The sequence below is a fragment of the Pinus tabuliformis genome, chromosome 4_2, assembly GCF_031772625.1.
Source record: "Pinus tabuliformis cultivar Carrire ecotype Pingquan chromosome 4_2, CPIR1, whole genome shotgun sequence".
Classification (NCBI taxonomy): Eukaryota; Viridiplantae; Streptophyta; class Pinopsida; order Pinales; family Pinaceae; genus Pinus; species Pinus tabuliformis.
The window spans coordinates 585,357,710-585,501,888 of NC_142304.1; the positions used below are offsets into that span (position 1 = coordinate 585,357,710).

The 144,179-nt window shown below is 37.1% G+C and overlaps 1 protein-coding gene across 1 annotated transcript; it reads left to right on the top strand.

The window, feature by feature from the left end:
- Positions 1 to 4,390: 4,390 nt before the first annotated feature.
- LOC149170652 (ethylene-responsive transcription factor 3-like) lies at positions 4,391 to 74,088 on the top strand. The gene is made up of 2 exons (XM_089425669.1): positions 4,391 to 4,962; positions 73,959 to 74,088. Exons 1-2 carry the CDS (start codon positions 4,391 to 4,393, stop codon positions 74,086 to 74,088), a joined length of 702 nt encoding a protein of 233 aa, XP_089281795.1.
- Positions 74,089 to 144,179: the final 70,091 nt, after the last annotated feature.

The following is a 144,179-nucleotide window of genomic DNA, read 5'->3' on the forward strand; positions in this document are numbered from 1 at the left end:
TCCTTTGTCTCTTCTATGGTGGTGACAATCACATGGAACTTTTAGGGTAGGCACCTCAATAGTTTCTCCACAATCCTCCTTTCTTCAAGAACTTCTCCATGAGTCCTTATCTGTGTGACCAGACCAATTACATGTGTGAAGAATGAGTCAATATTGTCTGACTCCTTCATGTACAGGTTCTCAAAATCAATTCTCAACAACTGTAGTTTTGCTGTCTTCACTTTCTCCATGCCTTGATAGGCTGTCTTGAGGGTTTGCCATTCTTCTTTGGATGTCTTGACTGCTGCTATTCTTGGAAACAAACTTTAGTCCATTGCTTGATACAAAAATACAAGGGCTTTCGAATCCTTCTTCTTATAGCTCTTCAATAGATCTTTCTCTCCCTGAGTTAAATTATTAAACGCATTTTCAGCTGCTGGTTCTTCAAAGCCATCTTCAACTAATTCCCATAAATCTTCAGAGACAAACAGGGCTCTCATGGTTATTGCCCAATAGTCATAGTTTTTCCCATTAAACTATGGGAGCTGGGTGTTAAACATACCCATACTAGTGCTTGTGCTGGCCATTCCTTGCATTCTAAGCTATGCTTCTAAATCCTTGACTGTGTATTTAAAACACTCATTGTTTCTTGAGTAGTAACACAAAAACTAATCTGAGAAAGACCTTGGATTTTTGACTAAGTCTTCACTCTGCTCGAGAAGCTGCTGCAGCAAAAAAAATCCTCCCTTCAGCTTCTTTGACACCTTCAAAGAGCCTGGACTAGCTCTGATACCAATGTTGGGATTTTTTTTGGTAAAATTCCAAAAACAAAATCACATAACAGAAAACAATGCTCTGTTTTGGACAAGGAAACCACAAAAAAATTGTTTGTTGGAGAACAGAGTTTCACCACACACATAAAAGATTTCTATTCAAAAATTGCTGTTACAAAAGAGTCTTCCTCTCTCAGAGGGATTTCACCACTAGAACTGTTTCAGATACAGTTTTTTTAACTTTACTCTGTCTCTTCAGAAAAATAAAATCCTCTTGTTTCAATCACGCTGGTGCAATACAAAAAAAAACTTCTGTCTCTGTTGGAGAGATCAATACATTGCTGTGTAGAAATTACACATGGATTTTTCTCACGCTGCTGCAATCTATTTTTTTGCATATTCAGAACTATACATACGGACTTCTGTGCCTCTCTTTTTAATTACATAGTCAACAAAAAACATTACATATATATGACAACAAAACAAAAAAAAATTACATTCGCTTTCACTTGCCATGCTTCCGTAATAAAATTAAATGGTTTTATCAACTTTTACTTTTGCCCATACTCCGGTTGAAATAAAATTAAAATCTTTACCAAAACTTACCAACCCACAGTAAATTACATTTACTGTTTTACTGACAAAACTGGTGGTAAATAAACTTTTACTTCACGTCAAATTCGTTTGCTGCTAGCCTATACTTCAACCATTGACTTCAATTGGATCGCATCGCAGAATCATAAATTGCGGAAGGAAAAAATGGAACATTATTATGTTGGGGCGATTTGCGATTTGCGATTTGATCTCATCGCAAAATCGCATTTGGCGGAACACAAAAAAATGGAGCACACACACATTAGTATCATCTGCGATATGCGATAATTATCGCATCGCAAAAACATATTGCAATGCAAAAGACAAAGGCATAACGTGCGCAGTGCGATACTTGCGACTTGCGATCTGATCTGATCGCAGGAAGAAAGAAACTCACTATTTTTGCTGAAGTAAAATATCCCCCTGCTGATCAGCTGTCACTACAGTTGAAATTACAATTTCAACGTCTTTACATTAAAATTTATGCGAGGGAACAATCACAATCACTCACCAATTCGAAGCCAACTAAAAACCACATATCCGTAAGACGATGCATCTGATGTTTGCGAACCGAAAGATTGATTTATATATTACACATCTAAATAGGTATGATGTTTGCTAATTATAACAACCATGCCGAAAATGCATATGCTAGTATGGAGTACCAAAATTAATAGGACAAAATTTACATGATTTTATGATTTCAAAATTACCAAATGCATTTGTTTGATTTCATTCTTTTCAAAGACTAGGGTAAGTAGAGTCTTCCTACTCGAACAACTTTTAAATAATCTTTACACGTAAATAATCTTTACACGAGTTGTTTTTAAAGTAGAATAAAAGTTTTTTAATTGAAGTGAGTAAATATGTTAGTAGGTTAAGAATACAAAATTTGATTTTATTGGAGATAATAAGTATCCAAATTATTTTTTAATTTTAATACTGCATACAAAATTAAATTTAAATTTAAGTAAAAAAATAATAATGTATTTTTAATTATATAATTGATATTTAATTAGTTATAAATTTACATATATTTACTTATTATTAAAAAATTTAGAAAATTATTATATTTATCATTAATTAAGATTTATTTTCAATAACCAAAAATTTTATATATTAAAATAAATATGACTCTAAAACAAAAAAATTCAAACTTCAATTAAAATAATAAATATATTTAAATGATTTCGTGATCCCAAAATTTCCGAATGCATGCACTTGATTTCATTCTTTGGAAGACCGGGAAAGTTGAGTCTCCATGCATCAACGACTTTCATATAATATTTATATGATTTCTTTTTAAAGTGGGAGAATACAAGTTTTTGCTAAAATGAGGGAGGTCAAGATTATAAAGATTTTAATGGGATAGTAATTATTCAAACAATTTTTTTAATTTAATATTACATACAAAATTAAGTTTAAAGAGAATAATAATATGTTTTTAACCCTATAAATGAAATTTAATTAATTATAAATTTAAATTTATTTACTTATTATTAAAAAATTAAAAAATTAGATACATTTATCTTTAATGTAAATATATTTTCAATAACCGTAATTTTAAGTGGAGTCTCCATATGTGAGAAACTTTCGTAGAATTTTTGTATGAGTGTTTTTTGAAAGTGAGAGAATAAAACATTTTATTAAAGTGAGAAAAGAAATATGTTAGTAAGTCAACATTATAAAGTTTGATTTTATTGTAATAATAATTATTTAAAAATATTTTAAACTTAATAGTATATATAAAATTAAGCTTAAGGAGAAAAATAATATATTTGTAACCATATAAATGACATTTAATTAATTATAAATTCACATTTATTTATTTATTATCAAATTTTTTAGAAACTTAATTATATATATTATTAATCTAAATTTATTTTAGAAAGAAATTAGAACTTCAAATAAAATAATCAATATATTTAAATGATTTCATGATTTCAAAACTACCTATTCTATGAGTTTTATTTCATTCTTTGGAAGGTCAGGGTAAGTGGATTCTCGATGCGTAAGAAACATTGATATACACTTTATATGAGTTATTTTTACAGTGACAGAATATTTATTTTTTACGGAAATGGCTCTCAAACAGAGAAACAAATTGGAATTTCAAATCAAATTAAATAATAAATATATTTAAATGATTTCATTATTTTAAAATTATGAAATGCATGAGCCTGATTTCCTTCTTTTGGAAGGCCAGGGCAAGTGGAGTCTCCATACATAAGAAACTTTTTAACGTGATGGAATAAAAGTTTTAGTTGAAGTGAGGAAATATGTTAGTAGGTCAAGATTATAAAGTTTGATTTTATTCAAATTATAATTATGGGTTTAAATTTAAGAGTACATACAGAATTAAGTTTGTGTAACGAGAATAATAAAATATTCTAATTATATAAATGACAATTAGTTATAAATTTACATTTATCTATTTATTATTAAAAATTTTAATAGATTAATTATATTTATTATTAATCTAAATTTATTTTCAATAACCAAAATTTTTGTATCTTAAAATAATTATGGCTCTAAAATAGAGAAAGAGAAAGAAATTGGAACATGAAATAAAATAGTAAATATATTTAAATGATTTCTGGATTTCAAAATTACCAAATGAATGTGCCTTATTTCATTGTTTTGGAAGACCATGGCAAGTGGAGTCTCCATATGTAAGAAACTTTCATATAATTTGTATACGAGTTCCTTTTAAAGTGAGGGAATATTTTTTTTTATGGAATCGAGGAAATATGTTAGTAGATCAACATTATAAAGTTTGATTTTATTGGGATAATCTTCATTCAAATGATCTTTTAAATTTAATAGTGCATCCAAAATTAAGTTTAAGTAAGGAGAATAATAATATTTTTTTAACCATATAAATAACATTTAATTAGCCATAATGTAATGTAAAGAAGGTTGCCCCCTCGAAGAGGCTGAATTCTAAGGCGTGGATCTTTCTTTTCTATCCTTTGTCAGCTGGTTTCATAACATTTGGAATCAGAGGTTGCAGTAACACAAAGTTGAGAACGAAGGAAAAAATGATGGCTGTGGAGACCGTGCGGAGAGCGAGAGGAGGGATCGGAGGTCACGAGAACGAATCCCGGGCCCTCAAAGAAACCCATTTCAGGGGCGTAAGAAAGCGGCCCTGGGGGAGATTCGCAGTGGAGATCAGAGATCCATGGAGGAAAGTTCGAGTGTGGCCCGGCACATTCGACACTGCCGAGGATGCAGCCCGTGCATACGATGATGCCGCCAGGGTCTTGCGCGGCGCAAAAGCGAAGACCAATTTTGCTCTCGCCACCGACGACAATGCCTCTGCTGCGCTCGCTCGGACGCGCAACCCCCGGTGGATTCGAACGCTGCACCCTCAGCAGCAGTGGCCTCATGATCTCAAGGCCTCGGCTTTGGCTTCTTTTCCTTCCGTGCCGACCTTGGAATCAAGCAAGAGAGAGCAGGAAAACTCAACATTCGCATGGTCTTTGTTTGGATCTGAGGCAAACACTTGCTCTCCGAAACGCAGTCTTAGCTTCAGATCTGACAAAGATCTGCCAGATCTGGTCACCCAGAAGGCAGAAAATCCCACACTCTGGCCAGATCCAGAGATCTGCATGGGGTCAAGGCCCTTATCTGACTCCTTTCAGATCCAAATTTCTCAGCCTTCAGGCAGAACCATCATGCAATGGGTTAGCCCTTCAGATCTGGTGCAGGAACTCAAACTGAATCTAGAGCGCAGAATGGGGATCCCACCAAGCATTCTGCGACTTCTCTTTCAAGGTAAACAACTTGAAGACCCTCTTCCCCTCTCTACTTACAGCATTTCCAGGAACAACTCGGTGTTGGTGACCCTTCGTTTGAGAGGAGGTGCAGCGGGACAATCTTCCTCTACTCGGCCTTTCTCATACAAGGACGCAGTTCACTCTGAGATCCCCAAACCCCCGGAAGCCCTTAAATCTAAGGCCTTATTGGTTGACAAGATTGAAGAAGTTCCCTCTGTTGAACTCATACATGAAGATCTGGCTTCCCATCTTCAAAAATTTGTTGAAAGAGCCATCATTTGCAGATTTAATGGATTGTGGCCGCGATCTCAGGATCTCTATGCATGGATCCATGCAAGCTGGACACATCATTGTAAGATCTTTTTTTGTTCGAAAGGTTACTTCATTGTTCTATTTGATAACAGTAAGCATTATGAAAAGGCCTTAGCAGAGGGCCCTTGGTTCATGGGAACTGCAGGGCTATTCTTGACTCCTTGGTTCCCAGATTTTGATCCAGCTACTGCAGTCATTACCAAGACACCGGTATGGATTCGGCTTCCAAACTTACCTGCCCACCTATGGAGTACTCGTGTCTTCAGAGCTATAGGAGACACCTTGGGCAGCTTCATCAATGGAGATTTATGGCGGGAATCCAAAGGTCTCTACTCATATGCAAGAATATGTGTGGAGTTAGACCTGAGCAAAGGTCTTCCAGAACAAATCAATCTCAAGATAAACGACTTTGTCTGGACCCAGACACTGGATTACGAGAATACTGCTTTTCGGTGCCGCCATTGCCACCAATCTGGGAATTTGCAGAATACATGCCCATCTCGCCCGACAAAAAAGAACAAGGCCAACGTCTCCAAGCCCAAGTCCAAACGATGGGCTCCCTGCTCTCCTCCTCCAGTCGTGGATTCTGATTCCTCCAGCTCTGAAGATGAAGATAGCGATGAAGAATTGAATCAGGCCCCTCATTTCGTGGCCCCTTCCACCGATGGTCTGGCGCCTTCCTCTGACTCAGCCATTGCTCAGAAACGTGTCCATTTGTCCTCCTCCTCGGATTCAGAAAAGGAGGGCTCCCCTGTGGAGGACCCCAATCTTCAAGTTGTAATCGCTCATCCACCCCAAAATGGTTGGGTTGAAGTTAAAAAAAGGAAAGGGAAAAAGCTTCGTGTTGAAGCCTCTACCCTTTCAGGGTAGCATTCAATGCTTCTTTAAGCTTCCAGTGACTTGTTGTAGCTCCTTGCTTGCTTAACTCCTTCTCCGGAACCGAGGTTGATAGTCCTATCATTTCCGGTTGCCGGTATCCTGCATCTCTGGAATGTATCCTCTTGTACAATATTTTTTTGCTTAATAGAATTAGTCTTAATTCAGAAAAAAAAGAACATTTAATTAGCCATAAATTTACATCTATTTACTTATTATTAATTTTTTTAGCAAACTAATTATATTTATCATTGATCTAAATTTATTTTCAGTAACAATTTTTTTTTCCTTTTTGTCCATTATCATTTTCAATTGACATTCTCGCTTACGCTATTCTTTTGCTTAAGAAATCTTGCAGGGAATTATCCTTACACGTTATCACATAGCGTTGTAGAAGCATGAGAAGCAATGATGTCATGAGCATGGCCACAAGTTGAGAATCTTGCAGAAAATGCAAAATGGGAAAAATTGAAATTTAGCTCATATTAATTGTAATATGGAGGACCTTCAAACCCTAGTCGAGTGGTTGTGAATGGATACAATGTCTTAGACAACATCCATAGATTTCATTAACCCCTTCTTGTGATGTGATCGTGATTTCTTGCAAATGGACAAATGATAATAGTATTGTTGACTATTTTTTTGGTGAGCACTAAGAATTATGAAGAATTGTCATTATGAGGAAGGCTTAGGCTATATGTGAGAGAAAGATAACAGACCATCAACATCATTTAGAAAAATTATGTAATAACCCTGGTCAAAATTCCATGTAATAAAAGTTAAAAACAGTGACCACGATCAATGGGACACTTATTCGAAGCTGAATGTTGGGCATGACATCCTAGTGTGGGTGTTCATTTGGTAATTTATGGCTAAGGAAATTGGAGAAGGAAATCGATAAGGCTTTGGAAAGGAAAAATGGCATTGTTGGCACATTTATTTATGAAAATAACAGAAATTGGGAGAAAAAAGAGGTGAAAGGTCACAAGTTGCATGTGAGGAGGACAATGAAGGAAAATAACAGGAAACAAAGAAAATAGAGACCTCATTCATAAAAAGGCTTCTGAGGATCAATTGATAACCATTTTTCAGTTTAGCTGTAGAGCTCTCCAATTATTCTCTCTCTCTCATACAATTGACCACTTAGAGTTTTCTTGGAGCATCTTTGGCATTGGATCAAGAAAGGAAAAATGGCAAGAGGAAGCAAAGATCAAGCAGGAAAGGCAAGATCAAGCAGCTATAACATGCTTCATTGTAGGTATCTACTTGCATGTGTATTTTCCTTGCTATATTTGGCATGTGGTATTGCATGTGGTTATTTTGTTATTGTGGAATGGGTTTTACGAGGTGTAATATTGTTTTCAGCCTAGCCTTTTAATTTTTGTATAACGATGGTGTGATGGGGTTCTGATGTTGTGGTTGAGTTGGATTATTAGATGGATTCGAAGTTGAGTGCGGTGGATCTACAAATTTTAGAGAACATGATCTAGTGATCCTTGAACCAGATTGTGGACCACGATAAATCCACTGGCCTAGTGACCCCTGAGCTAGACTCTGGGTTGCGGTAAAGCCAAGATTGTGTTGCCTCGGTGGCCCTAGGAATCCTTGTTGGTCAATGGTAGGATATATCGTAAAACCAAGAGGTGTTTTTCTCTCCGTTGGGCCCAGTAATCATCGGTTTGAGATGTATGTAAAGCCTGGAGAGTGGGTCTCGGTTTAGGGCCTAGTGATCCGGGTTTGGATTGTGGTAAATCCTTGGAGAATAGGATATAGGAAAATTCCTAACAGTATAGGTGGATAAATTCAGTGGCATCCATGCTTGTTTGGCTTAGTGATCGGCTGGAGATCATGATATAGCCTATTATGATGTGTTCATTATGTTAGCCTAGTGATCCAGGATGGATTATAGTAAAGTATGGTTTCTATTGATGAGGGTGAGGTCGTTTAGCCTCAATATTCCCAGGTTGAGTTCTTTTGGTCTGAGACCCACATTCATGCTTGGAAAATGGAACAGAGGTGATAAGCTGAAGAGAGACTTGGCTCAGCCAATCTATGGTTGGGTGGAACAAGGTAGTCCCATCTTCGGTTGGTTAATTGTATTCATTAATGAGAAATTTGTTTCCTTGATTTTCATGTGTAAATGTACTGATGTATATATGGATCTTGATGGCTTATATATGTGTGTATTTATGTTTCTATTATGGTGGTTATATGTATATTTTGTGACAACAACTATGTATGGCTCTCATAATGTTTTCACTTTTATATGAATGGATAATGTGTCTATGACTTAATAGAGGATAATGCAACAAATGACATGAGGAAAAAATGGTTCATAGCGATTCTTAGATAAGTATGATATCCCTACACTTAGTTATATTGTTTACACCTATAGGTTACATGTTGATGATATGTTTAACAAAATGTATTGCATGGCTAGTAGGGGTCTCATTAAGGTTTTGATCCACTTTTTACTTTTTCATCCTTGTTTCCCTGTATTTTTATTGATTTTAAGCTATCACTCAATTCTCGGTAGTGGCTTGGGATCTAGGCCTCAAAAAGTGGCTTAAATCTCGAGGTCGTTTGGACATAACTGGCAATTTGGCTCATAGTCACTGGTAGGCATGCCTATGAGAGAAACTTTAGGTTGTTTTTCTCTCCCTTTCACATAGCATGAGAGTGACAGTGGCTTAAGAGGTCTAGAATAGCAATGGGACCCAGGGATAGACTGTCTAACAAGCCAACTTGTCTCTTGAGGATTCTGTTGATGATGTTGGATTACTCAGTGTGATGTCCCGTAAATTCCACTTCCTTAAGGTTAAATAGGAGGTCGAATCTAATCATTGTAGCCTCTCGTCTCATGTTTACCCTGGTTGGCATGGTCACTTGGGTTTATGTTGGAGGAGGGTGTTATAGAGTGGTATTAGAGTGGGTTTCGCTCTCCTTGGGTCATTTCTGATACCACATAGTGGTATTAGAGAATGGTTAAACTCTAGGACTGGATGGGTGTAATATGTTGGTCATGTGTGCATGCTAGTTGCATGTGTGTCCCTTACACTTATATACTTGTTGCATTTATTTGATGACAGATTATGGTTGTAGTATGGTTATCATGGAGAATTTGATATTGATTTTGTGGAATGTATTTTCCATAATTACGTTTTTGGTTTCATATTATTATATGTCCCTTACATGTTGCTTTTATGCTACCTACTTACATCCTTCTATGTTAGGTTAAATTTTTGAATATCTGATTACATGTATCAATCTTGTAGGTTGATTACAAGAATTGATTGTTTATGCTCCACTAGATGCATTTATGCATAGGTTTAGCTGATTACACATTACTTATGCATGTTGATACTGGCATGTGAAAATATGTACAATAGAGTAATGGTTGTTGTCATGCATGAAGTCATAGCATGCATTGTTGATATGGCCTTGAATTGATGACTAGACCCTTGCTACAGTGATGTTTATGTGTTGATACATTCATTTGCATATGTCTATATGTTGTTTTTATTATGTTATACATGTTTCATGCTGATTTGGTGATCTTTCAGAGAAGGTATCCTCCCCAAGCTATACTAAGGTATGTCGACTTGTTGTGATTTGGTTTATATAACATATTATGCATTGCAGGAAGAAATATCAAATAACTAGCAGGATGGTTGACTACAAAGACTCTCCCTATGAATCCAAAGAATATTATGGTGTTGGGAATCCTTTTGATTTGGCAATTACACTAAGAAGTTTAAAGAAAGAGAAAAGGAGTTATAATGCAGATAATGACCGATCATATAGGCACAAGAGATGTAAGAAGAGGTTAATGCAATACTTCTTTAGAGTTTGTCAGACTTGCAGAGACAAGGGCTTCTTCAAATCAACCATAGACATGAGGATAGAACTAATGGGGCATATGTAAGTAGGTATACTGGTAAACACCAGTTGGATAGATGTAATACAGTGAGAGATGGCAGGTTGATGGATGCTGTGGATAGGAGGGCAATCAGTATAGGTACTATTCTAGTTCTGGTTCTGATAGATATCATGATCTTCATCGTTATCATCCTTATAGAAATAATGATAGGGGATACTTGCCCGATGAGTTTAATAAACTGAAAATGACTACGTTCGATGGAGATGTGAAGAAGTCGAAAGATGAAGAGGCTTGAATACTTGGGATGACCAAATTCTTTGATCTCCGTGAGCACACAGATAACATGAAGGCCATAATAGATATATTCATCTTGAAAGGTAAAGAAGACATCTAGTGGGAAGATGTTAAGTGGGTTAGAGAAATCAGAACATATACTTGAGTTGGCGGGAGTTCAAGAAGACCTTTAGGAAGAAGGACTTGTGAGAGAGGTACTATGATAGTAAGGAAAAATAATTCTATTAGCTAAATATGGGGTCAGTGAAAGATGAAGAGTACATGATGAAGTTTCCAGAGCTCTTTAAGTATGTACCATATCTTAGTGATGATAAGGCTAAAGTTCAGAGATTTGTCAATGGTTTTCCATTAGCATTTAGAGATCAGATTGAGTGTGATGAGCCTCGCTCACTTGAGGAAGTCGTTGGGAAATTGAAGCATTGCTATAAGCATGTTGTAGCGGCTATAACCACCCTCCAAAATTTTGAATTAGCTTCGTTTTGGAGCCTCCCTACCAGCCTTCCTCAGCAACATGTCTTACCTTGTCAAGTACACAAGCTTGAGTGATTTTCTTGTAGAATGAGACCCTATACATGAGAGCTCATTTCATCCCCCTCACATGTTATTTATCTGGACTTGGTCTAGCTACAGGCTCAAAAGATCCCTCAAGAAATTGTGCAATTTTATAGGGGAACCAACCTGCCCTCCAGAAATTGAGCAATTCTGTCTCGCAGCCTGCTCGGCTCTAGAATTGTGCAAATCTTCGAGTCAAGCTTCATTGAGAAAATTGTGCAATTCCTCCCAGCAGGGCTACTCAGCCTAGAAGTTGTGCAATTATGGGTAGCAGTCAGCTACGTTTCCTAGAAATTGCATAAACCTTCTAGGTAGTCCTCCCAGCTTCCTCCCAGAAATGCACATTTTTTCCCCTCAACTGAGTAGGCTCTTGCATGCGCCGTCGAGTCGATCGGTTCCACCCAGGATCGAGAGAACATGACTTGCATGCATAGGTTTCTCTTTTCTGGAATAGCAAAAATGAAACGTGCAAAAATCATCCGTAGATTTTAGGGGGCTATTTTTAGCAGTTGGAGGTTACATGCAAAGATCATTTTGAAAGCTTTCCTCCAAGTGTCGTTTTTTCCTAGATTTATGGCATGCGTGTCATTGACCTCAACTTATTTATTATACATTTTAGAGATCACATATTCACATCGATCTTAGGGCTCTAACATCCTACAATACATCCGGGAGTCTTTGACACATCTAGCTCAACTATTCATGGGTAAATCGTCTTAACCAGTCTTTTGCAACATTTTTGTCCCTTTTTGTGTTTTGGATTGTGTGAGTGTTGTTTTCCTGATTTGTGTGACCACTTGTTGTTGTTTATATTCATATTAGCTTGTACTAGAACCATTTCAATTTTCATTAGCATCTCACTGCCGTTACATGCATGAAACTGTTTTGCCCGAACAGTGGTCAATCCGGCAACTCGCTTCACCCACATGCATGTTGTCCCATTTTCTAAATCTTTCATTCAACATTTTCATTCATGATCATTAAATCCTTCTTAATCTCAGTATTGCCATGCATTCACATTCAAATTTTCATTTAGTTTCCCGTCGGTGGGTCTAAGCAGCCTTGGTTTGGACTTTGCCGCACCAAGATAGCATTACACAATTCATAGAGGGAAGGCTCTATCTTCCTCTAAAGCAATGCGTATTCTGCCTAGTGACTTTCCTCGAGTCTTGCATTGCACAATTATGAGGGATAATGACTTCTGGCATGGAAAATTGCGCAATGCAGTCACTGGGCCTGTAACCACTACCGATTGAAATTGCCATTCCGCAGTTCCAGCAGCTAGCACGCCATCCTGGATTGCGTATTGCACAATTCCAACATCGAGCTAGCCTCCCCAGATAGACTAAACTACCTTTTGCATAGTTCTGGTAGCCAGTCTCCCAGCCTCCTAGGAAAAATTGCGCAATCCTTGATAGTCAATCCCCAGGTATGTTGCATGTCATTCCTCATGTTTGGTTTGGTTTTAGCTGACAGATTTCTTTCCATGAATGTCTCTTTGTCTCTAGATCTAGAAGGTGTTCGTTCACCTCTTAGTAGTTTAGGATCGATGGCCTCCAAGAGAGAAGGATCAAAGGACACTGACGAAAGTGCAACTAGAGCAGCAGTTGAGCGAGTGTCTACAAGAATGTTGATCTATGAAGACACCAAGCTAATTGTAGACAAGGACATCAAGTTAAAATGGCAAGAGGTCAATGATACATTTGCAGGCACATTTGGGGTAGACCTCGAAGATTTCCAAGTCTATGTGAACATCCACAAGTCCGACATGTACCGGATTGCATGTAGGTATCCCATGCTCCCATGCACAAACATGATACATTTGATTGTCTCACACACTGATATTGAGACAATGACATTGAGCACTGTCAGCAGGACGAAGATTTCGACCTTCCATGCATAGGATTATTATGAGATGTATCAGATGTCGAAGACCATGATCATCATGGAGAATCCCTTCAGCATACCGAGTAGCAATACCAACTCTAGAGACATCTTGAAGAACTGGGTAAAGGAGCCGGCTAATTCAGGATGACATCCAACTAGGTCTATAAGATGAAAATACTACGAAAGGTGTATCAATACTTGGATAGCTTTGCATGTTGATTGTATGGCCAAGAAAGCAAGGAAACCTTTGCACAGAGTTGGGTGATCGCGTTGGACCAACTAGCCAGAGAAGGCAAAGCATGAAATTGGTTCAACATCACCAGCTGAAGGAATAGGTAACAAGAGCTCGAGAACCACCCAAAGCTGTGCAAGCATGAATCTACATGTCCGCTTACATCTTGGATGCAATATGTGCCCATTAGGAGTTCCCAAGCTGGAAGTGGGCATGGACAACGACGAAGACCTCTATGAACACTTATTATAAGATGTTGTCCGAATGTGGCTTTAGAGGCATTATCACACAGTGGTCTGATCATTTTGTCACCCTAGTTTACAAAATGATATTCGAATAGGATCCACCCTGCATGTCAAAGGCAATAATGGAGGAACTGATCAACATAGCTGATTGGTATGACTCATCATCTGACACCTTCAGATGAATGTATAGTGTGAAGAAACCTCTGCATGTTCTACAGAAGTTTTCCTTGGATAAGCGCATCATGCAGGAAGTGTCATATCACATCTCAGCAGGATTGACAACTAGGCTGCATCGAATAAGAAGGCACCTTGGCCTACTCTTTCGTTGTCGATTGAGTTATATGAGATACACAGTTTCAAGCATGTAGATTTCGAAGTAGAGCAGATGAAGAAATATCCATTTGAGCTCTGAAGTTACAATCCGTATGACCCGCATTGTCTTGTGAAATATCATTGCACGAGAGTACAGTTTAACTGGATCCACAGGGCATGTCATGGGCAGAGGAAGACCCATGGAGATATTGTTACAACTCCTCCAGACTCAATGAACCAGTTGGCCTCACTGTGGAATGGATACCGAAGTAGTATCCCGGAGAGAAACAGAAGCACCAAGAATAGTAGAGGTGAACATACCTATGAGCAACAAGGGCAAGAGGAAGATTGTCAACCGCATGGAGGAAGATAAAAGCTTCAAGTTCCGGGAAGAAAAACTTGTGCAGAATGCATATTTGGAAATAGAGGCAAAGAGGAAACAACATGATAAGAGAAACGCGTAAAGGCAGAGAGAGAAATGTAGGAAACAAAGAAGGAGTTCCATGAGTTGAAGGAGAAACTCCAGAACGAAGAGGAGCTATGCAGACAGGAGAAGAAAGTGCAAAAAAACAGGTGCAGTAGGAGATTCAACTTGTGCAGAAAGGTGAAACTACACCCGTATAGATAGTAGACTCATCAGAACAACTGGCATGAGGCAGACAGGGTGAACCATAATAGGAGCATGACTTCGCTCAGGAGATAGAGCAATCACTTGAATAGATTGTTGATCTATATTGTCATTAATTTCAATATGGAAATATTCTAGGATACTAAATGATGATCAAAATTCATATGAGCTATCAAAGTAGAGAATATCAAAGCAGAGAAGTGCTATCGGAGCAGTATCAAAAGTTATAGGCCATAGGAGTGAAGAGAAGCCATAGGAGCGACAAGCCAAGACAAAGAAGATCTATTGCATGTGCCAAGAGTAAGAACCATATCAAAGTTATTGCATGAAATATCGAAGGAAGCAAAGAGGAACACGTAGCGAGGAAGGAGCTAAAATGAGGAACACATCATCGAAGGAAGACTGAAGAGTGTACGTAGTCATCGAAGCAAGTAATGAAGAAAACAAAGAGCATAGCTATCAGAGGAGCGGGGGTAGGAGTGTACCTGGTTGAAGGCCCATCCTAGCTGTCGATCTCATTTTCAATGCTTACGTCATAGTCAACAGTGGGGGTTAAGCCTGTTGTTAACCCGTGTGCTAGCTGAAGACCCGCAGGTCATAGATTTGATGACCTCACATATCCAATGGGTATCAGGTCACAAAATGATTAGACGTTAATCTAGAGAATGGACCCAAACATTTATAGATCAAGGATCTATAATCCTTATCTGGTTCGTAAAGGTGGTTAAGTGTCACGCAAGTTGGCCGACCAATATCATTATGAACCATTGGATCCAGCTCGCATTGAGCAAATAGTGGAGGATTGGCGATTGGGTTTACTGATTGAGTTGATCAACAACCATCGAATTAAATATGAGATCAACGGTGGAGATGATGTGGCAGGTGGGACCACTCGTTATATGTTTTTAACTATGTTGATATATGAAGATAGATGATGTTGATATTGGAGGACAAAGTATGTTATTGGCACGACTTGTAAAAGACCTCTGGAAGCTGTCATTGTGACTAAAGGAAGGATGTGGCATGTAGGATCTTCCATATGGAATGAATGTGTCTTTTGAATATTGGTGAATTTGAAGAGACAGAGGAAGCCTAAAGATCGAACAAGCGAAAAGGAAGCCAAAGCTTAGGGGTATCAGGAATAGATAACCGAGAAAAAGGAAAGTTTATGAGTTGGTAAAAACTATACGAAACAGAGGAAACCAAAGGTCTTGCAGAAGTGGAAGAAGCAGGAGGACAGAAGTAAGTCATAGGTTCAGCGGGGTTGGGAGCAGAGAATTACTACCAAAGAGATCCAGACAATTTATAGCAGAGGGCTGGAACAATTGGGGTTGGTACTTCAGAACTGGAAGGATTGGTGTCTTGGTAGTTGGTGCTCCTAAATCCAAGGTTTGTGCCTTGATAAGACATGGTTGGTGCTCTGGAGGTTGGAGCCTTACAAAAGGTCCAAGTTGGTGCTTAGAAACTGACTAAAGCTATATATATATATACATTGTACTTGACTTATTGCAAAGATTATATTGATAAAATCAATCATTCCTGTTATTTATTTCTGTGTTCTAAATGTAAATGATTTAACAAACAAAAATAACAATTGAAAGGAAATATTGATTCACCCCCCCTCTCAGTATTTCCAACAATTGGTATTAGAGCTAGGCTTCTTCATATCAGCCTAACAGCTTGAAGAAGGATTCTGAGTCATGATGAGAAATCAAGAAGTGTCAGGAAGACCTCCTCTATTTGATGGCACAGATTTTTGTTTTTGGAAAAAGAGAATTTCCTACTACTTACTGTCCCTTGGACCTGAAGTTTATCATTTGGTTTTAAATGAGTACATAACTCCTTCCACTCTTCCAACAGATCAAGACGAAAGGAAAGCCTACATTGCAATTGCAAAAGCCTTAAACTCCATCACTAGTGGAATCACCGATTCTGAATTCACAAAAGTCATGAATTGTAGCTCAGCCAAAGAAGTATGGGATAAGATAATTATCTTATATGATGGGGACTCCAAAGTTAAGAATGCTAAGCTTCAAACTCATAGAGGGCAATTTGAAAGTCTAAAAATGAATGATGAAGAATATATTGCATCATACTTTCTCCGAGTAGCTGAAGTAGTCAACTCTCTTAAAGGATTGGAAGAAAACATTGAAGAAAGCACTATTGTTCAAAAGGTCTTCAGATCTCTCTCAGACAGATTTGACTCCAAAGAAAGTGTTATAGAAGAAATTCAGGATCTAGCTACTCTCAAGATGGATGAATTTCATGGAATCCTCATTACCTATGGGATGAGAAAAGCATGCCCAAGTTCCAAAGATGTAGCATTCAAGGCCTAAAAATAAAAAAAGGGGAAAGAATGGAATGGCACTAGTGATGACTCTGATGTTGAATCTGAATTGGCACAATTTGTACGAAAATTAAAGAAAGGATCTAATATAAAAGGTAAGTACCCTCTTATTTGTTTCAAATGTGGAAAAATATGTCATTATGCTACAAAATGTCCCCATAAGCATGATAGTGATGGTGAGGAAAATTCTAAAAGGATGGTATACAAAAAGAAAGGGTTCAATAAGAAGAATTTGTTCTCTAAGCAATATGAGTTTGATGAAGATGAATTTGTAGTTATCAAAAAGAAATCAACTAATCAGGTCCCTCACCACAAAGGTGGTAATGAAGAATGAGATGAAGAAAATGACCTTGCTGGAAGCTAAGAAGTATTACTCATGGCATTCACAAATAATGATGATTCAGAGCTAGAAGGAAATGTAGATGAATTGTTAATAAGTGCCACTGAAGAAAATGATAAATTACAAAACAAAATCATCTCTCTGAAGGTAGAAAATGAGGAAACAAAAAGAATGGAAGACCTCTTGAAAAATAAGCTAAAAGAAAAAGAAGAAGTTTGTGAAGAACGAGAAGCCGAAATTCTGAGGAAGGAACTGGAGCAAGTCAAAAGGAGTTGGGAAAGCTCTCAAATTCTTGAGACTATCCTAAATAATCAAAAATCTCAACATGACAAATCTGGGATAGGTTTTAAAGGAGAATCATTAGGTACTAAGAATAATGCAAAAAGCTATGCCGACATACTTTCCAGCAACACAAAAGAAGAAATATTATTTCATCAAAGGCCCATCTCAAATCCCAAGAATGAAGAGAGAGTAACTCCAAGGAAGAATGTTGATTCAAATCATGGAAATTACAACAAGTACAAAACATTATTTCATCAAAGGCCCATCTGAAATCCAAATAATGAAGAGAGAGTAACTCCAAGGAAGAATGTTGATTCAAATCATGGCTATTACAATAGGTACAAAACTATCCTTTTTGGGCATTGTTTTTATTGAAAAAAATTTGGTCATCAAGCTAGACATAGCATGGCCTGTAAGAGTGAAACACCGAAATTGAAGGATCAAACAAATGAACCATATGGTCCCAAAGGGCAAGGACAAATAAAAAGCTACAACTCTTTTGATCCCTTGGCCAAAGTTGATCCAATGTGTTCATTATGTGATGATAATGGACACAATGAACGAAATTGCCCCCTTAAAAGAAGAAAAGCAAAAAATGAGAATCCCAACATGGATAAATGTGGCCTAGCTCTATGTGCTCAGAGTGATGAAATCATTGGTTTGTGGATAGTGGGTGCTCCAGATACATGACAAGGGACAAAAGGAAGTTTGTCTCATTGAACAAAAAGGAAGGAAATGTATCCTTTGAAGGTGGATCTCCCAAAATTTCTGGAAAAGGAATTGTTACCCTTCTTAATGGAAAAGGAAAGGCTCAAAATGCTTTGCTAGTAAACGGGCTCAAACACAATCTCCTGAGTGTTAGCCAAATCTATGATCAAGGACATAATGTTGTCTTTAGCACTAAAGATTGTGAAGTAAGGAACTCTTCCTCACGGGAACTTGTGGTGAAAGTGGTTAGAACACGAGAAAACATCTACATTCTGAACAAAATTCAAGAAGAAAAATGTTACTTAAGTCAAGCAGATGAAAGTTCACTGTGGCACAAGCAACTTGGACATACAAGCTTCTAAAACTTGATCAATATCAGTAAGATTAAGGCAGTACGAGACATCCCAAAGTTATTCAAGCCAAATCAAGGAGTATGTGATCCATGTCAACATGGAAAGCAAACTAGAACCAGTCACAAGACCAAGGATTTTTCTACATCAAAGCATTTGGAGATCATCCATGCTGACTTACATGGACCAACTAGAACTTTGGAACTCCAAGGAGAAAGGTAGTTTGCTTTATTTGTTGATGACTATACTAGAATGATTTGGGTATATTTCATAAAATATAAATCCGAAGCATTTGAGTGTTTTAAGAATCTTAAAGCCCTTGTAGAAAATGAAAAGGACTCTAAGATTAAATGTTTCATAATAGATAGAGGGGGAGAATTCACATCAAAAGATTTTGATGAATTCTGTAAAGTACATGGAATTGAAAGAGAACTCTCTGCTGCTAGAACACCTAAGCAAACTAGGGTAGTTGAAAGAAGGAACCAAACAGTTCAAGAAATGGCAAGAACAATGTTAATAGAAGCTGACTTGCAGCCAAAATTCTGGAGAGAAGCAGTCGGAGCAACTATCTATACCTTGAATCGAACTCAACTAAGACCAAATAATGAGAAGACTCCTTATGAATTATGGAAAGGAAGACCTGCTTCAATAAAATACTTCAAGATTTTTGGAAGTAAGTGCTTCATAAAAATCAATAATGGCTCACCAGGAAAATTTGATTCTTGGGTTGACGAAGGGATATTCCTTGGATATTCTACAAGGAGAAAAGCCTACAAGTGCTACAATAACTGACTACAAAAAATAATGGAAAACGCTGATGTGAAGATTGATGAAGACCTTCCGGAAAAAGAAATTGAAGAACATGAAGTTGACCCTCTCATTCGAGAAGAACTTGAAAAAGAATAAAAAGATCAAGAAAAACATAAGGAAAAAGAACCATCTCAAACCCCTTCAAAGTTGAAGTTTCTCCAAAAACATCACTTAGAAGTGTAGATTATTGGCAATATAGATGAAGGGATGCAAGCCCAAAGAAGGATGATAAACACACCAAAGAAAAATGATGTTGCTCTTCTATCCATGATAGAACCAGAAACATTTACTCAAGCAAGTAAGGATCCTCATTGGGTAAAAGCCATGGAATAAGAAATGTCTCAAATTGAGAAGAATGAGACATGGGAGCTGGTACCTTGTCTAATGAATAAAAATATAATTGAAACAAAGTGGGTGTTCAAAAACAATATGAGTGAAGATGGACAAATGATCAAAAATAAGGCAAGACTTGTTTATAAAGGCTATTCACAAATTGAAGGAATTGACTTTGAACAAACCTTTGCACAAGTAGCTCGTGTGGAATCTATCAATATGTTCTTGGCATTTTCTTGTTCCAAAAAATTTAAAATCTATCAAATGGACGTAAAATCGACATTTCTGAATGGGGAACTAAAGGAAGAAGTCTATATGGAGCAACCAGAAGGGTTTAATCTAGCAGAAGGAAAAGACTTTGTTTGTAAGTTGAAAAAGGCATTATATGGGTTGAAACAAGCTCCTAGAGCTTGGTACGCAAGATTGGATCACTATCTACAACAACAAGGCTTCAATAAGGGGGTGGCAAGAAGTAATCTCTACATAAAGATAGCTGAGCATAAGTTACTAGTCACACATGTCTATGTTGATGATTTTTGCTAGTAATAAGGATGAGATGAGCCATGAATTTTTCCAAAATATCACAAAAGCGTTCGAGATGTCAATGATAGGAGAGTTATCTTACTTACTTGGACTACAAGTATCTGAAATCATGGCAAACATGTTCATATCTCAAGCCAAATATCTTAAAGACATGCTTAAAAGATATGGAATGGAAGACCGTGCACCCATGAGCACACCTATGACCACAAATTGCAAACTAAGCAAAGATTATGACTCCCCTCGAGTAGATGCAACTCATTACAGGTCAAAAACTTTGAGCCCTTCTATACTTAACTACTATGTGACCCGACAATATGCAAGCAGTAGGAATGGTGGGAAGATTTCAATCAGCTCCTAAATAATCCCATTTGTTGGTTGTAAAAAGAATTCTTATACTTGAAAGGAACTCCTGATTTCGGTCTTCGGTACCCTAAGAACTCAACTCTTACTGTGACTGCATACACCAATGCTGATTGAGCCAGAAGTGTTGATGATCAGAAAAGTACTAGTGGAAATGCATTGTTCCTAGGAGATTGTCTAGTATCTTGGCTAAGCAAAAAAAAGCATCCATATCACTATCTACAGCTGAAGTTGATTATATTTCTATCGCAGATTGTTGTACTCAAATATTATGGATGAAGGAAGATCTGAAAGATGTTAACATAGAGACAAATCGACCAATCAGAATCTATTATGATAAAACAACTACTATCAGTCTCAGCAAAAATCTAGTGATGCACTCAGAAACCAAACACATACGAATCAAGTATCATTTCCTTCGTGATCAAGTAGCTGAACAAAACATCATCTTGGAATATATCAATACTAAGGAGAATATAGTCGATATTTTCACAAAACCTCTTCCTCGAGAAGCATTTGAACATCTTTTTCAAAATATGGGGGTTATCTCTTTAGCATCACATTAAGTTGATTCATAAAGATGTTACATGACAGGGGGAGCAGTTCAACAAGGGGAGTCCTTACGCACTCCTTTTCCACTGATGTCAAAGGGGAAGAGAAGAAGAAGAATATTGCCATCAATGATAAAGGGGCACATTGTTGATCTAGATTGTCATTAATGCCAATATGGCAATATTCTAGGATACTAAATGATGATAGAAAGTCATATAAGCTATCAAAGCAGAGAATATGAGAGCAAATAAGAGCTATTGGAGCAGTATCAGAAGTTATAGGCTGTAGGAGTGAAGGGAAGCCATAGGAACGACAATCCAAGACAAAGAAGATCTATCGCATGTGCCAAGAGTAAGAACCATATCACAGATACACATGAAATATCGGAAGGAGCAAAGAGGTACACACATGGAGGAAAGATCCAAAATGAGGAACACATCATCGAAGGAAGAGTGAAGAGTGTATGAAGTCATCAGAGCAAGTAAAGAAGAAAACAAAGAGCACGGCTATCGGAAGAACGGGGATAGGAGTGTACGTGGCTAAAGGCCCATCCTAGCCGTTGATATCATTTTCAATGCTTACGTCATATTCAACGACAAGGGTTAAGCCTGTTGTTAACCTGTGTGCTAGTTGAATACCTGCAGGCCGTAGATTTGATGACCTTGCATATCCAGTGGATATCGGGTCACCAAATGATCAGACATTAATCTCAGGAATGGACCTGAACTTTTATGCATCAAGGATCTATAATCCTTATCGGCTCTGTAAAGGTGGTTAAGTGTTTCTCAAGTTCCCCGACTGATATCATTATGAACTATTGGATCCAATCCGCCTTGATCAAATAGTGGAGGATCAGCAATTGGGTTTCTTGATTGGGTGGATCAAAAACCTTTAGATTAAAGATGATATCAACGATGGAGATGATGTGGAAGGTGGGACCACCCATTATATTTTTTTAACTATGTTGACATATGAAGATCGATGATGTTGATATCAGAGGACAATGGATGTTATGGGCACGACCTGTAAAAGACCTCCGAAAGCTGCCATTGCGACTAAAGGAAGGACATGGCATATAGGACTTCAATATGGAATGAATACATCTTTTGAGTATTGGTGAATTTTAGGACATAGAGGAAGCTGAAGAGTGAGTGCAGAGGAAGTCAAAAGATCAAGCGAGGGAAAAGAAAGCCAAAGGTCAAGGGGATCAGGAATATATAACAAAGAACAATGAAATTTTATGAGTTGGTAAAAAATGTAAGAAACAGAGGAAGTCGAAGGTCTTGTAGAAGTGGAAGAAGCAAGAGGACAGAAGTAAGTCATAGGTCCAGTGGGGTTGGGAGCAGAGAATTACTACTAAACAAATCCAGACAATTTACAGCATAGGGTTGTAGCCCTTGGGGTTGGTTCCTCAGAACTAGAAGGATTGGTGCCCTGGGAGTTGGTGCACCTAGATCCAAGGTTGGTGCCTTGACAATACAGGGTTGTTGCTCTAGAGGTTGGAGCCTCACAAAAGGTCCAAGTTGGTGCTTGGCAACTAGCTGAAGCTATATATATATATATATATATATATATATATATATATATATATATATATATATATATATATAGATATACTTGACTTATTGCAAAGATTATATTAATAAAAGCATTCATTCCTGTTATTTTTTTCTATGTTCTAAATGTAAATGATTTAATAAATAGAAATAACAATTGAAAAGAAATTGATTCATCCCCCCTTCTCAGTATTTCCAACATAGATGGGTATGGGTATGGAGCAACAGGAGTTAGATCAAGACATTAACCTCATGCGTCATCACCAAGTGGTTGACCCAACAGCTTCACCACATCGAGAAGAAGAGGAAGCCTGAAGCAACCAAGGAGACACTGAAATCATTGGAGACAATCTGGAGGAGGAGATGAAAAACATCTCATTCAATGAGTCTCAATATAGAGTTGTGAAATCTCACAGAGTGTTGAATTCGAAGGATCATACATCTCATGCATAGTTTGAGGAACGACTGATCATGTCATATGTGCACAAACATCCAATAGTATTTGCCGATGCTACCAGAGAATATTCCAAAGCCATTAGCTCAAGAATTCGCTTCCTGAAAGATGAAAATGAGTGAATGGCTAAAGAGCTACAGATGGCTAAGAAGGGAGGAGAATTGGTTACAACATGCACCTGAGTAGAATTGAAGAAGGAAATACTAGATGAACTATTGTACCTTGACACAGTCATGGAGGCATTGTATTCCAAGTTTGGTACTGTGCACAAGATGGTCATCCATCTCAATGTTTGGCAGTAGTAATGTGCTAGAAGAGAACATATCCTATCAAACATGCATGTTGTTATTGATTAGATGCGAACATGGATGATGAGATACAAGGGATCCCTTCTTCAATTGCATAAGATGATGAAGCCTAGAGCGATCGAGCTAAAGGCATGCATCTGGAGTCAGATATGGAACTATGAAGATCTCCCATAGCTAATCACTAGTCTACATGCTTCCCATCCACATGTATTCAAGAGTATGGATGTTGTTATGCAAGCACATGAGATCTCATCTATTGGGACACTCACCCAGGTGAAGAAAAAGGCATAGGTCTAACTAGAGCTTGACTTGTACTTTGACGAGTTGATGCGCATAGCCACCATCCCAGACGTGTTAATCAATGCAGACACCATGCACAAGTATGTTGTTTGTCCAACTGCACTCAAGGAAATGATGCATATGCTATCAGACGAGTTGGAAAAAGGAGCTCAAGAAGTGTACCTAGATGCTATGGAAGCAAGAGTTTGTTTCCAAAAAGATGTCACCTCAGAGTACATGGACACCATCACGGACTATCGAGCTTGGAATCAGTTCGCTATTGTTGACCACCGTGAGGATGTCGAAGAGTTGGTCTTCCAACAGTTGTCTGATTCATAGTGATGTATTGCATGGATTTCTCAAGTTGTTTTTTCTCACATGGGTACAAGTGCATTGTAATGTAATGTCTTGTCAAGTATATGTTAAAGTGTCAATAGTTGGATGTAACAGTCATAGAGTGGATGAAGAGTGATGAGGGCAGATGAACTATCACAAAGGGGAATGTCAAGGGCCACCCCACCCTTTGCTATAAATATTTCCTCATAACTCATTGTATAGGTGTTAGGTCAACCAAGCTTTTGATAGGAGTGTCTTAGAGAAAGCTTGGACAATATTGTAACGAGCCTTGGCTTCTCCACTACATAGAGGTAGTATATCTCTTTGTAAGAGTAGGTAGTTGTGGCTGTAATGTTTTGCTGTCAGAACAAGTGGTTGGAAATGGATGTATTGTATGACTGGGACTTACACTTCTTAATATAACAGAGCCAGCATGTTTCATGCATATGCTGTATTTTTCAACTATCTTGAGTACTCTAAATGATATATGTATCAGTTTTCTTACGCATGCATGTGTAGTTATTTCTATATATGTATGTATGAATCTTTCTAATATGTGTTGTAGGTTAAACCATCACTTTGGATTACTATCTTACTTTCCTTCCATGATGTGATGCATCCTTTCCTATGTGTTCCTTTCTTAACTTCGTGCTATCATAGGTTTCGAAGGGGCACACTCACCTCACCCTCCGTGTGTTAGAACCGCTCATGCACCTTCCTTGACTTACTGCATATATCACATCCTTGCTACCAACAAGGACATCTTAGTTGCCTCTATACAAAACTACAGTCAAAGCCATTACCGTACGACCCACTGTTGGGAATCCTACACCAAATGGTCTCAGGTCTAATTGGGACTTCTTATCGAGGAGATCCCCTAACATGTTGGCAGGTCTAGCACCATCAACATAGCCTGTCAAAGCATAAGAAAGAATCTCAACATGGATGGAAGGGAAAAGACAAAGATAAAGGAAAATGGAAGCCTAAGAGGAGAGGGACTTTGCATGCAGATGAGAAAGAAAAAATGGCATCACAAAAGAGATTTAATGCAACTAGATAGGGACATGAGTCACAACAATAACATAAAGGTGAGGGAAATCATCGATTTGAGTGTTGGATAGGTGGTAAGGATCACCTTAATAGACATTTTCCATAGAATCAGGGTGGTAGGCCTTAGAAATACAGTGAAGAGGAGGAATAGATTGTTGGGGACGTTGGTAAGAGTATTCCATGTATCTATGTGGTAGTGGACAATGATGAGGTAGAACATCATACATCTATCATTGATATGGAAGGTAAGATTTGTGATCAAGTTATTTCTATTTTTATTGACCCTCGATCTAATTATAGCTATGTTAGTCCTGTCTTGGTGGATAAGTGTGGTTTGAATAAGAAATTGCATGCAGAGTGTTGGTCAGTGTAGTTGGTTGTGGGTACAAAGAAGCGAGTTCATCATTGTGTAAGAGCTTGCACATTTTACTTGAATAGTATGCCTATCACAACACATTTAAATTTATTACCGTTGCGATGATACAATGTGTTATTGGGAATAGATTGGTTGTATCTTCATAGAACCAAGGTAGAATGCTATGACAAATCTATTGAGTTTGTTGATGACAATAGGGAACCAAGAGTCTTACAAGGTAAGTAGAAAGTTGTATTAGTTAGGATGGTGATATTTATGCAAACAAAGCATAGCCACAAGAAAGGGTGCAATTTTTTTGGACTACACATTTATAGTGATAATGGTAGGGAGGTTGAGGATGCATATTTGTTGAACAGATACCCATTTTTGCAACAATTTTAGGATGTACTCCCTGAGGACATTACATATTTTCCACCTCACAGGGAGGTATAATTTTCTATTAAGTTAGTGCTATGGGAAGCTCTAGCATCAAAATCACCTTACATGATGAGCACACCTAAGTTTTTTGAGGTAAAGCTACAGTTGAAGGAAATGTTGGACAAAGGATACATTAGGTCAAGTGTATCACTTTGGGCTGCACCGGTCTTGTTAGTGATCAAGAAAGATGGTACTATCATACTATGCATTGACTACATGCAATTGAAAAAAGTGACTATCAAGATTAGATACGCTTTGCCAAGGATTGATGGCTTGTTCAATTAGTTGAAGGGAGAAACAATGTTCTTGAACAGTGAGTTGAGATTTGCATACCATCAGGTACGCATCAAAGATGACGATATTTACAAGACAATTTTCTAGACCAGGTGTAGGCATTATGAGTTTGTTGTTATTCCATTTCACTTAACTAATTCTCCAACTACATTCATGTGTTTGATGAATAATGTGTTGTGTCTATATTTGGATAAGTTTGTTATTGTGTTCATTGATAATATACTAGTATATTTTAAAAATGAGGAAGAGCATGTCTATCATTTACCAACAATATTGAGGTTATTGAGAGTGCATCAGTTGTGTGCTAAGCTCAACAAGTGTAGTTTCTTCCATACGAAGGTACACTACTTGCGACAAGTTGTCTCCAAGGTGGGAATTGCAGTTGATCCAAAGAAGATAATGACCATCAAGGATTGGGTAGCTCCTAAGAGTGTGGACAAGGTGAGATATTTCATGGGTTTGGTAGGTTACTATAGGAAGTTCATCAGGATTTTCTCATCGATTTCTTATCCTATTACATCAATGCAAAGGAAAGGTAAGAAGTTCGAATGGATAGAGGAGTGTGAGGCTCGCTTTTAGTAGCTTAAGTAGTTGTTGACACATACACCAGTGTTACAAATTGTAGATCTGGACAGAGAGTTTGTGGTATGCACGGATGCTTACAAGAGAGGGATTGGCGGGGTCCTTATGCAGGATGGGTAGGTAGTATGTTATGAGTCATAGGAAATAAAAGAGCATGAGAAGAACTACCTAACACATGTTCTTGAGTTGGTAGTGATTATACATGCGTTGGATATGTGGAGACATTATATTATTGGTACAAGGTTTGTACGTATGAGTGATCATAGTGGTTTGAGCTATTTATTTGACCAGCCGAATCTCAATGCCAGGCAGGCTACATGGTTAGCCCCAATCAGTGAGTTTGATTTCGAGATCAGGTACATAAAGAGTAAAATCAACAGGGTGGAAGATGCTCTTAGCAGATGGGTACATGTATATCACTTGTTATCTATGAGCTCCTATGGGATAGACTTACAGGATATGATCTTGTACGCATGTCTGCGGGATGTTAGGTATATGGAGATTGTGCATAGGTTGCAACGTGATGTTGGTATAGGTACAGGTGATATTACAGGTAAAGGTACAAGTACATGTACTAGTACAAATATAAGTAGTGGTATAGGTATAAGTGGCATTACAGGTACATACATACCTACAGGTACAGGTGCAGATACATAGGGTCTAGATTATTGTATTATACTAGATGGATTCATAAGGTTCTGAGACATGATATACGTACCAAATAAGAGTGAGCTTAAGAAGGTGATATTAAGAATGTTTCATTCAAAACCATATTCCAGTCACCCAAGTTATCAGAAGACACTGACAGCAGTGAAGAAATATTATTATTAGCCAAATATGAAGAGGGACGTAGCAGAGTTTGTGGTGAGGTGTTTTTATTTTCAGCGAGTGAAAGAAGCATGCAATAATCCAAGTGGGCTGCAACATTCAATCACGATTCCCGAGTGGAAATGGGAGGTCATTTCCATGGATTTCATTATAGGGTTGTTGAAGACAGTGAATCAACATGATTCCATTATGGTCATTGTGGATAGGTGAACAAAAGTTGCACACTTCATTCCAGTGAGGTCTACATTCTCACCTAGCAATGTAGCACAAGTATTCATAAGAGATGTAGCTAGATTACATGGTATCCCAAAGAAGATAATGTCAGACATGGATGCGAAGTTCACTTGCAAGTTTTAGAAGACATTATTTGCAGGTTTGGGCATATAATTGGTCTTTAGCACAACTTATCATTCACAGAAAGATGGACAGATAAAGAGGGTCAATAGGATATTGGAGGATATGTTGAGGATGTGTGTGATTCATCAATAGAGGAATTGGGAAGAGTATCTCCCTTTGGTATATTTCACATATAAAAATGGTTATCAAGAATATTTGAGGATGAGTCACTTGAGGCATTTTATTGATGGCATTGTAACACTCCTATCAGTTGGAGTGATCCGATTAGCAGGGTAATGATTGGACCAGATATTTTAGGAGACATGGAACAAGAGATAAATTTGATCAAGAAGAATATAAAGGAAGCACATGATAGGCAAAAGAGTTATGTAGATAGGAACATGATGTTGAAGGAGTTCTAGGTTGGGGAACATGTGTACATGCGCAATGCATAAAAGAAGAGCTCCTTGCGGATTGGATCATGTGCTAAGCTAGCACGATGGCTTTGTGGACCCTTCATTATCATTGAGAGGATTGGGCCAGTAGCCTATCGACTTTCACTGCCTCTAAAAGTGAAATTTCATGACGTTTTCCATGTATCTTTTCTTTAGAAGTATGCTAAGGATGTTGATCAGGTGATTTACTGGTATGTATTGCAGGTGGAACCAGATGGAGAATTCCAGCCGGAGCCTCAATGTATACTGCAGAAAAAGGTGCTCATGCTCGAAAACTGAGCAATTGAGAAAGTGAAAGTGTAATGGAATCACTTAGGGCCTGATGAAGCTACATGGGAGATGGCAGATTAGATGTGGGCTATGTATCCTTGTTTTTTGGTTGAGGCAAAGAAACCTTGATATGGTGGTGTGGCATATGCTTTATGGTGGTTGGTATTTGTTTCATGGTGGTTTGATATATGCTTTATGGTCATTTTTTATTTTGTTTATGGTGGTTTAGTATATGCTTTATGGTGATTTGGTATTTTATTTATGGTGGTTTGGTATATGCTTTATGGTGGTTTGGTATTTTCTTTATGATAGTTTGATATATGCTTTATGATACTTTGGTATATGCTATATGTTGCTTTGATATCTACTTAGATATGATGGTTAGTATATGTTTTGATATATGCTTTGGTATATGATTTGTCATATGTTTTGGTATATATATATTTTGAGGATGTTGCTATATGTACATGTGTATGGATGTAAATACCATAACGAGCTATATTATAAAGCTCCACTATGCAGTATTTTGTCATATTGTCGTGATGTCTTATCTTGAGCAAATATTTCATTGTAAATACTACATCTAGCTATTTTATAAAGCTCCATGAGAACTATTTCTTCTTTCAACAAGTTTCTAATGTATATGTGTGATTGAAAATCAAGGATGGTGTCCCCAAAGGGGAAAGGTTCTATAACAGGCCTAGTGAAAATTCCATGCAATAAAAGTTAAAAACATTGACCAAAGTCAATGGGATTCTTATTCCAAGATGAGTGTTGCGAAGGACATCCTGGTGTGGGTGTTCAGTTGGTTGTTTATGGTTAAGGGAATTGGCAAAGGCAGTGGATAAGGCTTTGGTAAGGAAAACTGCAATTTTTGGCACATTTATTTATGAAAATAATGGAAATTAGGAGAAAAAGGAGGTGAAAGGTCATATGTTGCATGTGAGGAGAAAAATGAATGAAATAATGGAAAATGAAGAATGTAGAGGCCTTATTGGTAAAAAGGCTTATGAGGATCAATTAGTAACCTATTGTCAGTTTAGTTTTGGAGCTCTCTCATTTTTCTCTCTCTCTCATACTCTTGGACACTTAGAGTTTTCTTGGAGAATTTTAGCATTGGATCAAGAAAGGAAAGAAGGAAAGAGGAAGCAAAGATTGAGTGGGAAAGGCAAGATCAAGTAGCTAGAGCAAGCTTTATTGTAGGTATCGACTTCCATTCATATTTTCCTTGCTAGATTTTGCATGCATGGCATGTTATGTGGTTCAGTTGTTGTTATGGCATGGGTTTTTCTAGGTGTAACAATGTTTTGAACCTAGCCTTTCCATTTCCGTATATCCACGATGCGATGGGGTTCTCGTGTTGTGGTTGAGCTGGATTGCTAGATGGATTTAAAGCTGAATGAGTTGAATCTCCAAATGTTAGAGCACATGGCCTACTAGTCCCTGAACCGGACTATGGATCATGATAAACCCACTGGCCTAGTGACCCTCAAGCCAGACTTTGGGTTGCGATAAAGCCAGGACTGTGTTTCCTTGGTGGGCCTATGAATCTTTTTCAGTGAATGACAAGATATAAAATAAAGCCAAGATGCGTTTTTCTCTTTGTTGGTCCTTGTAACCCTGGGTATGGGATATGTGGTAAAGCCTAGAGGGAGAGTCTTAGTTTAGGGTCTAGTGATCTAGATTTGGATTCCGGTACAGCCTGAGAGACTAGGATACAGGAAAACTCCTCATGGTGTAGGTGGATAAATCTAGTGGCATCCATGCTTAGTTGGCCTAGTGATCAAGTGGAGATCATAGTAAAGCATGTTATGATGTGATCATTATGTTGGACTAGTGATCTAGGATGGATTACAATAAAGCCTAGGTTCTATTGATGAGGGTGAGGTGGTTTAGCCTCGGTATGTCCTAGTTGAGTTATTTTGGTTTGAGTCCCATATTCAAGCTTGGAATATGGCAGGGGGGTGATTGGCTAAAGAGAGAATTGACTCAACCAATCTAAGGTCGGGTGGAATGTGGTAGTCCCATCTCAGGTTGGTTCGTTGTATTCATTAATGAGAAATTCATTTCCCTGATTTTCATGTGTAGATAAACTAATGTATATATGGATTTTCATGTCTCATATATTTATTGTATTCATGTTCCTATTATGATGGTTATATGTATATTTGTGATAGCAACTATGTGTGGCTCTTAGCATGTTGTTACTTCTATATGAATCGATAATGTGTCTATGACCTAATAAAGGATAATGCAACAAATGACATGAGAAAACGATGGTTCATAACAATTCTCATATAATTATGAGATACCTACACTTAATTCTGTTGTTTACAACTGTAGGTCACATGTTGATGATATGTTGACTAAATTCTTATCATGGATAGTAGCGGTTTGGTTAAGAACTTAATCCACTTCTTTCTTTTGCATCATTGGTTCTCTATATTTTATTGATTTCAAGCTATAATTCCATTGTGGGCAGTGGCCTAGGCTCTAGGCTTGAAAAAGTGGCTTAAATCCTAGGTTTGGTGGCACAAAACTGGAGATTCTGGTCCATAGTCACTAGCAGGAAGGCTTGTGAGAGAGATTTTAGGATGTTAGTCGCACCCTTGCCCACAACACGAGAGCAACTATCGGCGATGAGGTCCAGAACAACAGTGGGACCCAGGGAGAGGTTGTCTAAGTTGCTAACTTCTCTCCCGAGGGTTTTGTTGATGATATTGGATGAAAAATTGTGATGTCCCATTGATTCAACTTCCTTAAGGTCACATTGGAGGTCGAAGATGATAATAGTAGCCTCTCGTATCATGTTTACCTCGGTTGGCATTGTTACTTGGGTTTCTGTGGGAGGAGGGTGTTACAAGTTACCTAAGAAGAAGTCTCCACCATTTATTTAAACCAATAGTTTCAGGATTGTTACAGGAAGAATTTCCTTTGATGAAGGATCTTAATAATCTGTCAAAATAGGGGTTAAATTTGGACCGCAATACATGGGAAGTTCACAATGAGTAGGTTGTGGTTGGTCAATCTTCCAGGCAATGAGAGAATAACAAAAACTAATGTCCATGGGGAGCATATAAAATAAGAACATTATATGAATAAGTCCCTATATGTTCTTGGTGATGTCATAACTTCCCTTACAACCAAAAGTAGTCAAACAACATAAATGTTTTTTTCTCTGACAAAATAGAAGGAGAAAGAGAGTTTTCCAATGTTATTTTCTAGTTGACTCTTATGCATTATATTACCTGGTCTAGTTTCTTTTTTCGCTGTATAAAATTAGTAATAATATTTTTTCTTGGTGATATTAGGAAGCTTACACGTTTTCTATAACCTTCATTGGTAATTGGATTTAACCTTTTAAATCATAATTTTAAGTTTCTTCTTTGATTTCACAATGCTTATTGAGTGATGCTTCTCTTGCTTTTTTGTCTTCTTCTTTGGTTAATATTTGGTCAAAATTAAGTTTAAATTTTAATTTACCTGTATCAAATTCAATTAAGTTGCACATAACACCAATATGGTGCATGTCTACTGAGGATTAGATTCAAAGATATTGTTTGTACAAATTGGTCTCCATGAAAATAACAAGTGAGAAACTATTTTCTTGCTGAAGTTTTCCAGTGGGGTTTGAGGACTAGAGCTTGGTCCTACTCAGAGACATCAATATGCTGGTGAATTTTTGAAGTCTATGTTTTGTGTTTAAATTACTTTAATTTAGAAAACCTTGTCAGTACACCACAACACCATTGGTTAGAATAATCACTAGATGAATTATGATTGAAAATTCAAAATTTTGTGCATCTTGCAAAATTATCTATCTAACAACATTAAGTATAAACACCTTAGCTTCAAGATCATCAAAAAGGATCTGTGCCTCTAATGAGCTTCATAATATAACAAAAAGTTTAAAAAATTGTGTCGACCCAAAAAGTTGAGAATTATCGATAACAAATTCTTCCATATTCATTTGGAAGTGAGTTGGCCCATTAGGATTATATTCCATTTGCTTCGCCTACACTGAAAATTCTAGTGTCAGCTTTTACAATCGAACTAGGAACAAATTTACCAATTTAAGGAACCAAGCATGCAAGGCCATTGAGCTAACCTAGACCAGACTCATGTAGCATTGTGAAAATTTAAAATCATTTTTGTGCAGGTAAATTATTTTGACAAAATTGTTTTCAGTCTACTAATGTGTTGGAAATTCAAACATTGTAATGCTACCCTTCCCTTATCCCTATAGATCATTCAAATTTAGAAACAACTATAGCTCATTAAAATTCAGAAACAATTGTTAAATTGGATTCTTTTCCCATGAAATTGACTAAAGTAAAAGTATGTTTGGAATCAAGCATGCAAGTACATTGACCCAAACTAGAACTAGCTCAATAAGTATTGCAAAAATTTACAATCCTTTTTTTGTATATAAATTATTTTGATGAACTTCCAGTCTAGTAGTGCATCAAAAATTCCAAAATTGTACTTCTACCCTTCCCTTGTCCTTGTAGGTTGTTCAAATTTAGAAACAACAACAACTCAATCAAATTCAAAAACAATTTTTAAATTGGATTTTTTCCCAATGTTATTGATTGAAGGACAAATGTTGATAATGCTTGCAGCTCAGTAGATATGTTTTTGGATCCACATGAAGACCCAAAAAGATATATATTTATATAAAAACAAGATAAATTTGCATGGAAATTGTCACTTCAGGTTGTTAGTAGCATCCTTCACTTTTGATCCCCATTTTATTACAACTAACACAACCAAATCATTCAGCAACTATTCTTTAGATGACCTAGCCCCTTTTCATGAGTGAGTTTCACGAAGAGTCTATGCCATCACTTCCAATATACCTAATATCTACAAGGAAATTTCTATCTGACACGTAAACAATATTACAAACAGAAATATAATCTAATAACGTATGTGCATCTATTATAGGCATATGATAAGCCTAAACTAAGGTCTCTTTAACAAGCACCTATTCAGAAATTCTAACAATAGGTTTGTACTTAGGCTATGCTCATGAGCTTCAATTACAAATAAAACTAATGTAGCCAAAATTTTAGCCTGATGAACATAGTATAGGGAGTACAAGGTCAATCATAAAGATTATTTTAGCTATCAAGCAATTGCACCAACATAGTATTTTTCTGGAACATGTCTCTCTAATTAATACTATTATCTCAAATAGGGAGCTTAGAGCTCGCTTCAATTTTTCTATTCTAAATAACCTTAGATAATCAAGATACTTATTATCAAAGTGTGTGTGATGCATAAATAAAGGTTTTCTAACATTAATCTCAAGTCCCAAACAAGATTCTTCATACACTGCTCAATCCGGGCTTCCCCTCTTTTTATTCTAGCTTGGATCTTGACACTCCTCCTCCTTACAAAAAATTAAACTATGAGGAACAAGGTAGTTGTTGCATATAGCAACATTTAGATCTGATAAGAAAAGTGTGATACTCTGTTGTAGTTTTCTTTACAAAAGTGATGGGAAGTGTGACTTGAATGTTGGAAATTTCATTAATAATGTAGTATAAGTTAAATGCAAATTTATAGTATTCTATACAAGATCAAGAAAGCTATGCCAAATATCCAACACCACAAAGAAAGACATATTCACAAATTCCATAGTTGCTACCAAATCTCTCTCAGTGCTAGAGTTTTTTTCTCAATAGACTTATTTTTACTACTATTGAAGGGATGAAAGCCATCGTTGTTGCATATAGTAGCATTTAAATTTGAAAATAAAAGTGTGCTACTCTGTTATAATTTTCTCTACAAATGTGATGCCAAGTGTGCCCTAAACCTTGGAAATTTCATGGTTAATGTATTATCAGCTAAATGCAATTTTACTTTCTTCTATAGAATATTAGGAAAGATATGCCCAATATCCAACACTAGAGAGCAAGGCATGTGTTCCAATTATAGAGCTACTACCAAATCTCTCTCCGTGTTGGACTTATTTTCCCAATAGCCTTATTTTTATTTCTCTTGAAGTGATGAAAGCCAACGCTCCATATATTTTTTATTATTTGTATAAAGAAAAAAGTGACCAACTTCATATCAACTACTCAAATATATAACATTTCCTTTTAAGACACTCATAAATATATTGAAACCTCAGTAGCTTAAACAATCTTTAATAGGTCAAGAACCTCAAAGAAAAAATCATACTCAGTGAATATGAAATCAACTCAACATAAAATGCTTAACAACATCCATATAAAACCCTCATTAATATGGAAGTAGGATTTGTACCAAATTTAGGTTCATTACAGTACAATATTAGAATTCTTTAGGTTGGAAAGAAGAGTACCTAAAGAAAATATAACATATAAAAACATATTCTCAAGAGAAAAAGTCTTCACGCATATTTAACTTCAACATAGGCCTCATGATTTGTAAGGGTAGAGGAAGAAATATCGCAGTAATTTTTCGTTGTAGAATGGTCGTTCCCTTTTTTTTGATATTCTTTTGTCTTTCAACAATTGTGAAAGAAGCATTAATTACTGTTATATTCTATTACCTTACATCATTTACATTACGACATCTAGTGCCATTTCGAGTTTAAAACTCCATCGAATCATGAATTTTTGGCTTAGTGGGGCTTGACCCACGTTCAGAAGTGATTTGGCCAAGAAAATCTTGGTACTACTGGCCCTTTCGGCAGCAGTCTGTGGAGCACGGACTGAGGTCCCACCTGAAGTAGTATGGGAGGGTGCTAGAACTAGGTTTCTGCACCCTGGGGATGTCTGATATGAGGTGATTGGTACGCGGTCCAACCTTCGCACTTACTGCGCTATGCGAACCTGCAAGTACCCTGCGCCCTGTGATCCTGTCTTTGTGTAGTTCTAGCCACAACGCGACCCGTGTTATTTACCCAAGTATTCCTTAATTAGTCTCTGTTAACTTATTACTTAGATTAAATTCACATATATGCATTCATATGAGTATTCATCAAGTGTGCGCAGTAAATAAATAGAGTAAAAGTAATGTATAACATCAACATAAAGATTCCAGAACATATGCACAGAACAAACTTCTCTTTATTATCTTTCAATCCCATGTATAGACCCAACTCCACCCTGTGCACTCAGCTATAGGGATCCGCTCACTCAACTGCGGACTTTACTGGGCCTCTGTGCACTTAGCTACAGAGCCTCTTCCTACTACTGCGGCCCAGCACACTTCAGATTTCACTCTAAGATCTAACCATGCCTTCACATTTCTCTCTATTCTTTGCTACCAAAAAGCTATCTTTACACTTACAACCTCGCTCTATTTATACAATCCCATGGTTTGCAGACCATGGGTAGGCTGACACATATTTACATTAAATTACAATTCTTAAGGCAGACAACCCTATGACTCAATTATACAATTCGTGCTCCCCGCCCGTACTTCGTGGATTTATATACCATCTTTGACCAAAACTTGGGCTTTCAGCCCCAAAACCTACTGCGGGGAATCCCATGCCAAACGAGCCCCCAATGTTAGGTTGTGTTATACTCTTTCCACGTAGTTAATAGGGGGTCTGAGGGGCACTCGTAACCCCACTTTATGGGGTCCGGGGCATTGCCCTGGAAAATTTTGGTTTTCGACCCTATGTTAGGTTGGGCGGACCCACCTATGGTTTTCTGCATGATTTTCGCACATGTTTTTTGGTCGTGATGGTTTTTTGGTCAATGGTATTGGATGCGATGGTTTTCTGTCCATGGTATTAGATGCTTCAACATGTATAAATATGTCTTATAACATTGAAAGGAACATCATGAAAAATCAAGCTGGTAGTCCCAGTTTTGGGATCTAGTGGGAAAATCTTTGTGTATATGTGTTTTATGTGTTATGCTCTAACATTTTTTATTTTTTTGTGTTTTAGAATTCGTATGTAAGTAATTTATATATGGGGTTAAAACCTACATTTGGTATCAGAGCAAATTTGGCTTCAAGGGCACGCCTTTGTTGCTGAGGGGTTTCTCTCGGGCCTGTGGTAGACCCTGTTCAATGGGAGATCTGGAAGATTGATTCTGGTGGTGAAGGAAGGTGGCAAGTAGTGGAAAGATAGAGATTGAGAAATTTAATGGTCAGACTTTTGAGTTGTGGAAACTCAAGGTGGAGGATCTGTTGGTGGATAAAGATCAGTGGATCGAGGTAGATCCGGCACTAAACCAACGGTAGTGTCCTTTGAAGAATGGAAAAAGTTGGATCGGAAGGCAAAGAGCACAATACGATTGTGTGTCTCAGATTCAGTATTGTTGAATGTATCAGGGGAAGCTACAGCAAAGGCTTTGCGGGATAAGTTAGGGACTTTGTACCAATCTAAGTCTCTGGTGAATAAACTGTTCCTGCAGAAAAAACTGTATAACCTGAGGATGAAAGATGGAGACTTGGTGACAGAGCATTTGAATGCATTTAATACTATGGTAATTCAATTATCAATTATTGATATTAAAATTTTGAGATGAAGATAAGTGCATTAGTTTGTTCTGTTCTCTACCAGATTTGTGGGATAGTCTGGTTATTGCAATAGGTAGCAATGCAACTGCCTTGCAGTTTGATGAAATAGTCTTAGCCTTGCTGACGAAGGAGATGAGATGGAAAAATATGGAGAGCCAAAATGGTGATGCCTTGTCTATACAAGGACGGTCCTAGAACAGAAACAAAAATAAGTCATTGAGTGGGAGATCTAAATCTAGAGGGACATCTAAATCTCCAGGAAAACCTGTAAAGGTGGTGTGCTAGAAATGTGGAAAGGATGGGCACTACAAAAGGGACTATAAATCTAAAGCTCTTGACAAAGGAAAGGGATCTGATGAGTCTCATTCTGCAGAGGCGAAAACCACCTCAGATGAAGGTGGGGATGTGTACTTGACTTCTTCAAGTACACATGTAGATCATGAGGCATGGTTGATTGACTCATGTGCATCCTTTCACTTCACTCGCCATAGAGAGTAGTTTTGCGAGTATGAGAAATATGATGGTGGTGATGTCTTCTTGGGATATGACAGGAAGGCTAGAATCATTTGTCGCGGAAAAGTAAAGTTGAATTTGCAAGGTGGAAGGGTTAGAGCACTTTTGGGTGTTCTACATATTCCTGCATTGGCTAGAAATGTGATTTCTATAAGCAAGCTGAATGATGTAGGTGTAAAAATAGTGTTCAAGAAGGATACCTACAAGATGGTTCGAGGAGCACTGGTATTGATGTGGGGAGTTTGGATTGGAACTCTGTACAAGCTGCAAGGTAGCACTGTTATTGATGGGTGCAATAGTTATGTGGTTCATGAAAGTGGAGCAAAAAATCTAGTGGTCTCTGGAGAGAAGACCATGTTGTGGCATCAAAGGCTTGGACATATTGGAGAAAAGGGCCTTCGGATACTTCATGGTAAAGGTATGGTAGAAGGTATGAATAATAGCTCTCTGGATTTTTATTTCTATGAAAATTGTGTATATGGGAAGCAAGAACGGGTGAGTTTCCTCTTTGGTAGTAAGAGGGCAAAGCATATATTTGAACTTGTGCACAGTGATGTGTTTGGACTTGTGAAGGTTCCATCACTAGGTAACTCTGTGTTCTATGTATCATTTATAGATGACTTCTCAAGGAATACATGGATATATTTACTTAAGAAGAAATCTAAAGTCTTTGACACATTTAAAGAATTTAAGGCTCTGGTGGAAAACCATACAGAGAAGAAGATAAAGGTGTTGAGGATAGATAATGTTGGAGATTTTTGCAGTAAGGAATTTGAAGAATTCTGTAAGAAGTGTGGTATAGCACGACAGAATACTACTCCATATACAGCTCCAGAAAATGGAGTTGTAGAAAGAATGAATAAGACGTTGATGGAAAGGGCAAGAAGCATGCTCAGTGGTGTCGGGTTAGGATAGGAATTCTGGGCAGAGGCAGTGGATACTACATGTTACCTGGTGTTGAGGGCCCTGAAATCAGGTCAACAACAAGGGGGATACCCACCCGGTCGGGAACCTGGTTGGCGGCTCCGTGCCCGTTTGGTGTAGCGGGTCCGACTGGGGATAACGGGACCAACTTCCCGTTCTAAGGGGGGTGTTTGTGTGTAGAGTTTGGTGATGTGTGTGTGTGTAGAATATGATAGTGAAAATATGGAATTATTTCTAAGCTAATCTAGTTCTAAACTCTGAGACTGAATTTTATACTACTTTAATCTATCAAGAACAACAGATCTAATCTACGCTAACCCGGGATAGAACTTTTTCCATTATGCGATCTAGAAAGATTTCACACAATAACTGGTAATGAAGATTATTCAGCTATTATGAGAATATAAATCAATTAAGATGAACCATTCTGCATAAAAAGTTAAGCAAAACATTTGTGAACAGCATATCGCATAATCAGTTATTCATGTATTAAGCACAAATCAATGACTCCACCGTACAAAAGTGCCAAATGGTAGTCCACTTATTCATACGTTAACATATAAACAACATCAGCTGTATATTACTCTAAGAATGCAAGCAGAAACTCGTCAAGAGATAAAAGTACCATTTATGACTGACTTTATACTCACAGACCTGAAGCAATAATGATCTATTTCTACTTACTTCTAATGCCTACTAAGAGTACAGAAGTGCAACATCAGTAGTAGGTATTAAAATGCAAACATAAATAAGTCTTGATCCGTCCATTCATCAAAAACCCCCTCCGAGGGTGCAAAAGTGCATGTTCTGAGGACAAGTTTTTTGACAAATTTCCGGACCCTTCTCCAATGCAACGAGAAGGGTTAAATACTACTAACTGGCTAATTTTAATTACAAAAATTTAGGGAACGACTTCAAATGACTGCCCTTTTACTAAAACAAATTTATTTCTAAAAACTGAATCTAATTTCTAACCATTTCTATATCTACTCCTTAGTGCTGTAAGCGAAGCGCTGTTCACCATGAAAGAGTCGGCTGCTTGTCCTTTCCTTTTGTTCAAGCTTGAAAATTAGAAATAACAAGAGCTGGCACCTCTTTCTGACAAACTAGAAGATATTTTTGAAAGTGTTCTTCTGGAGGACTGTTTTCACAGTGTGTATATTTAGTACAACTCAGATTTCTTTCAAACTGATTGTGCTGTTGCTATTTCGGTTTCTGGCCGTGCGAATGACTCAATGAGCTGGGGATTTTGTTGCCTGAATGATTTTCTCAATTGAAACTTGTTTCCATCCTTTGTTCCAGGCTTTTCTGAGACGTCTTTCCCCTTAAGCATTTTTCTTTTTGCTTTACCCAATTTGAGACTCAGGATCTTTCATAAACGCTTTTCTTTTGTGCGCCTTTGACTCTGAGTCCTAGATAGCCCATTTCCATCAGCATTTTTTGAGTGATACTCTGGGATCCGTGGTCCTGCTATATGCGGTATCCATCTGCGAATTCATCTCCTCTCTGTTCTTCTAGTGTTGGCGCCTTTCCTTAGATGTTTCCTGCATATAGATTTATATCAGTTGCTGACTTATAGTTCACGTAAATGAAAAGAGACAGAAGAAAATATTGACATGAAAGCAATTAAGTTCTAATGAATGCATAATCATGTCACCCATTATGACTTGACTCTTCGAAAAACGCAACATAATCATCTTTGGATACACAGGCGTACAATCATTAATTTCCCGTAAGGTGCGCGCCTACTTTTAGGCTCACAGATCATGCCGAGGAATGTCTGCGACGAATGGCTTCCGCGATTTGCATCGTAGCATCGAAGATTGCGATGTAAATAAGTGGTATCACAGCGATTGATAGTCTCATTTGTCGCACACAATAGATCGTAGGTCGCAGCTTTGCATGGTCGCAGATCGCATATCGCAATATCGCAATGTCGCAAGGTTTTTCGCTTTGTCACTTTGTGCTGCTTATGCAACGTCGCATATCGGCCGTCGGTGGCTTCTTAGGTTTTCCCCTTTTGAGCGCCTTTAATGCACGCGATGCAATGAGTTCTCGCGTCGCTCCTCCTTAGTGTGTTTATGCGCTTTGGGAAAGCGCTCCTTTTTCCTTTGCGACGCGATATAGCTCCTAGGGAGTTAATACAAAAGGTTTTTCAAACAAAAATATTTTTTTGGATTTTTTGGTTAAGGGTCCCCCTTTGCTTGATGTTATTACTAATATCAAACAAAGAGGGGGGTTGTTGGTGACCACAACAATGGCGATTCACTGTGAAGAACCAGTTATCTCTGCATTTCTATTGACCGTTCACTTCCGAAACAACAAATTTTTTTTATATGCCTAATTTTTGTTATGGACAGATAGAGTAGATTGCCTCTTACCTTGTCGACGATATTTTGTCTCAACCCTTTTCATATCCCAATTTCTTGCTTCCTCAGGTTTTTTCTTGCATTCGCATCAGACATTACTTGGTCTTGATAAAAGATAAAATAAGGTCTTCTCTGCGTACTGGCTTAAAAGTATGCTCATTTGTCGTAGGTAGAGCCTCTGCTGCCCGCAAGCGTCCATAGCCTCGACAGGGTTACCATGTTATCCAGCAATGATCCTTTTTCCTCCTTGAGGTTACTCGCAACATTCCAGAGAAAAATCCTTTTTGACACACTTTTCCTTTTTTAATTCTCTAAAGAACAATGTCTTGGTTTGGTGGCCAAATTATGACACAGTCATTCACCTGATTTACACTTTTGCTGAACAAGCCGGCTCGTGATGAGACCTCTTGTCTTTTGATTGCAACAATCTTAAGTCGTTGCCCTGTTTTGATAGACAGTATTGGCAAAGTCAGCAAGTTATAATATCTGTGATCATGATAAGCCAGCTCGTGATGAGACCTCTTATTCTTTGAGATATAGTGTTTTTTTTGGACTGTTTCTCTGGATGCTGTAATTTCCTTTTAGCAGGGAGGAAGTCATTGTTTTTCCTTAAGAAAGCTCTAGACGACAATAATAGAGTTTTTGAAAACAACAGCTTTGCAGAGAATGCTTATTTTATTATTGATGATACCTTTCATGGTGCTGATACAAAACAATTCTTTTACCAGAGGTTGCTTTTGTCAAAGTTTTTTAGAGGTCGAAACGAGTATCGTAATCAAAGTGAAGTTAACTCTATTTGTCAATAATAAAATTCAGATTTTCAAAAATTTTGCTATTTGTACAAGCGAAATCAAAATTTGATAGAGAATTGGCATGCTCTTTCATGAATCCTTTTTAAATGATCATTTACAACGGGTTTTATTCATAAAAAGAGAAAAACAAAATAAAATAAAAACTAAAAACTAAATCTATCCTACAAAAAATAGAAGATTTCTCTTCTATGGAAAGTATAATTTAAGAATCAGTCCATTGACAGGTAAAGAATCTCTCCTTCCTGCCAGATCCTGCAACACGAATGTAGACGGGCCTACGACTTCTACAATCTGAAAAGGGCCAAGCCACAGCTTCTGAAATTTCATATGTTTGCCCTTTTCTTCATGAGCCTTATCCCATTTCAAAACTAAATCACTCATCTGAAAGTTTTTTCTGGTTATGATGCTTGAGTCAAAAGAAGATTTTATTAGCGCTTGGTGATGAGCATGGGTTTTCCTAGCTTGTTCTCTTTGTTATTCTAGTTTGATTATTTCCATTTGTCTTAATTGTAAAGAGGAAGTAGGTACTTCATCGACATATTGCACTAAAGACAAAGAGGGAATGACTAGGTGAGTCGGAAGAACCACTTCTCTCCCATAAACTAAATTAAAGGGAGAAGTGCCGATTGAAGCTTTCTTTGTGATTCTATCAGCCCATAAAGCATTTACCAACGCTTTGTGCCAATTCCTTTGGTTTTGGTCGACTGTTCTTTTGATAATTCTGATTAGGTTCTTGTTTGTTGATTTAGCCAATCCATTACCTTGCGGATAGTAGTTGGCAGAATATTTTAGTTTGAACCCTCTTTTAAGCGCAAACTTAGTCATAGTATTTCCAGAAAAATATGAAGCGTTATCAAACATTAATGCTGTTGGCAATCCAAAACTAGTGATGATAAATTGATCTATGAATTCAATAATATTTTCAGAATGAACTGTCTTGAGAGGAACTGCTTCTACCCATTTGGTAAAATAATCGGTTGCTGTAAGGATATACTTATGCTGCTTAGAAGAGTGAGGAACGATCTCACCTATTATGTCCAAGCCCCATTGACTGAATGGTTGGTCGATGATGACTGGTTGTAGCGGCATGGACGGTTTCCTTTGTTTTCCTGCAGCAGTCTGGCAGACTTGGCATTTCCTTACGTGATTGTATGAGTCTTTGAACAGTGTGGGCCAATAATATCCCACACGCAAGATTTTATGTGCAGTCGCATCTCCGGCATAGTGTCCGCCCGCTGATCCATCGTGGAGTTCCTGCAAAACCTTTTTCGGCTTCAGTTTTCTCAAGACACCTAAGAAGTACAGAATCGTAATTCTTTTTAAACAAGACATCATTTACGAGCTGGTATTGTTTAGCTTTTAATCTCAGAGCTATTTTCTTGGTATGATCCAGACGTGATGGAGTATACCCGTTCTTAAGAAAATAAATGGTGTCAGCATATGATGATTCTGCATCGTTTAGGCTTACCTCGTACGCTTGTACCTCTTCAGATGAGTTCTCCGGGATTTGCGATGCTCCGGCTAACATCTTGCAGAAGCCTTGACCTCTTACGATGTTTGCTAGTTTGATCTCGAGATCATATTCTTGTAAAGCGGTAATCCAATTAGCTCTCTTTTCGCCCACGTCTTTCTGCACCAAAAGGTTTCTTACCGCCGGAAACGGTACTACGAATTTAGTGTGGGCTTTAAGCAAGAAAGGTCTGAAATATTTGATTGCTTTGAAAATAGCATATGCTTGTTTCTCTACGTCTGAGTAATTAATTTCAGCACCTTGTAAGTTTGAGCTAAAGAATGCGATTGGAGCCTCCGCTTTCCCTTGATTTGTTTGGGTCAAAATCGCGGCATAGGATTTCTCTGAGGCAAAAGTGTATAAGGTAAAAGATTCTAAAAAATTTGGGGTGGCCAAAGATGGAGCATTGATGATAGCTTGTTTGATTAAGTTGAACACTTCGTGCTCATCTAGACCCCATTTGGAATTTGAATTCTTTTTTATCATATTTTGTAAGGGAGAAATAATACGTGAAAAATCTGGGACAAATCTTTTGACAAAATTGATTTGTCCAAGGAAGGATTGCATGGCTTTCTTGTTATGGGGTATGGATATTTCGGAAATTTCCTTGATTCTGTCGGGTTCTATATGAATACCAGATTTTGACACTATGAATCCGAGCAATTTCCCTTCGCTTAACACAAAGAAAGATTTCTTTGGGTTGAGCGAAATCCCATACCTCAAGCATCTTTGAAAGATTTTCTTCAAATCTTTGAGATGGTTGTTTCGTTTTTTGGAGTACACTGTTATATCATCCAAGTAAATCACCACTGATTTATTGACTAACCCTTTAGACGCGATGCCCATGGCTCTCTGAAAGGTAGCTCCGACATTGATCAGCCCAAATGGCATCTTCCGATATGCATAAGTGCCCCATTTGGTTCGGAACGTAGTCTTCAACTGATCATCGGGATGCACCAGTTCTTGATTGTATCCTGAAAATCCATCCAGGAATGACATTAATTCTGAGCCTGCTACTGCCTGTAATATTTGCTCCATAGGTGGGAGGGGAAAGTTATCTTTCTGATAGGCTTTGCTGAGATTTCGGAAATCGATACAGATTCTAATGTCTCCGTTTTTCTTCCTAACGGGCACCATATTGGATACCCATTTAGAATGCCTGACGGGGAAGATTATTCTGGCTCTCAACAACTTATTAAGCTCAGTTTTTATCTGATTTTCTAGGTTAGGGTGTATTTTTCTGAGCTTCTGCTGGACAGGTTTTTCATTTTCAATCATAGGGATAACATGTTGAATGATAGAAGTGTTGTATGTTTTTAGCTCATCGTAATTCCAGGAAAAAACGTTTTTGTATTGTCTCAGAAGACGGATATATGCTGATTTCTCTTCAGGGGCTAGGCCGTGACCTAGGTTAACGTTTTGTGGCTTCTGATCGGTCCCTAGGTTTACTAATTCATAGTTCAGGGTAGAACTGCAAAGTTTAGCATTGGCGGACCTTTTAAACCGACTTTTCAAATCATATAAATCTTCTAACTTGACCACCGATTTCGGTATAGCATTGTCAGAGCCATTTTGTTGTATTTGATGATCATGATGGTCTTCGTCGATTATCTTATTTGAGTAGGATCCTTCAGAAGTAAGGAAATTTACGATGTCAGGATCGTCGTTGAACACTCTCCAATTGGTGATATTGTCAGGGATAGATGGTCTAAAGATTAATTCTATTGAAAACCTATCAGGACTAAAATCTTCAGAAGGGATAAGTCTAGAGGCTACGTTAGCTAACAGGTCTGCGCTCGCGTTTTGAATTCTTGGAATTGACGAGATGTTGAATGCTACGAAATGTGCAGTGAGATCATGAACTAATGATTGATAATGCTTTAAATGAATTTACAGGCAATGTATGGTGTTACGTACCTGTTTTACGACGATCTCTGAATCTCCAAAGACTTGAAGATACTTAATGTTTAATCTGATTGCTTTGTATAGGCCTTGAACCAAGGCTTCGTACTCCGCTGTGTTGTTCGTGCAATCGAACTCAAGTCTGCATGTGAGCATAATCTTATTCCCGTCTTGGTTAATCAGAACGCATCCTGCTCCTGCCCCCTCATTTGATTTAGATCCGTCAAAATATAATTTCCAAAATAAAGATGTATTTACAGAATTATCTAAAAAACTAAAACATTTTGAGTCATCAGTTTGGGAGAAATTTTCAACTTGGGATAAAACTGAATTCTCTAAGTATGGTGAAATACGAGCATTGAAATTACCTAGGAAAGAATCTATTGCATAATTTCCTATAATGCTGCTACTGTACGTTATGACCTCATTTTCTCCTTCCAGTTCTGTCACTATGTATTTTTGGTGCAATTCTCGTTCAACCTTTATCTGATTTGGTTTACCATTGTATGGTAACCACATGTGCGACCAATCGGTTGAAAAATATCCGTGGAGATTTTCTGACCAATCCCTGCTAAGAATCAAACCATAGAAGTCAGGGATATCAGCTACTAGAATGTCGATAACCTGACACACTTTTGGGTTAGACGACAATCTTATGGTCACCTGATTGAGTTCACCAATCACTTCGACTTGGGATCAATCAAGTTGAACTATACGTACTGCGGATTTTTGGGGTTGCACATTCAATTTGGCACATATTGACCTGGGTAAAATATTTGTTGAAGCACCAGAATCGACCAAGCAATTGTGCACGTTTTTGTTGAAGATTTCATATGTGAGAAGAAAAGGAGGAGTATGAGATCTTGATCTTCCTCCAATCAAGGCGATGTCATTTGGATCAATTTTATTGATCGTGTTGGTTGGAGGCCTTCCCAGATTATGAGAAGCTACAGCTGTAGGTAAAGATGTAGTAGGCACAGCATGTAATTCTTTCATCATTATTTTCTGCTGGTGTTTCAATTTACTCAATTCGTACAAAGTGATATTAGCCCTAGTCTTCTTCATATCATCAATGATGTTATATTCCATTTCATCCGACACTATTAGTGTTCTTGATGGAGGCGCTTGATCAGATTGGACTGGGCTAATCTGGGTCGCTTTAACAATTGTCTTTTTTGTTGCGACCTTTTCTTTTGTTGCAGGGCTTGCGCCCTTTTGTTTTGGGGTAGTTAGGGGAGGATCAAGTTGATTTCTGCTTCTCGTGCTAACAGGAAATGCTTCTTGATCCTCTTCTTGTGGGAGGATGAAGTCCCACATTCCTTGTAGTTCTACGACCTCTTCCTCGTCAGTCTGCCCCTCAGTGGTATTCTCTTCTTCTTCGTCTTCTTCAAATTCAACGTTTGAGACAACACTAGGTGGTCTTACCTCCATGGGAGGATTTCTTTTAAAAGTCCTAAAGGGATTTTTCGAAGAAGTCTCTGCTACTTGTTTCTTAATATCAATCATCTCGTTTGACATGGCTTTCAACACTTTTTGTAATCCTTCCAAATTGAAAGGATCTTTCGTTTGCTTCTTCTTGGTGTCTTCTTTGAAAGAGATCTTCTTAGATTTGCGTTCTTCTATAGCAGATCTCTTTTCTAGGGCTACCACGCGTTTTTCCACTGCTAACGCTTCTGTCAAGTTGTCGACTAAGGTGGTCTTGTTTGCCCTATCTACAAAGATAGCCAAGTTTGGAGGTAAAGCCGTGATGTACCATTCACATCTTACTTCCTCACTGGGTTGTGAGGCAGCGGGGATTTTGTTGAGGATCTTATTGAACAGTAAGTTAAAATCTTTAATGGGTTCTCTAGCCTTAGCCTTAAGATTAGATAGGTCATTGATCAATGTCGTCGTGGATCTGTCATCACCAAACTTGGTGAGGAACTGACTTTGAAAAATGTCCCAGCTTGTGATGGATCCGGAAGGTAACGAAAAGTACCATGACCCGGCTATTCCCTGCATTGTATAAGGGAAAAGCTGGACAACAGCGTCTTCGTTAGTGACTCCGTTGAGATTAACAGAAAGCATGAAATTATTGATATGTTCCTCGGCTAGCATTCCTGCTTCCGGATTGAATTTAGGTAGCCATTTCTCAGGATGGGCCGGTATAGGGCTCAGGGGTGGAGGCATTAAAACCGCCCGAGGATTGTTCCATGGAGACTGGGCCATCGTTGAGCTGCTAGTTAATGGAAGTGCAGAAGACGATCTCTGATACTGAGAAGATGAAGATATTAAGATATTTGATGTTTGAAGAGGAAGGTTTGTAGAATATGGGTGAGTGAGTTGGAATGAAAGAGTGGGTGGTTGACTTCGCGGTGAGGGAGTTGATATGGACGAAGTGGATGAAGGAGTCTGACTGTCAGACTCTGGTGGTGTTTTCCTTGCTCTTTTCCTGGTAGGGAGAGGGAGTTCACTTGGTTGTATGCCAAATTTTTCACTCTTTGATCTGGTAAGGGGATGAGCAGGGTTGTACTGCGAAGTCACGCTGCTTTTAGATTTATCAGACTTCTGGTTAAAAATAGAGAATCCCTGGAGTTTACGAATCAAAGTTCGAATTTCAGGGGGATCAATGATAGATTGGTCTGATATATTCGAATATGTAGCAGTGGTAGATACTCGAGCGACTTCAAATTCCAGGTTTAACCGTGTTGGAGAAATCGAGGGAGTTGATGAGGGTGTATTACTCTCAGAATGGTATCTTGATATTTCTTTATGTGCCATTCATAGTTCGGGCCCTCCTTCTAGTGCCAAATATGTTGAGGGACCTGAAATCGGGTCAACAATAAGGGGGATACCCACCCAGTCGGGAACCTGGTTGGCGGCTCCGTGCCCGTTTGGTGTAGCGGGTCCGACTGGGGATAACGGGACCAACTTCCCATTCTAAGGGGGGTGTGTGTGTGTAGAGTTTGGTGATGTGTGTGTGTGTAGAATATGATAGTGAAAATATGGAATTATTTCTAAGCTAATCTAGTTCTAAACTCTGAGACTGAATTTTATACTACTTTAATCTATGAAGAACAACACATCTAATCTACACTAACCCGGGATAGAACTTTTTCCATTATGCGATCTAGAAAGATTTCACACAATAACTGGTAATGAAGATTATTCAGCTATTATGAGAATATAAATCAATTAAGATGAACCATTCTACATAAAAAGTTAAGCAAAACGTTTGTGAACACCATATCGCATAATCAGTTATTCATGTATTAAGCATAAATCAATGACTCCATCATACAAAAGTGCCAAATGGTAGTCCACTTATTCATACATTAACATATAAACAACATCGGCTGTATATTACTCTAAGAATGTAAGCAGAAACTCGTCAAGAGATAAAAGTACCATTTATGACTGACTTTATACTCACAGACCTGAAGCAATAATGATCTATTTCTACTTACTTCTAATGCCTACTAAGAGTACAAAAGTGCAACATCAGTAGCAGGTATTAAAATGCAAACATAAATAAATGTTGATCTGTCCATTCATCAAAAACCCCCTCCGAGGGTGCAAAAGTGCATGTTCTAAGGACAAGTTTTTTGACAAATTTCCGGACCCTTCTCCAATGCAACGAGAAGGGTTAAATACTACTAACCGGCTAATTTTAATTACACAAATTTATGGAATGGCTTCAAATGACCGCCCTTTTACTAAAACAAATTTATTTCTAAAAACTGAATCTAATTTCTAACCATTTCTATATCTGCTCCTTAGTGCTGTAAGCGATGCGCTGTTCACTGTGAAAGAGTCGGCTGCTTGTCCTTTCCTTTTGTTCAAGCTTGAAAATTAGAAATAACAAGAGCTGGCACCTCTTTCTGACAAACTAGAAGATATTTTTGAAAGTGTTCTTCTGGAGGAGTGTCTTCACGACGTGTATATTTAGTACAACTCAGATTTCTTTCAAACTGATTATGCTATTGCTATTTCGGTTTCCGACCATGCAAATGACTCAATGAGCTGGGGATTTTGTTGCCTGAATGATTTTCTCAATTGAAACTTGTTTCCATCCTTTGTTCTAGGCTTTTCTGAGACGTCTTTCCCCTTAAGCGTTTTTCTTTTTGCTTTACCCAATTTGGGACTCAGGATCTTTCATAAACGCTTTGCTTTTGTGCGCCTTTGACTCTGAGTCATATATAGCCCATTTCCATTAGCATTTGTTGAGTTATACTCTGGGATCCGCAGTCCTGCTGTATGCGGTATCCATCTGCGAAGTCATCTCCTCTCTGTTCTTCTAGTGCTGGCGCTTTTCCTTAGATGTTTCCTGCATATAGATTTATATCAGTTGCTGACTTATAGTTCACGTAAATGAAAAGAGACAGAAGAAAAGATTGACATGAAAGCAATTAAGTTCTAATGAATGCATAATCATGTCACCCATTATGACTTGACTCTTCGAAAAACGCAACATAATCATCTTTGGATACACAGGCGTACAATCATTAATTTCCCGTAAGGTGCACACATACTTTTAGGCTCACAGATCATGCCGAGGAATGTCTGCGACGAATGGCTTCCGCGATTTGCATCGCAGCATCGAAGATTGCGATGTAAATAAGTGGTATCGCAGCGATTGATAGTCTCATTTGTCGCACACAATAGATCGCAGGTCGCAGATCGCATATCGCAATATCGCAAGGTCGCAAGGTTTTTCGCTTTGTCACTTTGTGCTGCTTATGCGACATTGCGACGTGCGACGTTGCATATCGGCCGTCGACGGCTTCTTAGGTTTTCCCCTTTTGAGCGCCTTTAATGCACGCGATGTGATGAGTTCTCGCGTCGCTCCTCCTCAGTGTGTTTATGCGCTTTGGGAAAGCACTCCTTTTTCCTTTGCGACGCGATATAGCTCTTAGGGAGTTAATACAAAAGGTTTTTCAAACAAAAATATTTTTTTGGATTTTTTGGTTAAGGGTCCCCCTTTGCTTGATGTTATTACTAATATCAAACAAAGAGGGGGGTTGTTGGTGACCACAACACCTGGTCAATAGGTCACCTTCATTATCATTGGAGGATAAGACTCCACAAGAGTTATGGATTGGTAAGAAACCCTCTCTTTCACATCTGAGGGTATTTGGATGTGATGCATATGTACATGTTCCAAAGGAGAAAAGAACAAAGTTGGATATTAAATTTGAAAAGTGCATATTCATTGGGTATAAGGATGGTTTAAAGAGTTATAAGCTTTGGAACCCAGTAATAAGGAAGGTTATGTACAGCCAAGATGTGGTGTTCAGAGAGGTGAAAGATGTTATTAAACATGAAGTCCAACCAAAGGAACCTGAGAAGATAGATTTTGAGCGAAAGGAGGAAGAATCAGACTCTACAGCAGAGGAGGAATCAAAAGATGAAGAGCCACAAACTCCGGCTATGGGAAGATCAATTTGAGAAAGAAGGCAGCTTGAAAGGTATAGTCTATCTACTTTCTGTTCAAATTTTGCTTTATCTATTACTGACGATGATCCTAGAACTATGAAGGAAGCAATAGATTCAGAGGATGGAAAACTGTAGAAAGAGGCCATGGTTGATGAAATGGCATCTTTGCACAAAAATGAGGCTTGGGATCTGTTGGATTTTCCCACTGGAAGGAAACCCATTGGCACCAAATGGGTGTTCAAAAAGAAGACAAATGCAAAAGGAAAAGTGGAGAAATACAAAGTTTGGTTGGTAGAAAAAGGTTATTCCCAGGTGCCGGGAATTGATTTTGGTGATATTTTTTCTCCTGTTGCCATGGTAACTTATATTAGATTACTTTTATCTATTGATGTTGCTTTTGATTTTGAGGTAGAACAGATGGATACGAAGACATCATTTCTTCACGGGGATCTGGAAGAGGAAATCTACATGAAGCAACCTGAAGGCTTTGTGGTGAAGGGTAAGAAAGAACTGGTATGTAAGTTAAAGAAGTCTCTATATTGGTTAAAACAATCACCAAGGATGTGGTATCAGAAATTTGATACATTTATATGGGGACTTGGCTTCACCAGAAGCAAAGAAGATCACTATGTGTATTTTAAATTAATTGGTGACCGTGTTATTTATCTGGTCTTGTATGTGGATGATATGTTGTTGGTTGGAAATGACAAATAAATCATCCAGGATTTGAAGACCCAATTGTCCTCCAAATTCGACATGAAAGATCTTGGTGCTGCAAACTATATTTTGGGCATGGAAATTAAAAGAGATCAGGCAAAGAGGAAGCTCTGGTTAAACCATAGGAAGTATGTCGAGACAATACTGCAAAGGTTTAATATGCAGGATAGTAAACTGGTGAAGGTTCCTATTCCTATAGGTGTGAGGTTGTCTACTGCAAAATGTCCCAAGACACAAGAAGAGGAAGATAACATGTCCCAAGTTCCATATGCAAGTGTAGTCGGTAGACTGATGTATGCAATGGTCTATACTAGACCAAACATTCCACATGTAGTGGGAGTATTGAGCAGGTTTATGTCAAAACCAGGGAAGGAGCACTCGACAAAAATGAAGCGGGTTTTCAGGTATTTGCGTGGTACTATTAATTATGGTCTGTGCTACCAAGGAAGACCAGTATTGGGTAGAGTGTTGGATATTCGTGGCTTTGTTGATGCAGACTAGGTTGGAGATTTGGATCAGAGAAGATCTACAAGTGGGTATGTGTTTAACCTATTTGGAGGTGTAGTTAGTTGGATGAGTAAGAAACGATCTGTAGTGGCCCTATCAACTACAGAGGAAAAATACATGGTAGCCACTCATGCAAGCAAGGAAGCAGTTTGGTTGCAGAGATTGTGTTCAAGTATGGGGTTAGTATAGGAAGCTATAAGGATAGACTGTGATAGCCAAAGTTCAATTTTCTTGGCAAAGAACCCCGCATATCATTCAAAGACAAAGCACATTGATGTTCAGTATCACTTTGTGAGGGATATGATAGAAGACAAAAAGGTGTTGCTGGTAAAGGTGGAAACTTTGAAGAATACTACGGATGCATTGAAAAAATTTTTGTGCTCTGAGAATTTCTCTTGGTTTAGAGAGACAATGGGCATTTCAGGGCTGGGAAAATGACTAAGCTCTCTTGTGGCCCCCTATGGAAAGAAAGAAACAAGTGGGAGAATGTTGGGTTGTGTTATATTCTTTCCACGTAGTTAATAGGGGGTTTGAGGGGCACCTGTAACCCCACTTTATGGGGTCTAGGGCAGTGCCCTGGAAAATTTAGGTTTTGGACCCTATGTTAGGTTGGGTGGACCCACCTATGGTTTTGTGCATGATTTTTGCACATGTTTTTTGGACGCGATGGTTTTTCGGTCCATGGTATTGGATGCTTCAACATGTATAAATATTTATTATAACATTGAAAGGAACATAATGAAAAATTAAGTTGGTAGTCCCGGTTTTGGGATCCAGTGGGAAAATCTCTGTGTATATTTGTTTTATGTGTTATGCTCTCGTATTGTTTATTTTTCTGTGTTTTAGAATTCATATGCAGGTAATTTCTGTATGGGGTTGAAGCCTACACCCAAGACAATCATCGTGACTCATCCTAAGTCACCACGCTGGTGCAGCGATATTGGCACGAAGCCCCTCCAACTATTCCTGTGCTGCGCGAAGTTCCGCAACACACTTGTTATAGACATTTTTGTGCCTTACAACATAGAGCATGAAATGTCAATAATCTAAGGGATCCAAAGTCCCTAAACATGTTGTTCTTACCCTTAGAGGAACAAGGTCAGCAAACCACAGCACTGCAAATCAGTTCTCCACTGAAAAACACTCAAAAACAGGTCAATTTTGGATCAAAGCAGCTGCTCCAAAGGCTACCTGCACTGCATAGCAAGTGCAACAAGGGCTACCTGCGCTGCATAGCAGGTGCAACAAAGGCTACCTGCGTTGGGCGTACTTGGACATGTGGAGGAATCTTTTTCTCAATGTGCCAGTGCCCATGAAGCTTCCAAAAAGACACTTGATCATAAGATTCGCCTAATGATGAGTTAAGAGCTTCTAAAACTCCAAGTGGAAGACAGAAACTCCAAGTGAAGAACTGAAGAACAACTGGAGTTGAAGAGGACAACAAGTCACACATCAAGCTGACTTATCTTCACTCCAAAACTCTATATAAGGATCTCATCCCATGGGATCTGGAGGCCGGAATTTTGTGCAAAGAATTGTTGTTGGTTTACAGTTGTGAGCATTGGGTGATTGCTTGAGGGAGGTGAAGAAGAGATTTCTCTCCGTCGGGAAGGTGATGCTGGATTGGACCTCTCATGGTTGTATCACCGCCTGAACCTTACTTCCATATATCAATAAAGCATTTGAGGTTCTTCTATTCGCATGTGTTTCAATGATGTATTGTCTTACTTGCGTATTTGATTTATGCTAATCCTTGAATCAGTTATGAATGCATGCCTCTTGTAGTTTCCTTTCTTTGTCTTGTTTGCAGGATCTCGTGCAGCTGGGCCCGTGAAAAGACTTGGAGCTGGGAGCAAGCGGCGAATAGAGGAGATTGGATCGACCATTTGTGCAAGACATCGGTAAGTGGATCTCTTCCTTCTATCTCTTGCATGTCATAAAGAAGAAACTTTAGATAGCTTTGCTTTCAGCTGTTGCTAAGGAACTGTCACCCTTAGAGTGGGTTAGGGTCATTCCGAGTTGGATACTTTCCCCCACAATAGACTGGCGACTCCGCTGGGGATCGTGTCTTGTTGGTAGCTTGTGTTTCTTGCTATTCATTTCTTAAACAAAGGGAGTACCGAATCGAACTGCATTCGAGTCCTTCAAATGCAAAGTAGAGGGCAGCTACTCTAGCCCAGTGTTGGGCATGTTTATGATCTGAAGAGCTGATCCACAAGGACTCTTTGTAGCTCTTTGTGATAGTGTTCATCTTCCTTTAATCACCCTCTAGTGTATACTTGACTGATAGCCTCTGATTTGGCCAAAAACCATTGATTTTTGAGCAAACTGTGACCCAGAATCTGAGAGAGACGAGAGTTGTCTCATCATTGCAGCTGCAACAAAGGCTACCTGCACTGCAACGCAGGTCCCGAAGGGGCTACCTGCGCTGCATCTCAGATTGACAGTGCAGCACCTGCGCTGATCCAGTTTTGCCTTGTGCAACTGGGATTCCCCACTGTCTGTTGCCTAGTTTTCAGTATTGTTTTTGCAGCCTGTTGTCAACCTGTATACCCAGCTAAAACCACTTCTCTTTGCCTTCATTCCGCCTCAGTTGTATGAAGAAACCGTGATTGTTCTTATTGTATTTCTTGCTGTCATTCACAGTTTCCCGTAGCGAAAGTGAACTAGTCTTGCTATGACCTCTTGGATCTAGACCTGTGAGAAAGTGTCATTGTGATTCTAAGAGTTAGTTTATTGCTGTTCATAGCTGCTTGAGCATTTTCTTTCGTTATATGGTTCGAATTTCAGTATTTCTTGTGTTGAAACGAGTGAATCTGAAGGTGTTCTTTTGATTATTGGACATAAACTTGTTTTCTTCCGCTTGAAATCGAATTCGAAATTATACAACAACTTTCTTTTTGTAATACATCAACATTAAGGAAGAAGAAAAGAAATACTTGCATTGTGCATGTGCATTTTGACAGTTTGCATGTCGATTTAGGAAAGTGCATCAGTGTGTGCTCTATGATCTGTTTGAAAAGATGATGTCTTTCTTTTCCTTCAGTAGTTAAGTTTTTCATAAGTTGAAAGAATTGAAAAAAGCTTGCTTATCATTCTTAGACTGCATTTAGGAGTTGTATCATACATCACGTGGTGATCCATAAAGGCAAACTGCTAAGCAAGATCAACCTAAAAAGAACTGAATTTATCTAACAACGCTTTGAAACATAACGAAACACAGTAGAGGTCTAGGTAGAGACGTGAGCCGGCGTCGTTAAACATAGTGACCGTCGATCTCTACGAAGGTGGGTGATTCCTCCTGAGGGATGATAGCACTAATACGGACTTGTGCCCCCGCGTACCGTCGCATATATTGGGGGACCCCTATAGGAACAAAGCCTTTATCCATAGGAAGCCGTGTCGACCGCCCTACTGATCGCGATGCAGTGAACACAGCATTCACGAAGATCGACCACTCGTACCGTAAAACGTATTCTGTGGTTTCGCGAAAGGTTTGGCACACCCTTGCCTAGAACTCCAGAGTAGTTTCTTTTGGCCTTTTTCAAACTCTATAACTGAAAAAGTCCATCCGAGCATTTGTCACTTCGGGCTCGTTAATACATCGAAGGAGACTAGAGTCATCTTTAGCTTTTTCTCGACTCTTAAAACATGAAAAAGCAAGTTGTGTCTTAAAAGCGTCTAAAATTAATTCAATTCGAAAACACATTTTACCCTGTGCATTGTTGGTTGATCAAGTAATCCGCAATCGTGGAAGAAAGTCAATCGATGAACCATCGTTCGCGGAGGAACACAAGACAAACGTCTTTGTCCCCGAAATCGAAAACAACCCGGGCAAAGCGACCTCGTTCAACTGGTTCCAAATCTCCTGTCAAAGTTAGAACAGGTGTTCCAACGAAATCTGAGGTTCCAGTTACTCCAAACATTTCTGGAAACCCTCCCCCTATTGAAGAAGTTCAACAGCCCCAGAAGGACAGTAACACTGATCCTAGTCTGAAAGCAAATACTTGTGTTACTGAATCAGGTCCATTAGTGATCGGTTCAGAGAGTCTTGCTCCTCAAACAACTGTCGCTGTCGAAACAACCCCTTCTTCGGCACCAGAGATATTCTACGGACCTGACGGTCTCCCTCTTCCACCCGGTCTGATCGCAATAGAAGAGATTGTAGAAGATCCGCAAGAAACTACTCCAACACATTTTGGAGCAGGGATCACTCTACTTCCTACTGCATCAGAAGCTAGCCTATCACCCAGAGAAGTTCCTGAAGAATCACTAGGCAATCTGCTGGATAGACTCAAAATGTCTGAACAACCGTCAACATCTAGGACTGTGCCAAATGACACAGCGACGGCAGAACTCCCTGCAGTCATTCCGACAATGTTCGCCGGCATACCATCTGTCCCTAACTCTCAACAACTGGAGGGGGTCCCTTCGGGGGCCATGACGACAGTATGGTCTGTTCCTGTTTGTTCTCCCGGGATAATGCCCGGTAACTCCTATGTTGGAACTCAACAGATTGATCCTTTTGGAAATCAGTTGGGGCAATCCGGTCCTCGAGGTGTAATAAATCCTCTCGGTTCCGGACCACCACCGTATGGGGGGCAATATGCCTTTTCATTACCCCCTCCGGGAGGTTACCCATACGGGAGTTCACAACCATATTCAGGTTATACTGGAATAACTGCAAGTGGTTGGATTCCTATGCTACCCCAGCAACCAAGAGTTGTGTATTCTATGCAACAACAAATGCCTGTGACGAACATCCCGACGACACCAGCAATTGTGACTGTGTCGCAAGTTCAAACGATACCTGTTGCATGTCAACCTCAGTTTTCTCAGGTTGTAATGCAACAACCCTTTGACACTGCAACCCAACCGCAATCGCCGACTGGCGGGGCGACACAAGCACAAACGGGTACCCTCACCCCTCATCTTGGCCCAGTGGTAAGCATCGCACAACAACCAATGGTATCACAACCATGGTTGGTGCAGTATCAACAACCGCAGTTCCAGCAAGTGTACCAAGGTACCGAGCAGCAAATTTTTGCGAACAATGGACAACCGTACCTACAGTACGGTCAAAACCAACCACTCTATGGTGGAGTAGTCCATCAACCGTATCAATCATATCAGCATCAATTACATTATGCTGGTATGCAAAGACCAACTGCTCAGGCGATTCCGTCGTATCCTGGGTACGCTTCGCCTAACCTGAGTCAACAGCTGCCATTCGTGGCAACTTTGGAGTTACCCGATTTACATCGGTTGACAAACGATCCGATTGCTTATGCCCCTTGGTGGCCAGCGATTCCTCACAAACTTCCCTCCGACATTCCTAAATTCAATGGAAATCCGGGTGAAGACCCGTCGAATCACGTCATGACTTTTCATCTGTGGTGTTCATCGAACACTCTGAACGATGATTCGATAAGACTTCGCCTCTTCCAGAGGACATTGACAGGTCCGGCGGCCAAATGGTATATAGAATTGCCAAGAGCCTCTTTCGACAATTTCAGTTCCTTAGCCACGACTTTCTTAACCCATTTTCAATTACCTATCAGGTATGAAACAGGAACCGAGATACTGACCAACTTCAAACAGACGACAGCTACTCACATATCTGATCATATACATGAGTGGCGTCGCCGTCGTAGGATGGTGAAAACATACGTTCCTGATCAGCTACTAGCTGAATGGTTTATAAAGTCACTGCTTCCAGCTATAACGGAGGATGTGGCCAAGGGGGGAGTCGTAACAGAGGAGCAAGTCATTGCTCATGCTCAATATTTAGACTTGGTATATACTCAGTCTGGCACGCTCTATGACAAAATACATGATGCCCCCAGACCTGAATTTTCAATTCCTCCCCCTCCTAAATCGAATATTGACTCTCATGCCGGAGATGGCGTGATTGGCACTGCAAGCGCGAAGTCGAAAAAGGCTTCACCTTAGAAAGCCCATAAGACTTCAGATCGAAATGCCTATGAAGAGATTCTTGCTTCAGAAGTAAATGCCATATCAGCAGATAAAGGCAAAGAAACCAATCAACCAGGAAGCAAGAAGAAGCAAAACAAAGGGAAGAAGAAGCAACAGGATGACCCGTCACCTGAAAAAACTTCTTCTAACTCTCCTGAGAAAGGGAAAAAGAAATGGCCCTGTATGATATGTGACGAAGATCACAAGACACCAGATTGTCCATACAAAGCTGAGCTCAAGAGATTCTTTAAAATTCCAAAGAACCCGACTGTGCTGACTGATCCATTTCCCAATCCAGGTCAAAATATGGTTGATAGTGGAAATGCTTCCCCGTCGCAAGTGCTGATGTTGTCGATCTCTAAGCAGCAAAATGATGCTTTGATTTCAACAAGGAACAAAGATTACGGGAATCTGCAACTGTCAAACGAAAAAGGTAAAGATCAACCTAGTAGTTCGACAACGACTTCGACGGAAGTTGTCCCACCAATAATGCCAGAATTAACGATAAAACCACCTAAGGGTGTAGTACACAAGTCGACGTTTAATCCTCGTGCCAGAGCGGTGCAGCATTATAACATAGTAGAAGATTTGGCTCAATCGCCATCCGTTATGTCGACTCTAGAAGTACTACAAAATTGTCCATCCCAAAGGCAGGCATTGTTATCGGCAATAGGGGGGGTTGATCCTAAGGATTCCAATCTTGTGTCCTTTGATCACAAAGGGTATGACCCTCAGTTACCAGCTCAGCTAGCTTTCCTGATTCAAGTAAAGGCCCTCAACAAAACTGTTCACAGAACAATTATTGACGAGGGAGCATCGACATGTATTATGTCGATGAGCTGCTAGAAAACGCTAGGGTCACCAACCTTGTCGAGATCTTCGACAACACTAAAGGCTTTCGACGGTAGGACATATACCCCTTACGGTATCCTAAGTAACTTGAAAGTTGAACTAGGTGGAAAAACAGTAGAGATTGATGTTGAAGTCATAGATGGAAATCTAGATTACAACATCCTACTGGGAAGACCATGGATTTATGCCATGGCAGCTGTCGTGTCGACTTATTTTAGGAAGATCGCTTTCCCGTTTGAAGGAGGGATTACGGTCGTCGACCAACAGAACTTCCTCCTTAATGGTTCACAAGTTACGGGAAGCATTCCCATGATCCATGAGAGCGACCATTCAATTCAAGATATAGGAGTAGGCCTGTTGAAAGACCCCACGATGATGGGGACTTTCTCGCTACCAAATCATACGTACATAGGAAATGTACCATTGGTGGCTACCTGCAACATGATATCTTCCACGAAGGTCGCAAAAGACAAAGTCGTCATGGGTCGGGCAATGGTCTTGCACCCGAGCCCAATCGAAATATTGTAGCAATCAATGTTTCAGGCATGGGAGGCGAGCCCAAACCAATGCGCGTCAAGCATTTGGGTAGATAGGTCAGGAGAATGTGGTACCCCTTTGGATCCTTGGTCACGAGTGCATGCAAGTGACGAAGGAATCCTGCAATCAATGTGGATTGAGGGGGCACCATGGGATGATAACCACCATCGTTCCCTTCCTAAGGAAGATACTCAAGGCGACCTGTATCACCCTTCAGTATTTGAGTTCCTAACAAATACTGTAAATACGGTGGATTCCGAGAGAAACCTATCCAATATAGAAGAGACTATAGCCATAAATATCTCGACCAAAACAAACATTGTAGAGAATATTTATGTCGGCAAAGGTTGTTCCCCTTCAGAACAAGAAATATATAAAGCTCTTTTCCGCGAATTTAGAGATGTCTTTGCTTGGTCATATGATGAAATGCCAGGCATTGACTCGAGTATCGTTGAACATGAAATTAAGATGTATCCTGATGTCAAACCAGTAAGACAACGGCTTCGGCAGGTGCACCCCAAGAAAGCCGCTGCCATTAAAGCAGAAGTTGAGAAACTTCTCCATGCTGGTTTCATCTACCCGGTTCCTCTAACCGATTGGGTATCGAATATTGTCCCAGTTATGAAAAAACAAGGAACAATACAAGTGTGCGTCGATTATAGGGATGTAAATCAAGCTTGTCCAAAGGACAACTACCCTACACCCTTCATCGACCAGATAATTGATGAATGCGCCGGATGTGAAATCTTTTCGTTTATGGACGGATTTTCCGGGTATAATCAAATTAATATCCGCCCACAGGACCAGTCAAAGACTGCATTTATTTATCCGTGGGGCACATTCGCTTATTGAAAATTACCCTTTAGTTTAAAGAACACAGGGGCGACGTTTCAGAGAGCAATGAATTATGCTTTCCATGACATCAAGAACATCGTTCAACCTTATCTCAATGATCTTCCAGCTCATTCGCAAAAGCGGACTGATCATCCGCAACATTTAAGAGCAATATTTCTACGTTGCCGACACTACAAGATAAACTCAATCCGCACAAATGTGTGTTTTGCGTCAGTTCTGGTCGTTTACTTGGCTTTATAGTCTCCAAGGATGGGATTCATCTCGACCCTTGCAAGGTGCAGGCAATCATTAATTTGCCTCCACCTTCGAACTTGCTTCAGATTCAGAAACTCCAAGGGAAAGCAAACTTTCTGAGGAGGTTCATTCCAAATTACGCAGAACTTGCTAAAGGTTATACCCGTCTCCTGAAAAAGGATGTACCTTTCGTCTGGGACCAGGTTGCACAAGCTTCCTTTGATGCTTTGAAAGAAGCGCTAGTCAAAGCATCATTAATGTATGCCCCAGACTATCTAAGGGACTTTAACCTGTATCTGGCTGCAGCAGATACGACTATAGCAATGGTTTTAGTTCAAGAAGTCGATGGAATTGAACACCCTATATATTATTTAAGTAAAAACTTAAATGATACAGAAAGTAAATATTCTCATGTTGAAAAGCTAGCATTAGCGGTTGTTCAAGCGATACAAAGATTTCGGCATTATGTCCTCTTTAGGAAGACCACCGTATTGTCAGATTGCAACCCCATTACTTATATACTGTCGCGACAGTTGCTTGGGGGCAAATATTCAAAGTGGATAGCTATCCTTCAAGAGTTTGATCTGGAATTTGTGAAATCCAAATCAAAGAAAGCTTTAGTTTTCGCAGAATTATTATGCGATCTCCCATCATCGTCCAACGATGAAACATCCAAAGAATCGATCGTGGACGAAAGCTTGTTTCTGATATCAGCGAGTGATGAGTGGTATGGAGATATAATAGTTTATCTCCAAACCCAAAAGTTTCGGCCAGACACCTCTCACTCAGAACAAAAACGCATTCGATACCAAGCAAAAGACTACATGATCGTCGGTGATACGCTTTACCGTCGTGGTGTCGATACGGTCCTGAGAAGGTGTCTCACCCATGAGGAGGCCGAAAAAGCCCTGAATGAATGTCATTCAGGCACCTATGGGGGGCATCAATCTGGATATGCTACAGCACAAAGAATCTTACGAGCAGGATACTTCTGGCCAACCATGTTCAAAGATTGCATAACCGCAGTTAGAAGTTGCCATGCATGTCATATTTTTGATAGCAAAACCAGAAGACCCCCCGCTCCTTTACAGCCAATAATAGCTGTGGGGCCTTTCGCCAAATGGGGCATCGATTTCATGCAATGTAACCCCACCTCGACCGGGGGGCATGGGTATATTATAGTCGCAGTTGACTATTTTACCAAATGGGCCGAGGCGATGCCTACATTGGATAACACTGGTGAAACAGCAGCCCTATTCTTTTTTAATCATGTAGTCGCCAGATTCGGCGTACCACAGGCCATAGTAACAGATCATGGATCACATTTTCGCAATCACATGATGGTTGAATTAACTGCCAAACTAGGATTGTCTCACGACAGCTCTACTCCGTACTATCCGCAAGCTAACGGACAAGTTGAAGCGATCAACAAAGTCCTGAAGCGCATGCTGCAAAGGATGGTGGGGGTTCACAAAAGAAGATGGCATTTGATCCTGTACTCGGCTTTGTGGGCCTAACGAACATCGGTAAGGAATGCCACTAGGTTCACACCGTTTCAACTGGTGTATGGCCTGGAGGCGATCCTACCAATCCAGTGTGAAATTTCGTCCCTTAAACTCGCAATTGATCTCCTCCCCAGAACCTCGGAAGAAGAAGCTCGTTTCTTGGAATTAATCCAGTTGGATGAAACCCGTCGTGATGCCGCCTTGGCCAGCGAAGCCCACAAGAAACGAGTCAAAGCGCAGTTCGACAAAAATGTCAAACCCCGTGTCTTCTCGGAAGGTGATTTGGTCTTGCTTTATGACCAAGAATCCGATAAATTGGGAGCTGGGAAATTCAAGTCCTTATGGATGGGCCCTTATATTGTTAAAAGTGTGTTAGCAAAAGGTGCCTACGAGTTGGTAGATTATGACGGAGTTCCACTGGCGCAACCCCGCAACGGGTTGTACCTTAAGCGTTACTATGCCTAATAGTAACCTGTATGCTTTTGTTACATTTTTGTTTTCGCTAAAGCATTTGTTCCGGTTTAAGTAATCTGCTTTTTACACTTATTGCAGATGTCAAATCCATTGGAACCGTGGGTTGGATATGCTGACGGAGCGAGTCGTAGTTCGAGGAACCTATCCTCTGCAGCATGGGCCATTTTTAACCCAAGCGGCGAGTTAGTGAGTTTCAGGGGGGTATGTATTGGTCAATCAACAAATAATATCGCTGAGTATAGCACGTTGATAGAGCTCCTCTCTGGTGCCATCACCCGTGGCATACGCCGGCTAGTCGTCAGGCTAGACTCACAGCTCGTGGTACTACAGCTCAATGGTACCTACTCTGTCCGAAATCCAGCTATTTATCGCAAGTTCCTAAGAGTTAAAATCTTGGAAAGACAGTTTGATTTTATCCAATATCAAAACATTTCCAAAAACGTAAACACATTAACCGACTCATTAGCAAACTATTTGTTAGATAGACATCTGCAAAATTGATAAAATGAGAAGCATCATCAATGTTTCATACATGGATCACATAAAAACTGGAATAAACCCCGAAAATCAAAAATATATATAACTGTTTACGGTTTACATGTAATGTTCTGTAACCAAGACAAAATCGGTCATATGACCCCAAAACTCAAAAATGGCTGGGGGGCACCCTAGCCTAGTGATGCTCATGATAACATGCCACGGCCTGTGCAATCATGCGCAGAAGACGAGACCATCATCTAGGAACACCAACAGTATGTCGCTGCAATCGTAGAGGCAACTCGTCGATCCGTACATCCGGAATCCCAAGGGTAAGACCCTCGACCTGTTCCTGCACAGCTGTAAGAGTCTCGGCCAAGTCAAGGTCACGGAGAATAGCTCTCCCAGGAGCCTCCCCTGCGGGGGCAGCGGCCGGAGCTCTTGGACGAACTGCTGGACGGACGGGGCCCACATCTGCATGCACACATGAGTTTGATTAGAGTCTTGATAGAGTAAAGCACAAGGACATTATAAATAAAAACAGTAAACAGTGATAAGGTCAAAATATTTACCAAGATCACCCCACTGCTCACCATCCGGTAGTACCAAATCCGGATCACCTCGGAAGTCCATGCCAATATATGGATACTCGGAAAAAGCCATATCCTGCCGCTCAAACCAGCTACAGAAGGCATCAGTAAAAGTAATCTTAGATTGACCCACATGTCTAGCCATGTGGTCAACCCACCTCTGCATGCGTGGCGCAGTGGGAGATGGCAAGTCGAGAACAATGTACTGAGGTTGCATCAAGGGTATCTTCTCCAAAGCGAAGGCAGTCAAAACTGAACCAAAGCCAAAATTCTTCAGTCTCCTGTCCTTTACTTTGGTCAACTGGTTTTTCATCTGAACTAGTACTGCATCACACCAGTTAAAAACTTTCGGCTGAAGACACTCCAGGGCGTGCTGCACATATGACCTGTTCGCAACATGAGGGGATGCACTACCGGCCATCCTACAAATCGTGTATGGAATAGACCTGACAGACCTGTCAGTGACATCATAGATAGAGATCTTGTCGTCTCTGCTCGGCTGAGATCCCTCCCTGCAATACTGACGGATATAATCTTTCACGGAATCACTCCCTCGGGCCGAACCGGACAAGGAAATGTGGGCACCCCGCCTTGACAACCCAGTCAAGAAGTAAATGTCCACTATGGTCAGAGGGATGGACTTGCCCCTAATATGGAACACTTGGTTAACAGGATCCCAAGCATCAAGCAGGTACTGCAGTAAACGTATTTGTGCCCTCATGCTAGATATGCGGAAGAATTTTAGCAAGCCATAGTTCCGCAACGCGCTCACGGTAACATGATCATGGAGGGCAATCATGTCCTCCTCTTCATGCTCTTGTTCTCGCCACGTAAGATTCATTCTGCTCCAATAAACTCTGCAAAACAAACAACAGGAGGAGTAAGATCCCTAACTCAGTGAAGAAAATGGCAAAAATCTCATAAAAAATTGTGCAACCAAGAGGTTTTCTGTGCCCAACGCAGGTAGGGAAGGGTCTCACCTGCGTTGGGAGACAAACTGCCTTTGGAAATGAGCACCCCCAATGCAGGTTTCGATATAGGGTACCTGCGCTGATGGCAGAGCGCCCTAAGGAAACCCCAAGGGCTCATGGGGGCAGGAAAACAAGCATAAAACTGAGAAATAAGACCATGAAAAGATAGAGCTAGGGTTTAGCTCCTACCTGGTGGAAACGGCGCTGAAAATCGTCCACAGAATCTCCCGAAATCAGCTGGTGAAAAATCAAGAGGAAGAGGCACCTCCAAAGCTCCAACAAACCAAATGCACACGAAATGGTAAAATGAGAGGTAAAAACATCTTTTAAATTGCTTTTTACGTAATTCAAAGTGGAATATTAGTATTTTTACTTCATGTTATCCGTTTCTAACAAAGTTTGTTGCATCAATTGATGATACAGTGCTATCTCTGAAAAAGAAAAAGCTAGTCATGGTAAAATATGAATTTGATCTTATCAAACGAGCAGTTTTGGCAAAGTTCATGCTCGTTAAAAAATAAACGCAAGATTCGAGCAGTTTTGTTGCGGAAATTCATGCTCGTTAAAAAATAAACATAAGCTTGTGAGCAGGCTTCCCCCAGTGTTCAAGCTCATTCAGAAAAAATGAACCGGTAAATAACCATTTGAGACCGTAAATTCATCAGCCATAAAAGCCTTGGTCGTGTTTGTGCACCGTCACCTCCACTTTTCATTTTGCCGATCATTCACATCCACTTGATTGTTTACCTATTTTGAGGAACAACTGCGAAGAGTGATCCCACTTAGCCATCCTTGTAATACTGCCATGATTGGAAAATTCCAACCTGTACCTGGAATCTGCTGCTATCCCTGTTTATCACTCGTTCCTCAAAATACGAGTCTTCTTTGACCTCTTTTCACTGACTCGTAAAAAATGAAAAGTTTTCCGAGTTTTTGCCTTCCAGCTCGTTAAAAGGACCGGAAGAGCTATCCCTCCTCTAGATTTTAATCTTTTTGGACCTGAGGGATTAGTGCACAAAAAGATCGAGCGCTTGTCTAGTTCGGCTCGATAAAGATATCGAACATTCATCCCTTCTGTATTGTTTTATACTTTTTCGGACTTAAGGGATTAGATGACGAAAAAAGACCCCTGGAGTCTACTTTATGTACCCTTTTCAGACTCTCTAAAAATGAAAAGGACCGAGTTGTCTTTGTCGCTCGGCTCGTTAAAAATATTAGATAGCGACAAACTTGTCTTTAGACGAGAACGAGTTTCCCTATCGTTAAGCTCGTTAAAACATAGCGATGGGCTTGCCCGAAGGGCAGGTTATAGAACAAGCATATGTTATCCTCCTCAAGCTTGACAAAAATAAAGAGGTACTGGTCAGAAATGACTGGGGAAAAATTGGGAGAACCTGAAAGCTTAATGGTAGCAAGTCGCTCTTGAACATGACACTTTTGCCTCCATAAATATCGGGTTGGGTTATTATCATTCACCGGTCCCTTCACCATGGTCTCGCCATACCATCCATACATGGGGTAATGCTACCGATCCATCACATCAGTGTCGTTATATGTTCAAGAGATGTCATTCAGAAAGTGTCAACCGGGTCCCATCCACTACCGTACATCATCTTTCATCCTTCCATGACCGCCACCCTGAATCATATTTCACAGATCGTTTTCACCATCATCACTAGCTCCGTTCCGTGTCACTGATGTGGGATTCATTAAGGCCCTCCTTTGACGGATCACTTCTTGTCGACATCAGCTCATTATCCAAGAAGTTGATCTAGGGACACCCCCTCAGTACTTTGAAGCTTGCATGCGTCAATGGCAAGTTTCTCACTCCCGGCGATAGGTATACATTAATGACCTTCGACCAGGAGACTTTGTGTGGTGTTCGACGTCAGATCCTATATTCACACCACGTGAATTGTGCTGTAGTACCTTGAGGGTCATCATCATTATCGGTGATTCCTCTCGCGCTTGTTAACAGTTTACATTATTGACTGGTAATCAAGCGATGTCTTTCCATGTTCGACTTCAAGAAATTCTCACATGGATCGACTTGTACTAAAGTGAAGATCGGACAAGTTTGAAGACCCCGGATCTAGTTTCATCCATCCGGGCTGCGATATATATTCAGGAGATAAAAACATAGACATGTGCAGCAGATGAGCATCCTACTAAAAGGATGATAATTAAAAGCAGAGAATTATCCGTCTCTTATCAGACGATCGTCTGTTTATGTACGGCAAATGTATTTATAAAGCTGATCATGGGAAATGCCCGCATTAGCTAGATCATGAAAAGAAAGTATGAAAAGATAATTTATTGTATTGTATTTTGTTACAGGTCACCTCCCGGCGATTGAATGAACTTCGGATCCTCCTAATAAAGCATTTCACCCGATAAATGACCTCATACTTTAGGGGGAAACTGTTATAGACATTTTTGTGCCTTACAGCATAGAGAATGAAATGTCAATAATCTAAGGGATCCAAAGTCCCTAAACATGTTGTTCTTACCCTTAGAGGAGCAAGGTCAGCAAACCACAGCACTGCAAATTAGTTCTCCACTGAAAAACACTCAAAAACAGGTCAATTTTGGATCAAAGCAGTTGCTCCAAAGGCTACCTGCGCTGCATAGCAAGTGCAACAAGGGCTACCTGCGCTGCATAGCAGGTGCAACAAAGGCTACCTGCGTTGGGCGTACTTGGACATGTGGAGGAATCTTTTTCTCAATGTGCCAGTGCCCAGGAAGCTTCCAAAAAGACACATGATCATAAGATTCGCCTAATGATGAGTTAAGAGCTTCTAAAACTCCAAGTGGAAGACAGAAACTCCAAGTGAAGAACTGAAGAACAACTGGAGTTGAAGAGGACAACAAGTCACACATCAAGCTGACTTATCTTCACTCCAAAACTCTATATAAGGATCTCATCCCATGGGATCTGGAGGCCGGAATTTTGTGCAAAGAATTGCTGTTGGTTTACAGTTGTGAGCATTGGGTGATTGCTTGAGGGAGGTGAAGAAGAGATTTCTCTCCGTGAGGAAGGTGATGCTGGATTGGACGTCTCATGGTTGTATCACCGCCTGAACCTTACTTCCATATATCAATAAAGCATTTGAGGTTCTTCTATTCGCATGTGTTTCAATGATGTATTGTCTTACTTGCGTACTTGATTTATGCTAATCCTTGAATCAGTTATGAATGCATGCCTCTTGTAGTTTCCTTTCTTTGTCTTGTTTGCAGGATCTCGTGTAGCTGGGCCCGTGAAAAGACTTGGAGCTGGGAGCAAGCGGCGAATAGAGGAGATTGGATCGACCATTTGCGCAAGACATCGGTAAGTGGATCTCTTCCTTCTATCTCTTGCATGTCATAAAGAAGAAACTTTAGATAGCTTTGCTTTTAGCTGTTGCTAAGGAACTGTCACCCTTAGAGTGGGTTAGGGTCATTCCGAGTTGGATACTTTCCCCCACAGCAACACTGTTCTGCCATCTGCTGGATCTACTCTACTCTTTCCTCTAAATGCTCGTTGTCAAGGGCAGATCCCTATCTTAAGCCATGCATCACCTTCATTTGTACAAGATTTCCTTCAATATCGGTAGTGATGTGAAAGGCCTCATCAATCCAAGGCTAGATGCGTGCTTTAAGTACTGCCTATTCGTCTCACGCAGCATCCACCTGTTCCTCCAATGCCTTCTCTTGTTGTAGCTTCGCCAACCAATGGGTCAGAATAATTGTCTGCTCCATTTCATACACTATCATACTGTACTTGAAACTCTCTTGCTTCTGTTTCTAGGCACTGTATGGTGGGGTCCTCATCTAAGGAAGTGAGGACCGCGAGGGATTCTTCCAACATCATAGTATAGTTCTGCACTGCCTGTCCTGTTTCCTCCAACCCTGTTTGGATAGCGCTAATGCGTTGTTCCGTAAAGTTCGGGGGCATGGATGACTGCACTTTAATCATAGTTCGGTAATCTAAAGGTTGAGGTCCAGCTATATCCTCATTGCTTCCTCTTTTGCCTCATGGAATCCACTGGCCAATTTGTGAATCCACACTCCTACTGGTAGGTCTATCGCAATTTCTAGCTCCAGAGTGCGGTGACATGCTTCCTCTACTATCGGCTCCAGTTTCTGATTCTGCTCCAGTGCTTCACCGCGTTATAGACTAAGCTACTCAATGTTTATTCGTTGTTCGCTGAGTATTTGTACAACGTGTCCTTCCCTAGCGTGGAGTTCTGTTGTCGCTCCATCCTATAGCTGGTGTAGTATATCCCGCGGGAGGGCAGTAAAGTTTAGGCCAAGTCCCTTGATCTGGCCCACCGCGGCTCTATTCTCTGTGTTGTCTGCTATCAATGCTCCTTCTGGCACCGCAACGGTGTTATCCATATTGGCCCGTAGCAACTGATCCATTGCCGATGTACCTATGGAACCATAAGCGGCTACCATTCCCTTCTGTGGGGGCAGCACCTAAAGTTGTTGCAGTTGCGCCCTGAGGGTCCCCAACACATTCTGCTACTCTGTCATCACTTCCTGGAGCATTTCCCTAGTGACCTCACGAATGCTATCTGTGAGGTCCCGATATTCAAATTTCTTCGTGGGCACGTGGTCCGAAACCAAACCTTCAAACAAAATTCCATCTGGAAGAAGCGGGGATTGGAGTGCGCTCTTAATGACATCCAAATCCTTGGGTACTTTTGCTTTCCATTTCTGTGGAGGGACATACTTGGGTAGTTTTGCTGCAGCACACACCAGATGAATGTCCACTCCCATTTATTCATCCACCTCGATCTCTTCTATGAAAGCTTGGAAGTCCTCCTCCTCATCATCTATCCCAAGATTAATAGTCTTGCCCTTGTCTTCCATAGAAAGTTTACCAAACCATGGATTTTGCAGAGACATGTGGACTAGTCCTGCTACCTGCGAATCTATTTTAGGCCTTAGCTTCTGGGGAAATTTTGGAATTTTCGGTGCATCCCCCACCTGCAGCGTAGGGCTCTGCGTGGCTTCCTCAGTTGTCGACATCATCCATTCAGGAAGTCCTGCATCTCCTTCGTCAATGTCTCAAACACTGAACTTGCTCTCAAAGCCTCCAAATTCGTAAGGTCCATACCCACTTGATAGCGCAACAACTGAATTCTCAAAATGCAAAGGGTTGTTCACTAGATAGCCACCTGTGATTTATAGGTATTTTTGAATTCAAATTCAACCATTACCCCCATATTCAGCCCTTTAATGCTAGATTGGTGGTAGATCATCCCAAATCTAGTTCTGACTTTGTGTCTTAATTGCCCACCGCCTGCTCCTTTTTGCCTTAAATTGGACATCTTGTCATGAACAGTGACACTGACGGTCACCTCCCAGCCTACCCGCATGGCAGCGCAGCCACCTCTGTGCAGGCACAACCCTTGTGACATACTGATCCTATGCACAACCTCCTTATCGTGCATCTCCCACACAGACTCTTTTATAGTCCCACGCTCTCTTTCAACTGCTTGGAGCGCTGAGACTATGCTTCAGATGGCTAGTCAGGTGGCCGCACCACCTATGAAAGACTTCAACTCACCTTCTAGCCTAGTCCTTAGGCACTCCTCAATTATCCTTCTTACAGTTAGCACTGCGCGTTCTTCCTTACACGGTGCGCTCCCCTAGTTACTTCGTCTGGTAAGGTGCGGTTGGAGCCATGATAGTAGGGTCCCAAATTCTTGGTGACGCTCTTCTAATGCAATAGTATGGTGATGAGCCCTAGAAATGGGTAATTATATGTGCTCATTTTGCCTCTTATTTCAACTTAATCCACCATTCTCATTATTTAATGCATGTTTTTGAATATATTTATGCTAATAGAGTGAATCGGGTTAGTCACTTTACCATGTAGTCTAATGTGTGCTATATGCAGAGTTTTGGGCCAATTTTGGACAAAGTCAAGGGATTTATGAGAAAATGGAAACAAAAAATTGAGTAAAACAGGGAAGAGGATTTTTAGGGGGACTTCTCCTTCATTTATGATCCCTTTCCTCGAGTCCTCCATCAGCAACTCGAAGCACAAAGGTCCACATGGATGATTCCAAGGTGTAGCCGAGCAAGTAAAGAAGGACTATTGTTTATCTCCAGTTATGGGAAGCCAAGTTCCTTGATTTTAGGAGGACTATTGGAGGAATCCATTTGTATAAATAAGGAGGCTTATATCCTTAGTAGGTTAGCTAGTTATTAGTTTACTTTCGCACTTTTGTGAAGCATTGTGTTCAACTCATTTTCAAGTTCCTTTTGAGAATAGTTTATGTAATGTAACTGTTATTTTTTATAATGAAGATGAAACAGTTTTTGAGCCAGCACTGATCTCTTTCAAAGGCCTGAAGCTCTTCGGTTAGGGCCCAACCCAAGCTTCCTAGAACCTCCTACTGTGTACTTATATGGTTTTGCTTCAGTTCATAAGTTAATTTTTTTTGCATAGATTCATGTTCTTCTGTTAGATTAGGTTGCTTTTCATGGTTAGCATAGTTGTTTTTGTTTCAGTTACTCCAGTAGGTTACTGCAGTGACAAGATAAGATTAGAAAAGGCTAAAATTATGCCCTGATCTCCTTTCTCCCTTCTTGGGACTATGACTTGAGGTCAAGGCACTTCTACTGCCACCAAAAACACAGTTTTTGCTCTTCCATGCAAATGCTAGTGTGATAAATTGATTTCGGAAGATTGATATATTGGTTCAGATTTAGTTGCTTAGATCATTTTTTGTTCTTTTACCATAGTTCTCTCTACATGATTTTCTATTCACAGGTTACTGTTCAACATTTTCTGTTTGTAGGTCAAAAATTAGGTCAAGCTAGAAAAAGTTTTGTTTTCATGATATAGTTAGTTCTTTCTTTGATCAATTTTGATAAGTAAATGTGTAGATCTCTTGTAGGACATCTCAGCTCACCATCCATCCATAAAATAGCCAGCACCAACTCACTTCTCATAGATTTCCCAAGTCATTCGCAACATTTCTCCAATCTTCCCTAATTTCTATGTTTTTCTCCATAAGATTTTTTCTTGCGATTTGAACAAATCCAACCATCACATTCATTCTTGATCTTCCTTAGCAAGTTCTAGGCACCTCAACACATTCATCTAGCCTTCAGTTCCCCTTTCCCATCATTTTCCCACCTTTAAAACTCCAAATTTAGCTCCTGTAGATCCCCTACAGCCTTCTATAGAATTTCCTGTGAGTGATTTTTCGAAGTCTGATCACTATGGAAGTCTTTAGAAGGGTACTAGGGGCTTCTTAGGACCTCTCCACACCTTCGTCCACCTCTGCAACAACCAAATCCATCTTCCTTCGCCACCAAACCTCTGTACAATCACAAGCATAATAGTTTCACATAAAAACACTCAAAAGCACAAAAGGATGTTTCATTCTCATTTCTTTTCAGAAGTAGCTTGAATAAATGAAATTTACCTTTTTAGTAGTCAATGGCACTCATTTCATTAGTTTTGATCTCTTTTCCTACAACAGTAGGGTTAGTGGGTAAATTAGGGTTTGCTAGGGTTTACTAGGGTTTTCATCACATTTCAGTTTTCCTTCTCTTTCTACAAGTAGAGTAGCCTCTTTAGTGTTAGCTCTCTTTCATCAAAGTTAAAAGATTCTTTTGACAATTCATAGAAATTGGTTTAATCTCTTAGCGAACTTGCGCCAACTAACCAAGTGACAGCTTGCCGTAAGAGCTAATACTTGTGCATACAACACCGTCGCTTCCAAGTTTGTTATGAACTATCAAGTTGATGAAAGTAAAGTAGGGAAGCCCAGGAATTGCAACATTATTGCTGCAATAATGGTGCTCACCATATGGCTGCCCAAATCTTGTCCTATCATTCTTAGTTTATTGACGAGACATGCTTGCGTGATTTCGTTTTCTAGTTTTCTGATCTCTACATCCATTAACATGATTTTCTTCCTCAGTCGTACCTGACATTTTCCGAGTTTTTGAAGCTTAAGGTTCCCTCGCTGAATTTCTTCCTGTAACTACATAATTCTTTTCTACGGGTCTCGTGTACTACCCCAACTGTGAAATCTATTGTGTGAGAATTCCTTTCCTCCAAAATTATGGTCTCAACCATGCTCCTTAGCTTTAGAATCATCTCCGCGCTCAGGTTTTTGCACATGGCCTTATAGGCCCATCGAACCACTGGTACATGCAGGTCCCAATCAGTTCATCTAGCCCGGTGAACCCTATTGAGGACTGCACATACCTTCTTGAATGCTTCTACGTGGAATATTTGTGATGCGCATTGCCTCTCTTGCTGCTGTGTCATGTTCCGATTTTCGATACTGAATTTGGGGTGTGCTTGTGTGGGTTGCACAACACATTTCTGTACCCATCGATAAAGGTGGGTGCGCAAGTTGTTTCATCCTTGCTGACCAACTTTTTTTCAAAGTTGGGGGCTTCCAAATCATAGGCACATCATCCTTCTACATCTGCGCGAGTCCTCAAAATTTCCTTAATGTGTACCCAACCATTGTGCGGGTGTTGTGCACAGTGCCCACTTCAACACATCGAACCGCTGCTGTTCTGGTGCTGCACTTTGAAATTTTCTCAGGAATTCGTCCACCGTTATCAATCCATCATATGACAACAACTCTCTTGCCTCTAGTTTTAAGCAAACCCAATGATCTAATCATCATGTTGCAATTCAGCGTTGTCACTTTATGCAACCAATTCTGCCAACACAATACTTCTTGATTTGAATTTGAAGTGCAGGAGCTTTCACGCTCCCACGAGATCCTCCCATCTGCAGTTGGATTCACCGAATCTTGGTCTCATGTAGTTATCTTGTAAATACAATCAAGATCATCATCACGCACTAGTTCAGTGTAGAACACTCCTTCGGTTGGGTACAGTGGGACTACTATGCGTAGTGACTTTTTCTCGAAGATCATTTTGCGCTTCTTTAGGTTGATAACTCAATTCATATTGGTGGCCCAGTCTATTCATAATAACACAGGATAGGGATTGTTGTCATCGACAATTTTTATTACTTCAAAATTTGCTTGTGTGCTCATGCCTTCAATATCAACTGTTACCCCTTGCAACCTCCCCATGGGAAAAATATTTTGTTGGTTCACCATTCGTAAATGAATAGGGGACCATTGTAATGTGGCCCTACCCATGCGTTCCCATGTTTGGTTCGGTAATACATTCACATCTGAACCTAGATCTAGGATTACCTGATCCATTTCATATTCACCAATCTGTGTAGTCAACCTCATTTCGCTTCCAGTGCACTATGCATGCTTCCCTAATTTTCGAACTACGCTTGGTTCTCCTGACCCCGCACACGTAGTGATCAGCTCCTATAGTCCCTTAATTTCCTTTGTTGTCGCGTAGCAATTTCATGCATGTCTTAAGGAAGGTAGTGAGCATTGGATCCATTCATGGCTCTGGTTGATCCTTACTACCTGAAGTGGAGGCCTCCATGAAGCTCTTCTTAGCTTCCATGAATGTCTCCTTTGCGCGTTGTTGAGATTTTTTGTTTCATAAATTAGGCAAAAATATCTAATGTGTGACAACAATAGGAATTAGTTGCTAGATTAGCTCCAGGTTGTTGGGAGGGAGTTAATGCATCCTAAATTTGATGTGAGAGGATTTATGAGGCAGTTAGATTCTCCTTGCTATAAAACAGGTATCCATATGGATTGTTTTTGTAGTGTGAGAGTTTGTGAGGATTTGATTTATGTAATCTCCTATTTGATTAATAAAGAATTGCCAATGCCTATGTTTGGTGGACATAGCCCAGATTGGTTGGGTGAACCACGTTAATTGTTGTGTCTTTATGTGCATGAGTTATTTGCTGAGTATATGTTAAATTAGTTGTTGTGCATCTGATCTCCAACAAGTGGTATCAGAGCAATGTTGGAGTGTTGGTGCTGCTAATTGCTGTGCGTGGCGTCCTGGAGTCTGTGTGCTGAAGGAGCTGCTGAGTAAAGCCTTCATGTTGTAGATTAGGTGAATCGCCAGTGCGCGTGAAGGTTGCTGGTGCATATGACCAGTGCTGGAGATTGCTGCGTGTGTTGAGGTGAAACGCCAGCGTGCGTGGAGGTTGCAGGTGTGTCGAATGGTACACACTGCTGTTCAAATTGCGTGGAGGTGCGTGGTTTGGTTATTGGCGCTGTGCCTGGTGCGTTGAATGCAATAAAGAGTTCAGGTATACATTTATTTCAATAAGAAATTCATCGCAGGTCATACTAATCAAACCATTAGAGCCACCATTTTGAAAGTGAACGCAATAAAAAGTTGAAGTATCCATTTATTTCAATAAGAAATTCATTGCAGTGCAAATCAATCAAGAGAAAAGTTTTTAGTGAGAAGCTTCGAGTGAGAGAATTTCTATTCAAAGAGTGTAGAGGTATCGTCTTAGAGAGTACATGTAGAATATGTTTGTGATGTAGCGCATACAGTTCAAATTACATGCTGCTTAGGGAGGCTCCTATAAAGCATCCGATTATAGTGTAAGTTCTATAAAAATGTTTGGGATGCCATTAATAAAGCAAGCAAAGTCCGATTAATAGTGAAAAGCGTAGGGAGGCTCCAAACAATTTTATTTGTTTAGTGCAAACCACATTCGGTGTTTTTTTTTTGAAAATTGGTCTTTTAAAAAGGAGAAAAATCATTTACAAATGGGTCGCCGTGGAGCAGTCGATTTGATTTTTTTTTTTAAAATAGCAGAGGCATATAAGGCATAGGCAGTTTTTTAATTGCTGGTATTTAAAGTTGATTTTGGAGATTATTGTGTTTTTTGCTAATACAAAATGGCGAAAACTCAAAGTGCCCGGTTTGAAATTGAGAAGTTTAATGGCAAAAATAATTTCGAGATCTGGAAGGTGAAAATGTACGATTTGCTTGTCCAACATGGTGTGGAAAAGGCATTGTTGGGCAAATCCAAACAGCTTTACAACATCACAGATAATGAGTGGGCCGAGATGGATGAAAGAGCGATAAGTGCTATTCGACTGTGTCTAGCTGATGATGTCCTGTTTAATATCGTGTCGGAGACAACAGCTGCTGGTTTGTGGATGAAACTGGAGAAATTGTACATGACCAAATCCTTAACCAATAGGATTCTCCTGAAGCGACAGTTGTACGGTTTGCGAATGAAGGAAGGTACATCGATTGCTGATCATTTAAATGCTTTTAATACTCTTCTTGTACAATTACAAAGTATAGAAGTAAATATTCAGTCCGAGGATAAAGCTATTACTTTATTGTGCTCGTTGACTTAATCATGGGATCATTTTGTTACTTCTATAAGTCTTAGTTCATTAGAAACTATTGAGTTTGATGATGTAGTTGCATCCTTATTATCGGAAGAAACAAGGAGAAGGTCGCATTCTGAAGCCTCTACATCAGAAGCTATGATGGTTAGAGGTCGTTTGAAAGAAAGACACTCCAGGAGGCCGAGCGACTGGCGTTCAAAGTCGAAAGGGAGGAAGAGTAAGCTAAAGTGTTGGTTTTGCGGCAAATCAGGGCATTTAAAGAAGGACTGTTGGAAGCAACAACAACAAACTTCTAAAGCAGATTCTTCGACAGAAAATAAGGAGGCAAATACGGCAGATACAGGTTTGACATCTGGTTCAGGTATGAGTGATAAAGTATTATCAGTTAATGTGTCAAATCATGGTCAACATTGGTTGTTAGATTCCGGTGCATCAAACCACATGTGTATCCATAAACAATGGTTTAAGACATATAAATCAATTGATGATGGTGTTGTGTACATGGGTAATGATGTAACATGTAATATTGTGGGAATTGGGAGTATACAATTGCAAATGTTTGATGGTACAACAAAAATATTAACTGATGTGAGGCATGTACCAGATTTAAGAAAAAATTTGATTTCATTAGGAGCACTTGATTCAAATGGATATAAAACTGTAATTGAAGGTGGAGTAATGAAAATTTACAAAGGTATTTTACTAGTTATGAAAGCTAAGAAGGTAGGAAATCTATTTCAGTTAGAAGGAAGTACAGGGTCAGATTATGTGTCTACAGTGTCTGAACATGACAGTAGTTCCATTCACTTATGGCATCAAAGATTGGGGCATATGAGTGAAATAGGGTTAAAATTTTTGGCTGATCACAAGTTACTTCCATATCTAAAGTCTGGAAAGTTAGATTTCTGTAAGCATTGTCTATTTGGAAAACAAAGTAAACAAAAGTTTAAAACAAGCAAACATACTAGTAAAGGCATACTTGATTATATCCATTCAGATGTTTGGGGTCCAGCTCCTACAACTTCATATGGTGGTTCATCTTATTTTGTATCATTCATTGATGACTTTTCTAGGAAAGTGTGGGTCTACATGTTGAAAAGGAAGTCTGATGTTTTTTCAGTTTTCAAGCAGTTTAGAGCATTGGTAGAAAACAACACTGGTAGAACAATAAAATGTTTAAGAACTGACAATGGTGGTGAGTTTACTTCCAAGGAGTTTGACAGCTATTGCAAGGATGCAGGGATCGAGAGACATAAGACCACGGTTTATACTCCTCAGCAGAATGGAGTTGCTGAACGCATGAACAAGACTCTTCTAGAGAGAGCAAGGAGTATGTTGAGTAACGCCGGGTTGCAAAAGGAGTTGTGGATGGAAGCAGTGGCAACAACTTGTTATGTGATAAACCGATCTCCATCAATGGCGATAGGCTGCAAGATTCTGCAAGAGGTATGGAAAGGACACCCTTGTGACTATTCTAAACTCAGAGTGTTTGGTTGTGATGCATATGCTCTAGTGCCTAAACATCAGCGAACTAAACTAGATCAAAGTTGAAAAGGTATATCTTTGTTGGGCATGGTGTTGGAACAAAGGGATATAGATTGTGGGATCCTACTACCCGCAAAATCATCATCAACAGAGATGTAAAGTTTAATGAATCCTCTCTTGTACAGTTAGATGTAGATAGTAGATTGAAACAGGATGATGTATCTGATTTTCAGCACATTCAGTTTGATAGCATTTCTAATGATAGTCATGATGACCATAGTTCAGATACTAGTCATGAACAGGTTTCAGAATCAGAACATGGACAGGGTTCAGGTATAGATCATGAACAGGTTTCAGATACTGGTCATCAAGAAGTTCCTACGGATTGTAGTCAGCCAATCGAGGACGCGCCAGAAACATCATTAAGGAGGTCGAAAAGAATCAAACGACCACCTAGAAGGTATGATGATTATGTCACTTCTGTTGCATTTACTGCTAATGACGATGAACCTCTGTGCTATCAGGAAGCAATAGAAGGTTCGAAAAGTGATAAGTGGAAAGCAGCCATGAAGGACGAAATGATGGCCTTGGATAAGAACGGCACATGGGATCTGGTTGAGCTTCCGAAAGACAGGAAAACTGTGGGGTGTAAATGGGTTTTCAAGCTGAAACGGGGTGTGAATGATACGGAAGACAGGTACAAAGCACGGCTAGTTGCAAAAGGGTCTTCTCAGAAAGCCGGTATTGACTTTCATGAGATTTTTTCACCAGTGGTTAAAATTGTTTCAATTAGAATTGTGTTAGCATTAGTGGCTTTGCTTGATTTAGAGTTGCAGCAATTAGATGTTAAGACTGGATTTCTACATGGAGACTTAGATGAGTAAATATATATGGAACAACCGGAAGGGTTTGTTCAACATCGCAATGAGAAATTTGTCTGCAAGATCAAGAAGTCATTATATGGCCTGAAGCAGTCGCCTCAGCAGTGGTATAAGAAGTTTGATTCTTTCATGTTGAGTCAGAAATATGTTAGAAGTGAATATGATCATTGTGTTTATTTTAAACAGTTAAATAATGGCATATTCATTATCTTGGTATTGTATGTTGACGATATGATTTTATCAAGAAAAAGCATAGAAGAAATCAATAGGTTGAAGGCTCAGATGGTAAGGACGTTTGATATGAAAGATCTAGGAGCAGCAAGACAGATTTTGGGCATGGAGATTTTCAGAGACAGGAGCAATGGTAAGCTATGGTTATCACAACAAAAATATATTGAGAAAATACTTTTGAGGTTTGGTATGAATAACGTGAAGCCTGTGTCAGTCCCTCTCGCTTCCCATTTCAAGCTTTCTTCGAGTTTATGTCCTAATTTAGATGAAGAAAAAGATTATATGTCTCGAATTCCATATGCTAATGTAGTAGGATGTTTAATGTATGCGATGGTGTGTACGCGACCAGATATTTCACATGCAGTTGGGGTTATCAGCAGGTATATGGCAAATCCGGGTAAAGAGCACTGGTCAGCAGTGAAATGGGTGCTTCGGTATTTGAGAGACACAAGTAGTTATTGTATCACTTACAATAAGAGTAGTGAATTTGTTTGCGGATATGTTGATTCCGATTTTGCAGGTGATTTGTTTAAGAGAAGGTCAACTTCAGGATACGTCTTTACTCTTGCAGGTGGAGCTATTAGCTGGATGTCAAAGCTACAGAATATTTTCGCTTTATCTACTACTGAAGCAGAATACATTGCTGCTTCGCATGCTTGCAAAGAGGTGGTTTGGTTGAAAGGTTTGCTTGGTGACTTTGGTAGGTTACAGGACAACATCAGGTTACTTTGTGATAGTCAAATCGCAATACATTTGGCTAAGAATCCGGCCTATCATAGTAAATCAAAGCATATTCCAATTAAGTACCATTTTGTAAGACAGGTTATCACTGAAAGGGGAGTCTCTCTTGAAAAGGTGCATACAAAGGAGAATTGTGCAGACATGTTCATGAAACCAGTTTTGTTAGAGAAGCTACGCTGGTGTTTGGCTTCTCTTGGCTTGCAGAAAAGATAAAATAATAAACAAACAGGGCATCAGGCTAATTGTTGTCAAGGTGGAGATTGTTGAGATTTTCTGTTTCATAAATTAGGCAAAAATCTCTAATGTGTGACAACAATAGGAATTGGTTGCTAGATTAGCTCCAGGTTGTTGGGAGGGAGTTAATGCATCCTAAATTTGATGTGAGAGGATTTATGAGGCAGTTAGATTCTCCTTGCTATAAAACAGGTATCCATACGGATTGTTTTTGTAGTGTGAGAGTTTGTGAGGATTTGATTTATGTAATCTCCTGTTTGATTAATAAAGAATTGCCGATGCCTATGTTTGGTGGACGTAGCCCAGATTGGTTGGGTGAACCACGTTAATTGCTGTGTTATTATGTGCATGATTTATTTGCTGAGTATATGTTAAATTAGTTGCTGTGCATCTGATCTCCAACACGCGTTTTAAGTCAAACTCGGGTTCCTTTGCAGGAGCCTTGCGAACCCATGCACTTTCCTCTAGATGTTTCCCCATATCTTCTCCCATGGCCGAACCGCTTCTGAGCACCATGTTTACATTTGGGTCTTCTTCGCGCGCCTCTAACCTCATCATTTGTATATTTTGAGTCAGGGGAGGCTAGAATACCCCTTTTTCATGCATCTTTGTGATCAACGTAGGATAGTGTATTGTTTCATGATCAAATTGAGCACAATACGAACAAGATATCCTCGTCAGGTTGGTACAATCACAGGCATAGTGCCTTAGTCCTCTGCAATTGTAACAGATTAACTGTCTGTGGCCATTGGTAGTCAACGATGGATAATGAAGGGCGAGGGCACGTTGGTCCTAAAAATTACTGAAATAAAGTACTTTTATGCAGAAACTGAAGGCTTAGAAAGTGTCATGCTTAGGGATTTTTGTAGGTAGGATGAGAAAGTGTTGAAAGGATGTGAATGGTCCTTTTTCAAGGCTTATTTACTGTATATGACAAAATAGCCTATAATAGATTGCCCCCTAAAGTGAAAAGTGGGAAATGGTAATTGATTACTGAAATGATTTAGCTTGTGACAAGTTTGGATGAAGAAAAATTGACGAGATCATTATGTATTACAATAGATTTACATCATGACATATTTTATGAGGAAGGCATACCCATACTCAACACATAAGCTAACATTACATGTAAAATGATCAGGAGAAATGTCCATAGATGACTGATGGTGGACCCATGAATGGATAAATTCCTCTATGATCATAGCCATTATATATTTTGATGTTTTATTACTCCTAAAATCCCAACTCCAATAGATGAAACTAGATTCAGAGTCTTCTATATCATTCACACAACCAACCAATGTACAAGTCTAACCATGTGAACCAATGAGTTGAGGTCAAACATTGTAGGAAAAATTTAATTACCGACCAATGATGTAAGTCGTTAACGGACATGAAATAAAACACTAATGATGTTAATGGCTCTCAAGGTACTCCAGTACAATCCATACGGTGCAAATAAATGTGTTGATGTGGAACACCACACAAAATATTTCGGTCTAAGGATAACAATGTAAACAAGTCACCAAGAGAGAGGGAACTTTTCATTGATGTATGCAAGAACCAATGTACCAAGGAGTGTTTCTAAGTCAACTTAATTGACATGAGTTGATATTGTTAGGAAGTGACTCATCATAGGAGGGCCTTGATGTATCCCTCATCAACAACGCGGAATGAGTATGATGATTTGAGATAGAATGATTAGAATGATGCTGATACGAAACTGGATCAAGAAAGGGAGACATGGAATGAAGGCTTAAGAGTATTGTAGGAGATATTGAATGAATGAATTCTCTTGAACAGAACAATGACACTGAATGGAGTTGGCAACATTGAACCAAGACAAAAAAAAATGGAGTCTTTGAAAAGATATGAAAAACCAAAAGACAAGAATATTTCCTAATCTAACAACCACGAAGATGAAGTTGAAGAGTGTCATGTTCAAGAGTGAATTGTTTCCATTAACAAATGGAGTACCCAACTTTCCCAACTTTCCCAAACATACTGGTTTATACCTCTTTATTTTTTAACAATCCTTACGAGCATAACATATTCTTGATCTATAATTTCATCCCTTAGATGATTCCCTTGGACAATATTTAAATAACCCAAAGGATTGGTTTGGTCCTGTCATGAATGGTGAGTACATTGCTCTTTGATGTTTTAACGAGTCCAGTGAAGGGATAAGAAAAATCTAGATGTTACTTTCCGTAGATAGTCCCTTAGGTTTAAAAAGGAATAAAATAATACCCAGTATAACCTTTTAGCCATCCTCGACTAAGCTATTCTTTTTTCTTATGTGGTCTATCTCAGTCCAAAAAAGGGTTAAACTTACACTAAGTATACATATTTTCATTTAGCTTAACAAGTTGGAAAAGGCAATTGCTCGAAACTCTTTTTATATTTTGGGAGTCTGAAAAGAGATGAAGAGGACTTCACCTAGAGGAATGAGTGGTATAAACGGTAGCAAATAGTTCCAATCATGATGGAAATACTAAAAACATGTAGAGGTCAATAGGTAGACTAAAAACACCTCTTATCGTAGTTCTTCCTCAAGAAAGGGTAAAAACCAAGTGAAAGTGGATGACCAGCCAAGAATATAGTGATGATGGAAAGAGAAAACCAAGACTCATCTGGTAAAAACAGGCTGAAAAAATGGAAATCATGAAAGGTAGGATTAAAATGGTTTCATTTATACAGAAGCTTGAAATATGGGAAACTGTACTTGAAATTGGTTTCATTTTTTCATAATCTTGAAAACATGGGAAACTATGCTTGAAATTAGTTTCATTTTTTCAGAAGCTTGAAACATGGGAAACTATGCTTGAATAAGTTTTCAGGCCCCCTACATAATGACTCAATTGGAGGTACATGCCCCTCAAGCTTCATTTCATGCACCTAAGTATACTACGGGTTACTAATAGGTGGATGGAATGAAGGTTCATTTACGAGATCAAGTGAAAGACTTGAGTGGCAATTTACAAGATCTAATCAAAGAATCAAATTGGAAGGGGATCTATTTCATTTTTTAATGAGCTAGGAAAACAACTATGCTCATGAAACCTCGTGTGAGTTTTTAATGAGCTTGAGAGAAGAAATGGAATTGTGCTCTCGAAACCTTGTTTCATTTTTTAAGGAGCTTGACACAATAAATGGAACTTTGCTATGATACCTTTTTTTATATTTTAACGACATTGACACAAGAAAATAAACTTTTCTCAAAGGACCTTGTTTCATTTTTCAATGAGCTTGAGACAAGAAAAGTAACTTTTCTCAAGGAACATAGTTTCATTTTTTAAAGAGCTTGACACAAGAAAATGAAATCTTCTCCTAAAGCAAATGATGGCCTCCAAGATACCATGTTAGGTCCCTATAATACTAGTGTATCCCCCTTTTTATTATTGTTGTACCCATGTAGCCCCCATATTATTATTTTTATTTCCCATAGAAGCCCGTTATTGTTATTCTTGTCTCCTTACATCATTATTTTTATGTAGGCTCTAATTATATTGTGACCCCTTAGACTCCTTTATATACACATGAGGTCTTGTCATTTTTATCATCCAATAATTTTTCATTTATGTAATATAAAGAAGATTTCCCTATCAAAGAAGATCATTTTTAAGTCATTGATCTATATTTTTGTGAGTTGGCTGCATAACATTTGGGATCAGAAGTTTGGATTATAGGGTTCAGCTTCTTCAAACAAGTCCTCGTGGCATTTTTCCTATAACCTTTCCTTTACGAATGTTCAAAACCTGAAATTGAAACCATGTGGATCTAAATTTGTGGTGAACTTTTTGTATGAATTTTAGATGTTTTCTCACTATATTTTTAGAGATATGATGTGAGGAAGTTAGGCTCTAGAATTCCATCTCAAACAGGGATCCTAGGGAAGATCGTCATAACTTTCTCTCTAAAAATCATATTTAAATTTAACAAGAAGTGACAAAAATAAGATGAAATATATCATTTTTGGTATCATTTTCAGGGTCAAAGGTGGAAATAGCGACATGTTGCACTCTATATAGGCTCGCTCTACTGAAAGAGTCTATATTCAGGCCATTGTGGGAGATTTGTCATAATTTTTCCTTGAAGAATACAATATTGGTTTCGTTTATAGGGTTGAAAAGAAGATGTACAAGGCTAGTATAGGACAAAATTTCAAATCTTGGATACCTGCAATCACAAAGATACAACAAATGCAATATCTAGCTCCTAGAAAGCAAGAAAAAGGTGCGCATTTTTTAAATTTTGCATAACTTTTGCTTGAAAAATAAGTTTGAAGTGATTCAAAGGGAATAGTGAAGCACATATATCAATTTTTGATTATAAATTCCTCAAAACAAAAAATAAAAAATCACACCTAGTAAGCAATCAGAAATCTCTTCTATCATACATGAGGAAGAGAAAGAAATACAACATGATATATCAAAATTGCAAGATCAAGTGCAACAAATTTAGCGCTGGAAAAGCGTAACAAAAAATGTGATGGAAGCTAACATAGATGGTTTAAATAATGGTATAGAAGCTAATATGGATTGCATAGAATAAAAAATTAAGGGAAACATGGAATATTTGAAGAAATATTTAAAAGAAAAAATGGAAGGTTTGACAAAGTTGGTACATGAAATAATTCTTAATGGAAAAGGATATTATATCAAACACATGATGAGAATAAAATGAATGCTAATCATGATTCCATAGAATCTAACTTGGGATTGAATATTGACCACATTCCAAAGATCGATATGAGGAAGTTTTATGGAAAGGATCTATTAACATGGATACTATAAATGGAGCAATATTTTGATATTCATAATGTGAAACACACACAAAAGGTATGCATTGAAAATTTATGTTTAGAGCCCAATCATTTTTTATGGTATCGATGGCCTTTTTCTCGTAAACCAGTTGTTGGTTGCTAAATTTTTATAGAGGAAATGATAGCACATTATGAGGATACTAAGAGCAACATCTTCTTTAGCAAATTGATAAATCTAAAACAAAAGGGTTCAATGGTGGAGCACACTGAGGACTTCCAAAAATTGAATATCAGGGTAAATGATATTCTAGAGGATGATAGGATTGATTTCTGTGTTGGAAACTTAAAGGATAATATCCAACATGAGGTTCTCCTTTGGGAACTTGATTCATTGGAGAAGGCATTCAAGGCGGAAAGAAAAGTTGAAAGACATTATGGAAACAATGAAGTCTACCACTCACAACTATAAATATGGAAGTGTTGTTGTTCCTAGCCTTCCACAACCTATATAGTTGACACCACAACAATTGGAGGGAAGAAAAACAAAAGGGCTTTGTTATAATTTTGATAGAAAATGCATTAAAGGTAATAAGTGTGTTGAGAAGAATTATTCTACATAGATTGGGATGAGGAAGTAAAAAAGGAACAAGAAACATAAAAAGAGGAGGATATACACTAGGAAATAACCCCAAATCAAGAATAAATGCATCCGACCATAGCTTGTAATGCATTGGCCGGAATTACCACTCAAAATCTCAAAATAGAGGGATATATCAAGAAGAAAAAGGTAATAATGTTGATTGATTTGGGTAGTGCCTATAATTTTATTCATTGTAAGATAGCCAAGGAATTTAATTTATTCCTATATCTAGCACCAGAGTGTCAAGTGATGGTTACAAATGGAGGAACTATATATTTCTCTGGAAAGTGCCATAATATTAAGCTAGCCATGGGGGAATATGTATTGAATAGTCCAATTCTTTCCATTCCAATGGGTGGTGCTTATGTTGTGCTATGATTCTAATGGTTGTAATCTTTGCGAATGATAACTTTCAATTTTCAAAAACTTTTATTTAATTTTTTTGGGGAATGAAAGGAAGTTTAATGAAGGGCTATCGCAAGCAAACTAGGAGAGATAATCACCTCTAATGGTGTGAAAATTCTAATGAAGAAATAAAAAATGGGTGTAATTGCACAATTATGCTCACTATGGGTTCAAACATTGAAATCATTTATTTATCCATACCTCAAAAAATGTCTTGGACAATCATTACAAGTCTTTTGAGACTCCCAATTTCCTACCACCTATTTGTGGTGAAGATCATGCGATTCACTTGATTCCAGGGAGTCTTCTTCTAAAAATTAGGCCTTACAAATATCCTTATTCCCAAAAGAGTGAAATTAAATATATGGTTGCAAAAATTCTAGAGGATACTATCATTCAACTTATTCAAAGTTATTTCTCTAATCGAGTAGTATTGGTGCACAAGAAGGATGGATCATGGTGTATGTGTCGAAATTATAGGGAGATCAACAAGCTCACTATTAAATATTGTCATTTATGAATTTTTGGATGAATTACATGGAGAAATTTACTTAAAAAAGCTGGATCTTCGTTCAGGATATCATCAAATGACAATGAAGAATGAAGAAATTTCAAAAACAAGATTCATAATGCATGAAGGTCATTCTGATTTTTTGGTAATGCCTTTTGGCATTACTAATGCACCTTACACATTTCATGGTTTGATGAATTCAATTTTCAAACCCTTAGAAATATTTTGTTAGTATTTTTTGATGATATACTAATGTACAACAATTCTTTGAAGGATCATGTTCAACATGTTGATAGGGTGCTCAAACTATTGGAGGAGAAATAGTTATATGCAAAAAACTCCAAATTTTTCTTTTTAGTACATGAGGTGCAATATTTGGGTCATATTGAATCTCATGTGGGTGTTAAGGTAGAACCTAACAAAATTAAAACCACTAAGGAATGTAAAATCCTCACAACCATAAAGAATCTTCGAGGATTTTTTGGGTTGACAGGGTATTATCAGATGTTTGTTAAGAGTTATGGGAGAATAGCGGCACCTCTAACATCGTTATTGAAGAAAGATACATTTTATTGGACTATAGAAGAAACGAATTCCTTTGAACATATTAAAGAGGCAATGTGCCAAGAACCAGTCTTAGCTACGCTAGACTCCACAGAAACGTTTATTGTGTAATGTGGTGCTTCAGGAAATGGAATTGGTGTTGTTTTAATGGAAGAAGGAAGACCCATTTATTTTGAAAGTCATCCAATTAAAGAAAAGTATTTACACAAAGCTATTTATCAGAAGGAAATATTTGCAATACTACATGCACTAAAGTAATTATGACCTTACCCAATGGGAAGACACTTCAAGGTAAAAATAGATTGTGATAGTCTTAAATAATTTTTTCAACAAATATTATCTTTGGAAGAGAAGAAAAAATGGGTGACAAAGGTGTTGGGTTATGACTTTCAAATCATTTACAAAAAAGGGAAGAAAAATGTTGTTGCAAATGCAACATCAAGAAAGGATGAGGATGTGGAAGCATTTCTTTGTGCCATTTTTAGTATCCAACTAGAGTGGATAACCAAAGAAAGGGATGAACGGAAGAATGTTGAACATATTTGGTCACTCATGCAAAAGTTGGAGAAAGATACTTGTACATATGATACATTTACCTGGAAAAATGATTCATTATGGTACAAATATTTCTTATATCTTTGTAATAATTCCCAACTCAAACAAAAGATTTTTTTGAAATTACACACATATCACTTAGGAGGGCACTCGGGATTTTTAAAAACATACCATAGGGTCAAGAAGAATTTTTTTTTGGATGTCCTTAAATATGATATTCATAAGTTTTTGGAAGAATGTTTGGTTTTCCAAACAATTAATGTTGACAAAATTAAGATACAGGGTCTATTACAAACTTTAGTCATTCCAAGCCAGTGTTTGGAGTAGGTCTCAAAGGATTTTATCACAGGTTCACCCAATTCAGAATGAAAGAGTGTCATCATGGTGGTAGTTGATAGACCTACCAAGTATGCACACTTTTGTACATTATCTCATCTTTCAAAGCTAGTAGTGTTGCTACTGCATTTATGGAAACAATTCAAAAGCTTCATGGAGATCCAAAGATTATAGTAAGTGATAGAGATCCCATTTTCATTGGAAATTATTGAACATAATTATATTTTTGTCTTAGTACTCAATGTTATGAAACCAACTCACAAAAAGATAGAAAATATAGATCAACGCCTTAGAAATAAGCCTCTTTGAGGATGAAACCTCCTTTACATTACACCAATGAACAATTCTTGGATGATACAAATGACAAGACCTTCTTTCTATATATAGGAGTCTGAGGGGTCATAATATAATAAGAGTCAACATAAAAATAATAATGTAACGGAACAACAATAACAATAGTGGGCTTTTATGGGGCACAATAATAACAATATGGGTACTACATGGGAAAAACAATATAATAAGGTGGTTGCACTAATAATAATAAGGGGTTACACTAATAATAATAAGGGGTTACACTAGTAGTATAGGGACCTAACATGCCCCTCTCCTTAAAAAAATGTTGTCCTCAATGCTTGAGTAGTTCTGGATGCTTCTATATAAAATTATCATCCTTCCATGTGGAATCTTCAGCGAGTAAGTTCTTCCACTTGATGAGATACTCTGAAATTGATGGACTTTGTAGTTGTCGACTTCTCAGTTCTATGAATGCTTCAGGTTCCAATATGATTTTTCCTTCCTTGTCAAGTTCTAGAAATATTGTTGGAACTGTGCTCTTTGACAACTTTTGAATGAGTCCCCACCTTCCTCTGCCATTCTTCCATTCATCCCTTGCTTTGTTTGTCAAATTTGGCTGGATAATTATACCAACCTCTACCATTTTTGCAACCATATGTTCAATTTCACTCCTTTGGACATATGGATAAGGCCTAATGTTTGGAGGAACACTTCCTGGAATCAAATGAAAAACATGATCATAATAACGAATATATGGGAGACCTTTGGGAGTCTCAAATGCCTTGGAATGATTGTTTAATACTTTTTGGAGATCTGGAGAAATAGATGATTTCTATGTGGGAACCATTAGCGACCATAATTGTGTAATGTCGCCTCATTGTTCTTTCTTTAGAAGGTTTGTCATTCCATTAGAGCTGATTATCTTTCCTCGTTTCCTCGTGATACCCCTTAATTCAACTTACTTTCCTTCTGAATAAAATTTCATGAAAAGTTCTTGAAAATTAAAATCTGTTGTACCCAAGGTTTGTAGCCATTTGACTCCTAGTACAACATCAGAACCACACATTGGAATGGAAAGCATTGGGATATTCAATACATATTTTCGCATGGATAGCTTGATATTATGTCACTTTCCAAAGCAATTTATGGTTCCTCCACTTACAACTGTCACTTAAAACTCTGGTGCTAGATATAGGAAGAAATTCAATTCCTTGGATATCTTACAATGAATAAAATTATGGGTACTACCCGGATCAATCAACACTATTACCTTTCTCTTCTTGACATATCCTTATATCTTTATAGTTTGACGAGTGGTAATTCTGAGCAATGCATTACAAGATATGGTCAGATTCATTTCTTCTTTCTCTAGGGTTGGTTCCTGGTGAGTATCCTTTTATTTTGATATTTCTTGATACTTTTCTTCTTGATAAGTCCTTCTATATTGAGAGTTTTAGCAGTGGTAATTCCTACCATTGCAATATAAGATATGGTCGGATTCATTTGTTCTTTCTCTAGGGTTGGTTCTTGGTGTATATCCCTTTCTTTTGAAGTTTCTTGATCCTTTTCATCATTAGGAAGCTTTTCTTGTAGCAGCTTTCTCCCACCTTCCTTCAAACCTTCCATGCCTTTCTTCAAATATTCCATGCCTTTCTTCCAATATGCTTTCATACCATCGATATTAGATTTCATGGCATAGATAAAACTATTTATATTTTGCTTCTCCAGAATATCATTTACCCGCATATTCAATTTTTGAAAGTGCTCAATGTGCTCTGTCATTGAACCCTTTTGTCTGAGATTTATCAATTGGCTAAAGAAGGTGTTACTCTTTGTATCTTCATAATGTGTTATCATTTCCTCCATGAAAATTGACCATGTGACAAGTGGCTTACGAGAACAAAGCCCTTTATACCATAAAAATTGATTCGGTTCTAAATAATTAGATGCAATATGTACCTTTTGTAACAGTGGTACACCATGTAGATCAAAATATTCTCCATATGTAGTATCCAATTTATTAGATCCTTGCTTTCAAACTTCCTCATCTCACTTTTTCTTGATTTTAGGAGCTTGATCTTGAAAGGACTATAGCTCTATAATTTTAGACCTTTAAGTTCTGAAATTTCAGCCTGTAACTGCCCTATGAGTACTCTTTCTAACTCCACAATTATGACCGAAATTGGATTCCTGAAGAAATATTTATTCCCAATCTCCCCTGATGACCTAATTTTAGACTAGTTCAGTAGAGTGAACTTGTACGACGTGCCACGTGTCACTGTTTCAACCTTAGATTCTGAAAATTATACTCAAACCAAATGCAGTTCATCATATCTCTGTAACTTCTTACAAAATTGCAGTCTAATGCTCAGAGAGAACATTATGACGATTTTCCCAAGGTTACCTATTTAGGATGTAATTCGGGAGTTTGCAAAAATCCTAACTTCCTCAGATCATATATCCGAAAATATAGCGAGATAAGATCTGAAATTTGGACCCGAGGTTCAAACCAATTTCCTCTCAAATGGGTTTTTTTGTTTAGCTTCTGAAACTTTGTAGCAAAAATGCTATAGCAAAAATTCCATGATGTCTTGTTTTAGATGAAATTCTGGAGCTTTCACAAACCCTAACTTCCTCAGATCATATCTCTGCAACTATAGCGATACAAGATCTGAAATTTAGACCCAATGTTTAGCGTGATTTTGTCTCAAATGTGTTTTTGTTTTAGAATCTGAAATGTCACAAAAAATAATTATATCAAAGATTCCACGATGACCTATTTGGAGTAGCAAAACCATAGAATCCAAAGCTCTGATACCAAATGTTATGAAACCAGCTCATAAAAGGATAGAAAAGATAGATCAACACCTTAGAAATAATCCTCTTTGAGGGGACAACATCCTTTACATTACACAAGTGAACAATTCTTAGATGATACAAATGACAAGACCTCCTTTCTATATATAGGAGTATATGGGGTCATAATATATGAGAACTAGCATAACAATAATAATGTAAGGGCACAACAATAACAATAGCGGGCTTCTATGGGGCACAATAATAACAATATGGGTACTACATGGGTAGAACAATATAATAAAGGGGTTGCATTAATATTAAAAGTGGTTACACTAGTAGTATAGGGACCTAACACTCAATTAGCTCATAGCTCATCTTATCATCCTCATTCGGATGGGAAAAATGAGATAGTGATCAAATGTTTGGAAGGATATATTTGTTTCCTATAGATGAATGGTGGTATAACACTTCCTTCCATACTACAGCAAAAATTACCCCATTTATGGAACTTTATGGATATCATCCATCATCCATCACATCATCTTTAAGAAAAAATTCTATGGTTCAAGCAATGGAAGATCACATCAAGCACAAAAAACAATCTCTCCAACTCTTAAAGGATAACCTCAATATGGCGCAAACTTGAATGAAACAATAGGAAAATCAACATCAAAGTGAAAGAAGTTTTGATGTAGGTTATTGGGTACTTTTATAGCTACAACCATATAAACAAATGTCTCTCAAGCAACATAAGAAGGATAATAAATTATCACCCAAGTACTATGGTCCTTACAAGGTGGTGCAAAACATTGGTACTATGGAATACAAGTTGGAGTTGCTTGCATCTTCCCGAGTACACTGAGTTTTCAATGTTTCATGCTTAAATAAGGTTATCGATGACAAGCTTCGAGTCAAGACAAAATTCACAAAACTTGATGAAGAAGTAAAAATCATATTTTAGCTTGAGCAGTCATAGAAACAAGAACTTGATAGCTATAGATTCAATCAATTTCAGAGTACCTAATTAAGTGGAAGAACTTTCCCATTGAAGATTCCACATGGGAGAATGAGAATTTTATAGATAAACATCCATAACTACTCAACCATTGAGGAAAACACTTTTTTGAAGGAGAGGGGCATGTTAGGTCCCTATAATTCTAGTGTATCCCAATTATATTATTCTTGTGTCCACGTAACCCACATATTTTTATTGTTGTGCCCCATAGAAGTCCAATATTGCTATTGTTTTCCCCTTGCATTATTATTATTATGTAGGCTCTAATTATATTGTGACACCTTCAGCTGTTACATATACAAAGGAGGTCTTTTCACATATATCATCCAATAAATTTTCATTTATGTAATGTAAAGGAGGTTTCCCCCTCAAATAAGATAATTTTTAAATGTTCATCTATGTTTTTGTGAGTTGTTGCATAACATACCATGTCTTCCAAGATGTTGTCATTAGATCGAAGAGAAATTCTCTAGAATGGATACATATCAAAGGATCCAATGGAAATATTAGGCTCCAATGCCCCTAGTAAATTATTCATCATATCACCTACTGGATCTAGGTTGAAAGAAGTTTTTCGGAGAGTGAAAGGCTCATCTTCATCAGTAGGTATGTGAATGAGATAGGTTTCCACATAATTAATCTATGGCAGGGAAGATACCACTTGCATACAAGAACCATTTAGGGAAGTTTCTTGATTGGGAGTCAAATTAGGACCAATGAACGAAAGCTAGTCAATTGTCATGATTCTTCCTTCACGTGAGAAACACATAACATGAAAAAGTTAAAAGACAAGGGCTCTCATGACATACAAATAGCCAATCCAAAGGAGTTAATTAAAATTCAAAAGGCCCTTGGACAACCATCACATCAATATAGGTAGTTTTTCCTCCAAAAGTAATAGGCAATTTAGGAATGATCCCTAATGGTTAACTGGTTCCTTCACTAAAATCCAAGAGATTATGGGTAACGGGAAAAAGATATGGAGAACCTAAATCTTGCCAAGTAATTGAGTAAAAAATACTAGCGGATAAGCCTTCATCTATGATTTTTCTAGTTACAACCACATTATAAGCGCGTACTATGCTCTCGAAGGGTATGTAAGGAGGAAGATGATATACTGCAAGTTGGCTCAAATCAAAGGAAGTGACCATGCTACTTGAAGGGGGTATCATGGGAATGTAAGAACCACCCCATTGTACTATGTGAATGGGGTAAATGATTTCCAAGTCTGTGGGGATGGGACGATTATCCCCCTGTATGGTCAAAACAAGAGGATTCCTCCCCATTTCATTGGAATCTAAAGAAACAAGAAGAACCTAAGTGATATGAGACTCACTCTCTACATGAAAGGTATGATCAATAGAAGGTGGAATTGAGTCACCTATTTTCATAACCAATGGTTGGTCAGGAAAAAACTCATGGGATTGACATTTAGAGAGAGTGTGTTTGATTTGTTTTAGATTCATATCAATCACTTCATCAATATTCTAATCAATAACATCATGATCCAATGGAGGATTGGGAGAAATATTTTGATAACTAGACAAAAGACGAGGCTGAGAAGTTGTAAGGTTTTCCAACACTTTTGAGGCTTCATCCATATAAGGAAAAATGTGAATAGGATGATTTCCTTCATATCACTTACAGGGAAATTTGACTTTACCCTTTTTCCCGTGGACCTTACTATCACTAGTTGAAGGTTTGTCACCACCATGATCTCTAGAAGATGACGAAAATGGCTGATGTGAGCCTGTGGAACACACTTCTCGTATCTTGGGAATACTTGTACTAACCCTAAGAAGGTGGTAACATTGACATAACAAGAAAGGGAATTTAACTTTGCAGGGTTGGTTAGAAGGTTCCTCCATAATAGTTGCATGGATAGAAACGGTTTCTTGGTTGCCCCCTACTTATTGTTAGAAAATTATATATTACAGAGAAATGGAACACATAAAATATTGTAGAAATATAAAAACAGAAAACATATAAAACAAGAGAGACATAGATATACGTAGTTCACCCAGTTTGGGCTACATCCACGGAGAAACAACGAATCCTTCCTTTTATATTATCCAACAAACTGAAGAGATAAAACCTACAATAGATCCTCCATAATTCCCTCTTCGCTCTCAATATCCTCTCTCTTCCTCAATTAGAATAAATATCTACATAAACACAATACAATTCCCTCATATATAGCGAGGGGTTGCCTTCTAGGGCAAAAAACCCTAAATTAAATGTAACTACTACAGTCAGATCTTTGCCTAATGAAAGACCGAGAGTTACTATGAGATTACAACATTTTACAAGGTAATTTTACTTCTATTTTTAGCTTTGTGGGTGCTGCCACAGATCCCCCCCCTGGGGGAGGCTGCCAAACATCGTAGCCACCTCCCCTAGACCCCCCTTGCAATGAATATTTTACGGGTGGCATTTCCGCCCCATTACACACTGGGGTCCAATGTGGTGATACCTTTGAATACAGAAGATAATAAAGTTCCATGCCTAACAATCTTCCACTTGGAGACTGATTATAGCAATTCCACTGTTGCTTCATTTGCTGGACAATGACTCCACTTTGGATCTGGTTTCTTCTGAGCTTCTTCATCATACTTGAAGACTAATTGAAATTGAGGAGACTGTCAGTCTCCCCCTAGTTACAACTTTCGTTAACATATCTCCAAGATTATGGCTAGTGTGTATCTTTTCCAGCTTCAACTGTCCATCTTCCAACGTTGACCGTATGAAATGGTACTTTAGCTATATACATTTACTCTTGGAATGAAATGCAGAGTTCTTTGCAAGATGTATGGCACCCTGGATGTCACTGTATAACTTGCCCAACTCCTACTCCTTACCAAATTCATCCAAAAACCTTTGTAACCAAATCATTTCTTTACTAGCCTCTATAGCAGCAACATACTCTGCTTCTGTTATTGAGAGTGCAACAACACTTTTCAGTTTTGTGACCCAACTAACAGTTTTTCCACCAACAGTAAACACATACCTTGTTGTGCTCCTCCTATTATCTCTATCACCCGCCATATCCGCATCAACATATCCCTATAGAGCAATGTTTGAACCACCAAAGCATAATGCTTGATTTGTGGTACCTCTCAAATACCTAAGAATCCACTTCACTACCATCCAATGTTCGTTTCCTAGATTATTCATGTACCTACTTACAACTCCCACTGCATGTACAATATGAGGCCTTGTGTAGACCATTGCATACATTAAGCTTCCAACTACTGATGCATATGGAACTTTAGACACATGAGTCATTTCTTCCTGAGTCTTGGGACACTCCTCCTTACTTAATTTGAAATGGCTAGCCAAAGGTATAGTAACTGGTTTTGCATTCTGCATATTAAACCTTTTCAATACATTTTCTATTTACTCACTTTGAGACAATGTTAATTCGTGATTCATCCTGTCTCTAGTTATTCTCATGCCAAGGATTTGTTTTACAACACCAAAATCCTTCATTGCAAACAAGTTCGCTAATTTTCGTTTGAGCACATTTATTTTCTGCATGTTAGAACCTACAACAACCATGTCATCTACATACAATGACAATATAATATAGCTTCCATCATTTTGCCTTTTGAGATAAACACAATGATCAGAGTGACATCTAGTATAACTGTGTTTAGACATAAACCTGTCAAATTTTAGATACCACTCCCTTGGATCTTGTTTTAAGCCATACAAGCTCTTCTTCAACCAGCACACTACTTTCTCCTTCCCTTTTACCTCATATCCTTGTCGCTACTACATATATATCTCTTCCTCCAAATCCCCATGGAGAAATGTTGTCTTTACGTCTAACTACTCAAGATGAAAATCTTTAGCTACTACTAGACTTAAAATAGTTCTGATTGAAGTCATTTTAACAACAGGAGAAAATATCTCATCAAAGTATATACCCTTTTTCTATGCAAACCCTTTCACCACAAGTCTAGCTTTATACCTTTTTCTACCTCCATCTTCTTCCTTCAACTTGTAAACCCATTTATTCTGCAATGCTATTTTGCCTCCAGGAAAGCTGACTAAGTCCCAAGTTTGGTTATGTGCTAGGGAGTCTATCTCTTCTTTCATGGCTTGCTCCCATCTCTTCCTGGCTTCTACCTGCACTACTTCTTCATAACATTCTGGTTCACTAGAACTAGTCAACAATACATAATGTAATGAAGGAGAGTATCGTTCAGGGGGTCTACTTATTCGGGTAGATATTCTAAAACCACTTTCAGGTGTTTGAGGTGCTTGTTGTTGTTGTGGATGTTGTTCTGGCCATTGATCATTATGATTTTTCAGGCACCATCACTTTTTTGTGATCCCATCAAGCATTGTGTATTATCTATTTTCTTTTTATTGTTTCTTTTCCTGTAACTGATCCTTATACAAAACCTTTTCATTGAATATGACATCTTTGCTCCTAGTGATTTTTTGTTTTTCATAATCATAAAATGTGATAACCAAAATCATGAACACCATATCCATGAAAGGTACATTTATTTGATTTTGCCTCAAGCTTCGTTCTATTTTCTTTATCAATGTGGCCAAAGGCTTCAAAACCAAATTTTTTTAAAAATGAGTAGTTTACCTTTTTACTTGCCCATGCCTCCTTTGGAATACCACCATCCAAGGAACTTGAAGGCCCTCTGTTTATTAGATAAACAACAGTATCTACAACATCTACCCAAGACTGTAAAGGAAATTTGGCATGCAATCTCATGCACCTTGCATGCTCCATGATTGTCCTGTTCATCCTTTCTCACACACCATTTTCTTGTGCATTCTTGGAACTGTCTCCTCTTTATGAATTCAATTCTCTGAACAATACCTATCAAACTCTTTGTTACAATATTCACCTCCATTTTCTGATCTCAGACACTTCAACCTTTTTCCTGTCTCATTTTCAACCAAAGCTTTACATTTCTTGAAAGTATCAAATACATCATATTTATTTCGAATACAATAAATCTAGGTTTTTCTGATTGCATCATCAATAAAAGTAACATAATAATGAAATCCACCAAGCGATGATACCTGAGCAGGTACCCATACATCTGTATGCACAAGCTCTAATTTTTCGCTCTTCTTTTCTTTCCCAACTTTGAGGAATCCGAATCTCTTATGTTTTCCATATACACAATTCTCACAAAATTTTAAATCAACATGCTTCAAACCTGGCAACAAATTTCTTGAGTGAAGAATCTGCATCCCCTTCTCACTCATGTGCCTGAGCCTGTGATGCCACAATGTCGTATCTTCTCTTGTAGAAGTTAAAGAATTGACAAAATTAGAAATACCATTGCATAAATACAATGTACCAACCTTTTATCCTTTTGCTATTATCAGGGATCCTTTAGTCACCTTCAAGGTTTTATCTATAAAAGTAGTCACACAACCTTCACCACCCAATTGCCCTATTGAAATAAGATATTTCTTCAGATCTGGAACATGGCTTACCTCCTTCAATAGCCATTGATTTCCATTCAGTTTTTTTATGAAAACTGTACCCATTCCAATGATTTCACAGGGTTTATCATCACCCAATCGAACTTGTCCAAAATCTCCTTGAACATAATCATGAAAATATTTCCTATCAAGTGTGGCATGGAATGAGGCCCCTGAATCTACCACATAGACATCAACAATATTTTCTAAAGAAATAATCAAAGCATATTGCAACACATCACCTATTACATTTGCTTCATGATTATTTTCTTGTTGTACGTCTCCTTCTTTTCCCTTTCGAGACTTGTAGTCTTTCTTCAAGTGTCCTTTGTTCCCACATTTCCAGCATACTATCCCCGATCTAGACTTGGATCTACCTTTTCCTGACTTACTATGATATCTAGGGCTCTTTCCTCTTTCCATTTTTCTTCCCCTAGTCTCTGTAATCAAAGCATTACCTAATGTATAACCGAAGCTTTTTCGTCACATTTCCTCGCTAAGAATTACGCCGATAACATCATGAAACTTTAAAGTACTAGATCCAGAGACAGAGTTACTAATGGCCATAACTAAACCATTCTGACTTAATGGTAATGAGCACAGAAATAACATAGCCCTATCTTCATCATCAAAAGTTACCCCTATAGAACTTAACTGACTGGCTGGTAACTATTTTAAATTCATTTAAATGATCAACAACAGATCCACCTTTTGACATTTTCATATTAGATAAGCGCTTCATAATAAATACCTTATTTGAGGTCGATATTTTTTCATATAGCTTGGCTAATGTCTACATTAAACCCTTTATTGTCATTTCCTTTGAAATATTAAATGCTATTGACACTGCTAGGCACAACTGTATTGTTCCAAGTGCCTTTCTATCAAGAATATCCCATTTTGTGTCTGTCATACTCATCAGCTTCTTTGCCTCTCCGCTCAATGGTTGGTAGATATCTCTATGATACAAGTAATCTTCCATCTACGTCTTCGACAATTGGTAGTTTTGGTCGTTGAATTTTTCGACCCTAAACCTATCATCTTCCGCCATTTCTCGCACTCGAACCAAAAACCCTTCTCTCCTACGAGTTTGTCAACCAAATAGACCTTCGACTTTGATACCAGTTGTTATAAAAATATATATTATAGAGCAATGGAACACATAAAGTATTGTAGAAATATAAACATAGAAAATGCATAAAACAAGAGAGACACAGATATATGTGGTTCACCTAGTTTGGGGTATGTCCATGGAGAAACATCTAGTCCTTCCTTTTATAATATCCAACAAACTGAAGAGATACAACCTACAACAGATTCTCTATAATTTCCTCTTCGCTCTCAATCTCCTCTCTCTTCCTCACTCAAAATACAGATCTACATAAACGCAATATAATTCCCTCATATGTAGTGAGGGGTTTCCTTATAGGGAAAAAAGCCCCAAATTAAACATAACTTCTACCGTCAGAACTTTGCCTAAAGAGCGACTGAAATTGACTACGAAATTACAACATTTTACAAGGAAAATTTACATCTATATTTAGCTTCGGGGGCACTGCCCCTGATCCCCCCGACGGGCAAGGCTCTCAATGTCACAACCATCCCCCCTTGGACCCCCCTACAATGAATATTTTACGGGCAGCGTTGCCGCCCCATTACAAACTGGGGTCCGATGTGGCGATACCTTTGAATATAGAAGATAATCAGGCTCCACACCCAACACTTATGTGCATCAGATGGTAGAGCCATGAGAGCTGTTGATTCAGAAACCAACTACCTGTGAACGAGGCCATGATGTAGTGATACACTAAGCACGGTGTAAAATTTAATGGGGGGAGTATGTAACACCCCTCCATTGTGTGCTAAATTATTGTAACCCTAAGCTTAGTTAAAGCTATGTGTGATATCCTCCCTTCTGTGTTAAATGATTGTAATCCTAAGCTAAGGAAAGCTAGGTGTGATACCCTCCTTTGTGGGTTAAACTATTCTAAGCCTAAGCTGAGGAAAGCTCAGTGATATGTAATATGAAAAGAAATTTTGTTATTAAATAAATTAATAAAATAAATCATTTAGAGGGGGGAGCACCAAGAGAGAGGAGAATTTTTCCCAATCCCATTGAGGAATGTGATAGAGATGAATCTTTCATGATAAAGCTTCTAGATGTGATTCTAGATAAGCTTGGATGGATTGGTGATCCATCAAATTGATGGGAGATAAAGATCCATGAAACATAAAAGATTTGCAGTAGATAAAGGAAAGTTTTTATGAGGAAAAACCTTGTGGGAGATAAAGATGATCTTTTCTGAAAAATACCTAGGCAAATGGAAAAATTCCATAAAAGGGGGATGCTGCTAATAGAAGCTAAATCATGAAAGAGGGTATTAAATACCCATTTCATCGAACAATTGAGGACAGTTGATCCTTGGCAAGAACCTCGTCTTGGGGGGAATTAGAGCTGATTCATGGCTGTGTGGTCGTGCTCCTCCCTCCAAGTGGTGTTTTAGTGGCTTTATATGCGTTGAATGCACTGTATGAGTTCTTACCTCTATATTTTATCTCTTTATGTTGAAATGGTTAAATTATGTAACACAGCTGTATAGATGAGGTGTTATCTATATGGAAATAGTTTTTGTCTTGTAATGTATATGAGAAATGGTGCAATCATGGTAATTAGTTTTTGATACTTGTCTCAAAGAGATAGATTTCTCATCATCGACTTACATGTGGATTTCTACTGTGAAGTTATCTATAGAAGTATATTGAGTGGGTTGACATTTTTAATACCCATGCATGGTAGCATATTGCACATAATTATATTACCCTTGTTAATGAATTTCTATGGGAGTGATGGTAGTATTATACATGCAATTCATTTTTCATCCAAGAATAGAGTTAGTAGCAGAAACATGACATGTAGTTATATAAATACTAACATTTTTGAGGTGGAGATTATGTATGAATATGTGAGATGACTATGGATTCTCTAACTGATTGTATTACATTTACTAAAGAAATATCGTATGCCATAATGATATAGAGTGATAACTACTTATGCATGTTGACCAATTGATGAAATGATGTTTCCATTGTATGACTAATTGGTTAAGTATATATGTTTGCATGTCAAAAGAAAGGTATCCTATGAGGCTAGTATAGTTACTCATGTATGTTACATAGAAGGGACTATGCATGTAGGATTAAGAACAAGATTCCTAACCATGTGGCCATGTTGGTTACCATAGGTTCAAAATCAAGGTTCCTTACACCTTGTGTGAGTTTGTCCAAAAGTGTTGCCGGTTGTATGTTAATATTGAATCCTCACTTCTATTCATAAATTATGACAAAATATGACTGACCTAATGTCTTATAGATGGTCAAGTCTACTTAATGAACCCACCTTATGTAAACATTATACATTTTCAAACTCTATGGACTTTTGCTAAGAACCGAATCTTAGGTATAAAAGAACAAATTTTTTCCAGAATAGGGGGTTAGTAGCTATTTTTCCAGATAGGCCGAGGAGGTTCATTACAACCATGAAATCCCACTATATCTCTAATGAATACATGTGCTACATCGCTAGCTAAATACATCGGCTTCAATGGAGTGAATGGTGCTACCTTTGTCAACCTGTCAATCACAACCATAATAGAATCACGATGTTTCGATGTACCTGGAAAACCTGTAATGAAATCCATGGCAATGAGTTCCCATTTCCATTATGGAATCAAAATCGACTATAGTAGACCACCTATATTCTTGCACTTTTCTTTTACATGTTGACACTTTAAACATCTAGCCACAAAATCTTCCACTTCCTTCTTCAAGTTCAGCCAATAATAGAACTTCTTCATTGATTTCAATGTGTTCTAATATCCTGGGTGATGTTAGGTCCCTATACTACTAGTGTAACCCCTTATTGTTATAAGTACAACCCCCTTATTATATTCTTCTGCCCATGTAGTCCCCATATTGTTATTCTTGTGCCCCATAGAAGCCCACTATTGTTATTATTGTGCCCTTACATTATTATTGTTATGTCGGCTCTGATTATATTATTACCCCTTAGAATCCTATATATAGAAAGGAGGTATTTTCATTTATATCATCGAAGAATTGTTCATTTGTGTAATGTAAAGGAGGTTTCCCCCTAGAAGACGCTGAATTCTAAGGCATTGATCTATCTTTTCTATCCTTTTGTGAGTTGGTTTCCTAGCATTTGGTATTAGAGCTTTCGATTCTAGGGTTTTGCTTCTCCTAATAGGTCATCATGGAATTTTCACTATAACTGTGTTGCTACAAATTTTTAGAAGCTAAAAAAAATCCATTTGAGACGCAATCTGTCTGAACCTTGGTTTTGAATTTCAGATCTTGTCCCACTATAGTTTTGGAGATATGATCTGAGGAAGGTAGGGTTTTTGCAAGCCCCAATATTTCATCTCAAATAGGTCATCATGGAATTTTCACTATAATTATTTTTCAACGAAGTTTTAGACTCTGAAATTGAAACCCATTTGACCCGAAATTTTGGTGAAGCTCGGGCCTGAATTTCAGATCTTGGTTCGCTATATTTTTCGATATACGATCTAAGACATTTAGGGCTTCTACAGGCTCAAGAATTACATCCTAAATAGATGATCTTGGGAAAATTTTCATAACATTCTCTTCGAGCATCAAATTGAAATTTTGTAAGAGGTTGCAGAAAGAGGATGGATTGTAGTTTTCTTTGTATCAGTTTCAGATAATAAGGTTGAAACAATGACACGTGGAACTTCCTACAAGTTTTCTCTACTGAACCAGTCTATAATCAGATCATAGTGGAAGGTTTGACATAACTCTTCCTTGCAGAATCCAATATTGGTTAGAGTTGTGGGGTTCGAAAGAGGCCTTAGAGGGCTACTACATGATGAAATTTCACAACTTGGAGATCTAAAATTACACAGTTACAATCATTTCGTGATTGAGATCCTAAAATCAAGAAAAAGTGAGATGAGGAAGTTTGATGGCAAGGATCTAGTAAATTGGATACTACAGATGGAGAAATATTTTGATCAACATGGTGTACCACTATTACAAAAGGTACGTATTGCATCTAATTATTTAGAACCGAATCAATTTTTATGGTATAAATGGATTTTTTCTCGTAAACCACTTGTCACATGGTCAATTTTCATGGAGGAAATCATAGCACATTATGATGATACAAAGAGAAACACCTTCTTTAGCCAATTGATAAATCTCAAATAAAAGTGCTCAATGGCAGAGCACATTGAGGACTTTCAAAAATTGAGTATAAGGGAAAATGATATTCTAGAGAACCAGAGGATTGATGTCTCCATATGGAATTTAAAGGATAACATTCAACATGAGGTTCATTTTTGGGAACCTGATTTATTGGGGAATGCATTCTGGTTGGCAAGAAAAGTGGAAAGAAAAATTATGGAAACAAGGAAGTCTACCCCTCACAACTATAAATATGGAAGTGTTGTTTCTCCTAGCCTTCCAGAACCTACAAGATTTACACCACAACAATTGGAAGAGAAAAGAGAAAATGGCTTTGTTACAATTGTGGTAACAAATATATTAAAGGTCATAAGTGTGCTGAGAAGAAATTATTTTACATTGATTGTGAAGAGGAGGAAGAAAAGGATCAAGAAACGTCAAAAGAATAGGATATACACCAGGATCCAACCCTCGAAAAAGATTAAATGGATCCTACCATATCTTGTAATGCAGTGTCCAGAATTACCACTCCTCAAACTATGAAGATAGAATGACATATAAAGAAGAAAAATGTTCAAGAATTGAAAGATGACATCGAGCATCAAGAAATGAATCCAACCATATCTTGTAATGCATTGGAAGAAATTACCACTCCTAAAACTCTCAAGATAGAAGGACACATCAAGAAGAAAAAGATTCAAGCAGTGAAAGATCACATCGAGCATCAACAATAAGTTCTCCAACTTTTAAAGGATAACACCACTTTGGTGCAGAATTAAATGAAACAACAGGCAGATCAACATCGCAATGAAAGAAGTTTTGATATAGGTGATTGAGTATTTTTACGGCTACATCTTAAGGAAGCTATTTTTGATAAGGAAACGTTGGAAATACTACCTGCACTTAAGAAATGGCGTCCTTAGCTAACGGGAAGACACTTCAAGGTAAAAATGGATCATGATAGTCTTAAATACTTTCTAGAAGAAATATTATCTTTAGACAAACAAAGAAAATGGGTCACAAATATGTTGGGTTATGACTTTGAAATCATCTACAAAATAGGGAAGAAAAATGTTGTTGCACATGCACTCTTAAGAAAAGATGAGGATGTGGAAGCATTGTTTTGTGATATTTCTATTATCCAACTAGATTGGATAAATGAAGAAAGGGATGAATGGAAGAAGGACGAAGAAGTGTGGCCACTTATTAAAAAGTTGCAAAAGATCCAAGTTCAAACAATATTGTGAGAACTTGACGAGGAAGGAAAAATCATATTGGAACCTGGAGCAGTCACAGAAACAAGAACCTGACAGCTATGAAATCGATCAATTTTAGAGTAACTCTTCAAGTGGAAGAGCATACCCACTGAACATTCCACATGGGAGGACAAAACTTTTATACAGAAGCATCAAGAACTACTCAAGCTTTGAGGACAACACTTTTTTAAGGAGAGGGGAATGTTAGGTCCATATACTACTAGTGTAACCCCTTATTATATTGTTGTGCCCATGTAGTCCCCATATTATTATTATTGTGCCCCATAGAAGCCTACTATTGTTATTATTGTGCCCTTAAATTATTATTGTTATGTTGGCTCTGATTATATCTTGACCCCTTAGACTCCTATATATAGAAAGGAGGTCTTGTCATTTATATCATCCAATAATTGTTCATTTGTGTAATGTAAAGGTGGTCTCCCCCAAGAAAAGGCTGAATTTTAAGGCATCAATCTATCTTTTCTATATCTTTATGAGTTGGTTTCCTAACAAGTGACATGAATATGAAGTAGCATGAAATTCTCTAAGGGTAACCTTTTTGAGCTCATTGTTGTTAGAAATGTAGATCCTACCCCTAAATATGACCAAATCATATTCTATGAGACTATAGTCCAAATCTTGATCACGTGTACTCAACTGCTATAATCCGTGCCTAAGATTCTTGTACCTATCATCCTATTGTCCTACTTGTAAGATTTTATCCTATAAATTCATGCCATAAGAACTCATAGCTACAATTTGATTTACTTGTATAACTTGCTAAGAAAATATCCAACCTAATTCTCTTTTCCCTTAATGTAACCGATCTTCAGGTTAAACTCACTAATCATTAGCAACCATCTAGCTTGCCTAGAATTTAGATTGAGTTGGTCAAACAAGTATCTCAATCCATTTTGGTCACTCATTAGTACAAACCTCCTACCATGAAGGTAGTGTCTCGGTATCTTCAATGCATGTATGGTCATTTGCAACTGAAGATAATGTGAGAGACAATTCTTCTTTTGCTGATTCAATTTCCTTGATTCCTAACATACCAAGTATCTCTCTTCCATCAAGACTCCACCAAGTCCTCTCTTATGGGCATCTGTACACAACACAAAGTCTTTATCTAGGTCCACAATCTTGAGAGATGAAGCATTTGTCAACAACTACTTCAACTACTTAAAACTTGTTGCAGATTCCTCTGTCTATCCAAATTTCTTTCCCTTTCTTTGCAATGATGTAATAGGATAGGAAATTCATGATAATCTCCTAATGAACCTCCTGTAGTAACCTTCTAACCCCATCAATGACCTTACCACATCCATATTCCTAAAATTTTCCCACTCCATCGTATCTCTTATATTTTCTCGATCCATTACTATGCCTTCCTCGGAAACAACATGCCCCAAGTAATGTACCTCTATCTGAAAGAAACTACATTTACTAATCTTGTCTTACAACTAATGATCTCTTACCAATATCAAAATTGTTACTAAATGTTTGACATGCTCTTCCTCATTCTTAGAATATATCAATATATCATCAATGAACATAATAAAAAACTTGTCCATATAAGGACACAACACACTATTCATCAAGCACATAAAAGTAGCTAGAGAATTAATCAAACCAAAGGAACTACAACAAACTCGTAATGCCCATAGATAATTCGTAAAATCGTCTTATAGATGTCCTCTTCTTTAATGCGTACATGACGGTATCCTAATCTCAAACCAATCTTCGAGAAAAATACATCTCCCTTCAAATGGTCCAATAGATAATCAATGCGCAACAAAAAATACCCGTTCTTGAAGGCCACCTTGTCAACTGCTTGTAGTTAATGCACAGTCTAAGAGTACCATCCTTATTATTCATAAACAACACCAGTTAATTCCATGGAGATACACTTGGCCTAATGTATCATTTTTCAAGCATTTCCTTCAAATGCATTTCAATTCCACGAACTATAGAGTGCTCATATTCTAAGGTGCCTTTGATGCTGGTGCTGCACATAGTACCAACTCAATAGAAAAGTCCACATCCCTATGAAGCAGTAACTATGAAATCTCTATTGGGAACACATCTTGAAACTATTGTAATATCGAGTACCTCTTCAAAAATTATGCATCCTAACCATCCTTACCTTTATCACCGTAAACATGCACTACAAACAACACACACCCTTTCCCATGATTGCGTTTCATCTGCATAGCTGTGACCATTATAACTGATGTTTCATTCTTATTATCTTGCACATTAGGGAATTTTTGAGGTATAAAATGGGCCTCCTAAGGAAATTATAAAATAATAGTGGAAATAATAAAATAAGATTAAATTACATCATCAAATTTTAGAGGGAAAAAAGAAAAAACTACTTTTTCAACTTGTATTTTCAACTTATCTCCCTAAGGTTTTACTCAATTTTCAAATGGGAGTACTTTTTGGATGCAAAATTTGATTCTTCATCCAAGGAGTAACCATGTTGCATATTTTTATGGACCCTGCTACATGAAAAAGGAGAAATACATGAAAAATGTGATTGCAATAATTTTTTTTCATGTATTTCTCATTTTTATGTGTAGTAGGGTCCATCGAAAGTATCCAACATGGGTACTCCTTGGAGAGAAATCAATTTTTTCATCCAACATGTACTCTCACTCGAATTTTGAGTAAAACCTTAGGGACATAAGTTGAAAATATGACTTGAAAAAGTAGTTTTATTATTTTATTATTTTTCAATATTTTTACTTTTTACTCCAAAAATGGTGAATCATCCCCCACGGTTGACATCATCATCTTGAATCATATTGATTCTTATAATGTTTATTTTGGTTGTACATTTTTCTTAGGAGGTCCATTTTAGACGTCAAAATTCCCCTAATGAGATCCTCCATTCTCGATTGTCATCCAAGTGCTCAATATCCTTGTCATAACAATCCACCTTGGTCCTATGAAGATACAACCAATCCATAGCCAACAACAAATTGTATGACCCCAATGGAAGCACATTCAAGTGCGTTGATGTAGGAATACCATTCAACTCAAATGTGCAAGCTCTTACCCAATGATGAACTCTTTTCTTTGTACCTATATCCAATTTCACTAACCAAGATTCGTCATGTACTTATTTATTCCAACCACATGTATCTACTAGGTTAGGATTAATATAACTATAATTAGAACTAGGATCAATCAAAATAGAAACAAATTGATCACAAATCTTATTGTCCTTCTTCATAATAGATGCCTAGTAATCCACTTTCCTGTTATCCAATGGTACATAGATTCAAGGAATGCTTTGTCCAACATCACTAACTTTCTGCACCTCCTATGCACTATATATGTGAGGCCTACCATCATGATATGACGAACAACCCTTCTTGAGATTCAACTTTCCATATATCTAATAATGTAACTATCCCATACCATCACCTTTATTTTACTGCTCTCCAGGCTGTGACCCATGTCCCATTTGACTAGATTAAACTTCTTGTAAGGAACATGATGAAAACGAAGTCTGGGTGATCTTCATTTTCAATATTTTCACAAGCTCGATCCTGGGACCTGTGGGTTATGGGCCCAAAAAACCTATTCGCCACTGCATTCTAATGTCTCTTGCTACATTTTAACTAAGGACAGCCCACGCCAAGACAAACCTAGAACAGACCAGGCGACAACCCCTGATGACATTGTCATCGTTCTTCATCTGCCAACGCTCTTGGCCACCACGCTCCCTCTGCGCATTCTTGCTCTGATGCATATGAATACTCAACACAGCGAACAGGGGCTTCATGCCATCTCAACATATCCTCCTTCTTGCCCTCCAGCACGCCGCGAACAGGGGCCAGCTTCAGCGTCACACCGAAATTCCTAATCTTCTGCGAGGGCTCAATAAAAGTTCTACTGACATAGTGTGACCTAATCAAGCCCTGCTGGAAGGGCACCTTACTTTTCCCAGCATACCCAAGGGCGGCCACCATGCCAGAGTCTGGCACAGCAATCACAACGTCACAGTCCACCAGTGCCTCCTCTGCCAATATCCGGCCAAACTCATACCGTGACTCATACACAGACCATCCAAAGACAACAGAACTGGGAAGCGAGAAATAAATGTGTTCAAAAACACAAGCCTTCCTCTGCTTTTGCGGCATCAAGCACATACTGCTCACACCATCTTTATCCACGACAACGATCTCACCATGCCTCACCTCGCGTTCGTAGCTCGCCTCAATAAGGTCCAACGCGCACGTCTCAGAGGCAAAGACCACGGCACACGCTCGCATTGATAGTCTGCCTCATAAAAAAAAACAAACCTAAAATCATGCGTACCGACATGCCTGTTCCGTGGCATTCCTATTTCCATTTTCAGTAGAAAAGAAAACCCGAAAACAATACAAACATATAAAGACGCAAGTTGACACAGAAACTCTTTTATAATATACAAATTCAGATTACAATTTTAAGGCATTTCAGCCTTAATCCAGAATTTCTCAGGTAACTACATTTTTTCCTCTCTCTCACGCACAGGGTTTTTCTATTCTCATTCTTCCTGATTCACTCATGAATCCTTCCCTTCTTATTACAACACATTCAGTTTTAACTGATTTTTAACTAAAATTAGTTTATTAACCGAATCTTGTTCAAGATTGCCTTGGCTGTCCATGTGGTTGTCCACTTGTCCTCTTCCTCTAATTTTCTTTCATTGACGTGTCAGGATGCTCCTGCATCATACTCCCGAGGTACAAAAAATTATGACCTCCTGGTCATATGCTCCCGAGGTACAAAATTATGACCTCCTGGTCATATGCGTTTCCTTCGCAATTCGCAATTCTACCCACTGTTTCACTTCGTCAGTGGAACTGCCTTCTGTGAGCTGCAACCAAACCTCTGCCATAGCAAGTCCTCCCTGCTACCAGATGCCCTACCAAGCTTCTCTGCTGAGCTTAGTCCTCTCGGCATCTCCGCGGTTCTCTCCTTTCGAACCCATTGAGCACTCCTGCTCTAGGTTTGCTGCAATCTTCTCACCTTCACAAACAAACTGTACCTCTTCTTTCAAAAACTCCTCTCCGCAGGAAATCTTTCCCGCTCTGATACCACTTGATGAAAACGAAGTCTGGGTGATCTTCATTTTCAGTATTTTCACAAGCTCGATCCTGGTACCTGTGGGTTATGGGCCCAAAAAACCTATTCGCCACTGCATTCTGATGTCTCTTGCTACATTTTAACTAAGGACAGCCCACGCCAAGACAAACCTAGAACAGACCAGGCGACAACCCCTGATGACATTGTCATCGTTCTTCATCTGCCAACGCTCTTGGCCACCATGCTCCCTCTGCGAATTCTTGCTCTGATGCATATGAATACTCAACACAGCGAAGAGGGGCTTCATGCCATCTCAACATATCCTCCTTCTTGCCCTCCAGCACGCCGCGAACAGGGGCCAGCTTCAGCTTCACACCGAAATTCCTAATCTTCTGCGAGGGCTCAATAAAAGTTCTACCGACATAGTGTGACCTAATCAAGCCCTGCTGGAAGGGCACCTTAATTTTCCCGGCATACCCAAGGGTGGCCACCATGCCAGAGTCCGGCACAGCAATCATAACGTCACAGTCCACTGGTGCCTCCTCTACCAATATCCGGCCAAACTCATACCATGACTCATACACAGACCATCCAAAGACAACAGAACTCGGAAGTGAGAAATAAATGTGTTCAAAAACACAAGCCTTCCTCTGCTTTTGCGGCATCAAGCACATACTGCTCACACCATCTTTATCCACGACAACGATCTCACCATGCCTCACCTCGCGTTCATAGCTCGCCTCAATAAGGTCCAACGCGCATGTCTCAGAGGCAAAGACCACGGTACACGCTCGCATTGATAGTCTGCCTCATAAAAAAAAACAAACCTAAAATCATGCGTACCGACATGCCTGTTCCGTGGCATTCCTATTTCCATTTTCAGTAGAAAAGAAAACCCGAAAACAATACAAACATATAAAGACGCAAGTTCACACATAAACTTTTTTATTATATACAAATTCAGATTACAATTTTAAGGCATTTCAGCCTTAATCCAGAATTTCTCAGGTAACTACATTTTTTCCTCTCTCTCACGCACAGGGTTTTTCTATTCTCATTCTTCCTGATTCACTCATGAATCCTTCCCTTCTTATTACAACACATTCAGTTTTAACTGATTTTTAACTAAAATTGGTTTATTAACCGAATCTTGTTCAAGATTGCCTTGGCTGTCCATGTGGTTGTCCACTTGTCCTCTTCCTCTAATTTTCTTTCATTGACGTGTCAGGATGCTCCTGCATCAGAACAACATTCTCTTTTTCTTCTACATCCTAAGGTCTTTCTCGCTTTGGTGTCCATATTCCATAAACTCTCTTTTCCTTTCCAACATTGAGATTCTGTGTTACAATTTTATTGCTCATAATAATCCTTCAACTTTAATGGCTTCCTCCAACGATATAGGCTCATTTGAATCGATCTAATCTTTGAATGCTACTGACAACCCACTAATGAATCTCTCAATCTTAGCTTTCTCCTCCTTAAGATATGATACATACCTTAATAACTCCAACAATATTCTAGTATAATCCTTATCGATCATCAACCCCATCTTCAGATCATAGACCTCCTTCTCCTTGTGATCATACTATCTCTCAGATAGATACTTCTCCTTGAAAAGTATTTCAAGCTCCCTCCAAGTCAACTCCTCTTCATGAATTCCTATGACATTCTTCATGTCTTCCCACCAAATGTCTACTTTACCTTTAATATTGAACATAGCTATTCGGACCTTCATGTTCTCCCAATAATCATGAAATCTAAAGAACTAATTCATTCCAAGAAACCAAGATTTTGTATCTTGTGACTTCTTCATTTCTCCATCAAATGTAGGTGGCTTGTGTTTCTTGAATTCACTTGGAAAATATCCCCTGTCATTTCTCTTGTACGGATGATGGCGATGATGAACATGGTACATGTCTGAACGAGAACTAGAATAATGCCGATGCCCATTTCCTATCCTATTATGTGTATCCAAGAATTTTCCATCTTAGCTAGTATCATCCTTGCTCAACCTGTGTACATCATGAGATTTGTTTCCATAAGCTCCATTAGTCCTATCCCCCTATCCGTGACTAATATTAAGTGGTCTCTCTCTCTGTAAATCTGACAATATTTGAAGGATAACTGCTTTAACCTTTGCTTGTTTCTCCTATGCCCTTGAAAGTCTCTCTTGTGACTGAATTATCCTCTCACTGTCCACTTTGCAACTCATTGTTTCCTTCAAATTTATGAAAGTCTCTAATATGTGAGGGTAGTACTCATCACCATGCTTCTCATCTGATCTCATGGGGGATTCACTAAATGAACCTCTAACATAGAACGTTCATTCATGGAATAATAAACAATACCTTTAATGTGACTATATACTAGAAAATAACTCTAAAAATAACTTTATTTAATGCCCAACCAATAGGAACCCAATACACCTTCACAATTTAAAAATCCCCTAATTTCTCTACATATTGCAGGCATCCATTTTTTCATTAACATTTTTATACCCCTTGATATTTATATCCCTTTATTTTCATTAACAATGGTAAGCCGATTATGCACCTAAAAATATTAACCTAAATACAAGTAGCTCAAAACTTGAAAGTTTCAATAAGAAAGAGGCAAATATAAGTTGGTTGATTTACAAATACATACTGTGGAAAATTAGAATATAAAATATATAGATTTGAACTCTCAATTGCATCTATCTTCTAGTGAGTACTCAAAAGGATACACTACAAAAGTTCAAACCAAAACCTTGATAACCAACACAATGACACACATTTCATATTGCTTGTAGAATATCAAGAGGAGAGAAAATACAATGAGTATCAACACATGAAAAATCCTATATGGTTGGACTTTCTGAAGCCATAGCCCTAACTTGATCACCTAGTGCACCATAGTTGCATGGTAAGAGTGCCAACTAAGTTTGTCTCCATCAAAAGATGAACTAGAGCATGCAAGCATGCATCCCGTCCTTGATATCTATGTCCTCTACCTAAGATGGGAATTTATCATGCATAACTATTCTAATTTACTAAGTATTTACAACCTATTAGTAAGAATATATCACGAATGCTAAAAATAACAAAAGAAAAAAGTATAATAATAGAAAATATCTATCAAAAAATGAAATTGCTAAACTGGAATTAATTGAAGGTGTGCCATGCGTTCCCTTAGAATTCATGCACCCTCTTCCAAACAATAGTCTATTTTACTATCTCATGTGGAATGCATGTTCCCTATACCAAGAAATAGTCAGTATCACTATCTCCTTCACTTTATTCAAAATGTTCATTACTAGTGTAAATAAAAGGTGAAGGTGCCATATATGTTGTCTTCTCTACTACCCCATCATTGGGGGAATTACTAGCGTAGCAATAGGTAAAAAAATATTAACACACACATTACACATAGATCATAGATGTATTAGTAATGTGACGCATGTTTGTTCTAAAGCAACGATGCTTAGGAGTGGAGCAGAAGTGGGAAGCAAGAGTAGAAGTGAGAAGTGGGAGTAGAAGCTGGAGCGAGGAGTGATATTTCCCAAAGATCCCATGTTGAGAGAAATTTTCGGAATGAATTTTATATAACATATATTTTTATATATTTTGATGCATATATGTCAACAAAAGATTCTATAATGATGAATTTGTGATAAAAAAAAATACAAAAAAATGGATTGAACCATATGACATCATTCATATAGTAGTTATAATCTTCATCAACCATAGGTCCACAAATTGCAAGTTCTCATTTATATAACATGTAAGGGCGCACATAACAAAAATAAAATTGAGTGCAATCCATATCTTAACCGAAAATACATCAACAAATATGGTCTGGATGGCCTCTAGCATCAACAAAAATCATGCTACAATAAATACCTATATATCATCAAAATGATTGCCTATATTGGGATGTTTGTCATTAATATCACCCTATAAGTATTAACATAATACAGAAAAAAAGTAGCATCTCAAGTCAAGATTTTTTTTGAGTGATATGTACATTTTCAGTAGGGTCAATATATAGGAGTTTCAAAACAAATTTCACTAACATCAAGGTACATAGAGGTTTTGGTTCTCTTGATTAAACATGAGTTTCATATCCTAGCACATGAAAAAATCCAATAAAAACATTCCAATCCCCCAAAGCTTGAAATCTTGAAAAACTAATAAGTCTGTTGGATTTTGAGTGAGATATAAAATTCTACCTTCTCCATATGAAATCTAATGAGGTCAAAACCACTCTCAAAAATCCTGAGTCATTTCATGGTAATGTTAAAAATTTAAATAAAAGGATGAAAATGAAAGATAAAGGAGAATGTCACTTTTAACATTACCATCAATTGCATGCCAATACTAGGGTGATAGGTTTGAATTTAGGCTACTACGGCCCTAATATTACCATATTTGTTTCTTTCTCCCTCCCATTTTCTATACTCCCACAATACTCCTGAACCTCTATATCTCCAGCCCACTTGTTTTCTTACTCTGTGTGGCCAATGTATTGCATAAACAATACCTTATAATAGCCATATTTCTATACAACATATAAAAACCCTTTATCCCCTATTATATGGTCAATATATTATTTAATTTTTTTCCTCATTTTTTATGCCCCACTATGAATGCACGTGATATGGCATTATTTATTTTTCAGTGAAGTCCCCATGTCTAATATATAGGAGTAATCTTGTGAACTATAGTTTATCGTATTGCTAATCATCTTTGATATTCTTTGTGCAAGTATATCATGTCACCTAAACCAAAATATAAACATAATCAACATATCTCGTATAGTTCAAGGGAGGATATCTTGTCTGCAAGATCAAGCAGATTAGAAAAATACATTTATAAACACAATCATAGTAGTATATAAACATCATCTCAATCATCATCTAGTTACCCTTCATGACCATACCAACCACATACGATGACCCCATGAACGAAAACTATAACCATGAAAATGCATGCATACATCCACATAGTCAAAAAACATACACAACAAATGCACATTCAATCAACATGCATGCATGCCAACCATATTCCTCTCATCGAGTACAAGGGGTGAACCTTAATTTGATACCACTCTATAACACCCTGATCCCACATTTACCTACATTAACTAGTCCACCAGGGTAAACATGTGACAAATATTTACTATGAAATGATTCAACTCCCCATGTATAGTTGCAGAAGCGGAATCGAGACACCAAAAATCTAAACTGGCCTTCTTATGGAGCTACAGGACCTCTAGGGGCTAACCGCCCACTCCAAGTGCCCAACCATTGATTTAACATGCCTTTTTACTAACCTAAACCCCTAGTCACTCCCACAACAAGCCCTCCATGTGACTAAAAACCTCCACTAACTCCCACAACAAGGCCTCCATGTGACTACACTCTTTTCCAAGCAATTCTATGCTATCGATTCTGAAATTTGAGCCACGTTTCTAGGGTTAAGACTCACGCCTCTACTAAAACTTGATGAAATTATCAGAAATGATAATTAACAAGAGTAAAAGGCCTCTAATTTAAGACTTGAACAAGGATATGACCTGACTCGTCTTAACCATGATATGAATTTTGTCAAACACATCATAAACATATAATCTACAGGTCATATAAAAAATTCTGAGCATAGGGACCTCATACTTATATGAGATTTGTCAAGAAGGTTTGATTATATCTCACAATAGTTGCATTATATCTATTAGATCATACATCCATTAAAAATTCATTTACTAAACAAAACGTAAGAAGAGCCATAACTAAATTTTGCCATAAAACCATATTTATAACCAACATATAACAAGTAGAATAACAACGATAGAAGAACCATCAAAGCCACAAAATAACAAGAACATCTACTCATGAAATTCAATCGAAAAAGAGATTTTATTAACATGTGCAAAAACCAACCAAGTGAGGGACTTACACATACCAACTGACCATATATTGAGTTGAACGAAATCTTTCTTTCATCCAATCACCCTTGTTCCATTTTCCAACCATGAATGTGGGACTCACAACAAAACCAACTAGGGATTCTCACGATTTACCTTGTATGCTGACATTATCGGTCAAAGTATTCCTAGGCTTGAAATCCTCATCTGTACCACTAGGCTTTACCGTGTATCCCACCATTACTAGTTAAGGGATTCCTAGGACTAAACAAAGAAACATACACTACAAGGTTTCCCACAATCTCGCCATATACCAGTCAAGGGATCACTAGGCCCTAAATAAACATGGATGCCTCTGTATCTCTCGACCTACATCATTATGAGTTTTCCCATCTCCACCCTGAGGCTTTAACATGTATTCCACCATTAGCGATTAAGGGATTCCTAGGCCTTTGGGAATTTTCCTAAGACTACCCCACTGAGTTTTGAAACCATATGGTAATGTTGCTCAACCAAGTAAAAGAAACCCAATACACCATGGTTATTCGGAAATGGAAAGGCAAGGTTGAAAACCGTTATCACACGTGGAAAAAACCATTCCAATGACAACAAGGGAACCAAATATACACACTCATGTACCATGCATTAAAAAAATAGAAATGAAATCATACATTCAACTTGATACCTACAAGTAATCCCATTGTATCCACTTGATCCAACTCTTCCTTGATCTTTACTTTCCTTTTCCTCCTTTTCCTTCCTTTTCTTTCCTTCCTCCAATGCTAGAGTGCTCCAAGAATACTTTAAGTGTGCAAGAGTATGAGGAAATAGAGAGAATAGAGAGAGAGCTCTAGAAATTGTCTCACAAAAGCTATGAACTGATCCTTAGAAGCATTTTTATTAATGAAGCCTCTATTTTCTTCAATTTTTATTATTTTCCTTTAATTTCCTCCTCACATGCAACACATCACCTTTCACCTTCATTTTATCCTATTTTTCATTATTTCATAAATAAAATTCCAATTAACTACTCTTGCCTTCCCAAAGCCTTTTCCATTGCCTTTTCCAATTTCCTTTACCCATAATAAACCAAGTGAACACCCACTGGGATATTTTTTCCCAACATTTAACATGGAATATGTGTCCCATGAACTTGGTCTTATTTTTCTCTTATTAAATTTATTACATGAAATTTTAACTCATGGCTATTGCAAATCCTTAAAAATACTAGGAATATATAGCTCAGGAATGCCATAGGACAACAAAGTTAAGGCCATCCCACTACTTAATGATCAAAACTCCAAGGCTAAGGAATTCCAAAGAAAATCCCACTAGGAACGTATTACATAGACTAGATGCTCATTACACGATAGGGTTTATGGGACATGGCACTTGTAGATCGTAACATGACACTAGGAAGGAACCTTAAGGATCCATGGTTAGAAAAGGGAAGGTCGTCGGATACCAAGACCCTTCGGTTTCTAAAGACGATCCAAGGAACAAATTAGGTAGGAGACTTTTAACGGACAACCTTCTTGTGATATATTCATGATATTTTTGCAATGGTATCAAAATAATTAAGGACATAATTATAGCTTGGGTTTCAAATAATGGATTAAGGGATGGGAAATCAGAATTCCAATCTTCATGTAAAATGCTATCCACAAATCTGACACCCTTCAAAGTGGTGGATGATTCTGGCACTAAATTTCTATGGAAAGATACTTATCAATCCAACAAAGGGATCAATCTATGTTCGTAGTGACATAGGGAGAAATTTCAATTGCACAAAGTAAGTGATCCTCCTCTTTTAGGTCCTTGATGCAGGTCTCTAAAAAAATACTATACATATCTACACATAACACAACAAAAAATCCAAATGAGATACCACACCAAATGAGATAATGAGGGCACTATGGCACCCACAGTTATCACCTCCGTGTCGACAACTAGATACCATGTAGCTAACTATCAATAACTCTATGTATCCACAATTTTATTCAAAATGTATTCAATGTGCCAAATCAATGTCTTAGAAAGCATGGATGATGTGCAAGGAAGGAGAAACGATGATATGTATTTTTATATATTGGAAAATAATATTCAGTAAAATGTTGTAATCTGTTTCTATTATGAATACAAATAGCTCTCTTTTAGTTTACCAACATCGATCAATATGATGATTAAATGTTTGTGTCCCTTTATTTTGAAATTCACTTTCCGTGGTAGCCCACGTCTCTTTATTTTATAAACGTCAAATGAGACTCCAATTTTCATTCCAGTTTGAAAATGTTTTGGTTCTTCATTTAAGAGAATGCATAAACTAATGTGTTCGTCTTTCTCAACTATATTTTTCCATTCATGCCATGTGTACACGAGTTGAATTGGAACTACACTACAAACAATTTTTTCACACATCACGACATTAATATTCTTTTTTGTCATAGTTTATGTCTACTATGACTACATAATACACATAAGAACATAAATATTATTTTTGTTCATAGCTAACAATCAACGGATTAGCGAGCATTCGGCTGACTTAAGACATGGTAGGACCAAGTCCTCAGCCCTGGCTGAGCATGCGGGGAAGACTATGCATCATGTATGTATAGAAGAGGCTCAAGTCATTGCCAAAGTTGCGCAGTATCACCATCGCAAATTTAGAGAGCCCTGGAAATTGAGAAAAGGTCGAACAATCTTAATAGGGATGATGGCTGGAAGATTAGCAGTTGCTGGGTCCCAGCCTTGTCTTCCTAGCCTCCTCATTCCCCTTTTGTTAGGTCTTAGGGTTTCTCTCTTCCCTCTCCTTAGGATTGGAATAATAATAAATATAGATTATTTAATAAATATGAATTATTATAATTTATTAATTTAATTTCAATGACCATTACATTTAAATAATAAATATGGATTATATAGATATTATATATTATTCATTTTTAGATATACATATACCTTTATTATTAAACGAATACATTTAGTTAAATTAACTAATGAATTCTTTTAATATATAAGTTACCTGATTTAGCTAATTTCTAAAAATAATAAATTATATATTATTTGTTTTTAGATATACATATACATTTATTTAGATTAACAAATGAATTCGTTTAATTTATTTACCTGATTTAGCTATTTTCTAAGAATAATAATAATTAAATATAACAAGAATATTAGTGGTTTGACTAGGGTCATTAGGTCAAAATTAGCCGTTGGCAATATAGCCGTTGGAGTCTCTGCACACTCTATTTAAACAAGCTAAGCCGGATTGGTTCTTCAACTTGTCGTGATGATGAACCACACTGGTTGGTTCGAAACTCGTCGACAAAAGATTGGTTATGTGATTTCGCCAAAGATTATCTAAACTACAATGAATTTTCATAATATTATCTTTTTACACAAAATACAACTCCCCTTGAGCCATAGTTAATGACTAGTGGGAATTTACATAATAAACATAACATACTCGTGACTTTTTATATACCTTTGAAGTAGCCACGAGTAAGAGAGGAAATAGATTAAGAATTAAAAATAAGAACTAGAGCCTCAATTTAGGGTTAAGGGTAATTGTAAAAGGATTTATCTCTTATTATATCATTTCATTGGGATTATATTATTGTGTACTCCATTCATTGGTTCTTTATGGCTCAAGGATTGCAAAAATAATCTTCTTCACTTTTTTTCTATATATAGAGGGAGGGGTTCCCTAGGTGCATTCAACTCAATATTACTCATTTTCTGTTATAGATATGGAGGGAGAGATTGGCTAGGTGCATCCAACTCAATCCTACTCATTTTATGCTATAGATATGGAGGGAGGGGCTATCTAGGTGCATCAACTAATTGGTTGGTTCTCTATAGTTCAAGACATAGCTACCAAGTTTGGTTGTATTGGCCCAAAAAATTAAGTTATTTTTCCATTGGTTTCATTTTGCCTTATAATTGAGTAATTCAAATTTAGTACATAATTTTTTCTCACTAAATTTTTTATATTAAAAAAAATAAGAAAGAAGCAACTTCTATATTATAAGGAAATTATTAAAAAAAAATTGCATGTCAATGTTTTTGCAGTTGACAAAAATACTAAATTCCATATTAAAATATAGTAGATAAAAGTGAGTTAGCTTGGAAAAAATAATAAATTCCGTATTAAGGTAGGAAAAAGAATAATGAATTCTATTTGTATATATTTGTAAGATACATATTCTTGAACTTTTACACACTAGAATTTATTTTGTATCAAATTGAAATGGAATTCAAACTCAAATTCAAATTTGGTAACTATTGTTCAAGGAGTGATTTATCAATCAATCTTATTTATTTCTATGGATATGAAAAATATAGCAATTGTTGGATGTTAGATAATCTACAATCAAGATAAGCTCCAATGAAATTGACAACATATTGTAGAATTACCCATTATCTACTATCATGGCACTCCCATCTAGAAACAAAGGTTTTGTACAATAAATATTTTGCTAATTCCAATGTATTGGTAATCACTTCATATAGGAAATAAATCAAATAAAACTTAGGGGCTTACCTTTATAACATATAGGATGAAGGACATAATTCTGGAAACCTCCATGAATGCTTTCAAAACTATGATGAAATTAAATGCTATGCCAAACATTATTATCTTGAATGGTTTAGGATGGATGATAGAGAGAGGCACTAACTAAAACTATAGTTGGATTCTAATCTAATTAATTAAGCAATAACAATGAGAACTGTGTTTATATGTAGTATTTTATAATTATGTAGAATAATATACTTCTTAAGTATTTATGGATCATGCACCAAATACTCTATTGTTTGCTCACTACATCCTTATTTATGTTTAATGCAAGCTAGAAAAAAACAAAAATGAATAACAATAATACTTTCAACTTATATATTTAACTACATAATTGTGACAATACCATGTTTATTCCTTAGTGAGATGAATTAGTTGCGTGGGGCACTTTCCTATTAGTTGTCTTGAGTTGAAACCAAAAATAACTTTGATCACTTAGGTAACCCTCCCTTAAAGTGCGTGTCTTCTTTTCTTTTTGACATTTAAACAAACACTAATCTCTTTACTTAAAACTATTACCTCTAAGTAAGGATGACTCACAATCATACTAAAAAAATAAAATGTAAAAATTATTTTCCTTGCCATATATCTAGTTTCAACTTTTTGTTAAAATTTGGTTCCCACATTCTATTATTTGGAAAATCTTAATCTTAAAATAATAGAAGTGCAAAACCTCAATCATATTAGTTAATGTTCATTTTCACTTTTTACTGTTATAGGAAGTAGGCTAAGAAACTCAATTACTAATTATTAATCAGTAATATAATATAATTTTACTTAATATATAATCTCATTAAAAATTCATAATAGATTTCTAACTATAACTAAAATCAAGTAAAACAAATTAACAAATTGCAAATTCTCAATCAAATTAATGTAATCATATATTAATTAACAAATGCTAATAATTAATATAATTTATTTATATATATTTTTTTCTTTTTCTTTTGGTAGGTAAGCACCCATCCCATGGGTATTTGAACCAGTGACCTATCACAAAAAGTGCCTTAACAGTGCACCCATTCACCATCGATCCAAAGCCTGTAGGCTCACTTCATTTATAATTCATTGAAAATTAGTTTTTAATCCAAAAATAAAACTTTAATTAAAATTGAAATAAAATAATACATTAAAATTATTAAACATATAACCATAACAACAACAGTACCAAAGATAACTTACACTATGTTTCTGCCATATAACTTCCCTTTTAAAATCTCTTAACGGGATGACTCGATCATAAATGAATATAAATTTATTCATTTACTTTCTTTATGTAGCTTCCCTCTTTTTCAATCCCTTAACACGATAACTTGATCATAAATGCATATAAATTTATTCATTTACATTCTCTAAAATAAAATTGAATCATTTAGATAACTGATTGAAACTTTGTGTTTTTTGAAGCTTCATATTTTTACTCATTTTATTTTCTTTGAAACATAAGGGTGTCTTACTGTAAGAATTAAGGTGAAAGTGGAAGGTTATGTAGACCGGCACTGAAAGGTGAGGATCGTCCGTCGGCCCTAAAATTACAGGCCATAAGGTTCTGCCCGCAAACGACTATTTTTAAGTCTAAACAACCATTTTTTCTTCACAACGACTAATTGTAAGTCTGAACCAACACTTTTACTTCACAAATTGACCTGTGGGCTCAAAGCAGTGAATTTCTGGGATAAAAATGGAAGAATCAGGAAATGCAAACAATATTGAAAGGTACCGTTATATGATAGATCTTGCTAAAGAGATATTGGACCGAACGCTGGCCAAGGTATCTTCTTCTTGGGAGACTTCAGCAGTTGCGACAAGTGAATTTGACTTCATTTCAGAGGCAGGCAGGGAGGGAGTTCAACAACACTTGATCTCGAGTGTAGTGTTTAGATATTGTAGTCGAGAAGATGTCTGGGAATTGCTGAGTATTTGGGACAATGTCGATATAAGTACTTTAGATGACATTGCATTACCCGAATACTATGAGTGGTACCCTGACGATATTAGTGCAGATGTAAACGACCTCAGAACTGACATGGTCCAAAATAGTGATGTTGTTATGTTGCGAACTATAATGGATTGGAGCCGCCTGGACGGGCGCGTCGGCAGTCTGCAAATTTTATGGAGTGGAAGTTTCGCAGATTCTCATACCATGTTGCAACGCATGGAGAATAAGGAGCCTTCTATAAAACTCAGATACGAAACTTATGAACTCCATCCTCACCTCAGAGATCAATATATTGCCTGCCATAGGGATGATCCTATATCCCTTGCTCTCTCAGCGTCAGTGACACTGGACAGTATGCCTACGGTTATGATTTCGGGGGAGCTCAATGGCACAAGTGATGGTGCGGGTGAGGGAATGCTATGCACAATCTGTCATGATTTTTTTATTGTTAAAGAGCGTGTAAAACGTTTACCTTGCAGTCACATTTATCATGAAGAATGCATTCTTGATTGGTTTCTGCGTAGCATTTCATGTCCGTTATGCAGACATGAGTTTTAGTAGGTTTGGCGCGTTTGAGGGCAAAATAGCTCCGAAACGCATAAGCATTTTCCACGGGTTGATTACCAGTTGAAAATGCAATTAGAAGGTATTAGCGATAATATATTTTCCCCACGAACAGTGGGCCAACAACTTTTTAGCGATAATGAATTGAAAGTTTTTTGTTGCTGGTAGGCAGGTTTGTTAATTAATCCGAACAATTAAAATTAAATAATATGGATGGTAACTTGTATTGTAGATCCTCCACTCTACAGGATTGTAACATGGATCGAAGCGGTTACATATAGTGTTAAATTAGTTAGCTATAACTAAATATGGATTTTAACTTCTTGTAACTAAATATGGATTTTAACTTCTTGTAAGACTGGCCGGATTGTAATTTGCATTGTAACCCACGTCATTCTATATATTGTTAAATTAAATAGTTATAACTATGTTGTAGTGGAACTGCACTTGTTATTAAAATTATTATGTTTTATTAGATGGATTATGTTTTATTATTTGAATTGTATCTTTATTAGGGAAATTATGTTTTATGTTTTATTAGTTGGATTGTAGCTTGGCTCCAATCCATCTAGGATTGTAACAGTCACCACTCCATCTACCATTGTAAATTTCTCAGGGGATTCATGTATTTCTCTTTAGGTTTTTGTTGGAATTGTTGAAGCCATGCAATTAGGTTAGGTCAAATTCTTTGAACTATTTGGTATAACTATTGGTGGAAATATTTGAAGGGGTTTCTGTAACTAATATCTGAAGGGGTTTCTGTAACTTATATTAATATTTGTGTAAATAAGATGTGGTTAGAATATTTTTAAAATTTCTCATAGACTAATAAAATATAATAAAATATTTTATAAAATTAGCTGTAAATTTGTAAAGAATTTAATTAAAGTAAGTAGTTAACGAGAACCTCATTTATTTTTTTTGGTTGGTATTGTCTTGCAACTCATTTGCTTCTCACCAATTAAATGAAATTGTTTTAATATGAAAATATGTTATTATTTGTATCAAAATATAATTATTTTTAGTTTATATTTATATATAACTAACAAATAATATTGCCTTCACATTTTCACCAAACTAAATTGTGAAAAAGACTTCAAATTTAGACATTTAAACATACATTTTTTTTAAATTAAAAACAAAACTTAAACATATATTTTTTTTTTAATTAAAAGTAAAATACAACTTAAAAATAAAGTAAAAAACAACATCAATATTTTAATTTGATAAGCATAAAATATAATAAAAAAATAAAATACATTTATTATTAAATAAATAATAAATATTATTCTTATTCTTATTATATGAAAATAAGATAATTGTTATTATCTTGGTGATATATTAGACATAATGAAGATGCCGTAAGTTACAAAAAAAAAAAAATATAACTATTGTTATTATAATAGGTCTTACAAAATTATAATTAATATATGAATTAATATTAATATTAAATTGCTAATATATACATTATAGATATTATTAATTTGATTAGTGTATGTTTATATACTTATATCAATCAAATTTATTTATTAATGTGATTGTGTTAATCAATAAAATATAATGTAATATTATATTTATTAAATCAGATTATATAAAATAAAAATAAAAAAATAATTAGTGAGAAAGATGAGTATGAGTTTGCCTAACATTCACTCTGTATAATCATATGCATATGTATATATCTAACTTGAGTAGATTAAATAAAATGTATTGAACTTATTCAATAATCTTTAAAAAATATATACAAGAAAAATACATGTTCAGTTTGTTTATTTATATTGAAAGTATTTATTTAATTACTGAGCTATATTTTAAATTTAAATTGTTAAAAAATATTTAAAACAGTGCATATCATTTCTACTTATATGTATATTTATACACTTTAATCATGTACACTTTATATAAATGTCCATTCCATGTTTAGTAATCTTGTAGTCTAATATTAATTAAAATTTTCCAAATATTTTTCTAGATCTATAAAATTTGAATGTCATTATTTTGGGTGCTCAATCCATTTATGTATTCAAAAATGTATTTTAAATTAAAAAACTCACAATATTGGTTCAAATTGAAATTTTATTGTTTGGTTTCCATTAAAGTTTAATATTCATTTTTTTAACCAAATGTTAATAGGGGAATGAGATTATGGATTCAAACTTTTCTAGTTACAATAAATCCTATGAAAAATATTCCTCAAATCCTCCATAAGATAAATTATAGATTATTAAAAAATATAAATTATAAAAAATATGAATTATATATTTAAATATTATAATGATAGCATTTTTACAATATACTCTATTTAATATTTATATGTATATATATGATGGATTACATTTAATATCTTCTTTTTTAATTAAAAATTTAATCAGCAACGGAAGCATGAGTCATTATTTTAATGAAATGTATTCAATGGGCATATGTATATAACAATATGCATATGGACCTGTCTAACTTGAATAGCTGATGTTTAGAATATATATACTTTTATATGGTTTTCAAAGCATGGCAGGGTTATATAACAATAACAATAAATTTTATAACAACGAAGTTTATGTTTTTTAACATTAAAAAAATTGCTTTAATGCTAATATTTTTATTCAAAATAAAAAATTGATATTGATATTAAAAATATATTAATAGAAATATTATAACATCAATATTAAAAGTAGACAATAATATAAACATAATTATAAGTTTACTAACATTAATAATATTGCATTATAAATATTAGGTTTATAAAATTGTGGAATTTTTTTCACTATTAGTAATGTCTTTATAGCTCATTTGATTTTATACAATGTGTATATGTGAAGTTTTTCTGTATGTGTAGATGGTAAATTATGTATATATGTTACTTTTAATTTTATACAATATTAAATTGTTTTGTTGATATCAAATGTGTTTTTTTTTATGTTAGGTGACTTCATTGTTTGATCATGGATCCAACTATTTGGAGTTGTCTTCCATTTGAAAATTTTCAAATTGTCTTCCTCTCGCTCCCTTTATTGGTTGTGATAAAGTTTAGCACTCTTTGTAAGCAAGGGAAGAATGTTTTGAAAAACCCTTATTCTTATTTCTTTGCAATCATGTCCCTACAAATGAATTTGGATTTATGGTTCCTTTCCTCAATAATGAAGACAATTATTTCACTACTGAATCCCTTGATGAGAATTACCACATATCTCATTTTCATTTGTGACTCATAGATTCAAGATATAGAGTAGCGTATACTATTGGACTAATGGTTGTTTTATCCTTACCAACAAAATGCCCCCATACACATAACTATTTTGTAATGAATCCATTTACAAGGCCTTTACAAACATAGGGCAAATAAGAATTGGAGACTCGAGATTCTTTTTATTGTTGGAAAATGTAAGCAATAGAAAATATGACTCGATTGTTCTAAAACATATGTATGATAGAATGAAGTCTAAATTTTATGTTTGCTGTAGTCATGATAGGGTTTGGCGAAGGGCATATCTTCCGTTTGGTGGCACTTCACCCCCTACGAATGGAGTGTTTTAGAAAAGTAAATTATTTTGTCTCTATTTAGACAGTGAGTATAAAGATTAACCTTGGTATGGGTATACAATATACTGGTTTTATGTAATAAAAAATGAATGGGGTTTTTCATTTGTTCCAATTACTAACATCGGGTGTATATCGTTAGTAGTATACATGAATCAATTGATATGCCTTGTCAATGGTCAATAGAAGAATTATATCATTTCCAATTTGGTCAATCATGCATTGAAAGAAGAATTGACTACTTAGAGGATGGTTGGGGCTTCAGGTGAAAGTTTTTGGAAGAAATTTCTACTCATATAGATAGAAAAGGTCTTGGTTATCTTCCATTTCGAACAGTCCATTGTGTGGTTCTTATGTGCAACTGCAATGAAGTTTCTTTCCTATTATATGACATGATGACTCACATATGTTTTCCAACAAATATTGATAATTAAACTAATCAAGAAATGTGTGGGTTTTGGTATCTAGCACTAGAGTATTGCAATGATTTGATTGAGTATGGAAATGTTTTTGCAATTAATCCCCATATGGATTTTGTTTATGAGATTCCACCATTTGATGTGGATATGGATTCTTAGTCTGTTATTTGTGTTAGGAGGACTTATAAATATTTTCATTTTATATACTCTTTATGGTTGTGGAAAATATTTCCATTTTTGGCTCTATACATACTTTGGGTCTTTATCCTAAGACTTTAAAAAATTTCTTGTATCCATATTTATATGCCTACCATTAAAATTTTAGGAACATGTATACTAATGAGATGTTGGATATTTAATCCCATTGCAATTTGCTGGAAAATATTTCATATTTTTTTCCCTTAAGCTTTCTTAATTACATGTAAATGTGTTTGGATGCTTTCCATTTTTCATTTTTTGTATAATTATAATTGCTATAAGTTATGTTATACATGTTATTTGTATTGGTTTTTCTAATTGATTCCAAAAAATAATTATATCTTTATGTACATTTTAATATTTTCATTTATATTTTGATAGTATATAGTTCCAAATTTTTAGATATACTTCCAAGTTATATAATTCTTATAGCATTATGTCCCAATTGTATGGTTCCGTTTTGATTCTAATATGATAAATGAAAATTTATACCTTTTTGTTTAAGTTATTTGGAAAAAATATTTTCTGTTTTTAGCCATTTGGAAAAAGCCTTATACATTTTGATAAGTTTATATGGTTGGAAAAAATAGCATATAAACTTTTTATGTTTTTATACAATTGCCAAAAAATAACTTCTGCCTTTTTCATTCTTTTGTGTTTGTTTATATTAGATATATGTTGTGTTCCATGTTTATAGTTCCATAATTAATATGTTATTATTCATTGTAGACATGTCATCTGAAGGCACAAGCATCACGTGACAGGTCCAATGAAATTTGTTGTTTACGTTATAAAAAGACGACGATGCAATAAATAAACATAGTAGAGCTACATATCATTGAATAATGAGTGAAGAAACTCTTTAAAATGATTCAATGCTTACGTGTAATTATCATACTATGGATGATATAATAAAAATAACATTTCCTATTGATAGTTCATTATCAGAATATGCTCATTGTCAACATAATTTTGTTGTTTGATCCTCTCGTGAAAGTGTCATAATATTAGGGGAAAATATTGCAATCGGGAAGAACATCATATCCATGGACCCTAACGCTTCTCTGTCTCTAACTTCATGTTTCGACCAAGGCCAAAGGTTGCAAAACATCCATGGTGGAGGTAATAATGACATTGTATGTGATGGCTTGGATGATAGTTTAATTGGCTATTTTTTTAATAATTTGGGGAGAGTTTCTCGAAAAATCGTATATTCTAATCACCGTTCTCAAAGTAATGTGGTCCCACCAAGAGAATTAATCATCCCTAATAGAATTTGGTGTGGAAAAATGGGGGTAATGCAATGATATTTTGATTTTTACTGAAATATTGGTTGTTTTATTACATTGCACTATTTATAAAAAAATTTTATAAGTTATTTTCTTCTCTTGTAATAGGATACAACTTGTTTTAATATAGGTCTAGAAATTAATTCCAAAAGTGTTCCATCTACTAATCTGAGAAGTGAAGATGAAGCATGTCATAACCTTCCAGTGCATTCTCCTCAATGATCTAATTGCCAAAATTATGTAAATGTTCAATGTATTTTATTTTCTTTTCATCTTTTGAATTTCTATTTGGTTGGACATTGAATTTTATGGTATATTCTATTTTCTTCATATAGGAAACAACTCATTTCAATAGAGGCATACAAATTAACTTCATAGATGTTCCATCTACTAATTTAGGAAGTGAAGAGGAACCAACTTATAACATTCATCCACATCACTGCAAAATGTAAATGTTGAGTGCATGTTATATTTTTCTCTTCTTTTTTTAATTTAGAGTTAGTTAGATATTGTATTTTATAACCTTTTATGGAAAAAACATGATTTTGTATGATCAGGTTGGAGAATTGGAATCCAAAACATCAAATTGTAAAACTAATGTAAATGTTCAATGTATTTTATTTGTTTTCCATTTTTGAATCTTTATTTGTTGGACATTTAGTTTTGTGATGTATTTTATTTTGTTGAAACGTGAAACAACTCATTTGAATAGAGGGATAGAAACCAACTCCCCAAATGTTCCATCCACCGATGTTAGAAGTGAAGAGAAACCATCTCTTAACCCTCATCCACATCAAGAAGCAAATGTAAATTTTGAATGCATTTGATTCTTTTTGCATTTATAGTTAGTTGGAAATTAGATTTTAAGATATTCTATGACAAAGACACCTTTACATCCTCTCAGGTTCGAGAAATGAGGACCATAAATTTGGAAAGGTCATGTCACGTATCTATTCCACATGCTTAAAATTTGGGAAGGGAATCTCATTTTCATGAAGATGACGTAAATTTTAGAAGAAATTTTACTCTTCCAAATGGTTATCAACATGGTCTCACCAATAAAGATCATATTCATTTTGATGAAAACATGATTACAGTGCATAAAATATTTTGAGAAAAGATAGATGGCTTCTCAATTGACCAAATGTGACACATTTGGCAAGAATCATATCCCAAAATCCAGGTTTTGAGATATTTTGAAGGACCTGTTTGTAGAAAATGTAAAAGTGAAAGAGGTGCCCATTGTTTTTTTTCGATATAATAGTATAGATCATGGTGATAAACCTCATATTTTAAGAGTTATTAGTCAAGTTGAAGAAACTCTAATAGCATGTGTGAATCCTATTTTGAAAATGACACATGCTCGAGGTAGGAAATATAAGTATAACTGTCATACAAATATATTTCCTCAAGATATTTCTATAATTGTACAAAGTCTTCCCCAAGATGTTGAAGATATTGAATTTCTAATTTTGAGGATACATACTCCTCAGTCTATATGTTATGAATGTTATGTCAAAATATTTCTAGTGATGGTTGCATTTCTTTTCAAAATCTAACATGATCAATATTATCAAGATGTTGTAATTGAATTTAATTCACTGAATGCTCTTCCTGAAATTTCGACACATATCTCCTCCAAGCTTAAATTTGTTGATTGTAATATTGAAGAATCTATGAATGAAACTAATAACGAAGGGTTTCCTGCTGAGAATTTGCCCTCTCATCCTTCTTCTTTTGTTGCTCACCTACCAAATGAATGAAGAGAAGTAGAAAAAATTAGAGCATGTCTTGATAATGTTGATTCTTTACATGTTCAAGACATGGATTGACCCAATATTGTAACCTCTACAGTGAATGAATATAATACATAGGGGTTATTAGATATGTTATTCCCAACATTGTTCCCCATTGGTGATGTTGATTGGTTGCAACCACATATTTGTAGTTTTGAACTTCATGAGTATGAATTGCATCATCTTAGGTACTATGATTAGAGAATTGAATCCATCCTCTCTTTCGATATTACCTATTGAACATGATAATGTGACATCGGAGCTAAGAAACTACTGCAATTTTTGTAAGGAAACATTTACATGATAACTCACCTACAACAATTGAAGGTTTGCGCGAGCAAATTTTTAACTTACTAGATAATAAGTTGGTTGAGCATATTATATGGTTTGGTTCTTCTCTCAGACGTACAATAGCATACTAGACTAAGTGTCGGGTTGAATGGACTCACATTATTACTCAATTGGGATGTTCATCTTTATTTTTTACTTTGAGTTGTTTATGAATGAAAGTGGTGAGAGTTGCATAACCTCATGCCTATACATTCAAATTTTCATTATTTAAATGAGCATCATATGAAAATTGAGAATGTTATCGAGTACCCTCATATTGTTGCCATATTTATGCACCATAGATTCAGTATTTTTCGAGAGGAAGTTATCCAAAAATATCTTAAAGCTAAAGACTTTTGGTACACGTTTGTGTTGCTAAATTTATTTTCTATACTTTGTCAATTGTTTATAATGATTCTATTTATATTGTTTGTAGTAACTATATCTTCATTTTCTTTAGAAATGAGTGGAAACATAAAATTTCAACACATATCCATGGTTTCCTATGGTTACAAGGTGCTCGTCACATGGAAGGAGTTGATTGGTCAAATGGTTTTGATGTACAACTTACAAAAATATTCTTTGACAAGTATGTAACTACATGGAATCCACATCACATACATCATCACAACGTAATGGTTCCAAGAAAACTCAATGATGACCCTTTCATATTGAATACTAATAAGTTTTTCTCTTGCAATCCTCATAATGACTGTGAAGAATTTTAAACCCTCTCCAAATGCACACAAAGTGTAGTGTAGATTCTTATTTGCGCAAAAAGGGTACTATTCTAACATTGTAACATACCTCCTTAGCCTACTAGGAAAATTCACCCATAGGCTCCATCCAAATAAATGTTTCTTCATTTATAGCTAAGTTTTTAGTGGCCATCATAAGTGTATTAAATCAATCATCACAGATACACTGATTACAGTACTCTTTAGATTAGCTCTTAGTCATTAAGACACAACTAGGAGAAGGGTCAATTCGTAGCATACAATTATTAGAACTCTTTGATATCCCTATCTCATCATATTTGGAATAAATGTTTGAATTTTTCTGTAGCTAAATAGGCTAGGAATAATGGTTAAAAATCCCAATACCAGTATGAGACATGACGTCGTTAGTTCTTTAAGCAACATGCAAGAATCATCGACAATTCTATGGGAGACATTTCTGCATAACTGTTCCACTTGCATAAACCTTTTCATATTACCGAGAATACTATCCGTGCTTATCAAATATAAATATGATCATAATATCTTTGACATGCATATGCGTTCACATGTGAGTCACATGCATTAGTCTAACCATCATTTCCATAAGGGAGGAAATTAAGCAAGCCATAATGATTTAACATCCTATCAAGTAAGCATTTAAACATGATCACATACCATGCAGGTAAATCTCATCTGAATAGAGGGAACATCATTAAATCCATTAATATCCAAGCACACATAATTCCTTCAAATATTCTTAGAACTAAGAAAAACTACTCATAAGGAAATTGGAACAGTAACAAAGAGAGAGACAGTAAGATTCAATATACAACCATTAGATGTAATGACACCAACTAAATCACCTTTGATTCCCCTCGAGCTGAAGATCTTGCTAAGGATCAACTGTCCTCAATTGATTGATAAATTGGGTATTTAATACCCTCTTTAATGATTTACTTACCATTAGTGGTGTCCCGCTTTATGGATTTTTCCATGTGCCTGGGTCTTATCTAGAAAAGCTTGTCTTTATCTCCCATGACAATTTTCCACATAAAATCTTGCCTTTATCTCCCGAAAAGCTTTTATGTCCGATGGATCTTTATCTCCCATCCATCTGATGGATATCCAATCCATCCAAGATTATCTAGAATCACATCCAGAATCTTATCATGAAATAATCATCTTTATCTCATTCCTCATGGTATTTTTCAAGCATCTCCTCTCTCTTGGTGCTCCACCCTCAAAATGATTCATTTTACTAATTTATTTAATAATACATTTGCTTTTCATGTTACATATCACCTAGCTTTCCTTAGCTTAGGTGTAGAATAGTTTAACCAACAAAGGAGGGTATCAAACCTAGCTTTAACTTAGCTTATGTTTACAATAATGTAGTACACAATGGAGGGGTGTTACATACTCCCCCCCTTAAACTTTACACTGTCCTCGGTGTATCATTGCATCATATCCTTGTTCACAGGTAGCTAATTTAAAATCAACAATCCTCATGGCTCTGAAATCTAATGCAATATTTCTAATGTACATCTACCTTATGGAGTGCTCCCAACATCTCTCCTTCCATGGCTACATCAGTCTCAAGGAGTGCTCCCAGCATCTCTCCTTCCATAGCTACCTGTCACAATTTTTTCCTTCAAACCATTTGTGAGAATTTATCGATGCAAAGTTTAACTACGATAAATAAAATAATATGTTACTATTAAAGCAACTATTTCTTCATTTATTTTATCTAAAGAATGCATGTCCTATGCTTGCATTCTTTCAAGCCTTTGTTTTTTTTTCGAACACCTGCTTCTTGTAGTCCCTCTGCATACAATACATCAGTTAGCATATTTTCCACATTAATATTCCTAAAAGGTCATAACAGATTATTTCACATCACAATATATATTCATATACATATATTCATCGTAATTGTATATATGCCAAACTGATATTAACCATAGCTACTTATACCAAACTTAATTTCCTTCTTTATGGTAATCTCTGAGTTTGTTTACTTGGCCAGAAATCCATCTAAAAACTATTGCATACCTGCACATAAGGTATGTTATACACACCAATACACATTTCATTTTTCAAGATCCTAACATATGTAGTCATATAGTCCTATATGTATTGTTGTACATTTTTCAGTTGTGGTACAACCTATAATACCATCCTCATGGTATCACCTGCATGAAATAAACTTTATTCGCATGTTTTTCCACCATGTTAGTATCATACCAACGTTCATATATCGTGGTTCGTCTATGTAATTAAGAAAGTCTCATGTCATGTGTAAATTAATTCTAGATGTCATGTAATAATAGTATCATAACAGTCATCATGCACACTATAACTCAATCATACCCATAACTTTCAGTTTTGGGGTTAAATATATCACCTATACCAGGTTTTAACAACAATGAAATGTACCATAAGGTAGACTATTGACTATGATACTTAGTCTATCATAGATATTTGAAATCTCATGATCATCAGAACAAATTTGGTTATTTCTTAACAATTATTCCACACTTAAACAAATTATGTCATATGATTGACCATTTTCCATTTTTATACCTCTACATCTTGTTGGTTATGCATACTTTAGTGTAGGTATGACCTCATTCAGTAAACAATATGCATTTGCATACATCTCCCATATAGAGGTTATAAGTGAAATCTATATTATTCATCACTTCACACCCTTTAAATTTTATGTGAGGTGTGACACAAGGGTATTTACATGTTAGTGCCTTAAATCAGCCTTAAAAAAAGAGATCGGTTATGAATTCGTGGTTTATGCAACAATCATTAGGCCACCCTGAATTTTTCTAATGCATCAACCCCATCATGTTCAATTTCCATGTATACCTTACTTGGTTAAAAAGATGTTGATCATTATTAATGCATGATGCCTTTTTTAATACGTATACAATATATTTTATTACATCTCCACACCCACTTCACAATCCCATCCCATGAATTGATATGGTCTTTATGCCTCTTTCATATCTAGGTTAAGATATTAACCTACTTAACTAGAATCCCTCATGTTCCAACATATGCATTCTTATTTACTTATGTGTAATTTCCTCATAAGGTTTTGTTTCCTTAAACAATGTGTAATTGCAACATTTTCTTGAAATAATTCATCTATTAACAAACTGTATCCTAAGTAATTTACATCATTACTTTTCATGTGAGTTGACCAACACAACCACATTAAATTCGAAAGATAACTTTAGGGTATTTAGTTTGATAAAAGACTTGTCTTTCACATCCTCTATCCCTTCTTGGGATCTTTGAAGCATAACTTAATTTCCTTAAGTTATGTTCTTAACTAGAAACCATACAATTAATCATTTGATTTTGAATACGATTAAAATGAGGTGATGATATTAATAATTTACCTCAATGAATTTTTATTGTATTACCCTTTGCCCTTGCATAGCATCCATACCATCTCAAAACAAATATGAGTAAAATGTTGACCATATTCACTAATTAATCATACCATTAACATAGGTGTAATGATTAAATCTCCACTTGGCCTTTATGCATAGGCATCCATTTTAGAGGTTTGTTTAATGATTTTTTTGACGATAAACATAGTTCTATATGCAAGGCATCCATGTATTTGTCTACTTAAGTACCCATTTATTTTTGTTCATGTATTATTTGTTATCAATATTTAGTATGCATTAATATGATGGCCATACTTTATCATGGCTACCAATTGTATAATTACTCTCTACGCATATCTATGATCATCACTTTTCAATCATGACATATAGTCATTGTGTCCTCATAGGAACGTTCGACTATAGCTTAAGTTTTGAAACTTACACTATATATGATAAAATTTTAAGCTCCTTATCTTAGAAGGGGACTCAAAAAAAGTAACTTATTAAACTTAATAACATGTTACCTCTTCACTTAGCAGTGTTTTATGCATGTAAACATACCATAACAACTTCTCATAACCATATACTAGATAGGCTCCCCTTTGAGCATCATTTGATCATTACTTATAATCAAAAAATATTTGCTAAAGAGTATATATGATAGCAGCAATAAGTTAAACACAATACATATGACCATATGTGGGACTCCTCAATGTTTCCTATCAAACCTCTCGCCTCAAGGAAACTTTAGCATTATCAAACCATAGCAATATGCAATGATTAGTATTATACCACACCACTAGAATTATTTATTCAATCCTTTAATACCACAATCATACTTATTTACAACCGGGTCTATGATCTTAAACCACTTTTCCATCATGGTATGTAGTTTTTATGTGCTCCCAAAGCATTTAGTAATAACTTAGTCTTAAGAATTATCACATATATTAACTATGAGTATTAATATCTTTTTGTTTACTTATCCAACTCGACCCTATCTCTTTCAAAATATCTTAAATCTATTGTTTTAAACATGAGAGATGCTCATAGTCTTGTCATACATACCATTGCTGCTCATAGTAAAGACATAATAAGCCATAAAAATATGTACAATGAGGCTCTGATATAATAATTGAAGGATTAATGTGATTCAAGCAATTCAATAAATATTCATATTTTTATGGGAGTAAAAAATATATATAACTTAACTCTACTCATGTGTTATGCATGGAATAAAATAGCTTATGTAATTGGTACACATGCTTATGCGCAGTTTTCCTTCACCTCACACGACCTTATGTGATTTAGTCGTGTACTATCTTCTTAAAAATAATTCAGCATACTAATCCAAAACAATATTTTTATGCAAACTGTGACATGATTATATATAATACACACAATAATTCAAAGCAATATCACACACCATGGTATGTACATTGACCAATTAAACATGTGCATCATTCTCTGCTCGGATTCTGCTACTAGGTCGAGGCACAAACACCCATCATACAACAGAACCTATTATGGAACTACGCTTGTCACTAAGGTTCTGAGTTATGAATGAAAATGAGCGAAGATGCATTTATATTAATACCAATCCTTGAGAAACAGATGCATATTTACCCAAAAAAACAAGAATTATGCAAGGAGAATAGTGACAAGGAGTAAGCATGTTGAATCTATCAGTTGTGCTAACTAGCCCCTACACAGAGTAAGGCTTGGCTTTATTCCAGTGGCGAGGACTCCAAACAAAACTATTAGTATATATATATATATATATATATATATATATATATATATATATATATATATATATATATATATATATATATATATATATATCCTTCAAACCGTTAATGGTTAGATTGGTGGGAACCTTGTTCTACATAACCCATAATTGTAATATATATCTATCTGATTCAGATTCTAATAAAATCATCAGAAATAAAAAAGAGTCAATACCTGTTTGGCCCCAATAATACTAGTGACTCCCCCATTACTATTTTCATTGTATCCCTTATTGTTATTATTGTGCCCCTATTGTCCCCATTTTGTTATTAGTATACCCCAAAGAAAACCACTATTATTATTTTTGTTTCCTTATGTTATTACTGTTATGTCAGCTTGATTATATTGCGACCCCTTAGACTCCTATATATAGAAGGGAGGTTTAGTCATTTGTATCATCTAAGAATTGTTCCTTTGTGTAATGTAGAAGAGGTTTCCCCTAGGAGAGGCTTATTTCTAAGGCGTTCATCTATCTTTTCTATCAATTTTTGAGCTAGTTTCATAACATTTGGTATCAAAGCTTTGGATTCTAGGGTTTCGCTGCTCCAAACTAGTCATCGTGGCATTTATCCTATAACTTGTTTTCTGTGATGTTTCAAAAGCTAAAAAGCAAACCCATTTGATCCAAAATCGTTCTAACTTGGGGTCCAAATGTTAGAGCTTTTCTCTCTATATTTGCAGAGATATGATCTAAGGAAGTTAGGATTTTTGCAAACTCCCGAATTACATTCCAAATAGGTGACCTAGGGAAAACCGCCATAGCTTATGCTTGAGCATCACATTAAAATTTCATAAGAAGTTTCAGAAAGAGGATGACCTATAGTTTTCTGTGTATCAGTTTCAGGTACTTAGGTCGAAAAAGTGACATGTGGCATGTCATACAAGTTCGCTCTACTGAACTAGGCTATAATCAGGTCACCTTGGGAGATTTGGCATAACTCTTTCTTGAAGAATCCAATCTTGATCAAACTTGCGGGGTTAGAAGGAGGACTCAAATGGCTACTGCAAGACAAGATTTTAGATATTCTAGATTCGTAGTTACAAATATACAATAGATTCAATATCGAGATCTGACAAAGTGAAAAATAAGGTGTGTAGTTACTTTTTTTAATTTTGCATAAGGTTGGTTTCAAAAATTAGTTTGAAGGAATTCAAAGGGAATAGTGAAGAATTATTCACATTAATTAATGCCTCGAAGAAAGAAAATCGAAACACATACTAAGCAACCTGAAACCTCTAGCATGACTCGTGAAGAAGAGGAAGAAATGCATCATGATATATCAAAATTACAACACCAAGTACAACAAATTTCACTCTGACTAATGGCAAATGAAGCCAAGATGAATGGCATGGATGATAAGATGGAAGAATTGAAGATAAATTTGAATAAGTTGCTACAAGAAATGGTAAATAATGGGGAAAGGGTAGTAAAGGAAACTCATGATGAGAAAAAAAGAAATTTCAATCATGACTTCATAGACTCAAATGTTGGATTGAAGACCCGCCATGTTCCAAAAATTGATATGAGGAAGTTTGATGGCAAGGATCCCAGAACATGGATACTACAGATGGAGCAATTTTTCGATCTCCATAATGTGCAAAACACACAAAAGGTATGTATTGCAACTTTATATTTGGAACCAAATTAGTTTGTATGGTATCGAGGGCTTTGCTCTCGTAAACAAATTGTCACTTGAGAAATTTTTACGGAAGAAATGATAGCACATTATGAGGATACAAAAAGCAACACCTATTTTAGCCAATTGATAAATATCAAACAAAAGGGTTCAATGATGGAGCATATTGAGGACTTCCAAAAATTGGACATAAGGGTAAAAGATATTCGAGAGGAGCATAGGATTGATGTGTTCATAGGGACTTTAAAGGATAATATCCAACATGAGTTTTGCGTTTGGGAACCTGGTTCATTGGAGAAGGCATTTAGGTTAGCAATAAAAATGGAAAGAAAAATTATGGCAACCAGGAAGCCTACCACTCACAACTATAAATATGGGAGTGTTGTTTCCCCTAGCCTTCCACAACCTACATGGCTGACACCACAACAATTGGAAGAAAAAATATCAAAAGGGCTTTGCTACAGTTATGATAGGAAATACACTAAAGGCCATAAGTGTGCTAAGTAGAAATTATTCTACAATAGATTGTGAAGAGGAGGAAGAAAAGAAACAAGAAATGTCAAAAGAAGGGGATATACTCCAGGAACAAACCCTAGATAAAGAAGAAATGAATCCAACCATATCTTGTAATTCATTGGATGGAATTACCACTCCTCAAACTATCAATATAGAAGGACATATCAAGAAGAAAAAGGTAATAGTGTTGATTGATTCGGGATGTGCCCATAATCTTATTCATTGTAAGATACCAAAGGAATTGAATTACTTCCTATATCCAACACCAGAATGTCAAGTGATGGTTGCAAGTGGAGGAACCATAAATTGATCTGGAAAGTGCCATAATATCAAGTTATCCATGGGAGAATATGTATTTAATAGCACAATGTTTTCCATTCCAATGGGTGGTGCTAATGTTGTACTAGGAGTCCAATGGCTACAATCCTTGGGTACAACAACTTTTAATTTTCAGGAACTTTTCATGAAATTTTGTGCAGAAGGAAAGGAAGTGGAATTAAGGGGTATTGCAAGGAAATCGAGAAAGATGATCAACTCTAATGGTATGAAAAAGCTTCTAAAGAAGGAACAACGAGGCTTAATTGCACAATTATGTTTTCTAGAGGTTCCCACATCGAAATCATCTATTTCTCTAGATCTCCGAGAATTCTTGGACAATCATTCGAAGGTATTTGAGACTCCCAAAGGTCTCCCACCTATTCGTGATCATGATCATGCTATTCATTTGATTCCAGGAAGTGTTCCTCCAAACATCAGGCTGTACATATATCCCTATGTCCAAAAGGGTGAAATTGAGCGTATGGTTGCAGAAATGCTAGAGGCTGGTATAATTCAACCTAGTCAAAGTTCTTTATCTACTCCAATAGTATTGTTGCACAAGAAGGATGGATCATGGCGCATGTGTCCAGATTATAGGGAGCTCAACAAGCTCACTATTAAAGATAAATTCCCCATTCCTATCATTGATGAATTATTGGATGAATTGCGTGGATAAATTTACTTCACCAAGTTGGATCTTCATTCAGGATATCATAAAATCATAATGAAGACCGAAGAAATTCCAAAAACATCATTTAGAACTCATGAGAGTCATTATGAATTATTGGTCATGCCTTTTGGCCTTACCAATGCAACTTATACATTTCAACGTTTGATTAATTCCATTTTCAAACCATTCCTTAGAAAATTTGTGTTAGTATTTTTTGATGATATACTAATCTACAACAAGTCTTGGAAGGATCATGTTGAACATGTTGACAGGGTGCTCAAACTATTTGAGGAGAAATAATTATATGCAAAAGGCTCTGAATCTTTATTTGGAGTACAAGAGGTGGAATATCCAGGTCATATTGTATATCATGAAGGTGTTAAGGTAGACCCTAGAAAAATTAAATCCATTAAGGAATGGAAAATCCCCATATGCATAAAGCATCTATGAGGATTTCTTGGGTTGACAGGGTATTATTTGCAAGTTTGTTAAGAATTATGGGAGAATAGCAACACCTCTAACCACATTATTGAAGAAAGATGCATTTTCATTGACTCCAAAAGCAACAAAGGCCTTCGAACATCTTAAAGAGGAAATGTGCCAAGCACCGGTCTTAGCTATGCCAGACTTCACAAAAACCTTTATTGTGGAATGTGATGCCTCAGGAAATGGAATTGGTGTTGTTTTAATGCAAGATGAAAGACCCATTGATTTTGAAAGTCCTCCAATCAACGGAAAGTATTTACAGGAAGCTATTTATGAGAAGAAAATGTTGGCAATACTACATGCACTTAAGAAATGGCGACCCTACCTAATGGGAAGACACTTCAAGGAAAAACGGATCATGATAGCCTTAAATAGTTTTTAGAACAAAGATTATCCTCTGAAGAGAAATAAAAATGGGTGACAAAGATGTTGGGTTATGACTTTGAAATCATCTACAGAAAAGGGAAGCAAAATATTGTGCCAGATGCACTCTCGAGAAACGATGAGGATGTGAAAGAATTATTGTTCACCATTTCTATTATCCCATCGGATTGGATAAACGAAGCAAGGGAGGAATGGAAGAATGATGAAGAAGTGTGGGCATTTATTCAAAAGCTACAACAAGATCCCGGTACATTTGATACATTTAGCTGGAAAAATGAATCATTATGGTACAAAGATTTCTTATACCTATCTAAGAATTCCCAACTCAAACAAAAGATTCTTATTGAATAGAACACTTCTCCCTTAGGAGGGCACTCAGGATTTTTAAAAACTTACCATAGGGTTAAGAAGGAATTTTTTTGGGATGGCCTTAAATCAGATATTCAAAATTTTTCAGCAGAAAGTTTTGGTTTTCCAAAAAAATAAAGTTGAAACAATTAAGACCCTAGGTTTATTACAACCTTTATACATTCGAAGCCAGCGTTGGGAGAAGGTTTCAATGGATTTTATCATAGGTTTACTCAAATCCGAAGGAAACAGTGTCGTCATGGTGGTAGTTGACAGACTTACCAAGTATGCATACTTTTGTGCATTATCACATCCATTTAAAGCCAATACAGCTTCTACTGCATTTATGGAAACAATTCAAAAGCTACATGGACACCGAAAGACTATTGTAAGCGATAGAGATCCCATTTTCACTAGAAATTTTTGGACATAATTATTTTCTTGTCTCAGTACTGAGTTAGCTCATAGATCATCTTGTCATCCTCAATTTGATGGGTAAACTAAGATAGTAAACAAATGTTTGGAAGGATATCTTCGTTTCTTTGTATCTCATAAACAGACACAATGGGTCAAATGGTTGCATTTGGTTGAATGGTGGTATAACACTTCCTTCCATACTGTAGCAAAAATGACCCCATTTATGGCACTTTATGGATATCATCCACCATCCATCACATCATATTTAAGAGAAAATTATAAGGTTCAAGCAGTGGAACATCACATCGAGCATCAACAACAAGTTCTCCAACTCTTAAAGGAAAACCTCACATTAACACATAACAGAATGAAACAATAGGCAGATCAACATCACAGTGAAAGAAGTTTTGATGTAGGTGACTAGGTATTCCTACAACTACAACTATATAAACAAATGCTCCTCAAGAAAGATAAGAAGGATAGTAAATTATCAACAAAGTATTATGAACCATACAAGGTGTTGCAAAAGATTGGTACTATGGCATACAAATTGGAGCTACCTGCAGCTTCCCGAGTGCACCCAGTTTTCCATGTTTCATGTTTAAAGAAGGTTATTGGTGAGAAGCTCCCAGTTCGAACAATATTGCCAGAACTTGACTAGGAAGGAAAAATCGTATTGGAACTGGAAGAAGTCACAGAAACAAGAACTCGACAGCTACGAAATCGATCAATTTCAAAGTATCTCATCAAGTGGAAGAACTTATCTGCTGATGATTCCACATGGGAGGATGAGAATTTTATAGGGAAGCATTGATAACTACTCAAGCGTTCAGGACAACGCTTTTTGGAAGGAAAGGGGAATGCTAGGCCTCAATAATAATAGTGACTCCCCCATTAATATGGTCATTGTATCCCTTATTGTTATTATTGTGCCCCTATTGTTCCCATATCATTATTAGTATGCCCCAAAGAATGCCACTATTGTTATTTTTGTGCCCTTATGTTATTATTGTTATGTCGGCTTGATTATATTGTGACCCCTTAGACTCCTATATATAGAAGGGAGGTTTAGTCATTTGTATCATCTAAGAATTGTTCACTTGTGTAATGTAAAGGAGGTTTCCCCCTCGAAGAGGATTATTTCTAAGGCGTTGATCTATCTTTTCTATCTTTTTGTGAGCTGGTTTCATAACAATACCCATAAAAGAGGGTTGGAGTATTCTATTTCCATTGAACTTCTTGCTCCTTTAGGTCTACTGGATGTGAGGTTTGAAACCACACATAACTATGCATAGATATTCTTCATTCTGCTTTGTTACACCGGAGGCAGTGCACTCACTTACGTAAAAAATATGAGAGCATCATTGTGAGCATGACCAACTATTGCACTCCACTCCCTCTCAACGAAACTCAGAGAAAAACTGAAATATTTCCACTAACTAGCCAACCCATCCTAAGGATCAGGTTTGTTCACTTATTTATACGCATCAAAGGAGTGAGAATTTGATCGAAATCGGGATAACCATTATCCACTCTTTTGGATTTTCCTTCCATGTCTATGTTTATCGCAGGGATAAGGATGTGACCAACTACGGTTGAGGATGCCTCGAAGGATAATTCCTTTACTCAATGGATAGGAATTTGTACTTGACAAAGGAAAAACCTTGCTACAACTTTTCCTTGATCCCTTTATGGAAACGATATTGGTTGGCTTTGTTTCCACCTCGCACACCTCCAAACTTGTGATAATAAACCCAAAAGCCAATGTTTTTAAAAGGAAACCAATAGTAGTGAGGATTTTTCCTCATCCTCCCTAGGGAAGGTGTTCTTACTGAAACACTACCCATGAAACATGGGTTTATAGCCAGTCCCATCAGTGTACATCCAATCCTGTCGTAGAAAAATGCTACTTTTTCAGCGGTGCATGGGAAATAAAACATCTCACGGAGGATGATGCCCAACATATCCAACGCAAATCCACAAGGGAGGAGCTTAATATAGGGAATCACACATATATGTCATTAAATTTATTTAACTTTCTAGACTTTTCTCCAGCACCAAATTCTATCCATTGTCTGGAATTTGGTAGCACGTGCGCAGAACCTTATTCCTCTCTCGATTTAAAAGGCTTGTAGATTCCCTCCCTACGAATTCTCGTTTACCTCCCCTCCTCTTCTGTCGAGGAGCTTCTTCGAAAAACTCTCATCACCATATTCCTCCTAGATTAACAGAACCAGGTTCCATCTTCCTTGGTCTGGTTTGGACAACCAAGATTTAGTTTTGACCAGCTGAAACTCCATCAAAATCTATTGGAAAGGTTCCATTTCTACTTGTCTTGTGGAGCTCCCCGCTAGAGCCCGTAGGCCATGTTTCGATCTATGCCTCAAAGCGGCTTAACAAATGGCATCTTCAATTAGTAAGAGAGAAAACCATCAGTCTTAGGCTTAGCTATAGTTTCTTTCAGCGTATGAATTATGCTTATCTCATTTGTTATTGTGGTCAATCAATTAGAATCGATGATGTATACACAAAATTATAGCATTTGTACCTCCTGTTATAAGAGCCTAACTGGCATGACATAATTCTTGATCTATGTGTAATCATTTGTAATGCAACCATATTGGCAACCACCCCTCCATGATAGGTCGAGGTTATCCCTCATTTAATTGTCAGCCATATTTCTAGACATCCCCAATAACAATCTTCCTTGAGAGTCCAGCGACATGAAATTGTTTAAGAGTGTCACTAATTGGGCGAGAGAGAAGTCCTAAGGATTATAATCGATGCTCGGTTTGATGTTTTGAAAAAAAAAGCAAAGGCCATTGCCCTCACATTGGCAAGGCTTGCATGCCAATGATAGTTAGGTATTATCTCATAAATCTCAATTCCCATACCTTTTAGATAAATCCATAGCGTTGGCATTTTTCAGTTGACCCTTTAAAAATTTTTGGGGGAATTTTTATCTGCAACTATTGCCTTGATCAACATGATCACAGACGAAGAGGATGTTGATGTCTTTCATAATTCTTTTTCTTTATCCATGCCTTTACATGATTCCTACTAATTGATAATTTATATGGATTTGGTCTCGGTATTTGCACAAAATACAATGTTCAGAAAATCTAATCTCATTGTTATGAATTACGCCTCCCTTTGAAGGGATAGAGATTTAAAATAATGCAGTGCAAGAAAAACTTACAATCATCTGATCGCTCCAATTTCCTCGTGAATAGATGTTCATGCAGTGTCCTTATTAATAGTTCTCAGTGGTTTCAATCACAAATTCCATTTGCATAAACCTTTTCTCGGCATGAACGACAAAAGTGGGAGGCCAGCACAGAACATTCCACGAACCACTATATCTTTGAAGCCTTCCCTTTGAGCACTAGTAGCATGGAATTAAATGGGGTTGTGGTTGTGGTTTTGGCTAAACTGTGAATAAGTCAGCACTTCTTCATGGCTAAAAACCCTTTTGACCGTTAGTGTGTCTCATTCCTTTAACTCGGTATTCAATGAGGTCGAAAGAAATGCTCAAGTAATTGATATTGTGATTGGTGGCCTCTACTATTTTTCTAATGACACTCTACTTTCACATTAGCTCCTGCCGATTAACTGCCAATTTGAAAATCTCACGAAAGACGAGAATTATTTTGGTCCATAGTTGAATCTAATTTTACCACTGTAATTTTTGCATAACAAGGCTTCATTTGGTTATTCAGCCTTTAGTTTTCTGAGAATTGGAATGACGACAAGGTTGAGAAACCAAATAATTTCCCTTAACATTATTTCATTTAGTTCATAATATTACTCAACATTTTGATATTCACTTCATCCTTAAGGAAATTTAACTTCCTTTAATTACAGGAAGTCAATGTGATACTCACTCATTTTACTTTACTTTCCTTATGGATGTTGGGTTATTTTATTTCCTTGTAAACTTTTTATAACCAAACCAGTTATGTAATTGGTTATATCGTAGCTTAACGGTCAAATTTAAGAGATCTCTTTCTTCATTAAAATATTACTATTGTACTCTTAGCTCAGAATTTTCCTTTAGTTGTGAAGATCCATTTTATATTTACATGACATGGAGTTCAGGACCGAGGTGGATTGTTCCATAGGCCTTAGTGTTTGAACCTAGGGCTCTGATACCATTTGTAACATACCTCCTTAGCCTACCTAAAAATTTCACCCTTAGGATCCATTCAAATAAAGATTTCTTCATTTACAGCTAAGTTTTAGGTGGTCATCACAAGTGTATTAAATCAATCATTACAAAGTACTCTTTAGATCAACCTTTAGTCACTAAAACACAACTAGGACAAGGGTTAATTTGTAGCCTACAATTATTAGAACTCTTTGATATCCCTATCTCATCATATTTGGAATAAATGTTTGATTTTTGTTGTAGCTAAATAGACTAGGAAAAATGGTTAAAAATCCCAATACCAGTATGAGACATGACATTGTCAATTCTTTAAGCAGCATGCAAGAAGCATCGACAATTCTATGGGAGACATTTCTTCATAACTATTCCACATGCATAAACCTTTGCATATTACCGAGCATACTATCCCTCCTTATCAAATATAAATATGATCATAATATATTTGACATGCATATCCATTCACATGTGAGTCACATGCATTACTCTAACCATCATTTCCATAAGAGAGGAAATTAAGCAACCCATAATGATTTAACATCCTTTCAAGTAAGGATTTAATCATGATCACTTACCATGTAAGTGAATCTCATCTGAATAAAGGGAACATCATTAAATCTATTAATATCCAAGCACAGGTAATTCCTTAAAATATTCTTAGAACTAAGAAGATTTACTGATAAGGAAATTGGCATGGTAATAGAGAGAGAGAGAGAGTAAGAGTCAACATACAACCATTCCATGTAATGACAACAACTAAATCTCACTTAGAGGGAGGAGCACCACCACCCAGCCATGAATCACCTCTGATTCCCCACGAACTGAAGATCTTGCCAAGGATCAATTGTCATCAATTGATCGATACACTAGGTATTTAATACCCTCTTTCATGATTTAGTTACCATTAGCGTCACCCCACTTT

Excerpts from the sequence above, each read along its gene's own strand:
- LOC149170652 (XM_089425669.1), top strand. The coding sequence starts at position 4,391 with ATGGCTGTGGAGACCGTGCGGAGAGCGAGAGGAGGGATCGGAGGTCAC. Across the intron at positions 4,963-73,958 it reads GATCCAGAGATCTGCATGGG|TTGTTGTGCATCTGATCTCC; the intron begins GTCAAGGCCCTT and ends ATGTTAAATTAG.